The sequence below is a fragment of the Amphiura filiformis genome, unplaced genomic scaffold, assembly GCF_039555335.1.
Source record: "Amphiura filiformis unplaced genomic scaffold, Afil_fr2py scaffold_26, whole genome shotgun sequence".
Lineage (NCBI taxonomy): Eukaryota > Metazoa > Echinodermata > Ophiuroidea > Amphilepidida > Amphiuridae > Amphiura > Amphiura filiformis.
Window position 1 is genome coordinate 606577 of NW_027305490.1, and position 144179 is coordinate 750755.

General features: G+C 36.6%; 4 protein-coding genes across 6 annotated transcripts; 1 reads left to right on the plus strand and 3 right to left on the minus strand.

Moving 5' to 3' along the window:
* Positions 1–6147: 6147 nt before the first annotated feature.
* Positions 6148–30764, minus strand: LOC140143735 (NADPH oxidase 3-like). The gene is made up of 14 exons (XM_072165545.1): positions 30616–30764; positions 22607–22702; positions 21653–21772; positions 20324–20557; positions 18099–18214; positions 17005–17085; positions 15419–15551; positions 14764–14856; positions 13516–13650; positions 12181–12299; positions 11527–11646; positions 10653–10845; positions 10026–10150; positions 6148–9220 (listed from the first exon to the last, which is right to left on the minus strand). Exons 1-14 carry the CDS (start codon positions 30658–30660, stop codon positions 9094–9096), a joined length of 1737 nt encoding a protein of 578 aa, XP_072021646.1. The 5' UTR covers positions 30661–30764; the 3' UTR covers positions 6148–9093.
* A 10397-nt stretch (positions 30765–41161) lies between these two features.
* Positions 41162–53314, minus strand: LOC140143749 (leptin receptor overlapping transcript-like 1). Of its 2 annotated transcripts, none has more exons than XM_072165564.1 (5): positions 53272–53314; positions 49805–49881; positions 48549–48741; positions 47591–47703; positions 41162–43526 (listed from the first exon to the last, which is right to left on the minus strand). In XM_072165564.1, the coding sequence occupies exons 1-5, from the start codon at positions 53287–53289 to the stop codon at positions 43520–43522; spliced, it is 408 nt and encodes a 135-aa protein (XP_072021665.1). In that variant the 5' UTR covers positions 53290–53314; the 3' UTR covers positions 41162–43519. The 2 variants fall into 2 exon arrangements, with proteins under 2 accessions (XP_072021665.1, XP_072021664.1); XM_072165563.1 differs by having other exon boundaries at positions 41162–44113.
* Positions 53315–53936: 622 nt separating this feature from the next.
* LOC140143731 (transitional endoplasmic reticulum ATPase-like) lies at positions 53937–81032 on the plus strand. Its single transcript, XM_072165544.1, has 17 exons — positions 53937–54052; positions 66497–66602; positions 66912–67084; positions 67575–67655; positions 68337–68529; positions 69588–69719; positions 70477–70579; positions 70832–70965; positions 71299–71434; positions 72183–72295; positions 74971–75135; positions 75356–75691; positions 75909–76087; positions 76314–76443; positions 76897–77055; positions 77505–77649; positions 78382–81032. Exons 1-17 carry the CDS (start codon positions 54039–54041, stop codon positions 78510–78512), a joined length of 2430 nt encoding a protein of 809 aa, XP_072021645.1. The 5' UTR covers positions 53937–54038; the 3' UTR covers positions 78513–81032.
* Positions 81033–91764: 10732 nt separating this feature from the next.
* LOC140143742 (ceramide glucosyltransferase-like) lies at positions 91765–122914 on the minus strand. Of its 2 annotated transcripts, XM_072165555.1 has the most exons (10): positions 122563–122914; positions 118868–119009; positions 117762–117864; positions 116819–116839; positions 108771–108872; positions 107077–107189; positions 98987–99165; positions 97643–97729; positions 97009–97198; positions 91765–96044 (listed from the first exon to the last, which is right to left on the minus strand). In XM_072165555.1, the coding sequence occupies exons 1-10, from the start codon at positions 122676–122678 to the stop codon at positions 95880–95882; spliced, it is 1218 nt and encodes a 405-aa protein (XP_072021656.1). In that variant the 5' UTR covers positions 122679–122914; the 3' UTR covers positions 91765–95879. The 2 variants fall into 2 exon arrangements, with proteins under 2 accessions (XP_072021656.1, XP_072021657.1); XM_072165556.1 differs by lacking the exon at positions 116819–116839.
* Positions 122915–144179: the final 21265 nt, after the last annotated feature.

Consider the following 144179-nt stretch of genomic DNA (forward strand, 5'->3'; position numbering starts at 1 on the left):
CCAAAAGACCTAATTTTTTTTTGTGTGTTTTGGGAAAAAATCCATATCTTCAATACGAAAGGTCAAAATTTTCAATTGATCGTCGACTTTTCATCCCACCTACATACACTTTCAGTATAAATCATCAGATTTATAAATTTTACTTCAAGTACTGTTAAATATCAAAATATCAATTTTAATGATTTGCCATAAAATGTGTATTACATTGCGAATTTCAAAAATCAAAATTATTTGATATCAGAATGACATTCTTCGTATTCAGAATGCAATTCGATATGTCTGATATGCTCTAATGTCCCACAATAAATACTGTCCAAACGTTCATACCCCAGCCCTTAATGAGTGCACTAAAGTGGATAAAACTAAATGATAGATGGAATAATCAACTTCTTATTTTAGTTTTTAAGTGTTTAAGAAACCTGGGTCCATCTTATCTATCATCTCAATTTGAATTTGTTCGTGATAGTCATATGCATATTACCAGGAATCATTCATCAAATACTCTTGTTGTACCAACATGTAATTCAAATTCAGGCAAGCGTACATTCCATGCCAGAGCTGTTAATACTTGGAATGAAATTGCACCTCAAATCCGCATAAAGAATTAAATAATATGTCTTTGTATCAATTTAAAGCGAACAAATATTTCTGCTAAATAATTTGGGATTTCTATTCCCTTATAAATTGTACTTTTTATAAGGACATTTTAGCTTTAGCTTGTATTTTGTATAATCTTTGCCATATGAGTTCAATACGGTACTATTTATTATGTTATTGATTTACCATGTGTAAGATGTAAATTTACTGTGTATCAATATGTATTACAGTATTTTATAATTGTATGAGGGCCTGCTTGGAAAGCAGTGCTTGACACTGAAGTGGAATTACCCTCATAAAGAAAGATTATTATATTATGAATGAGGTGAAAGAGGCTCACTATTTTGGAGTAATCCTAGATTCTACAATAGACATTTCTCATATGGATCACCTTTCGTTTTGCTTTCGGTACGTTGACTCAGACTTCAACATCCAAGAGAGATTTGTGCTATTTAAAGACATTAAACAAAGTGATTTGGCATATCTTTTTAAAGTTTTGAAAGAAACACTCAAGGAATTGGGATGGTGAATGGTGAAAAAGGTGGTAAAGCAGAATTGGGATGGTGAAAAAGGTGGTAAAGCAGCAAAAGTACTTTGCTTTAAGTCACAAGTTGAAGAAAATAGTGGAATTGTGAGACTTGTGCAAACAGCAGCCAGCGCATTTGCCCATGGTGGAAGTGCAGCTGCAAGAGTGCATGGCCAGTTCAAGATATCTGTAAAGGACTTGAAGAGTAAGGCCCACATGAAGTGGCAAGACAACATATTGCAACCAAAAGTACCAGGAAAGCTTTTGTTGACTTCAGAAGAAAGTACCCATTGATTAAAATAACCTGCTTCAGCCGTCTCAAGCCCTTTTTTGTAAAAGCGCCAACATGGAGAGATCTGCAACAGTGTTGTTGCAAAAAAATGTTTTTGCGCATTGATGTTATATCGTTCAAAACAGGGCATTGGTCCAATCTTTTCTAGCTTGTACGAAATGGTAAAAGCAACTCTTTGCAATTGCAATAAGGAAACAGATGAGGAGTATCATGATTCCTGTTGCCTTACTAGAACATGTGATAGGTGCGGCGTTTCAAATCTGTTTTTTGATTAAAAGGAAACAGATGAAACATCAACAGAGAAAGTAACTTGGTGGACATTTGAGTATGTAACTACTAATGATGGTAAAAAGAGACTAACATATAACAAAAATACTCTGCCATTTCAATTAGTCAATTGTCTTTAAAAAAGCTCATTGAAGACATAGATCAATTACCCATACTATCTATTCACTTCGAAGTAGCAAAGAAAGCAGTGGCAGTCACTTATCGCTAACCTTCCAGAAAACCATGTTGCTTTGGAATGTGACTTTTCTGAAAATCTGGCATGCACAATTCAAGAAGAGATACAAAGCCTACATTGGGCAACAAAACAAGTAACAATACATTCAAAGGTATTATGGTGCCCAAGCGTACCGATGGACGAGACTTCTGACAGCTATGTTAAGGAGCACTGGATGGTGTTCAGTGATGACTTGAACCATGAATACCATTTTGTTTACAAAATACTTCAGGATATTGTAATTTCTGAGTTAAATAGTATTGGGTGTGACTATACTGTGGTAAACTGTCGCAGTGATGGTTGTACAGCACAGTACAAGTGCTGTAATGTGTTTGGAGATATGTCAAGGGCTGAGGAAGCACTCAGAGTTCCAATAATCTGGAACTATTCGGCAAGAGGGAAGAGCAAAGGGAAGGTCGACTCTGCAGCTGGTGTAATAAAGACTACTTCTAGAAAAACTGCGATTGCTGAGGTTGATAACACTGTTATTCAATCATCTAGTGACCTCCTCAAAACAGGCTGATATTGATCGCAGTACAAGGTGGTACTTATTTATAAAACAAAACCGGGTGTGCGTAAACTCCATTGTGTGTCCTTTTGCAATCAGAATGGATAGCTCAAAATTAGGAACCTCAGCCGTTATTTTGCAGAATGCATGAAGAATAATTCTAAAGACTGCATAAATGTATCACATGTCAGTCCTTTTAGTTCAACCTCATCGTCAGGAATGTTGGACCCATTGTTAATGTGCCTGTTGATAATGAGTTTATTATAGAGCATGATGAAACAGTATCTTTAGCTTCTTTGACTGTTAGAGGCTCTATTGTAATTAGAGAATTGTAATACCTAAAACATACCAAAAAAACCGAAAAATTTTACCATTTTTTCCCTGTTCTGGAAATTGGCCCACCTTATGACATGCGCCCGTAGCTTGTGTCATTATGCAAAATATCAAAATACTGTATTTAAATGTCATTTTTTAATAGGAAGAAGCTATCAATGATCTTACAGTTCACCCATATGAAACCAACAGCTTTTATAATATAGCTCACAGGTTCCCCAGATGCCAAGAGGGTACCCAGTTCCAAGTTTGACATGGGCGAGGTATCAAGACTGAGCAAGACAGGAGCATTACAGGAAAGTGGCATCTTTCTTGATTGGGGGCATGTGCCTTCTTGCATACTCAACCCCCCCACTCCCCCCCCCCACCCCCCACCCCACCCCGCCTCTATGACCCAAGTTGCATCAATTTTCAAACCTGGAAACAGTGGCGTCGTATATGGGTCATCATATTAGGGGGCATCGACCATGATTGTAGGACACAGGTCATTTTTCGGCAATTTTCCTAAATAGGATTTTCTAAATTTCGACATTGATGCCCCCAGCCACTTTCTGGAAATCTGATATTCTGTACGGAAAATCAAATATGAGAAGATCATCCACAACAAACAATAAAATCAGTAAACACTATTGTTGTTAACTTCATAGCACAGCACAGCATAATATAGTGTGTGCTTGTAGTAATCCATAGATCTCTCCTAACATAATTATTTAATTATACACATTGCAATCAAACATGACAAGTTAAAATGTCAGGTTTTATTAATTTATAAATAACAAAGTTCTATAATCCTTGATTTATGTCAACAGCTTCAAGATATAGGTCGATATAATCCTGGAACAGGGTTCATCAGTTACAGGAATGGGGTCCTTTCCGTCTCAACAGGCCATCTGCATTTGAATTGGATTGCAAAACAGTTTTATTAAGTAGACCAGAAGCTATAACAAAGTAATTGAGTGGACTAGTTGGAAAAGACCTTGGCAGTGTAAATAAAAAAAGTGTTATTCTCTGTGTCTTCTATTGGAACAACTATATGTGACTTTTTTTCGCCCTCTTCTTATAGTCAAGGGCTACTGAAGTAGTCCATGCATGGATCAAAAACCGCACATGCTGTTGACGGGGCAACCACTGCCTCTGGTTCAGTTGGCACCCTACAGAACCGCATGAAGAAACTTGGAAGTGAGCCAAATGATTGCTATGAGACTGGGGACATTGATGTGTTTGCGGACAATGTTCAGAAAATAGGAAAAACAACACAGGTGAGGGAGGGGGGACAACACCTATGCATGTACCGCTACCAATGTTGTGTTCATAAAGCCCAGTCCAGAAACATTCTATCAGGGTGACGCAAATCTGAAACCCGGAAACTGGTTTAGCAAAACCCCTCAAGAACAGGTATCATCAAATATCACAGATCTTGAAGAGGACTTGAAATCTTCCATCTTTGGAATAATGCAACAATATCCCCAATAAAAAGAGGGGTTAGTCACCATCAATCATGTTACTGGGCAAATAGCACTCAATACTACAGCTAAAACATGTATTGAAAGAGAGGGACCAAATTGACCTGATCACAAAGACAACTTTCAAAGCATTCTGTGAAACGAGATTGGTAGAAAACTTTACGAGCCACTATAGAGGTTCGTCTCGAGGATAGGACGACCTACGACTTAAGAATGTAAGTTTTCGCCATGCTAGTTATCGGCAGCACAAGCCACTACAGAGGTTTGTCTCAAGGATGGGATGACCTGAGACTTAAGAATGCAAGTTTTCGCCATGCTAGTTATCGACAGCACATGCTGTGGCAACATGGAGGATTAGGTCATGGGTTGTGGTGAGTTATCCCAAGTTGCTGCGTGAGAAAGATTAGAGACACCTACCCCGATGCATTTGGCCAGTATGTGTCGTTTAGGCCCGACAGATTTAAAGAAAGAAATGTATTGAAAAAATACCCAAAAGGCAGAAGAAAGGACATTCATGAACAATGTTGGAAAGAAGATTACTCCCCCAGAAGAGCATGGATGTTTTCCAAGATAAAGACTCAGGAGCCAACAAGGTTAAACAAAATAGGGGACAGCGGAGGCAAACTTCAAGGGAGGAGATATGTTAGGTAGGTGTAAAGGTGTTCACTTGCCGGTTTGCTTTATTTTGTTATTGTTTTCTAATTGTTAAATAAATGATCCACCAAAAACATGTTGGAAATGCAAAAAAAGGGGGGCACGTTCAAAGGTGTGTGAGGTGGCGATCGGTTAAGGCATTTCACTGCCAGCCTGGAGTATGATACGATCTGTGAGAGCTCATGCTTTGGGCTTGTCTTGAGTGAGAATTCCTTCCTCTCCCAAAATGTTCAAGCACTTGTGTTAAGTTATGCGTTGCTGAATATAGTTGTAGAATATTGTTAATTCTCACCCACATACATGAACACCAATTATAGAGCACAGAATAATAACAGGACTCTATATACTACCATGGTAGCAGATGTCAAAAAGGATTGAGGTCCACATGAGGTGGTATTTCTATACTTGGAGAAGGAACATACCTTTAATGCAGAAGATTTCCAGGCCGTCATCAATGCCAAAGGAATTGCTGCACCCATGGAAGTAGGTGTTTTGTAAACAAACAAAGGTTCTATATAACATGCACTGATCCATGGCATTTTTGACACATGATGAGCGTATGTCATGTTTTCTTTCCATGATAAAATGAGTGGAAAAACAACATTTCCAAATTACATTTATCCCCTGGTAAAATGACTCTTTCATGCACATGTTTTTACACCTACTTTACATAGGCTAGGAAACTGGCACGGAAAGACTTCGATATAATAATATTATATCGGAGCCGGGATCCATCGCGCATAAACTGCAGTACCTGGGGGACACCTAGCTGTGCAAAGAATATTCTTGACGGTTTCAGAGAGAAGGAGGAAAGGAATGGTTGAGGAAACTCTTCCAGGGAAGAGATATGTTAGGTAGAAGTAAAGGTGTTCACTTGCCGATTTGCTTTATTTTGTTATTGCTTTCTATTTTGTTAAATAAATGATCCACCAAAGACATGTTTGAAATGCAAAAAAAAAAGGGGGCAAGTTCAAAGGTGTGTGAGGTGGCGATCAGTTAAGGCATTTCACTGCCAGCCTGGAGTATGATACGATCTGTGAAAGCTCATGCTTTGGGCTTGCCTTGAGTGAGAATTCCCTTCCTCTCCCAAAATGTTCAAGCACTTGTGAATATCTTTAATTCTCACCCACATACATGAACACCAATTATGGGGCACAGGATAAGAACTGACATCATTTTAAAGCTAATTTCAAGCAGACCATTTTGGTTGAATATCTCAAAAATGATGATTGGCGACTTCAGGGCTAAGTTGTGCCGAGGGGTCACATATACTGCCATGGTAGCAGATGTCAATAAGGATGGAGGTCCAGATGAGGTGGTATTTTGATACTTGGAGAAGGGTCATACATTTATGTCGGCAGATTCGTTTCATACTCATGTGGAGAAAGGAATGCGGGTCGAGAAGCAAACATTTGATGCAGAAGATTTCCAGGCCATCATCAATGCCAAAGTAATGGCTGCGCCCACGGAAGTAGGTGACTTCGTCATGTATGAAAACGGAGTTAGCAGTGGTAATGTCACCAACAAACCGTTGTTGTGTGCTGTGCAGCAAGTAAAGTTCCTAAAAGGATAGACCTTCATTGGAAGTTTGAAATAGATGACAAAGACAAAAATTATCAGTCTGGAGCTTTCTTGAAAAAGAAGATAGCTGAGAAGATCATGCGAGGGAGCAAAAATGTCCCTTTCCCACATCTTGCCAAACAGTGTGGTGTACCAGAGAGCAAGAAGAATGACATATTAACAAAGCTTTGTCGTTACATGTCTGTCAATCGACATTCATTCTGGGAGCGTCTGGCTACTGACAATGATTCCCGGGATGCGATACGTCAACATGGCAGGCCCAAATAGGGACATATCATCACCTGAGAGCTTGGAGATGTGTGGATGTTCCTGGGATGTACGAAAATGGTGGAAAGACGGACTTTTATACAGATATGTGTTGGAGACTATTTGTATGTACAGTCATCATTAACACTGTATTCAGCAGAGGTCGGCAAATGGCTGGTGTACTGCTAATGGCTAAATACCAACTGGGAATCTTGTTATGTTTATAATAGTCTGCTGCTGCACATGTTTATGTTTGATTTGCGCACAGAATTCATGATACATTATCGCCTGCTCACACGGTGGTGTCTTAATCCAGGGGGTTAAAAGTTTTAAAGCTTTAATGGATAGTATGTGCTTTTAAGATCCTCTATACTTTTAACTTGGACCTTGGACACTGTTCAGCCCAATTGGCAACTCCCAAAAAATGTCAAAATCTTTCTATGTCAAGGATTTACTTGGCAATATTGGAAAAAAAAACCATTCCAACAAAAGCCCAACTACAATGGGAGAAAAAGCATCAATTTTGACCTACCTTAAGTGATTTTTTTATATGAAGTATCAAGAAGAATTTTGACAAGTTGAAGCATCTTTAAAGCAAATCAGTACATAAATAATTACCTGTTCCAATCATCCACATACATATAAAATAGTCATAGTTATGATCAGGATTTTTAAAAAATACAATACAATAATCAAAAGTACATATCATGGAAATTTAGCATAAACTATTAGTATTACTATTACTAGTATTAGGATTGGAGATTTGTTTTTGTATTCCAAACAAAAACATAAGGAAATGCAAAATATACTGCACAAGCTCTTCCATCTTCCTTAACATTAAGGTGCTGAACAAAATTACCATAAAGAATAAGCTCATGCAGTGTTATGTACCCAGTGTTGTTATTTTGATTTAACACTGCTAAAAATACTGATCATTATGCCTGTACCATAATATGCACACAACATGGGAGCATCATTTTCTTTGCAAGGGGGTCCCTAATTTGACCAGGATCAATTTTTATGACCCCTTATCTCAGTTTGAAATAATTTATGACACCTTACTCCCCTTCTGCATATACAACTCAAAACAAATGATAATGTGGAATGTGTAATATATGACCTACCCATAATTTATTGCAAGAAATGTGTGCATAGCGCACAAATATTTTGATTGAAACTGCAACTTTGGACAATTATATCTATGATGATATTGGTTGTATGCCCTTTGATAATTTGATAGCCTCCCCCATATTGTTTGTGGAAAATATAGGAACCCCACTTCCAAAGAAAGTTAATGCCCCCTAAGCACACATGTATGTAAACGAACACACAACTCACACATCTGGAGTTGGGTGGTTTACTAGCTTGGCAAGAACAAACATACATATATCAACACAAACACAGAATGAGACATACATTGACATGCACAAACACCCCTAAATATACATACACAAGCACATTTCTAATTTACATTAATAATTACTGATATATAAACATGTATTATATTGTCAATTGTGGCACATTTGGTGAGGTTTACATATAACATACATATTAAAAATAAATGTATAAAACACACACTATTCACATTATAAAGCCCAAGGTATAAATCTAAATTAGAGAGTACTGTCACTCAGTACTGAGAAAGATTTGGTCAATTTTCTTCTCCTAAAAACAAATTTCACAGTGATAGTGCTTTTTTTTTTCAAATGAAAGGAATATGACACAATGTTATCACATGCTGCAAATGTGTCCATGTATGTTAATGAAGCATCCTTGACCTATCAGTCATGTGAGAAGTAATTTGAAAGCCATTCATATTTTTGTTTTCAATGAACATTATGTAACACATTCCTTTGTTACCGTTGTCATTTTTTTTGATGAACTACAACTTCAGACTTTCATATTGTAGTTCATTTACTGGTAAAACTATTTTGAATTGCAATTTCATATTTATCTTCAAAATTAGCAAATTCATAATTCCATTTTTGAGTTGCTGCATATTTCAGATCAACATTGATAATCTTACTCACTATTCTTGTACCAATTAAATCCACACCACAATCATGCATAATCATGAAAATCTCTAAATCCCTTGTGAATATTTAACTTCATTTTCAAAGTTTTACATTTTGGTGATTAATAGTACTTTATCATTATTCCTGAGTAAATCTTTCATAAAAATCACAGATAGAATATGAAGTTATCATTATCCCTGTTGATTGGCATCAATTTGGTATAAAACTTTGGGTTTAACCCATTCAATATAATGTGAATTCATACTCAAACTACCAAACCTGTGGTTCCAGCAACAAGTAGGCAGTCATACCGATTCCTCCACTGATGACAATGACTTAGTTGATACAACCCCTCATCTCCATTCTTCACAGCACCTCAGAAGTTTTCCTTGTTGTAAAAGAAGATTGTTCCACCTGCTTCTCGGCTAGTGTAATTATTGCAGCATTTGTGAAGGACCTTGGAGAGTGGTTTGGGGCCACAGAAAAACACACCTATATGTTGACTGGGGGAAAACCAACATTAAAGACATTTCAAATGGCAAGTTTGTGATATGAAATTGATGAATATCACATCCTCTATCAAAATCTCTATTTTCTGTGCATGGTTAAGACTGGTTATTGTAATTACAATGAAAGGTAACCCATTTTCTATATGAGGATAAAAGGGCAAACTCTCCCTTCCTTATGGTGTTAAAACATGGTTTACAATTATGAAGAAGTGACTTGAGGTTACTCTCAAAATTGAATTTAGATGACCAAATGAAACATCAACCAGTATGTTAGGCCCAACCAATATGTTAAGCCAACTACAACCATCTTATTGGTCTGCATGATGACACAACCTATTACACAGAGCAACAAAACACAATTGCTTCTTCTTCTTACTAAATCATGCTCTCCTTGTCCTGCGATTTTATAAGTGGGCACAGCGTTCAATTTATCTGGTGTAGTAGAGCAATAAAAGTAAATCAAATCCTAAATGGACATGTGCATAACTGCTAAACAAGATAGGCTACTTAGATGATGTGTACTGTAGATGCCACATCTATAGCCCGTATACCTTCGAGTCGGTTAAGTGAAATCAAATTTTGAGATTTTCTTAGAAAGTGTTCATTTTTGCAGGAATCTACTATGCTAGTTGGATTCCTTGTATCATTTCCATTTTGAAAATGTATAATTTGTATACTTCTCATCATTACATTTAGAGATACAATAAAAAACAATATCTAAATTACTGACTCGAGGAAGGTATAAAAATTCTAGTTACAGTTGTCAACCACAATTCATGTGTATAACTCATTTTCTTACCCTTTATTGTCGTCTGCTATCTGCTTGAAGTTGGAATGCCATATTGGGCGGCCATAGTTAGTTTTCTGTCTCAATCCTGTTACTGCATCTATCTCTTGCTCTTCTGCTAGATAAATATTTTTGGCCTGTATTGAAAAAATGTACCAAACATGGTAGTTGTGAGCAGAAGAATAAAAGGAATCTGAATCACACAAAAAAGGCAGCTGCTCTGCAAGTTGTACAAATATCAAGCAACTCTTAATCAATTATAGTTCCTCCACTATATAATCCCACCTAGGCCACATTCACAATGATTTCCAACAGTTCTAAATCATCTTGTCTGTACAACGGATATTTGTGCTTGACAATTTACTTTGCAATCCATATATTTTCATACACCCATATGTTAGGGTCATAGCAGTGCAACAATTCTTCATTAAGCACAAGCTGTATACATCTTAGCATGAAATTTCCAACTTTTGCTCACACATACATAATTAGCTGCATTGATCAAGTGGTTATGAGTTTGGGCATAATTAATAGCTATGGGGCTATATGGAGTCCCACTTTTCCAAATTTCTTTGTTAGCAGCTGAGTAAAGAAGTGTGATACATATCAAGCCGTTCTATTATTTTAATGTTTACTTACCTGATCCGGATCCCATCCTCGAGACAAATATATATGATATTCAAGAAAATCTGCTTTCCCTATGGCTGTCAGATCATTCTCTACTTGAGCTAACATCTCTTGAAACCATTCAAAGGCACCAAAGTCTGAACAAACCCAGAAGAAGTACACCTTCTGTAGCTTTAAATCTTGGTCTTGTCGCTGTACCTTATACCTGTAAGTAATAGTAATGCAAAATATTTACTGCTCACAAAGATATTAACACATCTTTTTTGAGTTTCCACAGTTAGAGTAGAAATTATTAGAAGTTACAAAATGCAACACATCAATGCTGGCAGTGCAAGCGTGAAGATCTCACCCCACCAAATAAAAACATGGTTGAGTGCTCTTAATATTACCGCCTGTTTCAATTCATGGGGAAAACGTTATACACTTTTAATATTAAAATGAGCAGAAATTTGCACGAGTTTTTGGCTAAAATTTTGATTGGTCATGATTAGTACTGTTCAATCTTGCAAGTCTACCACATATGTGAGAGATCAAGTATTTTTTTTCATGATTTTATGCATTTTTTTCTTCTGCTTTTTTTTCTCAAGAAACTCTAGCATGACTTTGCATGGATAGTATGTAATATCAAGGACACTGAGAGTCAGTCATTAAATATATTGATGGTCAAGTTACTGTGTTTCCTAGTCAAAGAGATCTGGCAAGGGATGACTTCGACCATCATAGCTGTGCCTTAGAAGTCACTCCTGTGACATTGCATTTTTTAAGCCAAATTTAGTACACATCTCTACGGGACAGGCATTTAATATAGTATTGTGAGATCTTAAGGCTGCAACTAACATTTGAATCACAACACCACTATGTTGCATAATATGTCATGACCACTTACCATATTGATTTCAATATTGATGCAAAGGGAGTAACTCCTATTCCAGCACCTATACATACTCCAACTTCATATTTAAATATATCAATACTTGCTGTCCCAAATGGGCCATCCACCGATATTCTGCAATATAATGTGATATAGTAAGAATCTGGTTAACAATCAGCACTGATTTATCAGATTTAGACATGGTTTAGCGATCCACCTTTAATTGACAGTGGTGTCTTATCTTCTTAAACATACACCTGGATTATCTAATAAAAATAGTTTAACTACTAGCTTGCTAACTAACTTGATTAATTTATTGGTTAATTACTGCATATCAGTTGTTTGAAGGGTATTGTGAAAAATCTGAACACTTTGCCTTGATTGAACTGATTGATTGATTGAACTGATTGATTACCTTGGTAGCTTTGCAGGTGGCATAGTTTCATCTTTGTCAGCTCCTACAGCCTTTACTTGATTGTGATCGATGATTGATTGATTGATTGATTGATTGAACTGATTGATTGATTGAACTGATTGATTACCTTGGTAGCTTTGCAGGTGACATAGTTTCATCTTTGTCAGCTCCTACAGCTTTTACTTGATTGTGATCGATGATTGATTGATTGATTGATTGATTGAACTGATTGATTGATTGAACTGATTGATTACCTTGGTAGCTTTGCAGGTGACATAGTTTCATCTTTGTCAGCTCCTACAGCTTTTACTAATGCATTTGTCCAATCCCCAACTGTTCTGATATGTACACTAAAATGATCTTCATCTGGTGCCTGTAAGTGTCAAACGAAATATTTATTATTAGAATGTGCAGTGCTGTACGGTGCAAAAACTGATTGAGGAGCCAATGGCTCCTAACTTTATAAATTGAATGCATGCATGCACATTCAATTACACAAACTATATGACTGGGGCTTCCCTGTCTCAGCCATGTGCGTTGAATGTTCATAGCTGCTGCACTCAATCTACATACATTCCCATTGAATGCTACATACTCCATACACAGCATGTACAGTGTGGGCCTATATGTTTTCTAAGAAGTCCCCATCGAGACATGATAAATGCAAAATCATAGCCATTCATTTGTACTATTGAATGCTATGTTACATACATGTTTTACTTTTGCTGGCGATTAAAAGCTTCAGCAGTTGATCGCCATTGGCTCTAGGGATTGAAGATTTAGTCGCATCAGAAAAAATCTAGTCGCCAATGTTTGCACCGTACAGCACTGAGAATGTGTAAAACATACACAACCCCATGTCCATAGGGAAATAGAAATACACACACCCCCACACACATATAATTGCCACAAAAACGATATAACAGTAAAAATTTCATTTGAATGAACAAATCATGACAAACGAGAACATACACTTCGTGATGCAGAAGTGAATCAGTATTTCGCCCGCTCACATGTTGTCCTTTGAGACACGATCATGTTTTGCTGTGTTGAAAGGAAATTCTTACTGTACAACATTCTTAGGGCTCATATTGAAATACCCTACCACGCTTTCACACAGAAAGAAGGCAGGATTCCCCTCGCTAAGCGAGCGCCTCAGGAAAGCTCGGTCATAAAACGGATGGATTATATGCATCAGTGATACACCCTGCCTTTTGAAGTGGTCTGGTGACAAGGATTATAATAAAAGTTTATCAAAGACTGGGAATTTTATTGATTGTTGAACTAATTGAACTAATCGGCTCGTCGCACAACCCAGGAAAGCTCCTAATTTAAGTGGCTAATTGCAGTGTTATAATCACACAGGATTTTAACAAAAGAAGGCTAGCACAGGAAAGCTGCAGGATGGCGCACACCTTCCTGTGTAAGGGAATTTCAATATGAGCCCTTACTGTACTGCTATACAGTCTTGTGGGTACATACTCCATAAAGTCATATATCATTCAATCTTACTGTGGCATGTCCTTTACCCAAAATAAGGTTATACTCTACATAGCATTTTTAATCTTTTTGTACATATAAATACTTACTGATGTTAGAGTAAATGGATGCCATTCTAATCTTGATATCTTTGGGCATAACAGGAAGACATATTGTCCTGGTTGCATATGGAAACCATCTCGTTTCATCTGTAATTCTACTACATTGGAAGGATGAGATACCACCTACACAGAAAAAGATGACAATTAGTTTACAAGATATTTATTTTTCTCATTATATAATTCCTTGCCTTTCTATGTTTACATGTTCTGCAGTATACAAAACAAGTACATGTAGATCTGTCAATGATTGTCAAATTGGCCATTGTTCTTCTCGAAATTTGACACTGTCCTCCTGTAAATTACTTTGGAATAATTTAACCCTAACCCTACTGAATACTACGAAACATTACAGCCGGAGTTTCCCTCCTTCAGCAGAGCAAGGAACACATAGGCACCACAACCAAATCAAAACCACCCTCATCAGGCTGTTTAAGACAATATTAAAATGATAAGCAATACTAGAAAACATGTGGAGCAACATCTATCAGGAAACATTATTAAATCAACTTGTGCAAATACTGTGAGATGGCTATCACATTATACTACCATACTCCACCTGAATAGCATTCTGGGTGTGTAAGCATGTAGTGCCAAGGAGTGTTTAGTATTTAATGTTTAAAGTTGTAAATTAATCAATTTCAATTACCACCAACAAATTTAGTGATTTATATTATACTTATAAACCCTAGATCTGTGCAGCTAATGGACTAGTCCATTTAATATCCACACACCCCCTATGGAAGACATGACCTTAATCTCCCACATAGGGAGTGTGAATTTCAAATGGGATTACCTGAATAGGCTATTCCATTTAAAATATAAATGGGAGATTAAAGTTGTGTCTTCCATAGGAAGTGTATGGATTTCAACTGGAATAGCCAAATCAAGGAAGTGGTTAGAAACAAATCGGTAATTCTAGATAAAAGAAAGAGGAAGTTTAGAACAAAATACCACTGCCATTGTTAACCCAACTTTATAGCAATACGGCAGTGAAGGAGAGGCTTAAACAAGTGTGTTAGAAAAGTCCACCGCACAGTAGCTACCAATACAGGAGAGGGTGCTGGTTTGGTTGAATACTGAAATCCCTTGAAAATATTCATCTTTTTGTCCAACAATGTGCGTTTCAGGATAAGGCCAAAAAAAATATTGTTGTGTTGCCCTCAAGTGGGAAAATGGGAAATTTGGGTCGGACGGTCGGATTTCTTTTTTTTTGGCCTAATTTAGCAGATCACATACCTTTGTAATGGTAACAGTATGGCTAGTCCTGTAGAATCTGATACATCGTTCTAAGAAGTAGATCACCAAGGGGAAAACGCACCACTTCCAACTCTGAAAAAAAATGTACACCATATTTTATTTTTTTGATGCAAATTGGTTAAGATCACCAATATTTTTCATATGGTAGTGATCTAAACAATCCCCAACCTTGCTTCTTCTCAAAAGTCATACCTGCATTGTGTTTTGTAACCCACCTTATCTCTATTTAGCTTTTTCTCAATCTCACAGTAAGAAATGAAAACATTCTTAGCTTCAGCTAAATATCACTCACATTGATATAAACTAAGACAAAGTAGAGCAACCCACATACAGAAGTATTCTAGTTGCTTTGCAGTAACCAGGATTATATACTTATAAACCATTAACCAAAAAGAAAATGTTGTCAACTGAATCTACATCCTATTTCACTATTATAACTTTATGCTCTGTGTCTTCACTTTGTACATCTCATATATTTAAAGAACATTTAACTTTGAAACTTTTCTTTCTATGTTTTACTTCTCGTTATTTTCTTTCTAATTCTTATTAGCAATAAGTTTTTGTTATTAGTATGCCTTCATAGATCTTGTTAACTTTGTCAAACACAGATATGCTAACAAATTGACACACTTACAGAAGCTTCCCCTGGCCCAAAGAGTGGAAAAGGACAGTCAGAGTCCGTGTTTCCCCAGCTATCCAGGTTTTCTTCTTGCCCACACACATATGGATCATGCTGATCAATGTTGATCTGGTTTCTTACTATGCCCCTACAACAGATACAGTCAAAGCAAATCATGTACATTAGAAATTAGGAAACTGGACATTTATTACTCTCCATTCCAGAAAAATACAAAACTAATTTTTGGGACTAAAAAATATTATCCTGTTTAGCCAAATGAAACATCTATAGCTAAATCCTAATGCTTTAGTTAGTTCTAACTGCCAATAAAAGCCAAATTTTTAAAATGTGGCCAAATTTAGGAAATAAGGGTCAAAAAAGTCAAATTGCATTAAAATGTAGCTATGTTTTATTTGGCACAACAGGATGATAATTTTTAATCCAAAAAAATAAGTTCTGTATTTTTCTGGAATACTGGCAATAAAGACCAAATTTTTAAAATGTGGCCAAATTTTGGAAATAATGGCCAAAAGAGTCAAATTGCATTAAAATGTAGCTATCTTTCATTTGGCAAAACAGGATGATATCAAATGAAGCAAATATCATTTTGGAATATAAATTTTTTTAATAATCTAAGTAAAGTCATATCTTAGAGCCTCATTTTGGGGAATTGACTTTTATCTCAGAAATGCTAAAGAATTCTCAAGCTCTTTTTACGATGTATCATCTTAATAACAAAAAGTTGCATTTCAAGATATTTTAATTTAATTTAATTTAATATTTTGCAATTTAAATTACTATTATTACTTATTTAGGCATGAATCAATCTAATCGGATCCATGTTTCCTGATGTTAGTAGCATACATTATAACATTTCATTAAGTTTACCAAACCCATTGTCTGTTATGTTGGTCAGTGCAGTGACCCAAGACATTAAAATTTACTATTAAGGGCCAACAGCCAGCCATGCACCATGATTAAAAATGTACCAAACCACAAATTTCAGAAAAAATTGCCTCTGGGCATAATAAGTCCATCATACAAATAAATTGACTTTATTACAGCACTGAAGTTAAAACATTATATTACAGGATTACAACACACAATATGCCGTGCAACAGCTGGTGTTTTCATTTCAACAACATTATTTCAATATGAACTTGAGCAATTGTGTACTGGCTTATACCACAGTGTTTGACTTGGTTTGTTATTCATGTGTGAGAATAACTGCATGGTTTTTTTTATGGTATCATGATTTTTAACTACCCATAAAATATGATACAATCAAGAAAATGAGTTGAATGTCAATTCAATTTTGAAGTCACAATGAACTATTATTTAAGACACATTTATAAATGTTTATATCTCAGAAACTTCTGCCTGAGCTCTGATGCATCATGTGTATGTGCTACAATTGAAAAATAACAAGTCTTTTATTCTCACAACCTTGACATTGTTGCATGCATGAAAGCAACTCATAATAAAACCAACTATGTGCAGTGTCAAATATTCAACAAAAGGTAGTATTTAAATGAAAAAATGCAACTTTATAATATTATATGTTATTTTAATACCTGTACCAAAAGTAATAATGAACTTACTGAGTGCCGTGTGCAAGCAGCATGGCAAAATACACAATGAAAAGATGATGGGTCACCCAAAATGTCTCAAAATAGTGGTGTCTGTCAAATAAAAAAAAAGGTGATATGAAAAGAGAAAATGACAAAGATATTTATAGAAATATACATTGTTATTGAGAGTTTTACAGTAGGCAATAAGAAAAAACAATAACACAGACTTGTACAATATTGAGCAAAATTAAGAATACATGTAACTTCTGGTGTTTGTAAAATGAAATGCTCGAAAGGACATGCTTTAGCTCCTACCCTACAAAGTGTAAATGATATCAGTAATTAATAGAGAGGTAAATAACAGAGGTTGAGGTATCAATGAGGCATATTTAATTTAGGATTAACATTTACATTCAAATGCCTTTTGAAAATGCCATGTTTTACAGTATACACAGTTATGGTACTCAAATGTGCACAACACAAACACCACAGCTCAATGGTTCAGCTACAGTTAGGACATTGTGTTGAAATTGCACACTTCAGTGACCACTAGCAACCAAAATTTCAATGCACTTCTAAAAATGATGTATAATCTGAGACTATTATACTAGTATAATAGTCTCAGGTATAATTATTACATGCACATGACCTTTTTCAGTTTTGCATTTTTATGCATACTAGCGGTCACCCGTGCTTCACAGTCACAATCTTTAGCGGTCACAGCATTTCGGCGGTTGGTAAATTGTTGCGTGTGTAAATGTTCTAATGTGATTAGTTTCTTTAGTGAGATTATCATTTAGAAATACAATAGCCAGGTGGTCTGTGAGGTGGATTGTTTGCAAAGTACACATTATGTAGCAGAAAGATGCAATTAAAGTCTTCATAGGTGATTTACATTATTTCTTTATTTGTTCTCATGATGCTGACCAAAGTGATTTTCAGTATCATGGGACTTACAGAATGAATTGATGTTCATATGATTTATGCTATTTATTGAAAAATGTCAATAAATAAGTCTAATCCTTTGAGTAGTGTACTTTGACCTTGGTGAAATAAACTGAAACTGAAACATGTTAATGAACCAAATTCCTCACAGTTCAATGAGTGATTATGGTTATATTTACCTCATAATTTTAGTTGAAGAAGAAAACATAAGTATAAATGCCATAGTGAGAATGACACCAGTCACTCCTGCAGTTGTAGCAAACACTTGTATCACAACACCCAAACCATATGGTGCCTGTAAAGAAATAGAGCAATAGGGTCAGTCCATGTCGAAACAGATTGAGTGTACACCCACCCTCTTGGATTTTGCTCTCCTTTGGCTCAGGGGTACCTTTCATGGATCCCTAGGTGAGGTCACAAGAAAAAATTCAAATTCCATTTAGTTTGCGAATGGCGGGCAATCAAAGTTTGGCGACCTCGACCAAAATTGTGAATTTAAGGGGTCCAAATGACAAAGTGCTCTCTTTGAGGGGCACTTTCTTCTTAATTTAATCAGTTGTGATCCTCTTTTTGAATGTGGACACTCACTGGCTGTGTCTGAAATACCTAATGCCAAAAAAAGATAGATTTGAATTTCGTTGGGATTTCAGAGGGGTCAAAATCAGCACTTTGTACTGTTCAATCAAATTATCTTGATTTTGAAGGACCCATGATAATGTCACAGTGCACTTATAGGTCCTAATTATGTTCAGAATGGATTAACCATATGCCAATGTCTATGAGCAATTCAAAATAAAGAGAAATTCTAGACCCTACAGAATTTTAGGCCACCCCTAAAGTGGTTAAGCCACAAATGGCACTTAAAGTCGGCAAATTTTGACCCCTAATAACTTTAGGTGTACACCAGATATGAATTTCTAGTCTTTTGCATCTGAAAGAATGTAGTTTAATGTTACTAGGAACATAAGATTTGTTTTGTATTTTTGTGTTTTAGTATTAAAAGTTGACGCTTTCCAAAATAGTCATTTTTGCCTAACATACCATGCATACAGGATACGGTACAAAATGCAAATTTTAGTATGATATTTTTTTATATTTTTGATCACTTTATAGCCATTTGTATTATTTATCCTGATATTTCAAGTTGCTCTTGAGTCAAGTAATAAGAAAAAACTACTTTCTAATCCTCTGTATGGATTTTTAACGGGGTCAAAAATGCACTTCCTGGCAACGATGCACATGCAAAGTACAGGTTATGGGGGTCAAATTTTCAGAATGCTCCCAATTATGTCAAGTAATATATCAAATTACTCGTATGGTCATGAGGATTCCAAAATGTATAGTTTGTTATGTGTCAGACCTTTCAGGAGGGCGCTATGATGAAAAATGTTCATAGGTCAACGACCTTTTGAAAGTATCAAAACACAAAAATACAAAACAAATCTTATGTTCCTAGTAACATAAGACTACATTCTTTCAGATGCAAAAGACTAGAAATTCATATCTGGTGTACACCTAAAGTTATTAGGTGTCAAAATTTGCCGATTTTAAGCGCCATTTGTGGCTGAACCACTTTAGGGGGCCTAAAATTCTGTAGGGGGTCTAGAAATTTCTCTTTATTTTGAATTGCTCATAGACATTGGCACATGGTTAATCCATTCTGAACATAATTAGGACCTATAAGTGCACTGTGGCATTATCATGGGTCCTTCAAAATCAAAGATAATTTGATTGAACAGTATGAAGTGCTGATTTTGACCCCCTCTGAAATCCCAACGAAATTCCGAAATCAATCTTTTTTGGCATTAGGCATTTCAGACACAGCCAGTGAGTGACCACATTCAAAAAGAGGGTAACGACTGATTTAATTAAGAAGAAAATGCCTCTCAAAGAGAGCGCTTTGTTATTTGGACACATTAAATTCCCAATTTTGGTCAAGGTCGCAAAACTTAGATGGCCCGCCATTCGGAAACGAAATTGAATTTGAATATTTTTCTTGTGACCTCACCTAGGGGTCCATGAAAGGTACCCCTGAGCCAAAGGAGAGCATAATCCAAGAGGGTGGGTGTACACTCAGTCTGTTTTGACATGGACTGACCCAATACAATGTTAAACTTGTTTGGTACTGTTTTTATGTATCCTTGCACCTTGAAAGGTCTTCAAAATGGAATTGTGCACTCTATAAATGTTATTATTATTATTATATTATCATTATCATTAGAAGTAGTATAGTAGTATATAGAATAGCAGTAAGTGCAGAGCAATTTGAAAAAACATTTCTTGACATAACAAGTTTTAAGAGTTCAGAACATACTATGTGATACAATAATGCATGTCATTGACATAAATTTTGAGATCCGTAAAAATATGGTTATAAGTTCCAGACAACTCTGCAACTACTTACCTCACTAAACTGGTCAACAGGATTAAGCCAGCCATTTTTTGTTCTTTGCAAGTTTGACAGCTTTGAACCCAGTGGATCCTTATCCTTGGAGACTGCTGAGGCAGTGTAAAGATGTTGGAAGTTGAAGCAATGACTGATTATATGTAGAATCATAAAGAGTGCTATGGTGTAGGCCAGTAACTTGTGGAAAGTGATGTTTTTGTCTAGTTGACGCCGTACACTCCGTCTGTAGCACTATAGGGAGAAATATTGAATGGAGAGGATACCATAAAACAATAAAGCTACTTACGAATATTTTGTAAATTTTACATGAACAAGTATTAAGGCCGAATGGGATGGGAATATTCAGTAGAGCAAGCAAATTCTTCATAACTTGTCAGCATTTCATTTCAGAGTGCACATAAAATTCTGCTGCACAGGATTTTTTGGGATGTGTCCCAATTTCTTGAGACCAATTATGATCCCATCATCTGAATTGTGTTACTTCTTTCATGTTATTCCTGGAACTTCTCGGGACTCCAGGTTTGGAGTTTTACGTCCCCTACTCTACACACACACAAACGCACGCATGTATTTGATACAAATCAAGGACGATATACAGGACCATTTACATGCCATCAGTATTAAATTTACATGCCATACCATATTTCCACTACTTTGGGAAGGGGTACTTAAGTTAAAATTGGGTAGCGGTGTGCCCCTGAGAATTTGAAAGTGGACCCATCAATTTTCAAGGAATTTGGACCCATCAATATACCAAAAGTCAAAATTTTCAGCCAAATTTAACACAAATTGTCATGGTTTTTATAAATTTTTCTCCACATTTTAGGGAAATTTCAAAATTTGGCTATAGTGAAGCAAAATTGGGTGGGGTAAAATTGGGTTAAAAGGCCGAAAATGCAACCCATGTTTGCAGCATGTCCCCATATGCTTATTTGCACTGAGTACTGCCCAGTGGCGTAACTACCGGGGGGCAGAGTGCCCCAGGCGCTACCCTTAGAGGGGTGCCAAATTGACCAATTCGGCATCGATTCTGCGCCCCTCCAAGCGATGAAAGTCAAAATTTTCTCGCGCTTTGTGCGCATTTCAACACGAAATCAATTGAAAGAACATTTTAAGACCGATATTCAACTTCTAGTAACCAAAATTAATTAGTGGTAGGCCTTACTTGTCCAAAATTTCGCGCGCTCTGCGCGCAATTGTTTCAAGAATTGCACACGTCTAAGATATTCTCGTGGGGGGGGGGTGTAGGGGCGCAAATTTTGTTTCTTGCCCCGGGCGCTACCAACCCTAGTTACGCCACTGGTACTGCCCCTGGATTTGACTTACCCTGTTAGTTTCACATGATCCTCTAAAGAATGAAATCAGATTCCTACACACAGGAAATACTATCAGCATAGAATTCAGATTAATACAGGCGGCACTTCCTCTGGCAACTGGAAGACCATACTAAAAAAAAATTCAACAATAAGATATAATCACCACTGTATATTTATACAAAAGAAATCTGAAATGATTCTGTACGGTATCAGAAAGGGCCAACAACAATTAAAAGCATTTTTTTATCAATCAAATTAACTTTTGCCGAACTTCATGAAATGCAATAATTTTGTGCCAAGACACACTTGATGGCCTAAAAATTGTTTGTTTGTTTGTTTTTTAAATATTTTGCCATGTATACAATATTAAAAAAACACAAGTTCACCATAAAATACAGTGGTAAACAATTGTTTGCCAGGCTTATTTTTTGAATATCAGAGTTGTGTAGTGAGGATTACAAAGAGGCAAAACATTTTGCAAATTTTATACCAAATGTATGAAAATTCAAATATGGAAAGAAGAAAAATGCGACCCAATTTGTTCAGATTGTTGTGTCCATCGAAAAGGACAATAAAAATTTCTTTTTTAGGCCTAATCATAAGTCTGAAACATCAGGAATTACATAGGATCTACAATGTATGCATTCTACTTTGACATGAAACCAGCAGTTACATTTCCGATATTGGATGTAACCAGGAAGTTAAAAGTACAAGCTGCTGCTAAAAGCATTTATCATGATGCACCCATATGTTGATGGTTTATCTATTTGGTCAGTGAATTCTTGTAAAATATGCTGAGGTTTGTGGGTTTTTGCCTACTACATGTATTATAAATCACTGTATTTTTAATCATTGACTGAAGCAAGGTATTTGATTGATTGATTGATTGATTGATTGATTGATTGATTGATTGATTGATTGATTGATTGATTGACCGATTGATTGATTGCTGGTAAATACTTACTCCCATGAGATATAATGTATAGTTATATTCTTCTTCATTAGCATACTTGAAGTATACAACCAACCATGTGATCAGATTTGCAGCCAACCACCCAACCTGAAAAAGAAAAGAAATGTGACCAGTCAGCGTAGCTCATACATGTAGGCCTTGATACTCTATTTTTCAGTGTACCATACATTGACCTATAAAATCAGGGCTCCAATTTCAGGGAGGCCAGCAAGGCCATTGCCTGCCCTTGTTCAGTTTTGGCCTTGGTACTACGTAGTATATAATTTATATGAACGCCACACCGTTTGAGCTCAGTTGCCTGTTGGGTGTCAACAGCATCAGATGTGCCGTAACATTTCTACTCAACAAGTAAAACACAAGTGATGGTTTGCACCAAAATGACAGCTCGAGTAGAGTAAATCCAGATAACAGGCTTCAAGGCACCCTCACTACATACTCTCCATCCACAGCGAGCAGCAACGGCACCTAATGAGATATAGTACGGTACCCACAGCCCAGTGTTGTCACTGCCTATTCAATGGCGTAACGCGTGATCGTTCCCAAAGTTAAAAATACCCCCCTATTTTGCGCGGTTACTCTTACTAATTACTCTTGGTACCATAACTATTTTAGTCGGATTGCTTCCTAATTAAAAACAAAACTGGGCAACAATGTAGAATGTTATGATAACATTATATTCCATGGATTATCATGGATAGAAGTTTCATGTTGTTGTAATATTTTGTAAAATACTTATAGGAGCATGGCCATTGGCCAAGCATTTTATTTAGAATTACTTTGTTTAAATTTAATTTAATATCACAAAGCATGAAAACAAGCATTTTTGGTAAGATATAATTATACAAAATGTACATCTAGACTTATCCAATTTCACATATTCCTACACCTTAATGGCAGCCATAGCTGGGTCTATCCCCGGGGGTCTATCCCACCTAAAATGTGAAATGACACTAAATATGGTGTAGCACGAGTTACCGAGAGATGCATTTTTTAATATATTTACAAAATGTTGGCAATTTAATTGATGCCACTTATTATTTTCCTTCTACTAGTAGTACCTTGAATAAAAATAAGAAATTGAAATACAAAACACTATCCACCACATAATAATGACCCCTTAAAAACTGTAGCACGAGTTACCAGTAGCACGAGTTACCGATGTACATGTAGCACAAGTTACCATAGCCCACTTCCCCCCTGTACCAGCAAAGGTAATGCAAAATACCACTTGGCAGCAATAGAGGTATCTCCCAACTGCATGAACATGCATTTATGTAACCATGGTAACAACTTTCTAGTAGTAGTGTAGCCAGTGGGGGGGGGGGGAGGTGGGGCAGACTTCCCCCTGGCAAACTAGAATTATGTGGTTCGTAATTAAGGTGGCATTCACTCAAAAGTGTGTAAATAACAATGTTTTGTAAATACAAATGATATGCAATATGCAAATAAGCTCATTAATATTCATAAATATGCAAATAACATGACAAACATCAGGTTACAATATCCAAACACCAAATCAAGTTTGAAGTTGATTGGTTATTAATGCATTTAAGCTGCAGAGTGGATTAACGAAAAATATGCAAATAAGCTCATTAATATTCATAAATATGCAAATAACATAACACAACACTATACAGCACATCAAGCCACCATATCCTATCACCATACCTATCTATCTATCTGGCATAGTATACCAAGTATGTAGTTGATCGATTATTGTGTTGAAGCTGCACAGTGGATTAATCAATTTGCTTCCGCCCGAGCAGCCGAACAAAGAAACAACCAGGCAAACACACATGTGTGGGGCCCAAAATTAAAGATAAAAGTGCCCTTCTGACAGAAAAATAAAAGTAAAAATATGGAAGGCAAAGATAGAGAAAAGGTTCAAGGAGCCAGTTCCACCCTGATCATGCGCCAAAATAGTGTAAATATACCAAATTTTTACCAAAATAAAGTTTTTTTGAAGCTTGAAGACTTAAACTTGTACAGTCTCTCTTTAAAAAAAATAGTATATCCCATTACTAATACCTGGTCAAAATGATGCAACCAAATTTTTAGTTCCCCCCCCCCCAATCTAGCCCAAGAAATATAGATACTGGAAATCCACAGCCACATTTCAAGTTGATACTGAGATTTGTATGATTGATACAAAATGTGTTCATGTTGTTGAGTATGATGGGTCTCATTTTCCAGGTGAAGTGATTGAAATCGTGCAAACTGTATTCAGTAATGCACCAAGCAGGAAATCACAGGAAATGATCTCAACCAAAAGATGACCAAACATACTATACCGGTACCTCAGAAAGCAATTTTTAAATTTAAAGAAACTTACAGAGCCGATCATTGTAAAGAACCACAAACATTACAAGTTTTGTGAACTAATTTAGGGTGAAATAACCTATCAATCTATCAATTGTTGACTCTTCAATTTAACTGTTGAAATTTAAGCCCTACAATGTATGAAATATCCAAACAGGATGGAGCAAGTATATATGTAGGCCTAATGCTGGGATGTAATGTGTATGGTACATTGTATGCTGATACATGATGCACTGTATTGGTGTTATTTGTACATAGCAATACTATGAGGATCTAGCCTTGAATGTTGGGTATTAAAATACAAAAAATACAGATTCCAATCAAATGATTTTAAAAAGCTGGAACACAAAGTATGTAAAAGGACGCCATAAAGTGTAGCACGAGTTACCGTGGAATATGCATTCTGGAAAACATTTTTTTTTACTTGTGAGCAAAATTGATGGGCGCCTAAATTTATAAAGTTAGGCGCCATTGGCTCCTCAATCAGTTTTTGCACCGTACAGCACTGTTGGTCGGTGACTGGTCAATTAGCCTCTCTCACTCCAAACGCATCCAAACCATCATTCTCCGCTCCTGATTCCACTCTGATCTTGGATTAGCCTGGAGCCCCAATAAAGGTGTTGAGCCTAATGTTCACTATCTGTGCGAGTCTAGTATTTTTTTGAAGTGCAATTTTAGCAACCTTTTTGCTGCGATCGCCTGTCGTGATCGGCTGCGTTTACTTCTGAACTTCCATTGCTTTACACGGCGTCATGCTTCAGCGAATCCGATGGTCTGAATGCTATGGTCCCTAGCCTCGAATGTGTGAAGCTATCGGTGAGCAAATTTGTGGCTAGACTTCTCGAGCAATAGCACGTGTAGTCAAGCACTACACGTAAAAAATTCCAAACAGCTCACCAAAATCGCTCCCCCCTCTCGGCCCGCCAAAAATCGCTTTCCCCCCTCCCTCTCGGCCTGCCAAAAATCTTTGAAACCCCTTGCACATGCCCAATTTTTGGAATCCCAATTTGCAAACATTTTAAGGTCTCGAATACATGTTGCGAGTGCAGCAAGCAGTAAAATTTGCATTTAGCCTTTTTAGAGCATTTTATTTTAAAGACACCCCATGAATGTTTGCCAAAATTGCCCCTTCGACTTGCCAAAAATCACCCCCCTTCGGCTCGTCAAAACTTCTCCCCCCATCCAATTTTACCCTCCCACCATGGTTCATAATTATTGGACAGCCGTCAGTAAAAAAAATTTTAAAGGCGACTTTGGAGAACCAAGTCCTATTCTGAGTTAGACTGCGGAACTCAGTCCTCCATGATTGTCGTCATGTCGTAAATTCTGAGAGAAATGCTACATGTACAATGTAGGACCTTTCACAGCTAATTTGAAAAAAAAATTATGCAAACAAATTCCCATTCAAACATTTGGGAAACTGAAAGTGCATAATACCACTCACTCTCAGTAGGCCTACACTTTAAGTTAATGCAGTAATAAAAGGCATGTCAGACCCAAGGCACATACGTCGAATTGTGAATGCTAGAATAGATACGAAGTACAGTCACCGTAACACTAACGTGTACAATTGTACATTTACACCAGACACGAGCTTGATCCCGTCTAAGGGCTGTGCAATAATTATGTGGGGGGTAAAATTTCAAATGGCTTGCCAAAATTGCTTGCCCCCCTCCCTCTCGGCCCGCCAGAAATTGCTTGTCCCCCCTCTTGACCCGCCAAAAATTGTTGTACCCCCCCTTTGCACATGTCAATTTTTTTGGATCCCAGTTTGTGAACCTTAAATGGTCTATATGTTGCGAGCGTAGTGAGCAGGAAAATTTGCATATTTAAAAAAGTATACCGGTAAGCGGGTTTTCTTATTTCTAAAGATTGGTACCGGTACCGTACCGCATTCATGAGAGATGTTAATTTCTAGTGTTATTAAAAATTTCTGTTGTGATGATCACACATTTATTCAATTCTCTCTCACTTCAGTGGACATGGTGAATAGAAATGATGTCCATCGAGGTCGCGTGACTCACTGAAGTCATGAACTAAGTCAGATTCATAACCTCATTAATAAACGCGATGCGTGCGATCCAATCATATTTTATTATTTGCGAAAACGCGAACACAAATCAAGGGCATTAATATCTCACAATTGACCGCAAAATGCGTAATTGTTCCAATGTCGCACACAATTGACTTCTGCGTGCGCGGTATTGTGTGTCCAACAAACTGCGCGCGCGCTGGCTGCCGTATTTGGATTGCGCGCTACCGTATTTGCACAGATTGTGATACGCACTTTTGTTATTGTTCGTTCTGTTTTAGCCTGATCGATTTTTGGCAAGGGAAGATGTAAAAATCATCTATTTTGATAAACTTTTGATCAAAATTTTGTGTTATTTTGTAAGGTGAAGAGATTAAAGTGACGGTTATGAATGAGGTTAATAACTTTGCATCGTTAATATGTCGGGCATTGTGAAAAATCTAAACATTTTGCTTTGGACCTCGGAATATCGCCCCTCGGGATATTCCTCGGTTCCAAAGGCAAAATGTTTAGATTTTTCACAATGCCTCCAAATAACCGATCGCAGTTATTAACCTCTAATTATGTACCCGGGGGGTTCACTCCCATTGCGGCCTGTACATGTACACCATCAGTGATAATAAAAACACGTAAAAAGACAAACCGTTCAAACCCAAGGGAACGTCCATTATATTATTAATCTCTTTATGGGAAGTCACCAGTTGACTTTGATTATTCCGTGGTATCAAAAGCCACAAGTACCTGAGTACCATCATATAAGTAAAAAGACATTTAAAATGAAAACTAAATGAAAATGAATCATGATATTATGATTTCAAAATAAATAAAAATTACAGGAATTTATTTAGTAGGCCTACTAGAGATTTATCATGTAAAATATTAAAGTACCGGTAACAAATAAAGTTGTCATTTAAATAAATGACAAAATTAAAATCATGCTAGCCTACAGTAGGCCTACCTAAATAAATTTATATTAATTCATGAATGATAAATAAATGAAAGTTACCTGAAGAAATTAAAAAAATAATAATAATAATATAAACAAATAATATATAGCTGTACAAATAAACATAAATAAATAATAATAAAAGTCCTATAAAAAGAAAAGGATTTAAAGAAAAAATGTAAAATGAATTCAGTGTAGGCCTACTTTTAATTGTATTTTTACAAATTTAAAAATAAAATAATGATAATAATAATAACAATAAATAATAATAATAATAATAATAGAATAATAATTAATATTAAATAATAATATTTTTAATATTAATAAATAAAAATAATAATAATGGATAATAAAAAAAAATATAGTGACGATAAATACACGATGATAAATAAGAGTTATATTTATTTTTTATATAGTTCTATATTAATCGAGTGACAGCCAATCGATCAAAACCCATCATAAACATCCAGTCATCCATTGCCAAGACGGCTTAATTGGATTAGAGGTACGGTACATATAATAACAAAGAACTAGACAGGACGTTCCCTTGGGTTTGAACGGTTTGTGTAAAAAGGGTAGTTTTTCGTGGGTAGGCACGATACGCGCGTATCGTGTTTAGGGTGTCAAAAACATGAACAATTGGAAAAAAGGGTAGCAAAATTGCAATTGCCATATATGCGGAAATGAAATTTAAGTTAAGAAATTTGATGCAAGGAATAAAATCCCTGTTTAGGGTGTGAAAACAGGCGCGTGTTACCTGTTTAGGGTATCGCTTTAGCCTGGGTTAAATCCTTGTTTAGGGTGCTTTTTAAAAGTTGCAACGCGGATGGTGTACAGGCCACATTGGGAGCCGGGAGTGACCCCCCCTGGATTATGTATTAATTAATTAGAGGTTAATAACTGCGCATCGGTTATTTGGAGGGCGACATATAACCGATGCAAAGTTATTAACCTCATTCATAACCGTCACTTTGATCTTTTAACTTTACAAAATAACACAAAATTTTCCTCAAAAAGTTTGTAAAAATAAACAATTTTTACATCTTCCCTTCCCCAAAATCGATCAGGCTAAAACAAAACGACCAATAACAAAAGTGCGTATCAGAGTCTGTGCAAATATGGTAGCGCGCAATCCAAATACGGCAGCCAGCGCTGCCAAGAGTTCGTTGGACGCTGTCGGCGCACGCAGAAGTCAATTAAAGCGACTTTGGAACAATTACGCATTTTGCGGTCAATTGTGAGTTATTAATAACCTCGATTTGCGTTCGCGTCCCGGGGGGGCCTCTTGGAAAATATTTGTACGGGGGTGCTAAAAGTAGACTTCTGATTGTTGACCATCTCTATACCTGCATAGTGCAAAAAAACACCCGATCACTATACCTCACTTCTATCAGTAAACCAACCCATCTCTATACCATTTTTACTGTAATGGTGACCCATCATTATATCATCAATAGGCCTATAACCAAAAACCTACAACAGCCCATCTCAATACCATCACAGAAATAAGGGGTCATTAATATACCCGAAACAACTTCAAAACCACCCCATTGGTATACCAAAACGATGAAAATGCACCTCAAAACCTTTGAGCATCCCCGTATACCATTTCTTAGGGAGAGGCCTATATCTGGTTCCATACAGCAATACGCAGTATTACTGTCTGGTAAGCTAATACAATTGAGGCGTTGTGAATTGAGGCGTCGGAGCGGTCAAACACAGAGGACTAGCCTACATCCCGTATCCTACTATCACTCAAACAAGCAAATCTCTTCACGAATTCACTCACCTTGCGATCCTACATCATCAGTTGAAACAAACATCTAAGTTTCCAAAACAACTTTGTCATTCCTCAAAACTACAAGTAACTTCATTAATAAAAATTGAAATCATACTATTACCCGTTATTGAAAATTTTGTTCGATTTATGTGAACCAAAAGAACGCATGCGAGTCGAGTTCAGTTTACCAAAATGGTAGCTCCTGCCTCCTGGTCACCTCAGATATGACGTCAGTATCAAGCTGCTTATTAAACGGTGGATCGGATTGGTTGAAATCAACGCCACGTTTTTGACCTTACAGGGGTCAGAGATATGCATATTCATGTATGAAAACAGCGATGCGGATATAGTACCATCACCGAGAACTGAGAATTGCGACATTTTCGATGTTTGTACCGGGGAATTTCAGACACGGAGACTCCGCTGAGATTTCGAAAAATTAGTCAAAGGTAACCAAAGGGTTGGGGATCGCATTTTTAACTACCACTAAAATGTTTCGAATTGAGGTCGGCTAAAAAGTAGACAGTTTCGGGGATGTAGATGTCACATTTTGAACAGTGAGCGATAAGTGACCAATTTCATGCTCAGCACAAGTGACTATCTTTACACAGGGTAGGAGAGGCCCCCCCGGGGTTCGCGTTTTCACAAATAACTAAATGTAATTGGATCGCATGCATCACGTTTATTCATGAGGTTATGAATGTCGTATAAAATTTGTATTGTTCTCAGAAAAAAAAACCCAAATTTTCTACTATGGCGCTCTAGCTGAAATACAGCAAAATAATGTGTGCCTACGATCTGAGGGCTGATGACACACATTCGATGGGTGTATTCATTCACTGACATTGTGCTTCCAAGTTTTCCATCATGAAAAGCTTCTAAGTTTTTTAGACTAGTAAGTTTTAGACTTGAAAATGACTTACCAGCAATGCCCATCGTATGCCTTCATTGATGAATTGGTCACCCATTCTTAAAGTGCGAGGCAATACTTCTATTCACGTCAAATTATTATCTTCTGCGCTAAAATTATACTCTTTTTAAATCCTTCATTTCAGGCACTTCTTCAGCTTTTCGACACACACCTGTTGTAAGTGTTGTTACTTCGTCAAAGGTCATGACCTCGCTAATTGTTTTGGCCTCGCTTGGAAGTTTGGGCACTGTCGAAAGAGGGCGATCGTTTGCTTTCTTTCCTGCAGGCCCTGCTTTCCTGAACACAGCCTGAACACAGGCCCTGCCTGAACAGGAGCTAACCGGGGAGCTAAGGGATGGTGCAATAATTATGTGTACCCCGGGGGGTGAATTATAGGGGGGGCAAAGATTTTTTGGCAGGCCAAAGGGGGGGGCAAGCATTTTTGGCAGGTCAAAAGGGGGGGGCTCAAGTGATTTTTGGCAGGTCGAAAGGGGGGGCAAGCAATTTTGGCACAGATATTTTGGGCACCGTTTCTTATATTACGGAAAACGTTAGGAATACGTTCAAATATGCAAAATTTCCTGCTCGCTGCGCTCTCGCACTATATGATAAGACAATTTAAGGTCAGGGTTCCCCAAAATCTTGCATGTGTAAGGGGGGCAAAGATTTTTGGCACATCAAAAGGGGGGTCAAGTGATTTTGGCAGGTCGAAAGGGGGGCAAGCAATTTTGGCACAGATATTTTGGGCACCGTTTCTAGGCCTATATTACGAAAACGTTAGGAATACGCTCAAATATGCAAAATTTCCTGCTCGCTGCGCCTCGCACTATATGATAAGACAATTTAAGGTCAGGGTTCCCAAAATCTTGCATGTGTAAGGGGGGGCAAAGATTTTTGGCACATCAAAAGGGGGGCAAAGGTTTTTTGGCACGTCGAAAGGGGGGGGCAAAGATTTTTTGGCACGGCCAGAGGGGGGGGGCAAGCGATTTTGGCAGACCATTTTGAGAATTCACCCCGGTACACATAATTATTTCACCACCCTAAAACAGGACCAAGAGGCCTCAACTTCTTTCCGGGGCTCTTTCCCTGTTTGCTTCTTTCTCTGGTATCATTTTGTACTTTCTTTTCTTGCTCCTTTATCCTGTTTTGTTCTTTCATTAATTCTTGCTTTAACTCCTTTTTTTCATTCTTATTTTACAATTTTTCTGTAGGCCTGTTCCTCATCCAGTGCTATCCAGCTTACTTCAACTTATGGGAGTGGTCAAATACTTTGGTGGAGGGGGGGGGGGAACCTCCAACACCCATTGGGTCACTTTCTCACGCCAAGGTAGTATAATCTCACGCCTAGGTACCGGTAGTATAAATCTTACGCCAAAAGATGGAAAATACGGAGTAAAATCTCACGCATCGTCAAAATAAGTTAAAAGGGCCTCGTACTGCTCTTCGTCCATGGGCCCCCAAGGCTTTTGCTACTTTGCTACACCCATGTGTGTTTAACAGGTGTACGCACACACAACATGCACTTCAGAACCTCTTTTTGAGATGACCGTGCAATTGGTCATTAAAGATGTTACCAAAAATAGTTCAGCCATATTCAAGATCAAAGGTCAACACAGAGACCTAAGTCAAAATGTCAAGCATTCAGAAAAGGTATAGTTTGTACCATCCTATATAGCTGTGATATCCCATTGCCATTCTTGAGTTATTGTAAAAAAGGTCAAAGCTGGGAGATGGTCAGTTTTTTAGCCACACAGGGGTCACAAATTAAAAATCAAAAATGCTTCGATTTCAACGCAAATTGTCCCAAATTGCTCATGAAAGAAATTAAATTAGAGGCCATTTTGGTTGAAATTGGAGTGTTTTTAATATTTGCCCCCTGTGTGGCCAAAAAACTGACTACCACCAAGTGAATTTGTTCAATTACCGTACTTCATGTAGTTCAGTTGGAAGAAGGGGCTATGGTGCACAATTGGAAATCAACTTTTAATTGACATCTGTAGATGCATAGAAAATGATAAGCTACGCTTTCCTATAATTATAAGCTACTAGATTTCGCGGTTCTCGGGTTGGGCGGTTCTCGTGATAGGCCTATCTCTAATTACCTAACACCGTTACCCATAATACTTGTCCTGACCTTTCAAACTACTACGATATACGTCTCTCACAACTTAATCAACACTGTTTTGTAGCTGTGGCGCTTTACTTCGGTACCCATAATCTGAAAACACATCGTTCGCCTCTTTCAAGCCCTGTCCTGCTACCACTTGATACTCCGCGATAGCACACGCGAAAGCACGCGATTTCGCACCGCACGTCGCGATAACGCACAGCCTGCTGAACGCGATAGCGCCATGGACAGAGGACGGACACGCCATAATTAGTATTAAGATTATATTCCTTATTTTAGTTTATTTTATGACGAACAATTTGAGACCATTGAAATTGAAATACTTTTAGTTTTTGACCCCTGTGTGGCCAAAAAAACTGACCCCCCCCATTTTGACCTTTCTGCTTATAACTCAAGAACGGCATGTTGCAGATGTCAAACTATCTTTTCTGAATCGTTGAATAGATAGAGACATACTTTGGCATGGTTTTTGACAATTTGTGAGCAATTTTGAAATTTCAACCCTATTGTATGAAAGTTGACCCCTGAGGCCGGGGGGGGGGGGCAAGCAATTTTTAGCAGATCGAGCGGGGGGGGCAAGCAATTTTTGATAAGCTGAGGGGAGGGAAAGCAATTTTAGCACCCCATTTGAAAATTTTACCGCTCCAGGAGCTCATAATTATTCACAGCCCCTCGGCTAAATTTCCTAAAATTATCTTAATTCTTTTAAAACCATTTCAGAGGGTATCTTAGTTATAATTATACCCCATAGCTATAAAATTATTAGTGACCCAATTTTACAGGTCTTTTGGGGTAATTTCAGAGAGGGTCTAGGAATTTCAGAGAGGGTGTAGGAATGTGTCAAGTCGGATTTGTGTATACATTAGCACCGACAGGGTTCAAACCCACAACCTTATGATCAATAAAAGGCTGGAACCATAAAGCCACCATGCAAACTCTTCACCCAATATATTTAAATCGTTTTAAAGCCATAATGTATGATTTCAGTCAAAATTTTGTTATTCTTTTCCAAAATTATTATATAAAATTAGTAACAATGGTCAAGAAGGTATTCTGATCATTTGGAGCCAATGAGGTAAAATGAAAGTAAACCACTTGGCCACTGAACTGCGGAGCTTTATAGGGGAATTGGTGAATAAAACTGGAGAGTATTCTCCCGAGGGGCAGTCAATAAGTTCGTAGAAAGAGGACTAGCTATTTTTTTTCTATCTCACTCTTAAAAATGGTCACTGCAAACCTTCATGCACCCGTCACAATTTTTCTTGAAACCTTCTATGTCAACAAAATTAAAGTCTACTGATTGCTCTATGAGCCACTCTTCAGTGAAGGCTCACCAGCAAACCTGATATTATGAAGGTAGGACTTAAAATTCTAAAATAGGTTTTACTAACTGGAGGTCAAGCCTGGACCACATTATGGTTGATTTAGTTAACTGACCCCTCTGTCGTGATTGGCAGCTTGACAAAATGAGAAAAGGGTACAAGATACAATCCGAGAACAGTCCCATCCCTACCACCAACCTTCTTTACTTGATGGCTTGCATCAATTTTGCTATCAAAATTGTATGATATATGCCTATGATTGTACTTTCATTTGGAAAATGATCGGTCATCAAGACTCTCCATGAATCTCAGAAAACAGCAATGAAGTCCTTCCACTATGGTGATCAAGTAATGATCTTCTTAGGGTGGGAGATCCAGGTGCTTCCACTGAATGGACTCATATTTCCAGTGATTAATGTATGTCATATGACCTTTTGCCAAATATAGGTGAAACTGGTCTTGGGTTTTTTGTTCATAGAAGGTGTGGACCTGATTATGTCAAAACATCAAAATATCATCAAAGTACTGATATGTGGGTTTGCAACAAAAGCAGTTTTTGGCGGGATGCTTGGGTAGTTCGTCTCAGGGTAGGATGAGAATCCCGCTTTTGTTGAAAACCCCCTTATATCAGTGACTTTTTTGATGATATTTTGATGTGTTCTCAAAATTTCTCAAGTGGATGTAAGGGGTTTTGCAAAAAAAGCTCTTCATATATTCAAATATTATACTCTTATGATTGACAGAAATAAAAACACATCTGATGCCCCCTCCCCCATTAAAAAACATAAACAAGACTGCATTTTGACTTTTAACACAAAAGCTATGTGCTAAATAATTTATTGTTCATGAGTCTGATGATAGTTTCACATCACTAAATAACATAACATTCAGCTAGGATGTTTTACATTGCATATTTTATACAGTGTTACTTTAAATGAACAATTCAACCACTATCAAAAATTGCACTTTTGAAATGATTATGTAAAAAACAATAATAGTGGTATGGTACTCAGCTACAAGTACTAACAAAAACAAAAGATAGTTTGCTTGTCCTCCACAACTTTTTTAGAATTGGGTTGGTCGGTCAGGATTTTTTTTAAAATTGTTTTTAAAGGTCATAGCCAAAACATGACTGTATGCCTTTAATTAGCTTAACCCTAACCCTCCTAAAAACTACAAAATACTACTTGATATATGCGCTGTTCGTGCATGCATCCCACATGGTGTGATGACGCAATCGCCCTAAGTGATATAAAGGCACGGATTCGCTGGCCAGCGAAGCCAAGACCCGTGGCAAAGTGTCGCCCGACCGAGTGCTTGGCATGCGAGGGGTCTCGGGTTCAATCCCACCCAGAGCAAACAACTTCTTTCCTTCTTTTCTCTCTTTATTCTTTCCTTCTTTCCCTTCCGTCCCCAAAAAGCCCTTAGGCAGTTAGGGTTAATAAATAGCCCAAATAGTTGTGAATTGGGATCTTTCTCTGCTGCACACCACTTCATTCATGTTTAGAAGTGTGTAGGAACTGTAAAAAAGCTTTTCAGGATGTCAAAAATGTTGAAAGAAAAAAAACTATTTTCTGGAATTTCCAAAATTAGGGTTGGTATTCATTTGTACTTTAAAACAAAAAAAATCCAGATTTTCCAAATTAGGGTCGGTCGGTGGATGACAAGCAAACAATCTTTTTTTTTTTTGGCCTAGCATCATGTGCTTAAAAGATGCTCTTTGTTGTATGTGCTCATAATCACCACTTCTGGGGTTTGTGTGTTTTTAACATCCAATCTGGGATACCTATCCAGGATATCCCTGGCTAGCAGAACTCATGCCAAATTACCCAAAAAGTTGTAACTAGGGACCCTAGTCAGTTCAACTATGCATAACCTTCTTTATAGGGTCTATGACCTAAGCAACCTCATTTGGTCGATAATATTTGTTTCCAAGTTTGCTAAAGATTTTGTGAGACTGACATTTTGTCCCCGCTTGCATGATTAAAAGACACACACATATCCCCGGTTGACACATAATTTGGGTAGGGGGGTGTGTGTGATGTACTGTACTCTGTGTGGTGTAGATGTGTTGAGAGGGCTGTGTCTGTGAGGGTTGTTGGGGTGGGTGTGGTGGGGTGGGGTACAGGTGGTGATGCTGTTTAATTTGATGTTGTTAAAGTTAAAGAATTGATCCAGAGTCTGACTTTTTTAGAAAGCACATTATTTCTTTCTGTAAAAAAATGTGTTCCAACATAATGAAGATTTTAAGATGAACATGATCATTTTGCTACACTCTGTTCTTAACTTAATACTAATTATACAAATACATTGCTTTGTAAATACACAGGGTGGACAATGTACCTATCTTAAACTGTTTGTACATTCTGTACTAGTGTACATAATTGGTTTTATATCTCTCATTAGAAGCAACATTTTTTAAATTTTGGCTAACACTTCTGTGTGTTTTAATGTTAATCACAATATCTTTCTAACTTTAAAATGAATAAGTCACAGTATTTCTTCCTCAATACACTTTCAGTTTATTTGTCCATTGTACCACCCTGAATATGCTGATACAAACATAACGATAAATCACGCATATTACAAAATTATGATACAATACATATATATGCATACATTATGTACAAAAAAGATTATATTTCAAAGATAATTTTATGTACAAAATGACGATAAGAAATGATTACATGTAGTAGCTTGAAGTGGAGCATGCGATCTAGTTTGGACAAAATTCTTCACTTTTTAAGATCAATTCCCTTTTCAACACTGCACATCTTATTTGTGAAAAATCAGTGGGAACATCATCATTAGGCTAATATGAAAGTTGATGTTAAGTTTCCTGTCCCATAATTATATTTGCTGAGTAAGGAAGCAACTCTATTGTGTTTTAATGGCAAGTGAGCTGCTACTTATCATGCTCCAGTCAGAATATCTTTCACAAGAGTTATCGTCTTGGAAATGGGTGTTCCAAAGACATTTCTACAATACAGATACAACAAATTTTGTTATGTTTAAATTTAGCACTCTGGTACAGAGTGTATCAAAACAATTGGTACCCATTAATTGTGATGTTTATTGAAAAGCATGCCTCTACCACACACAACATTGGATACTCCTGAAATGTCCAGAATGTTTAGTTTATTTACAATTAATCTACAAATTATTTGGATCTTATGTTGAATTTTGATGTATCGGGCTCATCCATTATCAATGAAATCTGATGGGTACCAATAATTTTGATACAGCTTGTATAGAAGTCAGCCATTCACTTTGATAAAGATGTCAATTAAACTTCCCACAAAAGGAACTATGTTTAATGATTTATGCAGGACTATAAAACCCAAACCAAATTCACATACCAAACTTGCAGCTCATAACAACACAGGGGTAGCATTAAGTTGGGGGTTGTTTTCCCATGTTTTTCACTCCCGAGCTTGCATAAAATCCAAATACATGGGGTGAAAATTAAATCTCAGGGGTGAAAAATATTTTGCAGTGTAGTCAGGGGTAGGAGTAAGGTCCAAAAGTAGAGGGTCAGAGTTCACCCCCGAGCTTGCGCACATTCCCAATATATGGAGGGTGAAAAATTAATATTTTTTAAATTTAGGGGGTCATTCACCCCCGATCAGGGGTTAACGCTACCCCTGTTAAACAACATACTTTTTACATGTAGGTGGGTGCAGTCTCATAGCGTGATACTATTATACATTTTAATTCCATGAGTTGTTTTATAACTTTATAAACATTTTGTGCCCAGTTTACATTTCAATGTGATATGGGAGAAGTCTAGGGTACAAGCATCTGCATCTATACAGTCTTCTAGACTAATTGTATTTGAACTATTTTAACAGAAAAGTATGAATGACCACCACTGGTCAATTTAAAATGGTGCTGATCTTACACAGGAAGGCAGATTTATGTTATGAATCCCATTTTGCTGGCATAATGAATATTGACTGATTAAAGGAGTATTTTGTGATCCTATTATCCTCCTTTTTATGATATTTGCCAGAAGATATCAATGAAAAAAAGAATAATTGCATTTAGAGTGAAAAAAGCATTGGTATAAATTAAAGTTTGTTCATCTTATATAAGGTGGAAAAATAAGACTCTTAACACTCTGTATTGATAAGAATGGCGCGCAAGAAGTTGGGTGCAGTGCTTACGCTAGTTATGCGTTGGGCAATGTGTGACTGGCGCATGCATATGTGATTTTATGCAAGCGTGAGTTGGGACTTAAAGCTGAATAATTTTCACCTTATATAAGCCGAACAAACTTAAGTAAGCAGTCCTTTCCATCCACATAAGTCATGTTCACATGCAGATTATGATTGCCCACAGGTGTTTTCCTAACAGAACCATACTGGACTGCAGCAGAAGATGATTAATGTACTTACTGAATGACTCTCGTATATCTATTAAATGCTGTCAGTATCTTCTATAATTACATCCATTCAATGATTTCATATCCACATTTACTTCTGCAGCATTAAGATTTACAGGCATTTTAATGTTTCCATCAATCATCATCACTGTATTACTTGGTACTTGGTACTCCGCAGAGTTAAAAAAAAATAGCTTGCATTTTAACTTCTTAAGGTTAAGGTATGAGAATTGAGAAATGCAAGTTTAAGATGTCTACAGTCCGTTGCTATTATATCCCCACTGCTAAGTCATCTTATAATTAAATTATTCCATTTGAAATCCACACACATCCTGTAGAAGATATTTGGAATTCCAAAAGAGTTCATTATTGCCATCCAAAACAGTGGAAATGATGTAAGTTTTAACAAGAAATTAAATACAAATATAATATTTCAAAGGGAGTATGTGAATTTCAAATGGAATACACCACTGTTGCCAGATTCCTTACCAGGTCCAATACCCAAATTGGTGGTTATTAGTTGCAATCTTGTCTGTTATTCATTGCCCAATAAAATTGAGCTGGTTGAAAGTGCTTGATTTTAGGAATAACTGAATAAATTCTTCTTGCCCTCGATCCCAAACCATACACATAAATATTATACAACTTCCCACCACAATGGCTAGATATATGACACAATTACAAACATGCCCTTGAAGATAACATGACAGATATCAGACAATGAATTGTAAATATCATTGATAATTAAGGTAGGTGTGTCTAGTAGAGTGACTGTTTCCTTGCACTGAGACTTTGAATGGTGCTTGCAATATGAAAATGCCTATCTTGGTTCCTTATACTATTTCAGATCCAAAAATATAAACTTGAAATTGAAAGGGAATTTTGCTTTTCTAAATAAAGATACAAAGAAATTTTGGGAAATATTCTTATCTTTATTAAAAATTCTTAAATTTCATTGGAAATAAACATCTTTTCCGGGTCTGCAGGTATATGTCAGTTGCTATGCTTATTAATGGGACTATTATAAAATACAATGAACATTACAAAAATATGTTCAAAGTTGAATGTTCAAAGTTGACAGTAGATTTATGTGGAACTAGAGCTGTGCATTACGCACCCATCTCAAATAAACACACAGCCAAATGTAGCAACATGCATTAGATAGAAAATCAACACAGAAAGAAGATAACACCACCACTTGAAACGTTTCAATATACGAGTTTGAGCGTAAATTTGTCATCAGAGGAAAATGTTCCTCTTCATCTTAGAGAACAAACCAAATGGTAGATAAAGCCCTATCAGGATTACTATTGCAATTTTGTTACATGGCTGACACCCTCCCTCCCAATCTAAAACAAAAATTACATGGTTTTATTAAAGTAACTTAATATTCAACAGCTTCTCCCTAACCAAACTAGTTTCAATCACTGGGCTCCATCAACCTTTTGTTTTGTTCTCTTACAAGTACCCATTTTAAGGTGCATATCAACTTTTTTTTATAACATAACAAAAAACATCCCCACAGTGAAGATAGGTACATGATAATTATCCAAACATTATTTTAAGGGCTGGGGTATGAGCGTTTGGACAGTATTTATTTTGGGACATCAGAGCACATCAGACATATCGAATTGCATTCTGAATACGAAGAATGTCATTCTGATATCAAATAATTTTGATTTTTGAAATTGCAATTTAATATACATTTTATGGCAAATCATTAAAATTGATATTTTTGATATTTAACAGTACTTGAAGTAAACTTTATAAATCTGATGATTTATACTTAAAGTGTATGTAGGTGGGATGAAAAGCCGACGATCAATTGAAAATTTTGACCTTCGTTTTGAAGATATGGATTTTTTTTTCCCAAAACACCAAAAAAAATTAGGTCTTTTTGGGGAAAAAATCCATATGTTCAATATGAAAGGTCAAAATTTTCAATTGACCGTCGGCTTTTCCTCCTGCTACATACACTTTAAGAATATATCATTAGATTTATATAATTTACTTCGAGGACTGTTATATATCAAAATTTGAAAAATATCAATTTTTATAATTTGTCATAAAATTTGTATTATATTGTGATTTTCAAAAATGAAAATTATTTGATATCAGGAAGACATGCTTCGTATTCAGAATGCAATTCGATAGGTCTGAGGTGCTCTCATGTCCCACAAAAAATACTGTCGAAACGCAATAAACGCTCATTTTAGATCCCTTAAGAATAATACAAGACAAGTATAGGTTTGTCTGTAATCCAAATATGAATCAATACATGCAACTCCATACAAAATTAATACAAAACATAATTTGCATTAAAAGAATACAAACACAGGTTTGTGATTTATCGTTTAAAAGTAAATAAAACATCTTTTCAATTAACTCTGAACAGAACCTCACATAATCCAACAAAATCCAAAATAAGGTTGTGTGATATCATTACAGGGTGCACTTAAATAACTTTAATAGAAGAATCACCAGCAATGAGCTATAGATCATCACCAATCAATAGATTTTTTTTTTTGTGACCAAATGTACGAACCAGTTCATTGGTTAAAATGATTGCTCATTACTGGAAATTCTGCCCAAGAAGTACCTGACATGTTCATTTTTTGTCAATATCTCAAGGAATCCAGCATACCAATCAGGCTTTTGATTCATGAGATGAAATACACCAACTCATTTGCTGTTTTAATTCATAGCTTCATGAATTCATCATAGAGTTTTCACTTGCGTTTTGATTAATTTTTTTATGTTGTGTGCACGTAGAAGTGTCACAAAAACATACTAGACACCACTAAATCATGCCACATTTAATTCACTAAATGAACAACACATATGCTTATCCTCAATATCATATTGACATGATTTTTCATTTTTGTAATGTATGTGGGGTCCAAAACATTAAAGCTTTCAATTATGAATTGTTACAAAAACAATACACAAGTTTGCTCTTAATTGTTTGCTCTTAATTGAAGTCCTTGGAACATTTATCATTACATGCATGTTACTTTTCACAAAATGCTGTAAAGTATGAAAACATAAATTGCCAGCGCCCCTTTAACACACGGTACCTTGCAAATGTTACTGATGTATTTTCAAAAGGATTCATAACCTGTAAAACTGTTAAAAGTGAAGAGATAAAAAGAACATTGCTTAAATAACATTGTCTGTACTCCAACATTATCAGTTTACAGATTGTAGCAAATATTAATAAATGGTACTTCCATTTAAAAATGTCCTGACAAAAATAACTGCAATACATATTCCTTACATTGCACAGAATCAACGAGAGGTCTGCTCTTTAAGTACCACACATATTTTCTAAAGTTGTGGTTTTAGATTTTACAATTGACAGAAGTAGGTCTGATATTACTCAAGACAAAGAACATGTCATTCAAGTTTGAAAGTTTAGCATTCTGTTTGAGAAAGAAAAGTAGATTTTCGACAAGAAATTTGATATATTGAATATAGGCCTGGTATTACCTGTTACGTTACGTCAGTGTATACCTGTTGTGTTAATAAGGAAAACAGACAAAATATTGCTAAGGATTAATTTTCAGATTTAAAAATCTAAAATAGGTATGTCCATTGAAGAAACAGCTGAAGTATATGTATAGAAATATTTACATGGCAAGTTGATGAGGCAAATGATCCAGAAATATCTATTGCAATGGCGTACCGACTGAGGGGAGGGAAGCAAGTTCTTCCCTGGCTCAAAATACCGGGACAAAATTGACCAAAATTTGTGATGTGCATCTTTTTTTTGGCCTGGTTTAGAACACAATATCTTCATGTTGGCACATTTTAGCATTAAAATTGCAATCTCAGTCAGGTCATTTTGCTACAGGGTCCATGGGAAGATTTTGCAATTTTGCATCCCTTGGTAATTTTGCCTGGCACGCCACTGATCTACTGTTTGAAAAAGACATTAGATTTATAAAATGGACAAATGGGCAAAAATTGTAATTCAAGGACCTAAATTTAACCTTGAAGAATTCAGTTGTTAGGAGTGTATAATTTAGAGTTACTATAGACTGTATCAAGACATTATTTTGGTCACTTCATGATATATCAACCATGCAAACATTTACTGATATCATTCAACCCAGACAAACCATACACAATTATTTCACCTGTTTTGCCTTAGTAACACAACAGAATATTTTGATCTCTACAAAAAAACAACAACATTTCATTGATCAACAAGTGCATTCTGAGTTATGGCCAGACACAATATATGTTATGGACTTTCAGGCAATTGTGTTCTTCAGTTTTTATCAACATCTTTGGGCCAAACAGGTGATCCACTGATGCTGTAAAGGATTTTCTTGTAACATAAAGAGCCTCTGTTAACTCAAAACTCATTATGCACGGCAAGGAACCTCTAACTTGAATCATTAACACCTACCGTTTCCCTCACATAATAATTATTATATTAATATCTGTACATGCATTTGATGCAAAATCGTTCATAATATTTGGAACATGCAAATTTATAGAACCTCACACAGTGGGTGATAGGTTTAAAAATAATCCCAGGTGGAAACACGTAAGTCTTCAAATGACCATGCTCAAGCTCCTGTAGGCAAATGTTATATAGTTGCACCTGACTTGAACACAAGTTGAGTTGGGCGAGTCCTGCTGAATTTCACATAATGCTAGTAAATTACATCCGAATCACATAGTACAGTTGAACACTTACAGAGTCACATGCAATGACTCAAGAAAGTGGATAAGTTCAGGATGAGTTTCATACCAGGCTTGATAGTGAGTCACATCACAAAGTCAATTTACAATTTACAAAGTGAGTCACAATGGGCCACTCAGGTACAATCTCACATTGAGCGAAAGATAGGTCAGAGATACTATTCACTTAATCCACAGCCACCAAAATAAATGTGAAAATGACAGATGCTTTACAAAAAGTATATAGTTAGCCCATGTAAAATCCAAGTTATTTGCACAAAATGTGTCCTTCATGCTCAACGTGCTGGGTACACTAGCCTAGCGTTGAAGTCTTGGCATGGATAAATACAAGTGTGTATTACACTACTGGATGCTGGAGATGTGGCAGAGACTAGCTCCTACAAATTGGAGATACAAAAGTGTTGTGTAATCAGGTTTAAGTAGTTTGCATAGTGAATGCACAATTGACGACATCCGTCTAATCAAAATAAGCAACTAATGATTGGATGAGTTAGTGCCGCACTGAGTTATTAAGTTGCAGTGGATTTGAGCAGCCATGCTAGTTGGCAAACATGATGATGGTTAGTAGTGAGATGATACAGATGTGAGTTTTACGGAGTTTTCTGTTCATCATTATAGCTATGTTAGCAAACCTATAATGATATTATTTTTATTTACAATGTTGTTGGCAGCAATTAAGTAGTTATAGAAGTTATCAGTTACTGGTGATGAGATGAAAGTGCTGCTGATCGATGAGCTACTTCTGAATCACTCACAGATATACTGTGAAAGCTTCACCTCCAGTCAGTGTTATCGTTTTATTTAATTGCTATACTTTATCCCTTGGTGTATTTTATGATCCATGCTGATATATGTGTGTCCCATTCTGATGATGTGTTATATACACCCATGCTCCAATTAATGTACCATTGGTCCCATTAAAGTTAGTCAGGTTAGAAAGCCAGTTGAACTTTATCATAACTCCCTGTTATAACAAATTGAGATTTGTTTCTTTATTCTTTATTATATCATAAGCAGTAAAGTATTATTGCAACAGGCCATGCATATAATAGTGCACTGCAGTGCAGGCAAAACATGCGCAAAATAGATACACATTCTTGGCAAATCATAATCAAATAAGAAATATGAAAATAAATAAAAACATTCCCAGAATTTGGACAATTTGTATACCGGTACACCAAGAATAGTATGTTAGAATACCAGTTCAACTGTGTACAGTGTACATATCTTTTCAATGTTCTTCAATAGGCAATAAAAAAGGAAACATTGTTCTCATGGCTGTTCTCAAATCACTCAACTCTTTTTAAATTTGTAGCCTGAGCAGTAATACTTGATAAATAAAAATAAGTCAAAAGTCACTTATTGCAATCCAACTTGCAGTTCAATAGCGTAATACAATTGATTTTAATCACCAAATTACATTTCAAGTGTTTTTCTTGAACAGATCACTGCAGATGGTATTAAATCAAACTTATTTTAATTTTTTTATTTTAATTTTATTTTAATTTTAATTATTTTAATGCAGTTGCAACATATTTGTGTATCCCAAACTAATTCCGAGTACAGTTAGATGATGCTATATCATGCAAGAAAAACTAAAAACCAAAACCCAAATGGCAGAGAGATTCAATGTCACGGGAATACTCAAACAGTGGGAGAAATTCAAGAAAACATAAAAGAGGCACCACACTTTAAAATACACATGCATAGTTGCATACATGTATGCAGGCCATGCAGGGAGTTTTAGGGTATATTTAGATCAATAACAGTATAATTTAGGATTTCAATTTGATGCGAATAATAACACAATATACTTTACTATTATAATGTCAGAAAAGTTCAGCCTTAAGGTGGTACTACACCCCCTGATAAATTTTGTGACTAACTTTGCATTTTTCTCAAAAATAACTACACACTGGTAACAAAAGTTATGTATATTATATAGGCAAAGAATCAAATTACTTTGCTGAAATTTCAGCGATTCAAGACAAGTGGTTCATAAATGTTAAGAGATGAGGTACATTCTAGCGGTACCTCTTTTCTTATCATAAATAACGTACCGCTTGTCTTGAGTCACTGAAATTCCAGTGTAGTAACTGGATTCCTTGCCCTTATAATATACATAACTTTTGTTACCAGTGTGTTACTATTTTTTGAGAAATATGCAAAAATAGTCATAAATTTATCAAGGGGTGTAGTATTACCACCTTATTGAAGACTATGTCCAAATTAATAGTGATCAAATTATATGAATGGTAAAACAGCCAATTACGATACAATTCAGAAAAAAAACTATTTGTCGTGTTACAAATGTCTTGTGATATTGATGTGATTTTTGATGTTACAATGTTAGCATTTTCTGTTCCACTCATATACAGTATTGTCAGTTCATCTTCAAAAAGCATAAATGATAAATGTACCACATGTTTATATCCATCTGATTTTCTTTTAACTTCCACAAACTCATAAAAATAAAAAGTAATGTGCATTTTATTAACTAGTACGTGGAGCAAAATAGTAGCTAAAGAATTGACACTCAACAAGTAAAACATCAACATAAAATTATGTGATATACTTTTAAATAAGTAATTATTTGCCAAAATGTTTTTTAATCTTTACTTGAGCACTACATCTTTTATGGGTTTTTTTTCCTGAATTAATGAATATGTGTTTTAAATACATGTATGACAACAAAATAATTATAAAAGGTAAATGCATATATACAAGTTGCCATGAAATAAATATTTTTATATGTAACATGATCTGGTCCTTGGAAGCCAAAGAAGGCATTTTTGAAAATTGAGTTACTATAATTATCACCTTATACAAACATTAGGTTATCATATACTGAAAATACCAAAGGTATAGAGCATACCTAGTTCTAAAGTTAAGAAATTTTGTGATGTCTATTTCTATGTATTTTATTGTTTTTTACTCCTTATTTTTGCCTTTATCTCAATTTCAAATTTGCTGCTTTTGGCCTCCATGGAGATCATGTCAGACATGATTTATGTACACAATATTGTGATATGCAGTATTATTTAGATGATGTATATGTACAGTATATAATACAAAGTTGGAAAATGTCTCTAATCAGGGATGCCAATAAAAAAAATTACAAGGTCAACCAGATTTGCTTTAATGCAGTCAAGTTGAATCCTTGCCTCTTAACTTCAAAGGGACATAGACCCCTTAAACATAAGTCATAATGTCAGAATTATACCCAACTGAAACTAATTTTTGAAATGCCATGTTTTCAAAATTTTGGAAACCGATTGTCACAAATAGATAGCATGAATCAAAATTGATTCATGTAAATGTTATCAGTTGCTAAAGCAGTAAATTTGCAAATATCACATGATTTTCAACAAGTTTATTCAAGCACTCTGTGACAAACTGAGATCATTGTTAAATTCTGGTTCTCTTTTGGGCTGGTGGACAATTTTCTTATTTTAATATCTAAGTGAAGTTTGTAACAATATTAAGTTCTTTAGGTTATTGGTATACTCTCCATTTTATTCTTTCCATCAAGTCGGTCTAGGAAGAAAATCTTTTCATCCAAGCAAAGATGATAATTTTTATTCCTTACCGGACTCAAGGGAAGGAATAAAATAGCTATCACTAGAAACAATATGTGACCATTTCTATATGTTTTTTGTTTTGAAACAAGCTGGCTGATGTTGTAAAGATAAAGACTAGTAATGACATAGTAGTGCCTTTCTCTTTACATTATTATGTTGTAGTTCTTGTTATGTGAACTACACTAAGGCACTGTACAGTACAACTTAGCATATTTGTTGAATATATTAAGAAGAATCCTTTAATATAGTTACATGACTGAATATCGCCATAAAATACATCATGGGCATTTTCCTTGATGCTACAATTTGTTTGACAGCATTAAAATAATTGGCTTTAATGTTAAATTTACTCCAAACTGAATTTGGTGGGGATAAAAATATCATCAACCCAATTTTAAGTAATCATGTTTACGAGTTGGTTTAATCAATATAGGATTTGTGACACTATCATGCACCTATCACATCTTTGGAACACTATGCCCATTAAAATTTTAAAAATCTACATATTGGCCAAATTATTCAATTTATTTTTAAATTTTGGTCCTCTTACTTTCATCCTTCCCCTGCTTGCCAACTACTGGTGCCGATAATGCTATGTGTACAAATGTACTTATTTAGCAACAAATTGAATATTTCTGAGGTTTCAATAATTCAGCTGTTGGGATTCAATGGACGGTAAAAGTGGCATGAATTTAAGATGGCTGTCTAGTAAACAGCCATCATTATATCAGCTGCATACTTCAACAGAATGCCTGATTTTAAGTAATTTTAGTACTGAAACAAATTATAACATAAATTATTTAATAGTTTTATATTCCAACTTAAATCAAACAAGTACATCTTCTTTCTATTTTCCTCACCAGACTTGGAATTCAAAATCATCATTTCTGTTGAAGATCATAAAGAATATCAGGATTGTTATGAAACACCATGTGTTGCCAGCTAAAACTAACACACACGCTCCCCATTGAATCTGAAATGAAGAAAACAAAAGCAATAATTGTAATAAATACAAACACAAAAGTGTAGTACTTGTATTACTAAATCGATCTTATAAGATATATTTAATGTCTCAGAAAAACATCTAGTAAGCCATTATATAAGTAACACTCAGGGCTTCAAGCCACCCTTTGCAAAAAATATAGGAAGAATATAGGAACATTTTGAAAATACAGGACAAATATATAGGACAACGGAAGTCAAATACAGAGGGTTTTAGAGACCAATAAGTATTGTTAAGGGGGGAAAAGTCCAAAAGATACTTAAATTTTTCATGCCGGCACATTCCCTTGCCAGTGGCGTAACTATGGGGGGGAGCAGGAGGGGCAACGTGCCCTGGGCGCCACCCTTTGGGGGCGGCAAATTGACCAATTCAGCATAGATTCTGCGCCCCTACAAGCGATGAAAGTCAAATTTTTCAGCACAAAATCAATTGAAAGAATATTTTAAGACCGATATTCAACATCAAAATTTATTAGTGGTAGGCCTTATTTGTCCACAATTTTGCACGCTCCGACCGCAATTGTTTCAACCATTGGGGGCAGGGCCATTATGTATCCTTAGCACTGGGCGCCACAACCCCTATGCCACTGCCCACGCCTAAGACATTCTCGGGGAGGAGGGAGGGTAGGGCGCCAAGTTTTTGAGATTGCTCATTTTATCACCATTGTCGTTTATCGCAATGGTTTTTGCTGGCAGTAAATATAAATATTTGCAATACACATGCCTGTAAGGAAGACAAGGTGGTGCACAGACCACTTGAGTGTTTTTCAAAAGCTGTCCAAGTCATAACAAAAACTTGATTTAACCAGTACTTACTGTGCCTGTGTGAACAAGAACAAGCGGTAGTCCATACGCCGATGTTACAATACCAGTTGTTATAAATAAGCAGAGTTCTTGTAACGCACTGCTTGCTGCTCCCAGGCTATCTGAACCAGCAATTCTTTGTGCTATCAGCAAGGGGATTGGTGATAAAACATAAAATACTAACACAAATAGCGGCCACCAAATTCTGTATGAAGAAAAATAATTGGAAAAACATTGAAATATTTTGACCTAATAGTCAAAATAAAATAGACGATCAAATGGAGGCAACCAGAGGCCACCTGATTACATACACTGGGAAACTGAATTCAGTGACTATTTCTAACACACACAATATAAAGGGGGGTTATTGCCCCTTACAATGTATATGTATATTGAAATGAAACATGTATTCCCAGTTGGGTCTAATAAAGGGTTTATAATCCAGGTCTGTTGCAAAATTCTATTCTATCATATTTTTTTTTCTTTATTCAGAAAAATTACGTATTTTAGAATGGAGATTCACCCTCTTCTTACTATGGGGATGGTTGTTAGCACCTCTGTGGATTCTGCTGTGCATTCAAAAGTAAAACACTAAAACAAGCAACATTGGAAATAGCTTGTATCGCGTAGCATAATGCTATACAATTTTATCAATTTGCTACACAATTTTGGAGTTGTGTAGCATTTTTATGCCATAGACTTACACACTGAAGTATGTGAATGTACCAAGTGAAAAGTAACGAAAACAAATTTTGCTACGCATAAAAAAATGCTTAATTCCAACACTGAAAACAAGTGACAACAACTACAGTTTTTGTATAGCGCAAACACATAACAGATGATACATCACTGCGCTGCCAAACATAAGCAACTGATCCAAAAAATATGATACATTACAACAAGCTGAAATCATGATAATGAAAAAGCTACATTGAATATTTAGGCAGTTTTGAAGAGAGGGCATTTCAAAGATTTCTTGAAAACAAGTATTAGACATTGGGTATTAAAACAAGTATTAGGTATTGGGTATTAACATTAGTATTACTAGAGAAACTTATTGTAACTTCAGTGAATAGATTCATCAGGTTTGTAAAACATATTAATTTGCCATTTTCGCTTGACAAAACCAGTAAGTTTTTACTTACTCTAATATTTCGTCCTACACGTCGGAGGACTTCATCAAGTGGTTTTGTCAAGCGAAAATTGCTAATTGAAACTTATTGTAGTTTATACTGCATACCAAATGTACATCCAAGCATGGTACTTACTGATGAAATATAGGTAGTGCACAAGCCAATACCACCAGAAGTAACCCTATTGATGCTGAGAATGCTAGACCAACCAAACTGTGAAGCAAAAAAGATCATAGCAAAATACAAATTACATACAATGTGACCAGCTCCAACAAAAGTTGGAGGCAAGAATTCATGGTATTTGACTGTAGGACTAATTGGACTTTCAAATCCTTGGAAGTACTTATTAAAACAAGATTTATTTAAATCTTGTACAAAGCTTTTAGTAACTTATGAATCCTGGCTCCGATTTTCTTTGGCATCATTTCAAAGCTTATTGTCCCATGCTGTCATTTTTATTCAAATCATGAAATGTCAAAAATGCGACTTGTTCCTGGTTTTGTCAGAATGGGTCACATTTATGTGACACAATCTGGTCCTGTCCATGGGGTCTTAAGGCGGGACATTTGAAATTGAAATACAGGCAAAAATTTAAGGCAAAAAAGAAAACAATAAAATATATTTTTTAAGAAGATACACATCACAAAAATTGCAAGTTGCCATGTTTTATCAGTATTTTACTTTTAAATTGCATAAAATATAGTAAAAAGTTCAATATTTTATTTCTAAGCACTTACCCTGTCCAAGGAAAATGGAAGGCATCCATGTGATTGTTGATTTAAAAAAGAAAAGAAAGAAAGAAATGAGAGAAACATAAATTCTGTTTTGGGGGTATAGGAGGGTTAAATGTGATTTTCACTTTGACAAACAAGGGGATTATGTGATTTTATTTCTCCTGGTGGGGGGTGGCAATGTGAAATTTAGAAATTTAATAATTATTCACAAACCAAATATCCTGGCAGGTCTTGTGTATAGACAATAACAATATCAACCATACATGTTGTGATGATAATTTGTACACCATATATGACTTGATACTTGATTTTCTTGAAAATGTATCACAATGAGAATTTAAAATGTCATAAACACACAAACTCGAACTCCGTATTTGACTATGACTAAACTCAAGGCTAGCAAGTTGTACAGTAATATCAGTTCATACATATTCGCTATGTAACAGCGTGCATGATTGGTCGGTGGCCCGGATGTGCGATAGTGTGGTTGAGAAATTGAAGGAAAATCATGTTTTTTACAGTTGCTTCTAATTTGTGTTATTTTGATGAAATAACAATCACAAATGTTCTGGTATGTATGAACGGGGTTCGTTCATAAATTATATTTTCATGACTAAACGATGGCTGTTTAATAAATGGTCATGTCAAAAGTTGGTATGAAAAAAGGTTACATATGCACTTTGCAAGTTGCAAGAAAAGTCGCCAAATCTGATTCAAATGAATACAACTTTTATTCTACACATCCGATTGACATAAAGCAATGAAAATGTACGGTACTGGAATTACATGATTTTTACTCCGAAATCACAGCTTCAAAGAATTTTTTTCCTGTGAAAATGATATAATTTATGATCACATTTTTAACATGTAAGCCTGTGGGGCGGGCTTCATTAAGCTTCTTGTGCACCAAGATCCTGTCTTAACTGTGTAATCCAACAGGAAAATGAAGAAAATTTGGATTTTGACCCTGATCAAAACTCCATTCTAACATGAATTTTAGTAAAACTGCATTTGAATACTACTTTGATACTATCAAGTAGTGAAAGCCACATTTTATGAAACATTATTAGCGCCTTTTTGTAAAATGGCCCTTCATGCTCAAAAATTTAGCCATAAAATACATACACACATGTGAAGGTCATGTAAAGTTGTTTTTTTTTTAACTTTCGTGGTCGTGCCTGTGCGTATCGCATACACGAGAGTAAATGGAAAAGCAATAAACAATCACGCTGATTGGCTGATCAACGCATTTGACAACAAGCCGGCTGACCCATTGGTCTCGGCGGTAGCGTAGTAGGCGACCTTGTCACTTCTACGTGATCGCAATTCACCAGCACGTACCGGACCATGGAAGTTTTAAAAAAAAAACTTTATATGAAGCCATTGATAATGCTGGGACACAAAATTTGGGACATTCAGGCGAGCATACTTTTCCTCATGACATTGCAATTGTAGGCCTACATACATGATTGACCTCTCTTTTTTAAGTTAAATGATTCTCTTTTTAATGAAAGCAATTTTTGATGAATTTAATGAATTTCAAAATTTTATGAGCATGCCTATAAGTATAAATTAAGATAAAAAGTTTATATCCCATTCCACATGTTCTATGGCATGCATATATTAGGTATGCCAGGTGAATTCAAATTTGCCATCAAACTGCATCATTTTATATCAAATTAAAGCCCTTGAGTAAAGAAAGCCAACACTGAAAACCTTTTTGTCATAGCACTTTCCGTAGCAAGTTACATCTTGTCAAAGATTGACTTTCATCAAAAAGATTCTGCTGGCAAAATTCCCCAAAACAGCATTACGGGGGTGTTTCTAGATCTTAGTCTCATGACGATAGCACCTTTTTTTAATGGAACTGCTATCAAAATCTCTCTGAAATTCCATGTGCGAGTCTCTCATCACCAAAAAAATCATATATTTGGGTCAAGTGAAGTATAGACAACATATTTAGGAAGGTTTCCTTCTTAAAAAGCTTCTTTTAAATTTCAATGTAAATTTGTATTGCCGGTTTAGGCCATTTTGACTGACTAGCAAATGTGTTAACTGAGGTTTCCCTGTCATACCTACATATATGTTTATAACAATTTACTTAAAAGGGAAAGGAAGCTCACTAATGCGAATGATTTTGAATTTTTTGGGTCATGTCCTTGCCCGGTGTCCTTGAACTTGTTGGCGTGGAAACGCCCATCTGATTCGAGTTTATAGGCCAGCCGCATTTGTTGGTAGCGGTAGGTACTACACAGTTTACAAATTACATTTAAAATAATAGGGAATTTTTGATTTCCACAACAGATGGTTCTGCGACGGTGAAACACCAAACGTTGTCGTCAATCATGCAGATGAGATTGTCAGACTTCGCATCACGCGTCACTGCGCATCATCATGATCATGTAGATGATGTACTTTTTTAATGTGTAACTTGTGTCTTCATGCCGCCCATGGTTCATGCTTGTTGTAGAATTTGTAAAACGCATTGCAAAGTCGACTACCACATGCTACGGCTACGACAACATTTGGTGTTTAACCGTCGCAGAAATCGAAAACACCCTAAATGTACAATTTGTCACAACAATGTAAAATGCATGATGATGATGAATTCATGGATTGGACATGTTTTAGTGTTTATGTGTTGGATCATGAATGACGTTTGTCAAACACCAAAACTGAATTGAAGTCCCTGACCGACAAAAAATGACCGACGTCGATGTTAACCTTCAAAATAAACTTCAAGTGAGGCATAAGGGAATAAACTGAAGTTAAGTTGACATCGGCCAATTCCCCTTTATTGAAATATTCAACTAAAATCAATTCAGATTTTACCTATTGCATAAAATTCGTTATTTTTAGATATTACTCACTTGTGATTCCGGCCATCTTTTCCAAATTTTTGTCAACATGAAAATCCCGGAAATGAACTTTGACCTATGAATATGTGTTTCCACCAATTTAATCTCATACCCACTCAAAGCTAATTATAGCCGCAATGGAGTTATTAGTGAATCCTCTAATACCATACTGTCTGTCTGTTACCTAATACCCTTTAAAACTTTATATCTGAGTTTAATTAAAAACCAAAGGCCGTGAACTTCGTTTTTGATTATATAGTGGTGCACAAAAGAAAATGTACCATATTTTTATTCATATTACGGTTAAACGAGGAAAAAGCTTTGTGATGTGCGTCAGTTTCATCGTATTACAGATCCAACAGACATACGTAATCATGAATATTCTAGAAAAATATCGTCTGCAAATTCCCCTCTTTCTCATGAGTCATACATGTCTTCATTTATTTTAGTTGCTGAAACATTTAGAAAAAAACAACCTTTAAATGTTTTTTAAAATTAAATTTGTATTATTTATAGCATAAAAAATTGTTTTTATTTGAGTATTTAAAGATAAATACGTGTTTTTAATTTGTTTTAGTGACTTATTTCATAAAAAACGTAATTAAATTTATGAATGTTTTTATGTAAACAAAATTATTACTATTTTCGCCTACTACGTCACACGTGTACCAATCAGCGATCGGCGACGGCCATTATTCAACACAAAACAGCTGAGTGGAGTGGACGTGATATTTTGTTCTCTCCGAAAATTACTAAATTACAAGAAGATTTATCACAATGGCAGATAAAGAGTAAGGAAGTATACTTGCACATATAAAAAATGGTTGTAGCTAGATTACATTTACGTATTTTGCTTGTCTTAAATCGCTTATTTATTTATCGGGTATCGTACATTTTTTTCTTCAATTTTACAAAGTCATTGTTCGTCATTGCATCAACGTCAACAATAAAACATGGAAAATGAAGTTGAGACTGAAATCCTGGCTAAAAATGTTGATGAAACCAGTTGGTTTGTCGCCAGTTTTCAAAGGTTAATCTTAAGATTAATTATCATTTATATTTTTATGTTCATTTGTTTATAGCATGATGAATTGGGAATATAGTGAAAACGATTCATTTTTGAATTTTGTAAACAAATTGTTTTTGTTTCAACATGAACACAAGATGATCATCATGATCATGGATCCATGATCAATTCATGAATTGAGGATGTAAAATTGTAACTCATGCTAGACTCGCTCGCCAGTCCTACTATACGCCGTACATAGCCGATTTCGCCAAAGGTTTGACAAACATTAAAGCGATCACAAACGTTTGCTTTAACTTAGGGGGTACTACACCCCTGCCCAATTTTGTGCCTATTTTTGCATTTTTCTCAAAAATTATATAGCATTGGTGACAAGTAAGATATGTATATTATAGGGCAAGGACTACAACTACTGCACTGGAAATTTTATTTCAGCACAGACAACAGTTGTGGAGTTACAGTCAAAATGAGGGAAAACCAATATTTGATCAATAAATCAATAACTACTTGCCTTGAGTTGCTGAATTTTCAGTGCAGTAGTTGTAGTCCTTGCCCGTATAATATACATATCTTACTTGTCACCAAATCGTTATAATTTTTGAGAAAATGCAAAAAATAGGCACAAAATTGGCCAGGGGTGTAATACCCCCTTAAACGTTTACGAAAATGTTTAACAAACGTTTGGCTTCTAAATCCGTTTATAAACAGTTTGTTGACTATATAAGGCCGTGTGTCTTAAGTTGGGAACCTTTTGCGTGACACAGACAAAATTCAAGAAATTTACGCCTTTTTTGATTCAAACGTTTGCTTCGCAAGAACTAAACATCTCACCCTAATAAAAGTATACATATTTTTGAAGCTGTTACTCCAAGGAATTCAAAAATGACATTATTTTCTTGATAGGGGTAAGGGTTAAGAAGTTACAAGTACAAATATCGGTGATTTTTCCATAAAAAAGTGTATGACTCAAAAAATTTGGTCCACTGATGAGATACATCCTAGAGTAAAATCTATGCCAGAATTGGATTATTCAAGGTAAGAGCATTCTAAATATGTATAGTTTTACAGGTATCCCTATAAAGGTAATCGTGATACATGAGGATGAAAATTACCTTCATAAAATTTGCTGTAAAAATCGTCACATTGTTATTTCAGCATAACTTGTCTAGGAAAATCATGTCCAGAGTGCTTTCTGGTTATACACACATGCTCTCTAAACATCAAAAATACAAGGCATAACTATGAGCCTGTCTAACATGCTTTAATCTTCAGTTTTTACCCATCTTGTTTATCCTAGCTGAATCAAAGCGCAGTCGCGATAATGAACACAAAATGTCTTCATGGTCTGCATTTTGAAGGACACAATAAATTGCTTTTTTCTTGCTCTGTGAAAGGTCAATGTACCAACATAATATTGTACAATATTTTGCTTTGGTACAATGGCTGGTCTTTCATCTACTTTCAAACACCCTTCTCTTAATTGTAGTCACTTGATAATTGGGTTACTCCATATGAAATCAAGGAGGCGCCCCACCTGACCCCCTCAGATTTGCTTTATATTTTAGTCATATGTTGTACCTGTAAAAATATTAAAAACCTGCAAATTTGAGGTCTGTAGCTCTTATGGATTTTCTGTGGCAGCCATTTAAAGTTGGAGTAGGGGGTCTAAATTTGGACCCAAAAGTTGCCCTTTAAATAAATTTCATCTTTGGGAGTCTGTGCCTTCATTATAAAAAGAGAGAGAGGTCTGAGACTTTGTATACACACTAACTGCATGCCCAATTTGTCAAAAAATATAAAATAAAAAAATTCTGTAATTGCGCGTTGTGTCACGGGGTCATTAAATATGCAAGAAAAAATGCAAGGTTTTGTAAACTGGCAAGTTTAACCCCCTTAAATTCACATTTTTTGTCACATTAATTATTTTTTGTTATCACTGATGCTATATATAGGATAAATACAATGCATATCCAAAAATTTAAGGTCACAACTCATTTACATTTCAACAGCGCCCTCCACGAAGATGACATTTATTGTAAATTCAACATTTTCAGGGGTTTGCCAAAAGTCGATGTGGTCCACTTTCAAAATTTATAAAACATCACTTTTATATAACTACTAGTCTTAAATTCCAACTTTGCTCAGTCCCAGTAATTGTATAGGTTGACTTCATATAAAACAACAAGCCCAAAGTTGATCATTTTCTTATGATTGCATGTAGTGCAAATGTGCCGAATTCGGAAGGCTTGAAAGTCAAATTGGCCCCAATATTGAAAATGAAATGAAATAAAAGTAAATAGGGCCAATAACTACGCATCTAGTCATTTATTTTCAATATTGTGGCCATTTTGACTTTTAAACCTTCCGACTTCGCACATTTGCAGTACATGCAATCATAAGAAAATGGTCAACTTTGGGCTTGTCGCTTTATATGAAGTCAACCTATAAAATTACTGGGATTGAGCAAAGTTGTAATTTAAGACTAGTAGTCATATAAAAGTGATGTTTTATAAATTTTGTAGGTTGACCACATCGACCTTGGGCCCGCTGAAAATGGTGAATTTGCATTAATTTTCATCTACACCAACTTTAAATGGCTACCATAGAAAATCTGTATATATTGAAAATGAAATGGAAATAAAAGTAAATAGGACCAATAACTACTCATCTAATCATTTATTTTTAATATTGTGGCCAATCTGACTTTCAAGCCTTCCGAATTCTGCACATTTGCACTACATGCAATCATTAGAAAATGGTCAACTTTGGGCTTGTTATTTTATATGAAGTCAACCTATACAATTACTGGGACTTACCAAAGTTGTAATTCAAGACTAGTAGTTATATAAAAGTGATGTTTTATAAATTTTGAAGGTGGACCACATCGACTTTGGGCCCCTGAAAATGTTGAATTTGCAATAAATTTCATCTTCGTGAGGGCGCTGTTCAAATGTAAATGAGTTGTGACCTCAATTTTTGGATATGCATTGTATTTATCCTATACATAGCATCAGTGATAACAAAAATAATTAATCTGACAAAAATGTGAATTTAGGGGCTAAACTTGCCAGTTTACAAAACATTACATTTTTTCTTGCATATTTAATGACCCCGTGACACTACGCGCAATTACACATTTTTTTATTTTTTATTTTTTGACAAATTGGGCATGCAATTAGTGTGTATACAAAGTTTCAGACCTCTCTTTCTTTTTATAAAGAAGGCACAGACTCCCAAAGATGAAATTTATTTAAAGGGCAACTTTTTGGTCCAAATTTAGACCCACCTACTCCAACTTTAAATGGCTGCCACAGAAAATCCGTAAAGAGCTACAGACCTCAAATTTGCAGGTTTTTAATATTTTTACAGGTACAACATATGACTACAATATAAAGCAAATCTGAAGGGGTCAGGTGGGACGCCTCCTTGATTTCATATGGAGTGACCCAATTATGAGTGAAATTCCATAGCCGTGGAGTTGCTGCTTCCTGGCTTGATCTGCAATCGACATTTTTAATGTATGATTATAGTCGGAATGAACAAAAGCTACTTCATTGACTGTAATAATGCCTTCTGATGCAACTTTTAAACAAGTGGTAATCATATGAATCACTTGATGATTCAATGGCAATTACTGATCCTTGGCAATAATGTTTCCCATTTCTTCAATTTCAATGACACTTTTTTGTTGGTGCTTTAGATATGTAGAAGACTTTTGATCTTTGCTGGTGTCTGATTCTGTGAATCTTACAAGCATGAAAATCAGTTTATAAACATGCCATATACAATAACATGACAGCTCTCTGACATTCAGTTATCCATCACAGTTAACAAATGCTACAGAGCGGAGCTTTCGAGTGTTTGGAACTGTTATGGGCCAATACTTTTAGTTCTTGACACTGTGTCAACTCTGTTCCTGGACTTAGATTATGATAATTAAATTATCAGTTACATTAAACAATGTTGCATTAAATATTATTAATTGCTTAACAATAACTGCATAAAAGAGAGGGAGTATAATGTTTGACCTGTAGGACAATGTAGTTTTTCAAAGTAGTTCATACAATTTCTAATGATCAGACTCGTTTTTGATGGCAAAATTATTTAAACCTTTGCTAATTAACAACTCGTTAAGTGTCATTAATCTAATAATTTAGAACATTACATGCCAACAATTTGTTTAATTCTTTATTAATTACTTGCTTCTAAAATACAGCATTAATGAGGGGTGGATATTTGACTTCTATCACAGTGGTTCAAACTCCCAACACAATTTCTGAATGTCAGAGCTTTTGTCGCATCATCGTTTTACTCTTAATTAGCAGCTCGTTAAGTGTCATTAATCTGTATAATTAAAGTAAAATTCATAAAATATTACAGCCGCACTATTAATAAGTCCATTCAAATACATCTATTAACCACACAATATTAAATTACTAAAAATTTCAAGTGGATCATAGTTGGTACCTCTTAAAATTCATTTTTCCCATAGAGATTACATTGTACCGTGTCCGAAGATCCGTGTCCGTGATCCTCCCACTTTGCACTTCGTTAACTTATTGGTCCGTAAAATTAATTAGCAATGTCGTATTACTTATCTTTTGGTATCATGTTCAAGCAGAATAAATAAGCTTTCAAATAAATGAATGTAAACTTGAAGGATTATGATGCTGTCTTCATAGTTTAATTAAAGAGAAAAGTTGACATTTTCAGTCAAAGTGTCACACCTCCCACTTTTCCAGGGTCCCAAGTCAAGACACACGGCCATAAATTGAAATGTTCAGTGTGTTTGACAAACATTGTGATCGGCAATTGTTTGACAAACATATTTTATTAGCATTGAATGTGTATTAAATAAATGTTTGGCAAACAATTAATAAATACGTTTTGTTAATAATAATTTGTAGAAATTGTTTGATAGTATAACTTTTTTAAACATTTATCTGACGTTTTGTCAAGAAAATCATTTAATAAATTGATATAATCATGATAATGATGTATATTCTTAATACATAGCGGTAAACGTAAATATTTTTGACTATAAACGTTTGGCAAAAACAGCTGTGTCACACTAGGCAGTCCACGCTTTATAATGCGTGCCGGTTCGAAATTCTGAAAATTGGTGAAAGCGTGGGGTTTAAACTTTTTGGGTAAAAAGCGTGGACTGATATAAAGCGTGGGATTAAAATAAAAAGCGTGGGGCTTCTTCCAACTTACAGTATATTTTTATTGAATGATAAAATAATCATAGTTCCAAGAAAAATCACCAAAACTTGCACACTATGTCGCAAGATAAAATTCCATTTGATGCAGGCTCGCGCTTGTTTACGTGAATCCAGTGCAATGTACACAATATCCTCCCCCCGGAAGCGCTGCCAAAACACCTACGTCATATGCAAATGTCCGATTTTCCATGACGTGTTATTTTTCTTTACATTGATCGTATATGAGTGACGTCATTAACATGCATAATTGATTGAGCGAAGCAGCACGGAAGAAGTAGGATATAGTCGCTGAACACAGCGTCGTCAAGTTTCATGACAAGAACAACATTTGAACACCATAAAAGTACAGTTATTCATTAAAATGCTTATTTTACAGTGCAGTAGTAGTTTTTCACATATAATTTGCATTGTTCACGTAATGTATCAATTAACTTATTGGAGAGAAAACATCGGACTCGCATACATGTGAAATAGGTGCAGAATTCGGCGTACTTGATACTTCGAACCAAATTGCGTGCGACTTTGTCAGTTTACAAATACGGTAGCGGAAAAAGCAAAAAGCGGTGGGGGGTCAAGAATTTTCAGTATAAAGGGTGCCTCAGTAAAAAGCGTGGGGGTCAGAAATTTTCAGTATAAAGGGTGCCTCAATAAAAAGGGTGGGGGTAAAATAAAAAGGGTGGGAGTCAAACCCCACTGCCGAGTATGTGTGTACCTATGGACTGGCTCACACCATTTTGTCTGTCTATGGGAAATATATAAATTTAACGGTTTGCGCAGGTCAGATATTCGGAAAAAAATGTCAAAATTTAATCAACGGTGTATAAAACTGGTACCCACCTTATTGTACACATTGCTAATTTAAGACTCGGTTGAAACAAAAATAAGGGTCAAATGCATTTTAGTGTCCAAAAAGGCAAAATTATCGTCAAAGATCTTCCGAATTCTGCACCCTTGCGAAAAAATTTGGTAAAAAACACCTCGTGCATAATGCATACATACTGCATATTGTTCGTCTCCGTTGAAAAATTGGATCCTCCGAAGTAAAATCCATCATGACCACTTGAAATAAGCTCCCAACTAAGCATGCAAGTCAGAAAAAATAGACCATGTCCAACAAAAAATTATAACCAAAATTACAGAAGAAATTTGAGTATCTTCAGTCATCAAAATTTTTGTTTGTTTGATGCCAGAAAGAAGTACATAAATTCGCTAAATGCGCTACGCTTAAACGGGAATAAAATATTTTCATACGCACTGCCGCTGTTTCCCTAAAATATATTAAGTACATTATACAAAAACAACATTCATATGGGGTAATGCCTTGCCGCAGCAGCTCCTCCGTGGATAGAGTGTTGTGCTGATTACACTTACAGGATAAGGCCGTATAAAATTAATGTTTTGTTTCTCGTTCCCTCCCTCCTCAATTTCTGGGATTTGTCAGATTTTTTTGTGTATATGAATAAGTTTATTAGAGAACAAGGACCACTTCCAAGTCTTTTTGTGGTACTCTAGGGGGTTTATACCTCAATCTCACATTTGAAAACTGTTGGGAAAGACCGAAAACTACAGACAATGCTGATTTTACACTGAAAAAACCCAAAAAAAACACCTCCCTCCCTCATCAATTCATGAAAATCCTCTGGACGAGAACCAAAATATTAATTTTATACGGCCTAAAGGCCTAATAGGCCTACTTTAATACCAGACCAAGACCCGACCAAGAGAGAGGTTTGGTTAACTTACCCACATTCTTAAAAAACAAAACCTATGAACCTCTTTCTGTTGAGATCTTGAAAATTTACAGGACCATCCTAGCGGCCCTAGTAGACTATGAGTCATCTATAGGCAAGCCTGGAAACAAGCAGGCGCCGAGCGATTTTTACCCTACGGTTACCGAGTTTTGACGCCTGGATCCAACCAGAATTACACGCCCAGGCGCCAGAGAAAATCTGAATTTTGCGCCCGGTATATATGTGACGTGTCATGTCAAAAGGAGACACTTTTGGGCAGGATCGTAAATGGAGAAATAGCCAAAAATCTGCCCGAGGGTGATTTTTTCACAATTTGAGTTTGTTGCGAATTTGTAATGTTATTAATGTTTAAAATATTGTCTGCCAATATCTCAATTTCCAATTTTGTACTACATAAATTACGAACTCAATATCTTCGCTTAGGAATGTCCAATTTCTTTGGGGAAAACGGCGTTGTGGAGCAAAATATCTTTATATTTAAGAAATGTAAAAACCTCAAAATTGATAACCTGCCCAAAAGTGTCTCCTTTTGACATGACACGTCACATATGACCATTATTGCTCCATTTTGACAAGTTCAGTGCTCAGGAAATGACCCAGTAAAACTTCGTCAGGCAAGCTCATTTCCACTCAAAATATTGGCCATTTCCAATGTATTTTCAACAAAATGCAGTGCCAAAATCTTATCTTTTACCTAATATTTTGCCAATTTTCCTTGATATTTGCCTTCAGGGCTCATAATTTTGGCAGTATTTTGCCTTGTTTTCTGGTTAGGTGATCACGATGATCGCGATCATGAAGGCGGCCATCTTGAATTTTACTGATGTGTTTCTAGATATTGTTTTTCCTAAAAAAAAAAAAAAAAGACAAAATAAAATAAATTAAATTAAAATAAATTAAATTAAATTAAATTAAATTAAATTAAATTAAATTAAATTAAATTAAATTAAATTAAAATATATTTAAAAAAAGATTAAAAAAATAAAATAAATTAAAAGTCTGTTCAGATAACATCTCAGGTGAGCATCGAAAGCTGTAGAAATAACAAAAATAAGCATTTTGATACTTTCAGCAAAACGACTCCTGGCTCTTTAAAAATGGCTCCTGGTTCGCTAGAAAATTACAGGACCAGGAGCCGCTTTTCCAAATGTTTGGCTCCTGGTTCAGACCGACTTATTTCCAGGCCTGTCTATAGGCATTTATCTTTCACTTCTGTAGTCCACACTTGGGCAGAACATGAAAACATAACAAATCAAGAGTAAATATATGTCAGAATTAATATCCAAAAAGTTCCCATGTTTTACTCGACTCATTTTAAAGGGGGGTAACCCTATCGGTTTAGGATATGGATTCTCTTCAAACTTACATACAATGTCAAATATTGTCCCCTTTATCAATGTATGTGAGAAAACGGGAACAATTTCAGCATAAATGTGAATAATTAGCATATTAGCAAGCCAATACACTGGTACGCGTGAATTGCATTCTGGTCAGGCATCCCCAAACAACGGCCGAGCGCATGTCCCGGTGGAAACGGGAAGTGTTCGCTTTGGCACTGAAAACCGGCTCGCCCTGTACACTTTTATACCCTCTATTCATACTGATTAATCTTAAAAAACATTACATATCACTGCGCTCATTATCATTCTTGACAAGATAGCCCATGCTGTATTTACTTCGCTTAATTATTTCTTTATTTTTAGCTATATGATGCACATTTTTCACATTTATGATTTTTCTGTTTTATTTTTTAACCAATTTTTTAATGGGGGGTGCTCTCATAATTTTTTTTCATATTCCTCGTATCATGCTTGACAATATAGGTCATGTTTCCTTATTTAATTCGCCTCTTATGTATTTTTTTGTTTTTTGTTTTATATCATTATAGCGCCATCTATAGTTTGACATTAGGGGCCTATTTAATGTATTTTTATGGGACTAATTGGTACTGGGGTAAAGTCTTCCGAATCTATTCCGATTCCATTCTATGACTACCCAAAACTCCCGTGTTGTGTAAAATGCGAACAACTGGTAGCCTGTAAAAACCGCTGTGTTTCATGATTTCTCCGGAAATACATCGACTTGGACCATCAAATTTCATGATAGTAATGAGAAAAATAGTATCTATTATGTGATACCAAAACCTCATCAACAATGAAAAAAATCGACTTAAATTGAATAAAAATTAAATTAACTTTTTTTTAAAATATTTTTTTCACTTTTTTGGTATTTGGGTCATTATTGTATTCTGGGGTCCAATGGTGTCCGGTTATGACCGACACATAATTTTCCCTGAATTTTGAAAACTGTAACAGGTATTTGACCTATTTGTAATTTTTTATACAAAACAAGTGGGTTATTACTAAAAACTTTCAAAAAAGAAATTGTTAACAGCTATTTTTAATTTTTATTACATGTAAGGCCTCGAAAATAATGGACACCACTTGTGACAAAAAAGATCATCTACATCTGGTTGCCTGTTAGGTTCATTTATATGTGACCATTGCTTATTTTTTTTGGTCTTATTGAGTGAATAGGATGTATACTAAAATTGTATTATGAAAGAAATGTTAGAGACAAAACATCTGTTAACAAAGACAGCGCTTAAGCAAAGTACATATTTTGGTGTCCGCGTTATGCGCGACGTTATGACCGACATGTAAAAATGCAAAATGTGCTATATTTTTTGAAAATGGGGTAATTTGTAAACAACAAATACTTCAAATGATATATTATGACATGTTTAAATATATGACTGACAAAATAAGTTGAATTAAAGTTAAAGCTGGATATTGTACGACAAACTGGACACCGAGTTATGACCGACACATGAAAATGAATAATATGTCATAATTTTTAAAAATTGGGTATCTGATAAACAATGAATACTTAAAACAACAGTGTGATATGTTTAGATAAATTTGCAGGTCAAATACACTTTTCAAAGTATGACATAATTACAGATAGCTTGTTATTGTCAGTCATAACTGGACACCAAATGATTTGGTGTCCAGTTATGCTGCGACACCACTGGGCACCTTAAATTCTCTCATGTGCACAAAATTGATGTTATAGAAAGTCATCCACTTATCTATTATGCCACATTTGTGCTGGCCCCACATAAAAATGGCAACTTTTAATCTAAACTGACAGAAATTGTACAAAACAGGCCCAATAATTAACTTTTGGGTCAATTTTTGACCATGTATTTTGACCAAAATGCAAATATGCTGTTTTGAAGGTTACAGCAACTTCTTATAATGTTATTTTATTTTTACATTATAAAAGCTCCTAAACCACATTTAACTTGCAACTTTTTAGCCATTTTGGCATTTATATTTTTTGTTTAGCAGGGGTTAAAACATGTTTGGTGTCCGGTTATGCGCGACATTTTAGAGTGATTTCTCCACAGTTATGTGCTTCAGTACAGATTTCTGGGCAATCATCGCTGAAAATATTTTGCAGATTTTGAAAGAGTATATAATTCCACTCAATTTAAGCTAACTTTTGACATTAATATTCAATTTTGAAATTTTGACTGTATGTTACACTATTGGACCCCAGAATACAATAATGACCCATTTTTCAATTTTTTAAAAAGATTTTGGAGTTTTGTACCCTTTGTTTTTAGGTTTGAACCCCCTGTTTTCAGACTAAAGGTGGGGTTAAGAGTCCAAATAGCTTTCACTGGACCCCCTGCTTTAACCAGGTACTGCTAACCCTAATAATGCATGTCAATGATGCCATTTTACCAATTCAGTATTAGGCCTAACATCATTGAATATTTAAAATGATGTGTGTGTCACATATCAAAAATTCATCAAGAATTGTGAATTTGTGTGCTGAAAGCAAGGGCTTATGCAGCCAGCCGTGTAGGGAGTGTTTTACACACAGGAAATTTGTAAATACACACCCGTTTTTGGCTGTATTGGCCATAGCCGGTATCACAGAGCATAATGTTACTAAATTTTGATCACTTTGCTATACAATTTTGAAATGTGTAGCAATTTTATGCCATAGACTTATACAGTGTTCTGTGTGCAAATGTAACAAAAATCAAGTAAGTGCAAGCTGATAATCTTAAATTTAAACACCCAGGTTTTTGAATTTACACACCCAAACGTTCAAATCCTACCTAAGACCTTGGCTGAATGTTTGGCATCAGTATACATGCTAAATTCAAGAACTGGATGTTGAACCACAAGGCTCTTTTTTGTTTTAAATGTAGAGCCTGGTTCACAGGATTTTGGTGTGAACCCAGAGCCAAAATGTTAAGACCATTGGGTAAATGGCTCCTGGGTGCCTTTGATTTGTTTTCATGGCCTTTTCAAAATCACAAGTCCTGACATATAGATGACATGCAGAGGCTTTATAATTCAACCCATACAATATTGACATGATGCAAGAGTATAGAATTTGGTACTTACTGACGTTAAGCCTATGGTTTTCATCATCACTATTATCCATACCAGATGTGCATGTATTGAAGAGTTCTTGAAAATTGCCAAATTTTTTTTATAGCTTTTTGAGAGAAATTCTGTAGATAGATTGTCAGTTGTTTAGAATAAAAGATTGCATTTACAATATGCCATCCAGTGCACCATGTACATGTTCATCCTACTAGCAGTATCAATCAGCATATATGATACATACATTTCAAAATATGCAAATTTAATGGTAATTGTTAACATCTGCAGGTTGAACTGTGGTTTATTGAGAATTTTATAGTTTGCATAAATATTGGCAATATGGTTTTGTTGTCAGTCAGTTCAATCATGCTGCTTGTAAATTTGTGATTTTATAAACCAGATGACCTAAAATCATTTTTGGAAAGTAAATGGTAATGTGGTATAGATGGCAAATGTTAAGAAATCTAATCAAGATTTAATCGGATATTTAGTAAGAAGAGGGGTTATGTTTTTTCCTTTACATTGTAAATGAATGTAGAATTCGGAAACCATTGTTAGACAAACGCGAGCATGTGATTCTGGGAATAGCCATTGACACGTACAAAACATACTATTTACAATATTTTGTGAAGTAGACATAAAAAAAAGTATCAAAGTAGAGCTGTCAAATTGTGTGGCTACCATGGAATTCACATGAGCAAAGTTCTAACTACTGTTGCTGCATTTAATTCTCAGTACATGTTCATTTGAAAGCAATGTATAATTATTCCACATATTGTTCTTTGATTGCTTACGATGTGTAGTGAATGTTTTATCTTTGCAGAAATGACGATTTGGGAACAGCGATATTGCGAGAAAAGGCCAAGCCTAACAGGCTTATCACAGAGGAAGCCATCAATGAAGATAACTCTGTGGTATCCCTCTCACAGGTAAAACTTAATAAATATTTGTATTATGTAAAAGCATTGTTAAAACAAATCAACAGTGCAATATGGTTATGCTATTGCTACATTAGGAAAGTAATTTTGTGGACCAATGAAGAAATTCAATAGAAAAAAAAAAATCTCTCAAATGGTTTAATTAATCCTTGTTCTAACCCAGTCAAAATCTTGGATTAGGACTGCTGTTTCGTTCTAGTCTTGCATCACATGGAATACTGATATATATTATAACCAAATGTAAACCTGATTTGTTATTCAACAGTTTCATGGCTTAATGATACCTTTTTCCTCCTCCAGGCTAAAATGGATGAGCTTCAGCTTTTCAGAGGTGACACAGTATTACTGAAGGGTAAGAAAAGGAAGGACACAGTGTGCATAGTTCTAGCGGATGATACGGTATCAGATGATAAGATTCGCATCAATCGCGTCGTCAGGAACAATCTTCGTGTTCGTCTTGGAGACATTGTCAGGTGAGCAACTAAGTTGAATCCACCTAGCTCAACATTAATGAATCGATGATATGTGGCAAATATACCTGTATGGTTTGAAGTATGTAACTTGAAGGAAAACCAGCAGATCACCAGCAGCTGTAAATAGCTAGCTGTCAATGGAAGCATGCAAGTACAAACCAATTAATTATGATCATATGTATGGATAATAGGATTCAATGTGTTGATACAAGTGTTTTGAGAAGCACCATTTCACCACATACTTCTTACTGAACATTTCCTCCTAGTTTACCACCTGAGATTGGTATCTTAGTCTTTCTTGGGTTAAAACCTAGGAGGTATAGTATCTTGTTTCATTCATACCTCAGTGGATCCCATACACTTGTAAACTGGTCCTCTGGTTTAAAGATGAAATACAGGAATTTAGCAAATTGTGTTTTAAGACATGTGCTATTATGCAGGATGGAAATATTGGACATGTTGTAAGTAACCCATTCATTTATAATTTCAGTGTACAAGCCTGCCCAGATGTCAAGTATGGTAAACGTATCCATGTCCTGCCTATTGATGACACAGTTGAAGGAATCACAGGGTAAGTACATCGTATGTAGGGTTGGGATTTTCGGGTAATTTTGTGCCCGGGTACTCGTTTATTTTTCGGGCGGGTACCGAAATATTTTTTTTTTTTGAAGTTTTTTTTTTTGAAGTTTTGTAGTGTCCCTGGACCTAGACCTAAATGCTAGGCTTTTTCATGGTTGACCTAAAAAAAAATAAAAAAAATTCAAGATGTGTTGGGGGTGTATTAAACAGTTGGTAATTCATTAGCAACCAAACATTACTCATCTTAGTTGTAGTAATGTGCATTTTCAATGAAATTGAAAAATAGAAGCTGTTGAAATGCATATTTTGGAAGGTAGTATTAATGAACACTGATAATTTGCAGTTGACGTTGATGTTTTCTATCCACATTGGCAACTTTTATTAAATTCTTAATGATACTACAGGTAAACTAAGTATTTCTTGGCCAAACTGGAACATGCGTATTACGTCCATGTAGCGTACTAAGGGTGTACACAATGTAAGGCGAGTGTATGCTTGCTTCTGTACCTCACTATCTGTGCATGTGTTTATTGCAGTGCCACTAGCGTTCATAACATTTTTGAGTTAGGCCAACAATTAATTTACCTGTAGTCTGTTGCAATCATTGACAAGGCATAGCTGCACACTTGAACTTACCTTGAAAAATCTGACTTAATTTATTTGACATTTTCAGGAATTTGTTTGAAGTCTACTTGAAGCCCTATTTCCAGGAAGCATACAGACCTGTTCGCAAAGGGGACATTTTCCTGATACGTGGTGGTATGAGAGCCGTAGAATTCAAAGTAGTGGAAACAGAACCAGGACCATACTGCATAGTTGCACCAGATACTATGATACATTGTGAGGGAGAACCAATTAAGAGAGAGGTAAGTGTGAACTGCATAGTTGGTGCATTTTTTTCTGAAATCACCTGCTTCGTTTGACGGTGGTGACCTCAAGTTGTTGCGGTTGAAGCTTTGTGTGCATAACCATGCACCAGAGTGTTGTCTAAACATACAGGAATTAACAAAAAAGTGTCTTTAGGAAAAGAGAAGCTATACATGCTCAGTTTTCAAAAATTCCACATGTGGGGACTGACTTGGCAGTGTTAGATTTTGTTTTCACTATTGGCTTTAGAGCTTCAGACAATGTTTTAAAAACATTTTTGCTTGTTTATGTATTAAGTGGAAGGGGTGCTAGTTAATATACAAGGAGATTGATAACATCTTGATGACAGTTATGTGATAGGACTGACAATTTGTCTATATTGACCTTAAATATGTCCATCAATGTCTGTTTAGTACTGCAGAGATGCCAACCCTCCCTATTTTAGAGCGAGACTCCCTGTTTTTGTAAACATTTTTGTCCATTTTAACACCCCCAATTTGACCACTTCCCTATTTCTGGCAAGTTTTGTGCCATAAAAGTCCTCCCCATTCTTACCCCAGTGAATGTTTCATAACTCTACATTCATTGGCATGATTTTGGGGAATAGTAAACCATCCCTGACACAACTGGTTTCTTTGTTGAATCGTTTCAATCATGACAGTTTGGAAGGGTATAAAACAGTGTAACTTTGGCAAGGACAGCATCTCATCATGATGCAGCGATCAGTGGGGGAAGTAAACATATGTGACCGTCTCCCACAAAATGAGCAAAAAGTTACCAGGCACTTTAGATGCAGTTCATTTTAAACAATGGCAAAATATAATAAAAAACACAGAAATTCAAGGTTTGGTGTGCTTAAAACTAGAATAATGAATTCAAATCTGGATATCTTGTTATGCTGTAAACTCTGTGCTCATTTTGTCAGAGCAGGTCACATATGGTATTGATGAAAAACCAGAAAATCTGTCGGTGCTAAGTTGAAATTCCTGCAGCCAAAAATTTTGATGAGACCAAACCTGTTTATAACATTTGATCATTTTGTGTGTACTTCTTACAGGAAGAAGAGGAATCTTTGAATGAGATTGGTTATGATGATATTGGCGGTTGCCGTAAACAGTTAGCACAGATCAAGGAAATGGTGGAACTCCCATTACGCCACCCACAACTATTCAAAGCAATTGGTGTGAAGGTGAGTTTGAATTCAAAGAGTAACCCAAATTAATTGGACTCGGAGTGTGTATGACCACCATTTTCTCTATCCTTGGACCAGACTCTATCTTGCACACATCCTTCTTAATGTTCATCAGTTGCTTAGCAAAGCCCATATTCTGTTTTTTTAAATGTATGTGCTCTCCTACTGCACCACATTCTCGTGAGCCCAAGGTGCACATGTAGCATTGTGTTTTGACTAAGATAGCAGTCACGTATGAAATACGAAAGTGAATGAATTTGGTTTTGATGAATCAAGAAAGTACTATACTGGTAGTAATTGGCATTAAAAACATTTGTGATAACATCTTTTTATGATGTGATAAGACTGTTGATTTGTTTTATATTGACCCTGAATATGTGCATTAATATGCATTTGTATTGTCTCTCCTCTCCCCCATTCTTACCCCAATGAATGTTTCATAACTCTACATTCATTGGCATGATTTTGGGGAATAATATATCATCCCTGCCACAACTGGTATCTTTGTTGGATCATTTCAATCATGACAGTTTGGAAGGGTATAAAACAGTGTAACTTTGACAAGGACAGCATCTCAAAATTGTGCAGCCAGCACTGGGGGAAATACACAGATGACCGCCCCCCATTTTTCTAACAAATTTGTAACATTTGAATTGCTAGAAATTAGCTGTCAAAATCTGGCTCCATAAAATCTGTTATATCTATAATGAACTTTTAACTTATCATGACTGTTTCCCCTTCTTCACTCCGCTAGCCACCCCGAGGTATCTTGCTGTATGGACCACCTGGTGTTGGTAAAACATTAATTGCAAGAGCAGTGGCCAATGAGACAGGAGCTTTCTTCTTCCTTATCAATGGTAAGACTATGAGGCTAATTAATGTGATCTCTGATCTGTTTTTGTTGTTTATATATTAAGTATGAACCACTTCATGGGGATACATGCTATATTACATAATAATTTTAATATTTCTCTGAAATTACTCTGTACATAGTATTTATAAACATGAAAAGTACCCATTGATGTAGTAACCTGTAGCATGGAGGTGTTATGCAATGTTTGGCATACATGTACTACAGATTAACTATTTTCTATTTTACTGTTTTCCAGGTCCTGAGATCATGAGCAAACTTGCCGGTGATTCTGAGTCAAATCTGCGTAAAGCTTTTGAAGAAGCTGAAAAGAATGCTCCCGCTATCATCTTCATTGATGAACTCGACTCAATAGCTCCAAAGAGGGAAAAGGTATGTAAGACTTTATATAATAGAAAAATAAAAGACAGTTATTGGACAGGATGAATGCAACCAAATTAAATTGGAAGGATATGATATATATTGTGTGTGAAATTACTTAAAACTGTGCAGCAGCAGGTGCTTTGTGATTCTTTACTCACTACATTTTCTCAAAAACCATTTGGTATCGTCCCAGAAAAAGAATATATTAACATGGTATTTGAAGCAGGGAGTTTTCCATGATATTACATAATACAAAAAAAGACCATCAAGTATGCAATAAACAGAAGGTTAAATCCATTGAGCACATAAGATGACAGTTATGCATTTTATCTGTTTGTTTAGACTCATGGTGAAGTGGAGCGTCGTATTGTGTCACAATTACTTACCCTTATGGATGGGTTGAAACAGAGAGCTCATGTCATTGTAATGGCAGCTACCAACAGACCAAACAGCATCGATTCAGCACTGCGTCGATTCGGTAAGTTGTCACATGTGGTTGTGTGTAAACATGAAAGGATGTCTGATGAGATTTCAAAAGTCTTCCTTCAAAATTCAATGAATTTGGTATAAATGCATCCATTCAATTCAATTGAAAGTGTTTAAGAACTTATCCATTTTATGCAGTAGCTCACCTTCAATATCATTTGTGATCCTTCCCTTCATGATTTCTTGTCTCTTTGCCTCTTTGAATTGTCTTTGCACAAAAAGATCCTCCATTTCATACCCCGATAGAGTTTATATTCCCTCTATTGGAATTTAGTTGGAGGTACAGTAATGTCCTTTCACCAGACTCTAGTCGGGCTTACAATAAGATAACGGCTTGTTTGGTATCACTTGAAAGGAGACAAGACTGTGCAAACAAACTGCAATAAATTGTTTCTCAGTTAAGTGGGTTTCCTTCTAAAACTAAGTAACATATACAATGTCAAGTTTGTCTTGATTAACCATGTACATGGGGTTGACGCAGAATATCTATGAGTATGACTGCATTTTAACATCAATATCGCAAACGGCAAATTTAATTAGAGCAGATGTTCAGAGATATTTATTATTTTCCACATAGAATTCAGTATACAACATTCATTTTTGTTTAAACTTTGAACATTAAAACTGATTATGTAAGAGTATGACCTCAGTTTGTATGTGCACAGATAATGTGATGGGTTAAACATTTAATATTGCTAATCTTACAATATTATGATTTTTGGAATTTCCCTTATACATAGGTCGTTTTGATCGTGAAATAGACATAGGCATTCCAGATGCTACTGGACGTCTTGAGATCTTAAGAATTCACACCAAGAACATGAAGCTGGGAGATGATGTAGATTTAGAACAGGTAAGTGAATACTTAGCTCTCCCTGTCTGTCTAATAATACACTACTATCAGATGCATACAGCCATCCTGTGAGGGTAAAGATGAGCTAGTCAAAGGTTCTTTATTTTTGAATGGTCTTTGTGCAATAAAGATCCTCCATTTCATACCCCGATAGAGTGTATATGCCCTCTATTGGAATTTAGTTGGAGGTACAGTAATGTCCTTTCACCAGACTCTAGTCGGGCTTACAATAAGATAACGGCTTGTTTGGTATCACTTGAAAGGAGACAAGACTGTGCAAACAAACTGCAATAAATTGTTTCTCAGTTGAGTGGGTTTCTTTCTAAAACTAAGTAACATATGGTCATTTTCACGGTAAAGGGTGTAACTTTTGATTTTTAGGGTCAAAATTTCAAACCACTTAAATATGTTTCTGTTTACTGAAATCATGCATAGAAGCAACTTAAATTCAAGTAAAATAATGTTTCAAGGCTTAAACCTTTTGATTTCTAATAAAAAAATTGACATTTGCATAACATTTTGGTTAAAATCTAAGAAAAAATGTATTTTACATAACCTCAGAAAATTTTGACATGAAAGCTGGAATACATGTGAAATTCCATTCCAAAGTAAGTCAACAGATATAAGTTAAATTTTATACCATGTTTTGCTATGTTTGTAATTGCAGTTTTGAAAATTTTAACATCAAGTGTCATTTACAATGGAAATTTCCAAACCTTAAACATATTTTTAAGTTTTAATTGGGTTCCTAAAATAATTTGAATGTCTAACTTCATGTACAAATACTACTTGATGAAAGGAACCTCCCATCCAAGTTTCACAGAAATTGGAGTTATTTTTAGAATTGGCAATTCAAGCGATTTGTGTTTCGGAGGCTTCAGTTAACAACACAGGTGATCATAAAAGTAAAATATTTAGCTAAGTACTACAAGTTGACATAAAAAAATAGGTAAAAAATATCACAATTACCAATTTTCATGCTTTGCTTCTAAGTATTGAATTTCAGTTGTGACAAAAATTAAATTATCACAGCAAGTCATTTTTTTGTTTCGTAGGCTTCATGTTAACAATTGTTAAACATTGCAGAAGTAGTTTTTTGAAAACAACAGTGTTGGGATCATCTAAGCTGTTATTTTCTTGTGTGTATTGAATCAATGATTCTATGCGGCAGATATTGTAGATTTATCACACATTAATTTTTTCACCCATTTGTTAAGTATGGTGTTTTTTGCATGTGAAGCCTCCGAAACAGGCTTTTTAAGGTATCAGTATATTTTTCAAACATTAACCATAATGTCAATTTTTTTTTTTTTTTTATGACATTCTGCACATATCAAGTAATAATTACAATGCAGATATCAGTATGAAACACACCAATTTAGATATGCATAGATGATAATTAAGTTTACTGTTGTTTCGGAGGCTTCATTTGTTTCGGAGGCTTCAATTGTTAACGGAAAGTTTGTATTGGGTCCCATTTTCAAACGGTGATATATATCTCCACGATTTAAAAACATGTGACTTGAGGATCTACTTTGCTACATTTTGATAAATAGATTGGATGAGCTCTTTTATTTATATTTGCACAAGCTTGCTGAACAGTTTGTTTCGGAGGCTTCAAAAAGTTAACGGAAAAACGGCTATTTGAAGTCAAGATTTTATAAAAATTTTAAAAGCTTGCAAATCGGCTAATTTTTGTTACCCATTTCAAGTTAAGATAACAACTGTTATAAATCAAGAAGAAGTGAAGAAATAACCAAGAATTATGAACCAAAGCTACACCCACAAAGTTTGTTAACAATTGTTAACGGAAAATGAAGCCTCGAAACGACAAATATCAAGTCCGGTTCTCAAAAATACAGGGCCGTTCACAATTAAATCTAATGTGGCAGTGTTTACTGAACATATGACTGTACTTTCAGGATAAGAAAAATTATCCATGAACTAACTGAAGAAAACACAGGGTTTTACAAAAATGTTACTGTTTTTATAGTTTTTCAAAATGGCAATATTAAGTACATTTAAGCCTGCTAAAACTGAACGCAGTAACTCCCAAAGCTGATTATGCTACCCAAGGTAGCTGCTAACTAGATGACTTATGTGGCCAAAAATTATGGAATTCTGTGGCTTTATTAGAACACTACGGATTAAAATGTTAAAAATCCAAAGTTACACCCTTTACCGTGAAAATGACCATATACAAGGTCAAGTTTGTCTGGATCAACCATGTACACAGGTATGAAATGTTGACGCAGAACATCTATGAGTACAGCCTTACAGTAGCAATCATGCAATGTGCGATATTCACAGATTGGTCAGACAAGATGTCACTTGTCAGGTTCTTGTTCTATTTCACTTTAGTTCATTTTCCCATTTTCAACCTTGTTTCTTCTATTTAACTTTTTCTCTATTATGAGGACCCTATTTCAAACTTGTTGATGTAATGTAATGATGTTGACACTTTTCAAGTCAACCACTTTGCATTAGAAGTGTACTTTACTAAGTGACATGGTTCCCGACAATTGAAACTTAAAACTTCCAGTCTTCCACATATTTTTTGTGATATCCTTTACCGACTATAGTTTTATTCTGATCGTTCAATAGCCATCAGCATATTAAATGAAGACAGTGTAGTTAGCTTATTTTGTAATTTTCGTCATTTCTATCATTTGCAGATTGCCAATGAAACCCATGGTCATGTAGGCTCTGACTTGGCTGCCCTTTGTTCAGAGGCTGCTTTGCAACAGATCCGTAAGAAGATGGATTTAATAGACCTTGATGAAGATACCATTGATGCTGAGGTTATGGACTCACTTGCTGTCAGCATGGATGACTTCAGGGTAAATCAATCAATACATAACTCTTTATCATGTTACTTGCATATTTAACTTTGGTGTGTGTGATGCAATCGATATGTCCAAATAAGAATGATTAAAATGTGGAAGATATAAGCAATGTTTCCATATGTACCTAGCTTAAATATTGATATGCATGCATGCATGTTAGCTTCCTAAACTAAAGTCTAATCAGTGCATTTATTTCATCCCGTTTGTTTTTCAGTTTGCATTAGGTAAGAGCAGTCCCAGCGCCCTTCGTGAAACTGTTGTTGAGGTACCCACAGTCACCTGGGAAGACATCGGAGGTCTGGAAAGTGTCAAGCGCGAGTTACAAGAATTGGTACAGTACCCTGTGGAACATCCCGACAAATTCCTCAAATTTGGCATGACGCCGAGTCGTGGTGTGCTTTTCTATGGACCACCAGGTTGCGGTAAGACGCTGCTGGCCAAAGCCATCGCCAATGAATGCCAGGCTAACTTCATCTCCATCAAAGGACCTGAGCTGCTGACTATGTGGTTTGGTGAATCAGAGGCTAATGTCAGAGATGTGTTTGATAAGGTAGGGTTATCTCAGATATTAGTATTCAGACAGTTGTGAATTACCAATAATAGTGGATAACAAAATGCTGTTTAATTGAATAATAAAATTATGAAAAACAAAATATTCGGCAAAATATTTTCTGAATGTTAAGCAGCATATGTATTGACAACTTGAATACTTAACCATGGTATCGGCAGCTTTAACAGCACATCACAATTTGTATTCCTGCCTGTAGGCCAGACAAGCTGCCCCATGCGTGTTGTTCTTTGATGAATTGGATTCTATAGCCAAGTCTCGAGGTGGCAACATCGGTGATGCTGGTGGTGCATCAGACAGAGTCATTAACCAAGTCCTCACAGAAATGGATGGTATGAGCTCCAAGAAGAACGTTTTCATCATTGGTGCAACAAATAGGTAAGTAGATAAACAGACCTAAACATGTATCAATTTGGGGAAAGGTATCGGCCCATATGGTCCGTAGAGAAAGCCAGTGAAGGTAATTGTAGCATCAATATTGGAAAATAAAAGGTCAAAGCAGAACTTGAAGCAACAAATGTTATTATTGTTTATGTATCAGTTGTGTGATCGTCAAACCCCAATCCTGATAATCTGAAATTTTATCTTGTATTGTACCTTACAGGCCAGATATTGTAGACCCTGCCATCCTTCGTCCAGGTCGTCTAGATCAGCTCATCTACATTCCACTACCAGATGAACTCTCCCGTATCTCAATCTTAAAGGCTAACCTCAGAAAATCACCTATATCAAAGGTAATATATGAATGAGTTAATTAACTGTAATTTTAGAAATTAAAACATGTACCTTGCACAACAGATCTTCATTTTGGCCGGAATCGCACACAAAAGAATTGGACTGCATATTTGGTAATTGTGGTTTACTTCCGGGGATATCTGTGATTTGCTAAATCAGACCTCAATTCCTAAACTTCTTACCAAGTGCAATTTAATAGCACACCTGACAGCCCGCCGTAACATTTCCAGAAATGTGATTTGTAGCACATCTGTTATTTTCAAAACTCAACCCCTGCTGAAGGACCTTGCCGAATACTAAAACAAAACCGAAATGCAGATTCTACACATTAAAAAAGCAGCCCAATTATGTGGGAGAGCCAATGTTCTACCCATTGCTGGTGGTTTTGGCTAGCAAAAACAAACTGTTAAGCTGTATAGCGATATCCATCATTTAATGCTTTATGTTTGCAGGATATTGATTTACTCTACTTGGCCAAGGTGACACATGGTTTCAGCGGTGCTGACCTGACAGAAATCTGCCAACGAGCCTGTAAGCTTGCCATCAGGGAAAGCATTGAGACAGATATCCGCAAAACAAGGGAACGACAAGCCAATCCAGACCTTGATATGGTAAGTAGTACATTCAATGTAATATTAACTTGGTGTCCCAACCATCTCAAATGACACGTTAACTAATTGTAAATACTTGACCATCCAGGATTTTAACTTTTTTTAATTACCAATTAGGTCGAGATCTTCCCAGGGCCAGCGATTATTTTGGTAGAAGAAAATTCGGGAATTGCATTCTTTGTCAGTGAAAACCTATATAAACAAGTTCAAAACTTGATCAGTTTGAAGGTCTTGTTTTCTCTTATTTAGGCGATATTCTTATAATATTAGCATATGTTTACATTGTATAAAATGCTATACAAGCTGAAATTTGTGTAGCAGGTTGTCGCATTTTGCTCCACGACACAAGTTACTTACCCTGCGTGTATTCCTGTGACTCCATTTGCAGCTATTTATATCACCTTTTGTGAAAATTAATGCTGAGTTCCATATTTCTATTCTGTATTTAGGAAACGGATGAAGACGACCCAGTACCAGAGATCTCAAGGAATCACTTTGAGGAGGCCATGAAGTTTGCTCGCCGTTCAGTCAGTGACAATGACATCAGGAAGTATGAGATGTTTGCACAAACTCTACAGCAAAGCCGTGGCTTCGTGGCAATTTCAGGTAAGCTTTTTTGTTTTTTTTGTGTTTGTGCTTTCAGTAGAGGTGAAGAAAAATCAACATACGATACCCTACAATAAAATTGGAATTTTTGCTGAAAGTGACAAGTGCTTATTTTTTTTGTTTTTTGGATTCATCATTGGTATAATCGACTTATGATGACCCACAATTAACTTTAAAAGGAATGCTTTACACAGTTAGGTTTATTTGTTTTGTGTGTATTGTATACCTTGACTGCTTACATTGGACCCAGTTTTAACCACCGTTCCTCATATTCAGAATGCAATTTGATATGTCTGATGTGCTCTCATTTGAAATGCACCGGTATCTGTCTAAAAGAAGACTTTTGTAAATACATCTACAATGTATGAATACACAGTTAAACGCAAATTAAAAGCAACAGTTTTGAAGCAACCGTATAAGTTTGCTTTTGGAAACAACTATAATCTATTCCAGCTCCAGTGACACCTCATTAATTTCACTGGACCTTTGGATGCATTGTAATATGTATTAGCATTTTACTTTGTAAATCAATATAAACGGGTTGTAATGCTAGTTTCCATGCCCCTCCAGTGAACATTATAGGACTAATCATACCCAGGCAAATATGCATGAGGTGTCACTGGATTTGGAACGGATAATAATAATGGCAATTACACTATATTGATCCTATCACCATACAATCAATTGTCACAGAACAGGCTGAATATTGTATATTCTCTTGTGTCCATAACAGATTCCCAGATCAGGGTGGTACAGGTGGTGGTACAGGCGCACCTGGAAGAGGCGGCTCTAACGAAGACTCCGATCTCTACGGTGATGGCGACGCTGGTGATGAGAATCTGTACGATTAAATTGAAAAAGAAACCTGTTATGGGTCAAGACTTAGATGCCTAACAAAGACATCATGGATGACTGATGGGTATTTAGTCGGACTACATTACAATTTATTAGCAATGTGTATGTTGATACAAAAATCTTGTTCATGTCAATTTCCAGACTACATCCAGCATAAATTATGAAGAGCTCTACATTGACACTGCTGTTTTGATGACAGTTTCAGAATGTTTTGGGGTATTCATATTTTAGATTGGGTGGAGTGTAATAAACATGGTGCAATGAGCGAGTTATTGTTTCAGTTAACAAGATTTTTGTATTTCGTTTAAATGTTATAATTGTATGAAGAACATGTCAATGAAAGGTCAAGAGGTAACATGAAAGTGTATGTGTATATGAAACATTTTAAACCAAATTGACAACTTATTTAAAAAATGATAAAAACAAAAGATGCCTGTTTGTTGAAAAAAAATTGAAACCTAGAACCGGATATCCAGGTTTAAAAAATTTATTTATGAAGTTTGTTTAGAATATGTATTTATATAGTAAGGGGTAAAACATAGGTAGCTATGGTCTTTATGTTAGAATTTTATAAGTTTCATGAAAAGAAATTACAACGCTTCTTGTCTCCATTTATGTATGTTCTTCGTTCAGCTGGGGTTGATAAACTCTGTTGGGAGAAAATTAAGAAATATAATATTTTCTATAGTTCAACTTTACTTTTGAACATACATCAGTTATTTCTGAATAAGCTATCTATAACATTAGTGTATTTGTAAATAAGGTTGAATTTCATGTCATGATCATCATTGTCCAAGACATTTTAAATGTCACCCCAGACTGAGGTAGAACTGACATTTGAGTTTAATGGCCCATGAAGATTATACAAAGTTAACTTTGTGAGTATTGGGAGCATATATTATATAATTTTAAAGTGTATCCCTTATTGACTTTATGTACAGTCATGTCAAAAGGAGGTTCCACCCCAAAGTGTGTGTTGAATATGCGGAGGTTGCGTACATGCTTCCATACACATGCTTTAATAACCATGTGCGCCATGCAATGTTTCTGGCATGTTGCTACGAAAGCGTGGAAAAGTAAAAATGCGCTCTTTGTATGTGGGGAGAACCTTGTTTTGATAGCAAGATGGAGGATCTGTGCAAAGTGTGAATTTGGCAGTTAATATGAAGCTGATTAATATGCATCATGTTGAGGGAAGGGTTTACAAGGTACTGCCATCAAAATGTAGTTGTACCTCGGATATGTTAGTTTTCAGAGAAATTTAAAATCGGTTTTCACTGTACTAAAAATGGATTGAAAATATGCAGATGAGTTTCTTAACATTTGTAAATGACAAACAATTATGAAATTGTGAAGTGTAATTAAAAATGTTATTGCAAAAATGTTATAGACATTGTTGTTGCAAAATTAAAATATCTGTTAAGAATCTCATTTATGTATTAAGATGCATGTGACAGGGTCCCGATCATATTGTATTTTATATTACACAGTTATATTATGCAATAACTGCATTTACTGTACTGCTAGCTGATGTTCATTCATGATGCTCTTCTGTGAGCAGTATATTCAAAGTGTCAGATTACCGCTCGATAACTTACCACATCCTGTAAACCTGCAAACCATAATAGTTGCATTTTGCTTGAAATCATCCTTTTGAAGATACAGCCTTTTTTGCATAAACTGTGTTGAAAATTTCATACTCAAATAATCTTTGAATACACTTGTTCATACTATAATATTCTACAGAGATTTTTTTGTTTTTGACTTTATGCCTCGTATATTTGTAATACTCATTAAAACATAGCCAAGTCTGTGAAAAGGGGTGCTTTACTCACTGCACTCAGTGTATTGAAAGTCTGAATGAGTTCTCACATGATTCTCACAAAATGAGTGGAAAATCGCCAGGAAAAATAAGAGATGTGGATCATGAAACATGCCAGAAAACAATTCTTCTTTGAAATATTGCCTTTTGAATACCAAAATATGAGAGCAATCTTGGAAAGTATTTTTAAAGCTTGCCAGAAATAACTCAAAAATGAAGATATGCATTTTTCCTCTTATTTTGTGGGCATGGGTCTCATGTTTTTAAAGGGTTATAGGCAAAGTACTATAAATTAAAGTAAAGGTTACGGAATTAAGTTTTTCTATGTATTTTGCTATCTTTTGTTCATAACAGGACCGATTGTTACCCAGCTTATGCATGCTAGATCTAATGTAGTGTAAAAGGAAAGAGGATACCTGAACTATGTGATGTCCTCAGTTTTAATGAACTGAAAAGACAAAGACAATCGTCGATTAAAGAAAATCAAGGTTTTACCATCTGTTACGCCAAAGCACATGATAATATGTATACTAGAAATATGGAGCTGAGCTCACAGGAATTTCCATCTCATTTTAAATACAGCTTATATTTGTAATCAGTTAGATATGATGGTACATGTACATATATGTGGCACAATGTCAAATGATAAGTGATGAATAAATACAACTACATCATAAAGTTGATGTGAATAGCATTTGTCTGGTTTACTTCTAAACTGAAATTGTGCGAGGATTATTATAGCAATTCATGAAAAGAAGTGCCATGTGAGTTGATATACAAAGAAAATGTTGGATTAGAAAAAAATAGGTACACAATTTATTGTACTTGCTCATGCCAAACCACAATGGGTCTTTTCAAGTTTCCAGTTTACTTTCATTAAATCCTTTGTCCTGATTGAAGGAATTTTGATTTGAACTGAATTTTGGTAAAGAAACCACATTCAGATTTCATTTGGGAACAACCCAAAACAAAAGCCCTCTCCCCTCTAACGTAAGTGTCAAATATCGAAATTTCCAACCCGTTTTCATAGGATACACGGCCATCGCTATGGTGGATGAGGTTGTGGAGAGGGCGTGATGATGCTAGGATATTGATCACGTTCATGGAAGAAACATTTTATTTTAAAATATTTTTCATACTTTTTGGATTTTCAAATAAACAAGAATCAAAGTGCGGTACAGCTGCTTTAAAAATGAACTTGAGCCTACATGTTTGCATATAGTGAGAGACTCAAGAAATGCCAACATAAATCATCAAAGAACGTTATATTAAGAATTATTTCAGTATCGCAATCGGTAGGAACAGAAAGTGTACGGTGAACACATTCCAGAAAAAGTTCAATTTGTTTCTTTCAGCATTCTGTATCTCCACAAAATTATCACATTTTGTCTCCAAAATCCTATGTTAATGATTCTCCATACTACACAGAAATTATGTTCGAGAGATGATGGACATTTTACATCTTTTACTTAGTATTTTGTAGGGCAACATGAGTAAATAATAAGATGTCAAACATTGCGCCCTCTGGGAAGATTGTAAAAGGTAATCTTATAACAATAGTTCTCAATAATCCATTTCCAGTCACTTCATACTTCATACAGTCCCTGGTGAAATGGACCCCAGAATAAATTAAGGGGGTACTACACCCATTGCATTTTTTTTGCATTTTGTGAAGAAATGAAAAAAAGAAATTGGACAAAGTGGTATGCAAAATGAAGGGCAAATCTTCTCGCTCAATTGGTGGCATCAGTATCAATGACGCATACATACTTCTAATGGTATAAGCCAAAAATGACGCGTACATACTTCTAATGGTATAAGCCAAAAAGTGGTACATCACTGATGTTTTAAATTCACTTCATTTTGGAAAGCTTACTATCAACGGATTTCGTTAAAATTTTGGATATGTGTTGCTAACACATTAGGGAAATAATGTTGATATGTAAAATGGGAATAAGTGGTCCCTGATTTCTTTTATGACTTCATGAACTTGGTGCTCCACAACTATCAAAAAACGAACCGGTTAAAATGCTTCTATTTTCAATGTTGAGCTATATTTTGTATTTTGAACTTGCGACACTATTTCACTGAAACTTAATTAAGCCATAGGTAACAGGTTACCACAACCACACAACAGCAATGTTGAAAAAGATTGTATTTTTCTGCCTCCGCCAGGAGGTAGTATGATTTGAAATTTACACCTAAAATGCAGCACATTGCGCGCATATAGGCCGATTGTACAAATTTATATTCTGACAAGTACTCTAATTTCCGCCCAATATCGAGAGCCCAATATATATCCCCCACCACTTTGCGCCATACATAAAGTCGCCTATCGCCATTTCCGAATGTTCAAAAAGGTAATCACGCTTCCTCAGCATGTGCAATAAATTAGCATTAAAATTAATCTTATTCTATAGGGATTCTAGAAACACCTAGCACGTGGCGCCAATGGTGCGAGTCTATCAAGCTCATGAATTATGCATTAGAATTTTTTCAAACTCATATGTTGTATAATTGAAGACCGAATTAAAAAGACTAGCTTGCGTATGCCGTCCTGTCAACCAGACCAAAATGCCATACTGCGCAGGTCAGCAACCAATCACGGCGCGCCATTGTCATGACGTCAGACGCAAACTAGTATTTTTTAATTCGGTATTTAATTATGGGTTGTAGCCTCATCATGGAATAAAGATAGAGCACATCAGCAATATCGTAGAAATAAAGTCGGACAACCGTTATGCTGTGTGTGGCAATGGGAAAACACATTAAACAAGGTTTAATTTCATGATTACATGAAACCTGATTATCAATGCAAAAACTTTGGCTGGAGAAGTTGAAGCTGACGTTCATGGCGACACTTTGGATGTGATAATTTGACATCATGGATTGTTTTGTGCAAAATTTGAGGTATTTTTGTGTCATTTAATACGCGGAGAGTCAGCAGGCCGACTGGCATGCATGCTAGGCTCGACTAGGCCGCAATCATCGTGCATGCGTGTTCACATCATAATAATAGGTTGAAATGATGGGATTGAAAAGACCGCTAGCTATTTGATTTCTCTGCATACGAGATGTATGTGCTGTGCCGTGTTCAACTATGATGCGCCTAGCCGCGCCTATGGCGGCTTCATTGCTGTTCAAATCATGTACTAAAGTATTGCAATTTTATTGCGTTGATATAATTCGAATAATTAGCTTTTAAAGTATTTGCTTCCCATGCGTGGTTGGTCATGTTGGTGGTATGTATGTCAGTTTTTACATTCTACTGAGTACTGTTGCAATATTTTTGTATGCATACCCATGACCGTTTCAAGACTATGACTGAGAAATTTGCTTTTTGTTTGTTAAGATAAAAATAAAAATAAAATGCAAGAATCATCTTTTCCCACACAATACTTCTTACAAACAAGGTGTTGATATTGGCCCTTTCGATGCAAAACAAAGCACAAATGAAGGAAAGAAAACAAAACAATAATGTTTTTGATTTTTTATTCAATTACACATACAAAAAAGTAATGGCCTATGAAAAGACCCCTAAATATAATAATATTAATATTATTTTAGTCCTGAATACAAAATGTAATAAACAAGCATAAAAGAATCTGATACTGAAAATCTGTTACTCTGAAACGCGTTACAATTGTAATTTTCAGTCAAAAATCCACAAGAAATGACTCTTGATACAACTTAGGCCTATATTTTAAAAAACAGAAACGGCTGCCTGCATCTGGAACTCTTCATATCTGAAAGTTTGAAGGTCTTATTTCATACATCAGAATTATCTGCAAGATGGCTTTAGGTGACCGTGGCCCTATTGGCTAATGCACAAATTTAGATTTTCTTTCTATTTAAATAATACTATAGTATGTTAAAGCTTATGCCCTGTAGATTACATTCGGTTCTTGAGATATGGCCTGTCAAAATGGCGCGTGAAACCAAAACAAAAAATTGGCAACAACTTTCTTTTTATTTTCTATATTTTTGTAGTTTCCAGTTGCCAGATGATTTTCTAATTACATGCATGAATTATGCAAAGTAAAGATTTCAGATAATCAGATACAATTAAAAGAGCTATGGCACTGAGGCATGGTAGGCCTACATGGGTAGAACACACACTATAGGCCTACTACAAAATTACGGATTAGCGTTTTGGCAAATTTCAATTTGCATAATTAATCAGGGCCACTTATTAGAAAAGTTGATTAGGGCCCAAATTAATTATGCAAATGGAAATTTGCCAAAGGCATCCATGGGTTTTATATCTTATTTTGTAGCCGATCTGAACATTTTACTTTGTATAACTCTTGCATATATAATTAGAAAATAAGGCCTACCTGACAACATTGCATAACAAAAATAAAGCCATTTTGACAGGCCATATTTTGGTAACCGAATATCCGATTAAAATAAAATTTTCAGTCTTGTAATCAGGAGAGAATGGGCTCACATATTTCAATCAGACAAAAATCTATATCCAATAGCGTTACCTTAAAGCTAGCATTATAAGTGTCTCCTTAACTAATAACAAAAGGTGCCCATTTGTATCTTGGAGGCATTGTCTTTTTTAAAGACATTTCTTGTTTGTCACCTAAACCACCATATTAGGTAGTTTTCCGTAAGCTTCATTTTTGTGATTTTGGTAACTATTTTATATTTATTTGCCCAATCCATCTCAACTAGGCAATCTAAATTGTACTCGCCATTTACATCCCGAGGTATTTTAGTATATCCACCTCACACATTTCCATTATATATCCAGTAACAGACAAAATATCAAAATTGATGCCTCATTATGATATCACAGACTATCACATGTATTCAAAATTGATGCCTGAATTTGACCTGAACCAATTGACCTATAACCTGACCTTTGATGACCTTATAGCCTTTTTAAATCTCTTTTCCTAACAACACATTATAGAAGATTCATACATGGTGTATTAAATTGTCTATGTGGAAGAGATTAGGCGTATTTAATTTATTCAGTGTTATAATCAGTGAGTACATTTCTATAGATAGTATAACAAAGGATTTAATGTATTCTATTCATGTATTCTACTTGGACATGTTCAATAGAATAAATTATGGATTGTTATGAAACACACATCTCAGTTTCTAGGATACAGTAAACAAAAAATATATAGGGCTAAAATGACTTACTAAAATGGTTTAAAAACACTTTGTATGTAGGTATATTTTATAAGTTCATGACATGAGGGGATGAACATATAAATGTACTTTATAAATTTGCAAGAAGAAAAAGAAGAGGGGTACTGATGAAAATCAGGGTATTATTCCCCCTTAAATTATCCTATGGGCCATTGTTATACCACAGGCCTTTAGCTTATGTCAAAATGCAACTCAAAAGTTGGAGAATTTAATCTGGGATTTCATGCATCAGAGGCAAGTACACTGAACATTAAGCCCCACTCTCCCATTTGTAATATACTTTATTCATGCAATGGGTATTTTTCATGATTCAATGCACAGTATTTTCTGGATTGCTTGTTTTTAAGGTATTGTGTCTAGAACTCTTGGCTGTTCAGATATGTTGTTGCTGATGTACAGTGGATAATGTGCTGCAAATTATACAGCAAAAAGGGGGGGGGGGATCAGCAAATACAAATTTGCAGTAGGGCCGAAAATATTTTGTTTGCAAGAGCATTACTTGTACTCCCCATTTTCCACCCCCTATTCAGAAAAATCAAAAAGATTTTCAATGTTGTCACTTGAGGGAATCAACACGGATACCTGTACAGTATATACAATTACAGGCCTCGACTCATTCACTGGGTGGAATTAATGCTGGCAAAATACTATTTGCTCTGTTATTCATGTATGTTGCAGCAGCAGAACCTAAATTTTGGGAGTTTTTGCACCTGTTGCCGAACCTATTTTGGAGTTGCCTCCAATCTCAGAAGTTCAGATTTTGAGGTTCTGCAGCGGGCAGACTTGCAAATCGGGAGATTGTGTGACAGGGGTGCAGAAACTCAAAAATCGAGGTTCTATGGCTGCTACGTACATAACTTGGCACACATGCTTGCTAAAAATCTTAGGTTTCATGGTGTTGTGAGGGAAATCACTGAATGGCTCTCTGAGTAAGTGTAACCCTGTTACAAAACATTAGCCTTTTAGAGGTATGGCAGACACAATAGGATGGCACTGCACAAAATGGGTCAAGGCTTTTGAATTTGGTTGATTTTACCCATATTGAATACTGCCCTCCTACGCCATGCTTCGAAAAGGCTAATGTTTATGATTTTTATTTTAACAGAAGTCTAGTCATTCATATCCAAATACATAATGATAAACACAAGACAAAAGAATAGTGCATTTCTTCCAACATTTATTTCATATTTCTTTGGTATAATATAGAAAATTCCCACACCAAAATTGTTGAGTCAAATGACAAAATTTGCCAATTGTACATCATTGATGTATGAAAAATACAAGTAAAACCGGTTTTCACTTCCAAAAACGCATATATGGCGAGACATTTGAGTTTTTAAACTCAAATGTCTTATCATACTGTACTTAAAAAATCTTCAAACTCTTATTTCCCTTTATTTCACAAAATATTACATGAGGAGATGAATATCATTTATTTGAGTTGGATATGTACATGCATACTACTTGTGGACTATAGTACCAAATATGCAGCAAGTTATACGACTCTTCGTTTGAAGTAGACCCACTTTTTGTGCATATCTGCTCATTTTTGTTCAAAAGAAAGAATGAATATGAATTTATTTGGTAGTAATCAAAGTATGACATCAAATGGGACTTCTTGCTTGACACTCACACAAAACTTTGTCAAAGGAGAAAGAAATTCAACAAAACCTCAGATAGCAAGTAAAATTACTTGTATATGTATCATTGAAAATTCCAATTTTCTTTCTACAAATTCTGTGATATGGTGTTTTTTTATGAATCAATGTTTTGGTCATTAATTATGAGTTAGGCAGTGAACAGGATAAACTTATAAACAGGTCCTGTAAAACTAGAAAGGGGCCAATTAGTAGTGGGCGGCAACATCCCAAGGGCAGCATGTACATTTTAAACCAATATAACAAGAACCCCTGGCATGAAATATACAATTATTATAACAAATTGATCAATATAAACATGATAAAATACAAGCCATGTGCATTCAATGTATTAAATACTTATGTATCTGCAAGACCAAGGCATTTCAACATTCTATTTTACACAAATTAAACTTCTTATTGAAGTTAATAGTACATAATAGTCATACATTCATAATAAAAATGCTGGTCAATTATAACCAGCAACTTAAAGAGGACCTGATTTCACAAAGACTGCATCCCAAGTGCCCCAAATCAATCTTGAAGACGACTAGGATGAAAATTCACCCCAATCACCACAGAACGCTAATGAACCCAAGACACTTCAAACAAATGTTTTTTGTGACTGCCATTTGTGTACATTTTGCACATTTAATCATGCTCATTTGCCTGTCCAAATTGGCAAGTGTCCTGGAATATCAGAAATATTGAGTAGGCTAATTGCCTGTACAAAATGCTACACGTGTGGTGGTCTGGGGCACTCAATATGTGGTTGCAAGTCCCAGTCAAATCAAAGCCTAAAATATCCTCATCTACAAAGTTATTATTACTAACTCTATTGTATGTAATTATATTTCAACTCTGAATACACCTGTAATTCAGTGTTTCATTCATAATTTATTCCAATCAAACGCACACAAAAAAAATGATGGTACATAAGTGCATTGCTAAGTACCGTTAAACAGGTTGCAATGGACTGTAATACGGACGTACCGCTTTGGCAAGCTTTTGTCTCCCAAACCTTGACAAGGCGCTTTCAACCTTGCTCCAAGTCACCTTGATATGTATACCATGAAAAGTGGTTTAAACAAATTCAGATTAAGCAACTATGACATTTCAGCAGGGCAGCTGGAGTTATTTGGATGCCAGAAGATGTACAATACTGGCTCATTTCCCCAGGCCTTGGGACAATTTTTACCAGCCTTTTTTATAAGTTCCGTAAGTTGCTTACCCCTTTCAAATGGATTGTGATATACAACTTTATCAACTTGTCTTAAAGCTGAGCACTCGCAATCGGTGCTAAATTGAATGCCCTCTAGTATGCAGTCAATTACTTTTCATGTTTGGCAAAACAAACGCAACAACACTTCCATTACATCAAAAGAAAGACAGTCATATGCCCTAACTTGGCATCATGTCCTTCCATATACATAGCAAATCAAATATGAAGGATTTGATTTTTGTTGTGTACCTGCCAGTTGTATGGATGATAACAACTTGTCATTAGTCATATGGGTAATTAACATCATACTACTGTCACATACAAAACCTTATCCTTTATTTTCACTTAAAACCCACTACACCGTATGTCCACATTAAACATACGCTCCTTACCGATTTTGGCATTTGCAACAAGAATTACCAATCAAAATGCTGCTTTGACAAGTCTAATGATGAACATATAATCATGGGGAATTTACACTATGTCTTATTCTTACTCTTTCCCTGCAATTCATAATTATGGTAATCAAAATATACAAAGGAGCATAAAGAAAAAATGCAAACAAATCTGTGAGTTTTCTCTTGCAAGAAGTATATCAACAACTCTGTGTTTCAGAAAATGAATATCAAGTTTAAAACCTGAAAAAGAATGCAAAACCCAAGTGTGAGGAACATTATACAAAAGAGTGTATCTTATTAACATGATGTATGCGACCCATCACATCAAAACACAGCAGTTGTCTTTGAAAAAATGAATTGAAATTACTTGCCCAAGTTGAAGAACTGTTTTTTTATCTATAAATTGACATCTCACACATTGTCAGATACAAATATTGATTTAATGTGACAAATATAGTGCAAATTCATTATTTTTCTTTCTTTTTTCATACAAAAATGTTCTTAATTATCTTTAAAATTAGGTTTCTGACACAACTACTGTGTTTCAATGTGATGGGTCACATATGCATTATTCGATCTTTGAAATCAAGAGCGTATTCAGCAAAACATAAAGACATATTATAATTATGTTAACGGGACTGGTTGTGATTGTTTTATACAAACTGATAACAACAGCATTATATACACAAAAATTAAAATAATTGGTAGGTTAAATAAATTGCATAGTAAATATTGCTTGAAGTTTTCAAATAAATGGTGCCTATAATGGCGAGAGCTGAGAGCATAAAAGCACTACCTGCAGAGTCCAACATAATTTTGTCCAGATATTTTTTGGGGAAAAACTTAATTATGTTATTAATTAATTATGTGACCTAGCACACATAAATGAGGCACTTTGAGGGAAATATCAAAATTTGCATTGATTTGACATTTTGATACCAGAATTGTTGTGTTCTTCCAAAAAATGAATGATTGAAGGTCATACTTCCTGCCAATTTCAAATACAATTTTTTGGCTTTCAAAATTCTGAATTAGCAAAATAAATAAAAATTGATTTACTTCAAAATTTCATGCAAGTGAGTCTTAGGATGAGACAAAAAGAAGGTGTCTTAGACATGCCAGTATATGTAACAAAAATTAAGTGCATTCTTGAATATTTGGCCTATTTTGAAATTTTTCCACATAGTGTATTAAAATGTTTTCTCACTGTAAAGTGCCTTATTTGGTGATGCTGGGCCACATGTAACATGTATGTGATAATTTGCATGACTATACAGAACAAATATACAGCTCCTTCATACAAACTCCATTATAATATAGCTAGCAATTTCAAAAATAAAAGAAAATAACAATTAGGCCCCATATTATAATAACAAATATATTTTGCCAAGATATATCAAAACAATAGAGTTGTTATGTTCCTTGAACAGTTTCTCAGACACAACTTATGCTTGAAGCTTTGATACGATGAAATACAAAAACACAAACCTAAGATGCGAAATCAATGTACATTGCTGCATAAGACAACCATATTCCAAATTAGATAACTTTTTCCATTCAATACACTGCGAGTTGCAGCAAAAGCAAACTTATTCTAGTCAAAAAGCAAACTTATTAAAGCAAAATAAAGTCAACTTAAAGCAAACTTATCTTAGATTTGTCACAAATCTAAGAGACTTATTTTGTGTCCTTTTTCCGACTAAAACATCTCTCCAAAATGGTCATTTTATAGCCCATATAGAAATACTATACTGATAATTGCCACTAGCAAGGTGGGTCTTAAGGAATGTTTACGGGTTATTAAATAACATGATACAGGACTTGCTATATATCATATACTAAATACCAACAATTAAGAACAGTCTTACTTAAAATTAAAAAACATAATGAAGACATAAAAAAGTTATGTACAGCTTATGATGAAAGTATTACAAAGCCTCAGTTATGGCCACGCGTTTTGAACTCGCCACCCAAAAATGGTGGTGGTGTTACATATTTTCAAATTATGATCTGTTCAATTCATCATACCTCGGCTAAACAAAAAGATTATGTCATGGTTTTGGTCTCATTTGAAAGCTAAATAATACCACTAAATAACCTGTAAATATGAAGGATATAGCTTCTCAACTAACGAAGCTGTGGTTGATTGAATTGCGAGCAGTCAGGGTGGTGGAGGAGGGGGAAGCGGAGGAGGGGGAAGCGATACACACAAACTCTATGGGAACGTGACGTTTCACGTGTATAACTTGAATAAATTCACTGCTACAGGGGCTATAAACTTGGTTTTGGTCTTAATTTGCAGCTAAACAATTCTGCTAATTGTTTTTAATCATTTTAAACTCTTTATGATTGGTTTAGTCTATAAAATTCAAACTTTTACGTACAAAACCACCCGTTTTCATATTAAACACTGTAGTAAGTAATGCGGATGTCTTCAAAATCTAAAAGTTGCTGTAAAATTTTTATTACTTATCCTATCATAGTCAAAGTATACATTTTCTGATAGGAAATTTGATGAGGAATCTAAATATGGACTTACTTTTTCTGTATGGGTTAGGGGTAAAATGTTGCAGTTCAAAATATGATAAATTGTAAAATTCTAACATACTTTTGGACACCCTGTATTCCAAGATTACCAAACAGCTGTGATTTTTTTTTCTTCCAAAGTCTGTAGGCTCCCCTATCCTCTAACTAAATAGATGTTGTTTTCTTTCAGTTTATTACTGCAAGTTAGTAATAAGCAATGCGTTAAGTAACCCTTTTTGTATCCGGAATTTTTTTATTCCACCCTGTATAATTTCAAGGTCACCCTGTATAATGAGTTGAAATATGTATTGTTACATTCCTTATGCCTTCAGCTTTCCAAAAATGTATACTTTTGCTAGTTTAGGGTTGATAATTGTGGAGATATTTTAATTAGAAACTCGATTGGTGAAAAAATTCATATATTTGTGATGTAACGCTACGGGTGGCGAGTTCAAAACACATGGCCTTATCAAGTATACTTAAGGCACAACATTACTTTTCAAGTAAGATTTGGCATATAGTATTAATCCTGTTTGTCATAATCATTTCAAAGACTAATTCATTTAGTTTAGAGACTAGGTATCAAATGGTAAAATCAATTATATAATTAATATAATGCCTCTATCCCAGCCTTCACTACTAATTAACCTATTACATCACCCTTGTTAAGGGATCATTAAATTGATAAGAACAGGGAAGTATTAATTGACCATATGCCAAATCCATGGTATTTGATATATATATAAATTATATACATTAAAATATGTTTGTTTTGTTCTGGTTTGGTTTTATACAATACCCATTGTCTTTACAAGGTTCTGGTAGGAATAGGTGACAAGCACGGTCACAAAATGGAACCATTACATCAGAATACTTAATGAAAGATACATTTTTTTATACAAAAACACTGTCAATATACATAATAGAAACACAACTACAACCATATACTACAACCATGTTCAAATTTCAGAATAGCAATGCTCTCACTAATATCTGTACAAATTGGTGATACATTTCTCTCTGAAAGATAATTGTTTCATTTAGAAATGTATGGTACATCTATATGAGGGTACCTACAATCTTAGAAAAAATATATCTGAACACTTACTCTAATTCCCATAGTACGCATAACATACGAGTCACTGGAAACTAAGAATTATAGAAGTGTTGCCCCAATGTTCATCTTCCACATAGCCTTCGCTTTCCCCACCAATCAATGTTGGGAGAAGATGAGCATAATGTCCATAACAACATTGTACAGGGGTAGAAGGGAGTCCATTTGCAATTTCACCATTAAAACTGTTCGAACATTTTTTTCTAATATTGTAGATTCCTTAAGTATTGGTGAAATGTCCAATGAAGTTGAGGGCTCTTTATAATATGCTAATACACAGGAGAGTACATGGACTACCTGCTCCATCCTGGGGTGAGAGCTCTTCACTCATGGCATGGACAAATCCAGCATGAGTATAAGACTCCATCCAATGCTTACACAAAGACAGGTGCAAGGAATCCCCATGCTATCTTCTAAAAGATGGTATGTGGGATGATTCCTTGCTCTATTCTGTCTCTGCTGTGATTCAGCAATTTCAGAAAGAACTATTGATTTAGTATATTAACTTCCAAATGAAATCATTATTCGATTCATGTTAAAGAAAAGGCACAGTGTGAGACATAAAACATGTATGTTAAAGCCATGTCACATGTCTCCATTCTAACCAAACCAGTTATAAGGTACAAGCATGCTATAGGGCTCACATACGCTATCAGCTATCAAGAGTGATAAATTCTATAGCTTTTCAGCTCTTTCGTTCACCTTTGCCTATCGATCGCTATCAGCAAAATACCTTATGTAGATACAATCTATTAAACCATAACCAAAATGCCAGGTTCTGCTTAGCAAGTCATAAGTGTAAGCTTGCTTGGATGCCAATCAAGTAATGACTCATGAAATTAGATGCACGCAAAACACTAGTAACAAGTATAAGCAGGTGCACTGAAATGATTGTGTCAATTACACCAGGACCTACCAGCCAATATTCATGTAGATATCTGCCATTTTAGTTTCTATACTCTGATCAGCTCTTAATAGGCAGGGACTCATAATATCGTGGATTGATATAGAACGGCGTACACACAGCTGGGCGCAGCAGTTACGCGAACTGCGCTTTGCGTTTTGCGTGAAGACGCGTGCTTTTGTGAATTTATGTATGCGTAAGTTGGAACTTTATTGACTCGCGCAGTAACATAAACCGAATAATTCCCACCTATTAAGAGCTGATCATAGTATATATCCTTTATCAGCTCAGCTGTCCATGTGTCTGTCAGTGTGGCAAGCAAATACTTCATTTATATTTGTGATAAAAACCATACTATTCTGACATCCCTGATCTTTGATCAGAGATCATTCTAAATCATGACAAATATTTTACAGAAATGCTTCTTGAATTACTGTATTTGATCCAATTAGCGCCCACCATAATAAGCACCCCTTTTTTTGAGTGACAATTGTCTAAGCCCCCTTTTTACAATACACCTGTATAACTAAATTCCATCAAATATCTGAATAAAATTACTTTCTAAAACATTCAGTGTAGGATTATGATGAATTTGACCTCAGATACATGTGAGTATTTATGCACATAAATTCCCCTTTGTTCCTTTCATTTTATAATTTGAATAAGCGCACCCTAAAAATGACTTGACTTGAGCAACTGGGTGCTAATTAGATCAAATACAATAAAACTTCACAATGTAAGCAATTTAGAGATGACAAATTTTATTCATCTCATATTCTCATTAATAACTTAAATAATCTGGCAGGATGTGAAGGATGTGATTTCATTTACTCATTTTAACTTCCCTGATCATGAAGCAAAGATACACTGAACTCAACTACTAATGGTAGTAAATTCTAGTCCATGATACTTCTTTACCAGTTCCACCACTTTGTACTGTAAGTTTTTAAATAAAACATCAAATGAGTTCCACCTTGGAAGGGTCAATTAGTGTTCCTGAAGCATAAATCAAAATGAGTTCTTAAATCCTGTATCCCAGCAACATTTGTCTTACCAGACACAATTATATACACAATGGGCTAATCTGTTTGATATCCACACCCCCTGTGTAAGATTACACTGCAATCTTAATTCCACTTGCACCAAATATTAAAGCCATATTGTAACATTTGCTGAGGAGGACGCCCTCAATATTTTTCAAAATTCTGGGGTTTTTTTTTACAATTATACTGTATGTTATTTAAAAACTAACATACCCAGCAAAAACCAAGATTCTAGATGCTGTGGTTTAGTCAAAATCTGAGATTTTGAATAAAACGCAGTAATCATCATTTAAATATTACAATGGAAATATTAGTCAAACAAATACTCGATGTTCATAGCTCAGTACGTACATGGCGCGCGGCACACTCAACACACATCAAAGGATCGTGCCGCAACACAACCCATGGAGTGACACACATTGGCGACATCCGCGCTGGTAGTAAATTCCAATTTTCTTTGCTTTACCTCAGTTGTTCAGCTCAAAATGAAAAGTGGATAAATCTGACAGTAAAAGCTAACATTTTATGGAAAAGAAATACTAATCTATTTTTATGGAAATGTTACAACATGGCTTAAAATCCAGCTGGGAATTATACCTATAGTTTTAAAATTCCAAATCTGGTTGTATTTTTCCAAAATCCCTCCCCATATGAAAAGTTTTGTTTAGAATTCAAATTATCCCCTGTTTTTACAATGTATATTTTCTATGGACAATGAGTAATTTATTAAAACTGCTCACTTTGATTGGAATTCTAACGTTTTGTGGATGTGTGGATTTCATGGAATTGTCCAATTCATAATCAAAGATTTGGCAACATCTTCAAATAGGAAACAAAATAGCTACTAATTATTAAAGTTTCAAACGTGTATGGCTCCTTAATTTAGCTTCACAGTATTTGTATAGTAATGTGAAATAACGTCCTATTACTAGATTTACATGTTATCAGAGAAGTTCAGCATTTTTAATACTTTAGCATATGCACAGTGTAAACAAGGAAGTGTGTTCTGATTGGCTAATTGACTCACATCATGAATAGCTACAAAACATCAACACCTCACTCGCTGACCAAGCTACGTAGCATTGTATCCCGGCACGGACCTGTTCTTTTTACGCGATAAACAGGGTTTGCGCATCAGTGCCTAACTTTCCTCTTAGCAATTGTTATTTCACAATCTTTATGTGGTTCAGTTCACAGAATTAAATTCTATAAATATGTTCTTATAACTACATGTAGACTCTATGGCATAAAGATTATATTTGTGAAATAAATCCTGATATCTGAATTTCAGCCCTTTGTCATCTTTGTGGTGCAATGTCAGCCAAATGACTATCATACGTCTAGCAATGTCAGCCCAGTAACAAACCTATTTGAAGATATTGCCAAATTGAATAAATATCTACTTCAATACCCCATAAAAAATACATGTTATGTAAATTAAAGCTATCATAAAATACATCTTATACACTGTACAATACTGTAATTTGTATATTTTTAAAAAAGGAGAAGAAAAGGAAATTGCCTGCTACCGAATTTCTTCTAAATAACCACCGTAGCGGACTCTGTAAGAACCAGTTCTCCACGCAACAGATCTTGAGAACATGCCCTCAAGGAAGTAAAACATAAACATTATCTCACGGAATGCCCACGCTACTGCATAGTCAAACTTGGAGAAGTTGACAGGTTCTCGCTGTGAAGAAAATGAGAAAAGAATTGACACATATTGAGTATATTTTAATTACAGCATGATGGCAACACAGGGAAGCGAGTGGGGGAAACCAAAAACGAAGATCAAACACGATCGTATGGAGCCTATTGACAGAAGCATCATATGTCTTGGCCCCTGGTGTGGTCCACTGGGTCCTAACAGTCTTTTAGCAGTTTTAAGGCCCTTAGGAACTCCATCTGAAACACCAATTTGTTAATTTGACTAACAGATCTTTCCGATCTTCTTCAAGGATTCTGAATCCATCTTTCTCCCCCGTAAATTGGCAGTCCATAGCTGCCATATACCTTCCTTTTTCACATAAGCTATGTTCAGTACAAAAATATTCCACAGAGATTCTACGCAGAGGGGCGTACAATGTATTACCTTCATTACACGGCAGAAACACAGATGTAAGATCGTTGTGCTTTACAGAAATTTGCTGACCACTGTGTCCCAAGCACACCTTATAAACCATTTTAGCATCATTTGGTGATGCAGCTCTACAGCTTAATGAATGCAGAATAAGCATCACAGCCTGAATCATCTCCTCAAGTTTCGTACCAGTAGATCATTACAATTATCAGCAAGTTCCCTGTCTAAATCAATTTTTTTTAATATATAAAATGCTAGAGTGAACAATAACCCATGAGGAGTGACACAAGTCAAGAACTTATATAGGCACCTAGGCACTATAAAAGACAACCACGTGGGCCAATCTGTGGTTCACAGCAGCTTAGATTCACAGCAATTTCAAGCTACCTCAATGTTCTGTGAGAACAGAAACACGACAAAGTGTGGAATCAAATTCATACCGTCACACACCAGAATCTAGCGCTTTACCGACTGAGTTAACTGGACAATAGATGTGCAACATCTAAGTAGGTAATGAAAGAGGAACCCGCCCTACACGCCTGCAACCAATTAACATGCATGCGCAAACACTCACCTGTAACGCCATGAGTTGAAGATAGTCTAGAAGAAACCATTGTAATATATGACACATGAAGAATAATACTGGGTCTAAGTTGAACACATACCATCCTGCCCACGACACAAAGAAACCAAGAGGAATACATTCTGATAATGGTTCCAGAACTAAAGTGGTTGGGATGGTTGCCAGACGTACAATGGTCCACCTAGAATCAAAGAGAATAACACAATAACATATTATATTGGGTCATTTAATATGCACTTCACAACACCACACTAGCAGACTACAGCTGTGACTTCAATTTGTATAAAGAAATACATTTTTTAAGTGCAGAAATGGCTCAGAGTTTAAAATTTGTTAAATTTTAAAATTTCAACCAAAATTTTTTAAATTTCAACCAAAATTTTTAAAATTTCATCCAAAATTGTAACCAAAAATTTGTTACATATATGTATTTCTAACAATGATCAATATCTACATCTGATCATAGTGTTACCATTTTGTAAGTCACAATCAACAAGAAAAAAATACCTGCACAATGTAACAGGCCAGTTTTGCTCCCAATTGCTAATAGTATTTTGGGTCCAAAATGGATGCAAAGTATTACAATTCCATCTTCCTGTATTCATAGCTGTATAACATGACTTACCTAACCATTCGTTTTCTGAAAGACTTTAATGATGGATTGCCAGCGTTCTGCATAGCTGGAAAGTAACTCAGCCTCTGAACATAGCCACTATGGAAGGACAAAATGAAAGCAATCATAAAATTAGCATCAAGTTATTCAAACCCATGTGCAGGCTTTGTCATAGTAAAGTATTCTCCATTATAATTCAGAAAGACAGCACAGCCCCATTTTATATCCAATGTGGAATCAATTTTTATCGTAAGCACAGGTAGGTGGGAAAACAAACATAAACAGTCTGTCATTTTTTTTTTTTTTTATGTCAAGCATATCTAGGCATTATAAACAGCTGACAAAACTTCGGCTGGGTACAAATGACCTGGTGAAGTGGGTCTCTTCAGATAGCCGGTCAGGGCATTTGTAGCCAACAATCAGGCTTATTACCCTTGTCGGAACCAACTGTAGCAAAGTCTTTTACTATAGGTCATTTGCCCCGCCTTTACCAGACGAGCCATGGCAGAGAGCGGATTAGATTGTTTTGTCCTGCAAAGAATTGAACCTAGGACCTCTCACAGCAAAGGCAAAGACCTTAACCTAGGCACCGGAGTTTCGCGTGATCACGATTTTGGGGGTCCATCGTGATTTTGGTGGTCCATCGTGAATTTTGAGAATTTTGCCAAACACACTACTTTTCAATGTAAATTCACCAATATTTACTGTTTACGTGAGTCCAGACCAGCACAATATCCTCCCCGGAAGCCCTTCTGTGATATGCAAATGTTTGATTTTTTCCATGACGTGTTACCATGTGTGGTAGTTAATTCTTTACATCGATCGTATGTATGAGTGACGTCATTAATCATATGCATAATTGATTGAGCGAAGAAGGGTAGGATATAAGTCACAGAACGCACGCGAGATACGAATCAGTTCGTGACAAAAACAACATTTGGACGCCAAAAAAGTACAGTTATGCATTAAAATGTTTATTGTACAGTACAGTAGTAGCTTTTCACATAAAATTTGCATTGTTCACATAATGTATCAACTTTATGGAGAGAAAAACATCGGACTAGCGTGTGAAATAGGTGCAGAATTCGCATACTTGATTTACTTGAATTATGTGACTTCATCAATGGATACAAAAGTGGTGGAAACCGCATTTTCGCGCTTTTTGACTTGAATTTTCGCGCATTTTCGCGCTTTATAAAAAACCGGCCGCGCATTTTGCCGTTTTAAATCGCGCGAAACTCCGGTGCCTACCTTAACCAGTGTGCCACGCTGCTCCCTGTTTTACTGATTTCTTCTAACATTCAATAGGTTTAAATTTTTTCCTACAGCAAATCTGTTATTATCTATAGATCTTACCTTCTAAAGCAAGCTATGCCCATATAATAATCTTCAGATATGTATTTTCCAAACTCTGCAAGACCTCCAGCCTCCTCTAAGATGCACTTACGGATCATGTTTGACATGCCGGACACACAGTTGACACCAAGTACACACAGGGTGAGATACATACGGGCGTGAGCACCACCAAAATATACCTGTTGTTGGAGCAAAAGGAGGATTTTCTTGGGTTAGATACGCTACTGATAGTGAGAATGAATAGTGACAGATAAAAACCAGATTAAAGTCTTCCTAGACACAAAGCAACCACACATCTGTAAATCAGAAACAAAGTAATGACAGGTTCAAACTATACCACTTTTCATCCTGATGTGGCAATGAATTCAATGCATTGAGGTGACTAGTTTGTGCAAATCTATGCGGTCTTTAAGCGCAAGCGTGTGTACGCCAGCATCTTGAGCAAACACAAGCGATTTGTAGCTGCACCCAATGAAATGGGCACTGACATCACTGCCACATCAAGATTGAAAATGGTATCTATAGCTGTACATTATTCATACAGAAGATTAGTCCCAAACAGAAATGTTTGGTAGACTCATAACCGGTGCGGATTCGTACCTTTCCGAGGTTGATTAAGATACTTCTTGCATCGATCCCGAGATGCGGAAAAACCAATAGTCATTTTGTCCCACATAAATGAATAAATAACAAAAACCCCGATCCCCGGTGGACTCACCCAAAAGGTGACGTCACACCATATGATAAATCGCCCCTTATCCGACTTGGGATCCCCTACTCGGACCAAACTTGTAGGGGGTGGCGGGGTCGGGATAATCAACATCGGAAAGGTAAGATCGCACGGTTATGAGTCTACCAAACATTTCTGTTTGGGACTAGACTCAGTACACCGGTCGATCTTACCGTTTCGATGTTGATTAAGATACTTCTTGCATCAACATCTGAAAGATCGATCTAGCAAGTAACCGACGGATGGAGGTACAAGATTGGTCAGCATCTGATCAGGGATCGGGAGCGGTAACGATGGTTTTCGCGAGGTCAGAAAATATTTTCCCCCAACGGTCGGAAACAAAAAGACCACGCGATCACAGACATAAACCTCCTTACTTAATAAGTTTGGTGGTTAAGAATAGCGACACTGGTTCTTACCATGCTGAGTATTCTGTATAGTCTGAAAACCTGGTACCCGTACACCACCGTATTATGATCGCCCGAACAATGTCCCGGTAAACCTCCCGCCCCGTCTCTGATTACTAACCTAAACGGAAGTATCGTAGAGAAGGGCGAAGGTGGCTTCCGGGACACCGCCTGCTAGATCTCCTCAAGGGACAACCGAACGGTATACCCAAGATGATGAGATAGCTCGTGTCGAGTGGGTCGTGGGACACGAAACCTTCGCGATCCCCCCGACCCCACCAACACCTGGACCAGCCATTGCGACAGCGGCTGGACCGAAAGGCTCTGTAAGGGTGATGAATGCGGTCGTGAGTCCCTCGCAAGGCTTGTGTTCAGAAGAAATAGTGCTGCAGCGCCTTATCGGACACCCCAGCCTATCTTTGGCTTCAGCCGAACCTTGCCCAACCCTGGGGATTGGAGAGGGACGAATGTCGGTATGCACCGCGCCCGTTCGTAGTCACGAGAACAGAGCGCCGAAACAGTGTCGCTCCAGTGTTTGTGAACACGGAAGCTAACCTCGAGACTGTGTGCAACTCAGCACCGCCGTCCCGAAGCCAACGCCAAACCGAAAGCCATCTTGAGAGTTACGTATTTAAGCGTCGCTTTTGGCGGAAGGTCAAAAGGGTGACCCTTAAAGTAATCTAAGACTGTGTTGGGATCCCTTAGGAGGATCACTTTCCTTTTGGTAGACACTTTCGTTGAACATACCGTCGGGCGTGAGACTAATAAGGTAACCATCGGCTATGATAGTCGACCCGTCCCGAAACCTCGGTGAATGGAGAGGACAGCTGACTTATAGCTGGCCCCAGTGGCCCGCTGAAGTCTTGCTTGGAACTTTTCTGTCAGAAACTCCGGAACTAGCAGCACAGAGGCTCTAGCGGGAGAGCTATTTGTCTCATTGCACCAAGCGTAGTATGGAGCCAGACTCTGGCTATACGTGACGGAGGGTAGACTTCCGTCTAGCCCCGGCTATGAGAAAAACAGCTTCTGATGAAAAGTATCCCTCCGCTGCGTGTTCCCTGGTAAGGGCCATGCAGCTAACTGCAGGTGATCTAGTGATAGACTGGGTACCCCCGCTCCGGGCATCCGGAGTAGATCTGGTACCTGGGAGTGCCAGCGGCCTTGCCGCTAGCAGAATGACAATGCAGTCTTCCCACCCGATCTTGGCCACCACCCTCATGAGTAGTGAGATCGGAGGGACTGCATAAGCTGTCATCCCTCCCCAGTCTATGGACAGAGCGTCCACGGTGAATGCTTGGGGGCCGTGACCCTTGAGCAGTACACCGGCAGTGGATGATTGCGATGAGATGCGAACAGATCTTTCGAGGGTGGTACATCCCCTTGAAGATCGTCTGGGCGCCCGGCGGGGCAAGGGACCATTCTGCTGGTCCCGACACCCTTCCTCGTGACAGATTGTGCGCGAGGATGCTGGTGACGCCCGCGATGTGTATCGCTCTCATCGTAATCTGCCTGAACTTGCACCACCCTATCAGGTGTCGTGCATGCAGGCTCAATCGTGGTGGCACGGAGTCCCCTTGTCTGTTGGGGTAGGCTACCACGGTTGTGTTATCCGTCAGGACAACGGTATGTGATTCCACGATCACCTCCTCGTGGCGAGGGAGGTTGATGTGAAACTCTGTCTCTATGGCCCCATAGGCCCGGACGGAGTCTCCGTGGATGTGGACCCCCCAGCCCCGTTTTGACGCTATGGTCGTCACTACGTGACATACCGGGGGTGCAGGAAACCTGACACCCTGGGTCAAATTGGGCTGATGGGTCCGCCACCAGAGTTCCTCTCGCGCGATCTCCGACAACGGAACCGCGAGGGATATTGGTGACGACTGGGCCTGCAAGCAGGCTAGAAGGTGTAGTTGGGTAAGCCCTAACGTAGAAACGGCAGTACAGTACGAGGTCTACCATACTGGCCATTAGGCCTACCACCTTCATCCATGCCACATCTGGTTTTGCCCGCGACTCGGCCAAGAGTCAGGCACACCGCACCATGTTCGTCACCCGCTCGGGTGAGAGCACCGCGAACCCCTCCGTGAGGGTGATCTGGGCCCCTACAAATAGTGGTGTCTGCGTCGGGACCACGCTGGACTTTTTTGAGCTGATCCAAAAATCCAGGGTCCGCACCCTCACGGACTATCAACCCCATGAGACCCGTAGTCTTCAGTGGAGTGCGTCCGTATATGAGCCAAACGTCCAGGTAGCAACTGATGTTGACACCCCTGTGCTTCAGGTACGCTGCCACCGCTCTGACCAAGAGTGTTAAACACCCTGGGAGAGATGGACAGGATGGCGGTATCAAAACTGGTAATTTTGATCCTGTACCTAGAAGCGCAGATGCCTCCGATCTTGAGAGGCGATTGGCATATGCAGATAGGCGTCCGAGAGATCTAGCGATGCTGTTCCCATGCCCCTGATGGGGCAGGCTAGCACCGAGGCGAGAGTCCCCATTCTGAACCTCTTGGGCCTGAAGAACGTGTTCAACAGCCTGCGGTTCCGGATGGGGCTCCCGTCGTCGGTCTTCCTTGGAGCCAATGGCTCCAAGATCACCCGTAGAACGGGGGGTAGACCGGGACAATCGCCCGCCGTGAGAAGCTGTGTGATCCCTGTCAGTAGTGCCCGACGCTGGGGCCGTCTGACGGCACTACTGTGGACCTCTGAAATGTGCAGGCGACGATGTGGGAGACTGGGTTGCCAGTCTGTAACCCCCACTCACCACTGACCATACCCAGGCGCTCAAAGAGATGGTTTCCCACCTCTGGGTGAAAGCCATAAGCGGTCGTCCACTGGGAGATCCCCTGTGGAAAAACCGCTGAGCCCCCAGGAATGCTCTGCCTAGCTTCCCTTGGAAGAGCGCTTGCTCTTCTTCGGGCTTGCCAGCTGTTCCTGTGCTACCCTTGCGCCTCCCAGAAATGGGTGCTGCAGAGGTAGTGGGCTCGGGTACTGTTGGTGGTGCACGGCCTGCTGAAGTCGGAGCTCCTACCCATGGTAAGGGCAGTTTCCGACCTCTTCAGAGTGCTCCCGTTGGTAGCTTCTTTGCACGGTCCTACACCATAGAGAAGAAAAATAAAAAGAGAAAAAGGACCCTGCCTTTCCATCGCGTTGAGCGATTGGAGTGGCAGGCCCCTCCCCGGCGCTGAGTGGACACCCTATGGGCTAGGCCCATGGAGCTCTCGTTGAGGCTAGCTGTTAGCACCGCTAATAGGCTCACCTCGAAGAAGAGCTCAGATGTTGTCTGGCGTGATACGCTTGACGACATCTGGGTCCCTCTCGGATCCCCTCAGGTAGGTCCCGTGGTCCTCCCGCGTTACATCGCAGAGGAAGCGTGCAAGCAGCGGCGTCATAGCTCTACTGAGCTCGACAGCCCCACGATATCTACCCGTGAGGTTTGCCGGGAATGAGAGTGCAGGCGTCCCCTGTGAGGAAGCAGCAGCTGAGCATCCTACTGAAAGGATCCCTGGTCCTCCTCCATGGACTCCCCCTTAGGGGTGTCCGGAGGAAGATCAGTGCTGTTGCTCCCCTCGGCAGCAGCGGGGAAGGAGATTGTAGTGATGTCACTACGGACTCAGCTTCCGACTCCTTTCCTCGCCCACAGTATCCGTATCATGCTCCGATGATGACGGTAACTGAGGACGGGCATCTGAAAACGGGTAAGAAGGCATAACCACTGTGTGGCTCGCCGACTACCTGCCCGCAGAAGAGGGAGTACTCCCGCAAGACCCTGAGGTATCCGCCATGGCACCACTGGGTCCGCATGCTCTCGCAGCCGTCGTCCTAGCGCTAGCAGCACGGGGCCTACCCTGATCAAGATCTGGGTTAGCCCCATGCCGGCTGGCCTGGTCAACAGCTGATGTTGGTACTGCGTGGCCATCGCTGGCGACACTTGCCACGGTGCTAGGCGTGGAAGAAACACCCTGCGGCGGGTACCACGGGCATACCCAGCCGGCAGCTGACCCTGAAAGGATCCGCCACCAGGGTAACCCCATGGTACTGCAGTACCAGCACCGCCTCCCCTTGTTGCCATAGAGACTGTGGCGACTAAGGCGGTGTGCTGCGGTACCGGTCGCGGTATCAGCGTGGGTACCGTGAGGGTTCCCAACTGTGGACCGCTGTACCCTCGCCACACTGCGTTCCCTGTTTGGGGATCAAGCTGTGTGCTGGCGTGGTACCGGCGCGGTACTAGCATGGGTACCCGGGAGGGTTCCCGGCTGGGTCCCGCTGTATGCGTGGTTCCAGCGTAGGTGCCCGTGAGGGCTCCGGCTGTGTACCACTGTACCCATGCCTCACTGCGTTCCCCGCAAGGATCAAGCCGTGTGTATGGGTACCCGCTATACCGGCTGTCCCTTGGCTAGAGGGAGCTTGCCTAGTACCACGGGTAGCTGAGCGTGCATACCCCGATCAATCACCTCGCCACCTGAATAGGCAGCGTCAATCAATGGAGCTATGCCCTGTTGATTTGACAGTGATCGATCAAGAGAGGGTAATTGACCCATTGACGGTAATGGATCACCCACGCCCGCTGGCTCTCGAGGACATAAGTGGGTTGTTGATCAGCTAGGCTGTTCAAGCTACTTACTGTACCCTCTAGAGCTTAGCCCAAAGGTCGCTGTGTGTGGCGGACCACTCACGGCAGCTATGGGCGGGTGCATAGCGGCTACCACTGAAGTCAAGCCGTAGCTCGTCTTTGTAGCTGCCACGAATGCACCTGGGTCGCTGTCCCGTGAGAGACTGCGAGCCCAACCCCTGAATAATCGCCAGCCAGTCCCTGTGGACAGCCAGCAGCTATTCTAGGGCCCAGGGTATCACTCGGCGGTCCCGCCATGGAACGCTGCCGTGTGACAACCCCAGTTGGTTCTGCTAAGACTACACCCACAGCGTTAGCAGCGGTATCGTCTCTGCTGAACCCATGCATGCTAGGGTTCAACCCAGGCAAGCCCGGGTACCCTTGCATGCTGCCCGTCGCTGGCTACTACTGTGGCTGTTTGAGCCCGTAGATATGCCTGCAACAGACGGGTGTCCTCCTGCTAAAACCCGTGAGGATTTTCGCTGAGGACTGGTATCCTCCTGCTACAAAACCCGCTAGGGTTTTCGCTGGTGGTTACCGCTCTGCTGCCTGCTACTTTGCTCCGACGTATAGTCAGTGCTTTCGCTGGCTGCTGAGCCTTTGGACGCGCTTAGCAGTCCCGAAGGAACCGCCTGCTTGTCCGGGGACCGGAGCCCCTTAAGCAGACCTGCCATGACCCATAGGGGCTGTCACAGCAGAATCTACCGTGTCGACTGGTATCCTCCTGCTGCAAAACCCGCTAGGGTTTTCGCTGGTGGTTACCGCTCTGCTGCCTGCTACTTTGCTCCGACGTATAGTCAGTGCTTTCGCTGGCTGCTGAGCCTTTGGACGCCGCTTAGCAGTCCCGAAGGAACCGCCTGCTTGTCCGGGGACCGAGCCCCTTAAGCAGACCTGCCATGACCCATAGGGGCTGTCACAGCAGAATCCACCGTGACGACCTTACCAGTGCCCTTGGTAGATTTCTTCTTCGTCTTATGGCGATGACGGAGCCTATCCCAATCGTCAAGCTGGAACTCGGAGAGTCCTAAGCAAAAGAAAGACATCTAGAAGATCGTGAGCACTCCTGTGGGTGAAACAGAGCGGGTGTGGGTCCCGCTCCGTCACCAGGGAAGGGCAAGCCCGACAGAGCCGAGGCGAAGCGAGGAGAAAAGGGAGGGGGCACTACCCCCCCCAACACGCGACTCAAGCCCAGTAAGCAAACCTGAGCACGGAGGCTGGTCGCTAACGTTAGTGGTAAAGTAAGGACTGGCTAACTTTATTACTAAAATGTCAGACGGTCCCTACCAATCCCCACCGTATGAATATCTGATTAACTCGTCTTTATTGGACGGTAATGAAGACATAACGATAGAGTAATCACCCTAACATAGCAACAATAACCTACCGTACATGAAATACAATGTGTATGTACAAACATCTATTGTAACTTACAGGCTGCAATGGTTGTTTTACGTGGGAAACAAAATGAATGGCGTCAACGAGCGGCCATTTTGAATTGCTCGTGTGTCCCGTATACAAACGGAGGCACGATATGTAGCTAAGTTTTGGATCGTTTTTGTCACTTTTTCGCCAGAAAATGCCGTCAAAACTTCCTCAGCCGAACAATACCGGTTTGGTTTTACCTAAGGTGTGAAACTACAACCAGATATCTCGCCTTTGGTCGAGAAATTGATACACAGTGCTATGAACAATCGATAGGCACGTCTGTGTCAGTCGGAGACCAAGGAGGATAAGGGGCGATCATATGGTGTGACGTCATCTTTTGGGTGAGTCCACCGGGGGATCGGGGGGTTTTTGTTATTTATTCATTTATGTGGGACAAAATGACTATTGGTTTTTCCGCATCTCGGGATCGATGCAAGAAGTATCTTAATCAACATCGAAGCGGTAAGATCGACCGGTGTACTGAGTCAATAGCATATTTGACATGGTACATTTTGTGTGTGGATTTGATAAGGTTCATGTAAAACTTCCAAATTTCATTAACATTTTTTGATCATTATGAAATATTACACTTTATCATGGCTACTAGTTCATAGACTGATGTGGTGGTAAGCATTTTGTGGATACAATGCTTAGCTGAGGCCTGGAATAGGGCAAATTCAGTCAAGTTGAAATATGTTGGATGGATGGTGCTTCATTTTTGTAAGTTGCACTGATTCTTGAACAGCTAAGATAATATGATTCATCTTTTGTTTTGGGCCTTGGCCATTGACAGGCTGAAGCCCAAACAATAATTCATAAAAACTAAGTAAATCTTGGAAACTGTCCAATGCTACATGTAAGTACATGATTTCTGTCCTCAAAATGAGGGCATCAAGGCTCAAAATTTTAAAGTTACCTTATCTAAAACAGCTGGGAATCCTTTCCTGTCTGTACAAAATGGAAGACCTTGGACCAAGCCAACCTTTGGCCCCATACGTGCCACCATGTCCATCAGTATATCTGGATAAGCTGTAAGAGATTACAAAATATTGATTGTGTTACATTCATTCTAGTCACATACTTCATATTTTTTAATAAAATATAATCTTAGCCCCAACATTGTTCCATTCCATAAAAATGATTCATTTAAAATTTCATTGGAAATCATTTGCAAATAGACAAATTAAGGATATTGATATTCAATAGCAGTGTCCTTAAATTGTCCTTTTGAATATATACCAATATATTCAATGGCTGCATTAATTGTATTCCAAAAATAACGGCCATCTAACAGCTAATGTAAAGCAAACATTTCTCAGAAAAACAATCTCTCCTGATAATTGAGAAGTATATCCATGTAACAATTGTCATATACATGTACTTGCACATCTTCAGTTCTCTCCCCTAATTAGAAATCTAATAATAGCTGCCTTTTATTACTCTAATAATGTATGGCAGCTATGATGTCAATACATTGTATCAAGCAATTTCAAATTCAACATGTGGCAGCCATTGTATAAACTACTTGGCCAAAAATTTCAAACATGTTCATTCACTATTATTTCACTCATTTCACCCTATTTCTACATTTGTTTTATATACAAATGTAGTCCCTCCACAACAGTTATTGAAAGGGCAATATTTCTACTTTTGATGGTACCGGGCTATAAAAAATATCCCAGATAAGCAGTCTACATTATATGGAAATAGATATTTGTCATATGCATATCAGTATCAGCAATACAGATGCTTAACAGATTACACAATGATCATGTACTCCAACCACTCAGCTTTGTTCAATGTACATATTGAATGATATCAAAGACTATATATTCAGGTACATGTATGCAGTAACACAGGAAAGCATCCAATTATTAATCTTTAAATTGTATACATGTCTAATTATGTCAGGATTCAAAATACTTTTTGATTACAAGGACTATTTTTAACAGATCCTACTAAAAATGGCAATCTTGTGTGTACCATTGACAAATATTTGTTACAGGGCTATATTGTGAAATGTGGGGGTGAATTGCCCTTTTTTAGACCTGCATATTTTCAGCTCTGAATTATGTTATGTAAATATTGTTAATGTTTCTTTTCAATAAACTCAATGTAAAATTCGCACTTTGAACTTTATAAAGGCAACCAAATTTCCCAAACCGGACTTTACAGAGTAACAGAGATTACATGAATTAGACCAACATTGACGTCAATTAACCTACTTACATTGAACATGGCAAGATAAGTTTTAACCAAATATGCAAGCCTTGAAATAAGCAGACTGGAACCAGGAGCAATTTGTTTTGAACATTGCTCCTGGTTCACTGGGATTTTACAAGAACCAGGAGCAATTTCTGAAGAAATCGGAGCAATTTTCAATATTAAATCCTTTTCTGCATATATACAATACAGCATACCAGCACGACTGCATCAAGTGCAAAACTGTAACCAGGAGCAATTTATTTTAGAAAATTGCTCCTGGTTCATGTGAATTTTACAAGGACCGGGAGCAATTGGTGGCTTTACGAGGGTAATTTTGCTCCCCGCGCCCGCTTATTTCAAGGCTTGCAAATATGCTGTCAACATGAGCTAGCTTGCAAGTCTTACCTTGTATACCACTATCACTGATCATGACAATATCATATTTAGATGCTTTATAACCAGGCATTACATTGTTCATTTTGGGGTTCTCTCCTATCTTACATCCACCTGTTAAAAAAGACACAAAAGTAAAGCAATTTAGTATGTGATTATATGTGCCTTTTTTCCAGTTAGAATGTTGAAATACTGATCACCAAACCAACCAATCACTAAATTGCTAGAATCAGAAAGAAAATATCATCAAGCCCCATAATTAGAATAAAGGTTGCATGCTGCGCTTTTTACTCCATTGTGTTGTTTAATTTCCCTTGAACAGTCACTGATATATTGTAAAATTAAATGATTGTGAAGCGCCATGCACTGCATAATTAACCTACAGCTATGGAAGTACAGATGCCCTGATGAACCGTCAGTTTTTGCACTTGTTCATATACACCAGGCACAAAAAGAAACTTGTCAGTTATATTCATCCTTGCTGTTCAATAACTTGATAATTTTGGATTATTCTGAAATATACATTTTGTTAATTGGACATTTCTTTCTCATTTGACACCCTGTTCGTGAACATTGAGCAAGTATTGACCAAGATATGCGCCTCAAACTCTCAAACCCCAAAATGAAAAGTTGCAATTTTAACGATTCAATTCTGCCTGTTACACTGTGTGCTTTATTGATTGGCCCGTGGTGCTTGTGTGCAATACAACGATGCGTTCCCATTGAAAATCGTTGAAAATGCAACTTTTGATTTTGGGGTTTGAGGCTTTGGAGGCGCATATCTTGGTCAAATCTTGTTCGTTTTTCACAAACAGGGTGTCAAATGAGACAGCAAAGTCCAATTAACAAAATGTATATTTCAGAATAATCCAAAATTATCAAGTTATTGAACAGCAAGGATGAATATAACTGACGAGTTTCTTTTTGTGCCTGGTGTAGTCTATAAACAGGTGCACTATATGCATATATTGCAGCATAGGTATCTATAATGTATTCCAAGGGTTTAAAATAATAACGAAGCCTCCAGGCCTAGTGGGACATGGCCATTGGTAAGAGGGTATCTTCTGCATCCTTGCAGCCCCTTGTAAGCCTAAAAATAAGTACATGTATAATGTACCTTTATGTGCATATTCATTTTAAATCAGATGCATTTATGAAGTTCTTAAAAATACATGCCAAATATATCTCTGATGTGCTCTAAAATGCAATATTTGCAATGACTTTGTTACCCTGTTCTTGTATTATCTCAAATCCTGTCATCCCTTTGATGTGAATCTTTAGCTGAAGATGATACCCACTCATCAATGACCAATACCCTCAGATATTCAGTATGTATAAATAAGCACAACTTAAATGAGGTTTATTGAATAGTATAGTATAATTATGCATGGGTCCCATTTTTCTCCAGGATAAAATATGCAGGTATTATAAACATAATTTCGCAGATAAAGCTGTATTCATACCCAGAATCCCTTAAAACTACACATATTTGCATTTATTACCAAGCCTAGGATTGAAGTCATGGAAGAAAAGGAAACACAAACATTAAGCTGAAAACACTACAATACACAAACACAAAACTGTTTGTAAAGTAGTCATCAATGGTAATTTTTTTCCATGCTTCAATTGCTGTATAATTTTTGTTGGTAATTTGTTTTTCCATACAGATAATTTAACATATTAATTGAGCTCCCAAACACAATTGAAGCCTGTTTTTAAGGTCAATTTTTTGATATTTATTATTTAAATGACAAAAGCTAAATTTCTACAAGATGCTACTTGGTATCCTGGATTTCTGTGTGTTTTTAAGTCACAGATTATGCCTTTAAGTGTCCAAGGTTGCAAAATTAACTTTTGATTGGATATTCATTCATTCAAATTCAAGAGAACACAGGTTGGTTGGGTTTTTCAACCATGACATATATATGGTATTTAAATGCACTGCTTTTATTGTTTAAATTGAATGGATAATCCCAGTTCAAGATTAATTGAGAGAAATACACTTGACGTCAAGGCTAGCCTAAATTGAAGACAAAAACTGCCCTTTTCAGAAGTCACAAAGTAGTTGATTCATGTCTTGTTACTAATGGAAAAACCCATGTGGTTGAGTGCAGTTTAAAATCCTCACCAAGTGTACATTTACTCTAATGTGTATCGATTCTTGATCATTCATCCATGCAAATCCCCTTCTTGGTGCAGAGCTCAGCACAGTGAGTTGTAAGATGGCCAGTCCCATTCCTTGTCCCAATACACCTTGCAGTTAACAAGCATAGGCCTACTTTGTGACTTTTGGAAAGGGCATTTTGTCTTTAATTTGGACTCATTCAGCCATGAAGTCATGGACATCTTTCATTTTCACACAACACTTAGTAAACAGTCATATAATTGTCTCGAGACATCAGGAAAACACAACACCAAAGCAATGATTAGACTCCGCATTGCCCTCCCGATCATGAGGACCATTTATTAAGCTATTTATGACCATTCAACAATTTTATATTCATATACATAAATATAATTGAGATAAATAATGATAAATAATGATATATTTCATAATATAATAATAATATAATAATCATAGCACTTTCATAGCAGTTAAGACATAATATAAATAGTTATTTATCTTCCAATAAATATTATTAATAACACAATACAAGAATTATTGGAAAATGTGTACAACAAGCCAACCACATAGGCTGGACATGCAAGAATTGACTTCTGTATCACATTTAACCAAATTTCATCTTAAGCAAATACAGATACCTCTTTGGATCAAACAGAGGATTGAATTGGAAAACAATATTTATAACATAATTATTAAATAAACAGAAATCTCCAAAAGAAGAAACAATGCCAACTCTATCAATGAATTATATCTTTAAATCCCTATATAAGCTGGTAATTATTGAAAAGTGAGCCAAAATTTACTATAAAATAATATTAATAAATGAAATAATCCACTGACAAAAACAATCAAGCCAAAAAAATACTTCAAATAAGCATAAATTACTCTTACATAAAGCGTAGTAGAAAGTGGAGACAATCTACTGATGAGATTCTTCAGGATTTGAAGAAACTCCAGACAAAGCAGCATAGTAGAAAGTGGAGACAATCTACTGACGAGATTCCTCAGGATTTGAAGAAACTCCAGACAACGCAGCGTAGTAGAAAGTGGAGACAATCTACTGACGAGATTCCTCAGGATTTGAAGAAACTCCAGACAAAGCAGCATAGTAGAAAGTGGAGACAATCTACTGACGAGATTCTTCAGGATTTGAAGAAACTCCATACAAAGCATTTATTAAGCCAGCACAAAGCGTAGTAGAAAGTGGAAACAATCTACAGGCGAGATTCTTCAGGATTTGAAGAACTCCATACAAAGCATTCATTAAGCCAGCACAAAGCGTAGTAGAAAGTGGAGACAATCTACAGGCGAGATTCTTCAGGATTTGAAGAACTCCATACAAAGCATTCATTAAGCCAGCACAAAGCGTAGTAGAAAGTGGAGACAATCTACAGACGAGATTCTTCAGGATTTGAAGAACTCCATACAAAGCATTCATTAAGCCAGCACAAAGCGTAGTAGAAAGTGGAGACAATCTACAGGCGAGATTCTTCAGGATTTGAAGAACTCCATACAAAGCATTCATTAAGCCAGCACAAAGCGTAGTAGAAAGTGGAGACAATCTACAGGCGAGATTCTTCAGGATTTGAAGAACTCCATACAAAGCATTCATTAAGCCAGCACAAAGCGTAGTAGAAAGTGGAGACAATCTACAGGCGAGATTCTTCAGGATTTGAAGAACTCCATACAAAGCATTCATTAAGCCAGCACAAAGCGTAGTAGAAAGTGGAGACAATCTACAGACGAGATTCCTCAGGATTTGAAGAAACTCCAGACAAAGCATTCATTAAGCCAGCACAAAGCGTAGTAGAAAGTGGAGACAATCTACTGACGAGATTCCTCAGGATTTGAAGAAACTCCAGACAAAGCAGCATAGTAGAAAGTGGAGACAATCTACTGACGAGATTCCTCAGGATTTGAAGAAACTCCCAACAACGCATGCGTAGTAGAAAGTGGAGACAATCTACTGACGAGATTCCTCAGGATTTGAAGAAACTCCAGACAAAGCAGCATAGTAGAAAGTGGAGACAATCTACTGACGAGATTCCTCAGGATTTGAAGAAACTCCAGACAACGCAGCGTAGTAGAAAGTGGAGACAATCTACTGACGAGATTCTTCAGGATTTGAAGAAACTCCAGACAAAGCGGAGAGTAGCATAATTTGACATACTTTTATTGAAGCATCTTTGACAAATGAGATAACTGATTTACCCTTCCAGCTACTGGGAGGGTGGGTGGGATTTTTTGGTCCAGCATGATCGGAGGAGCAAATGCAAGTGACTTACTAAGAAAGGTGTGAACACAACAAAAGAAATGGAATTAAAGCAGAGACCTGATTGGCTGCACCCCACTAAAGTGCCATCTGAATGGCCAAGAATCTGGGATTGTTGCTATAACAACACAACAACCTACATCATTCCAATACCATGACCCAAATCAATAGCATAAACTTTCAAGAGGACTTGATATGGCTCAAGTGGAACTGATAGGATAATTGTCCAGACTTGGCTGCACATGAATGCCCAAGTTTCCCTGATGCTGAGACAATCTGGTTTTTAAAAGATTTTCAACTTTGAAAACGTCATTATTTCAAAGTAGTTTTATTGGTTCAAAGTTTTATTTTACGATGTTATGACAAAATTTTGAGAGGGGACTTATTTCTTGTGATGTGTTTATTATAATATTATAACTTGTTTTAAAATATTCTAAGCTGAAAATGAAAAGGCACTTCTTATCTTGTCCTCCAAATTTGCATAAACATGGAAATTACATCTCATCTAACTGTACAAATGAACATAATATTGTCACTTACAATTAGCCCAACCTTCAAAGGTGGTCATGTTTTCTGAGGTCATTGTGTTGATCAATTCATGATTTAATAAAATGCTTTTCAATTCAATTTCAACCTGGAATTTGATTGAAATGATTACCATAATTAATTAATTGCTTTTGTATGTGGATGTACATTACTACTGAATGTTCCCCAGGATGTTCATACTAGAAGTAGATTGGCACCAGTTGTGTTGTCTGCAGAGAAATCTGAATTGAACTACTTGGACCATGTTTATACAGTGAAATATACAAATCACAAATTCAATTGGATCGACTGTTTATTAGCAAGACGCAATTCAATAGCAACTAAGTCAAATTGAAGTACCTACTACTTGGTGCTTCTAAGGAACATTTTATGTTGGACCTTATGATTTAATACAGCAACTGTGCCTGATTACACTTTGGTAAGTAAGTCAAAACCTATTAAACTATTGACAACTCTTTATTCTACAAATGTATGAAAATGAAATGATGTGAAATTGAATTGCAACTTTTCCAAGTGTTAACAGAGTTGTACATAATAAGCACATAGTTGATGAGATGGTGGTGAGGTGGTGATGTCAACATAACACTGCAAATCAAACATGACCCAGCTGGGTGTTTAGTCAGTTACATAAAGTTGAAAAAGAAGATGAAAATAGTACATTGTAGGATTGTAGAACTGTGTGGCATTGTTGACAAAGTAAATAATAAAACAAGGATGAGTCAAAATACAGACAAATAGAAGCATTTTTCAGATGTTAAGTGATATACTCCAGCACAAACCTATAATAAGCAACAATATCTCCCCAAAACACAAATTAAAACACACATAAAGGAAAAGCTCAGGATATTGAAGCACAATTTGCTGAGGGAACAAGCCACCAGCCAAAGTTGTGCACCATATGAAGTCAGATGATGACAAGATATATACTGGTTTAAAAGCTAACCATACGCTACAAGTTGAATAAAGCTTTCAGATGAATCTATGGAGAGTGGCCACGCGTTTTGAACTCGCCACCCAAAAATGGTGGTGTTGTTACGCTTTTCCAAATCGAGACTCGTTCAAATTGTTATATCTCTGCTTAAAAAAAGGTATTGAAGTGTGTTTGGTGTCATTTTGTAGCTATATAAGTGCCCTAACAGACCTCCAAAGGAGAATTGTTTATCAGCTAAGATAGTGGAGTTAGAGTTGTTTGAGTTCAGAATGACCGAGGTGGTGGATGAGGCGGTGGCGGATGAGGCGGTGGCGGTATGTGCAAAGTCTATGGGAAATAAAGATTTTGTGTGTGTGCGTTGAATCAACTGATCATATCTTTGCATCCATATGGGCTACAGACATGGTTAAGTGCTCTTTTGAAAGATTATTAATTCTACTAATTGTTTTTAATCATTTTTAACTCTTTATGATTGGTTTAGTCTATAAAATGCAAACTTTTATGTACAAAACTACCCGTTTTCATATTAAACACTGTAGTAAGCAATGCGGATGTCTTCAAAATCTAAAAGTTGCTGTAAATTTTAATTACTTATCCTATCATAGTCAAAGTTTACATTTTCTGAGAGGAAATTTGATGAGGAATCTAAATATGGACTTACTTTGTTTGTATGGGTTAGGGGTAAAATGTTTCAGTTCAAAATATGTTGAATTGTAAAAAATTTGAACATATTTTGGGACACCCTGTATTCGAGATTACCAAACAGCTGTGATTTTTTTTTCTTCCAGAGTCAGTAGGCTCCCCTAACCTCTAACCAAATCAATGTTGTTTACTTTCAGTTTATAACTGCAAGTTAGTAATAAGCAATGCATTAAATGACCCATTTTTTATTTGGATTTTTTTATTCCACCCTGTATAACTTCAAGGTCACCCTGTACAGTGAGTTGAAATGTGTATATTTAAATTGCTTTTGCCTTCAGCTTTCCAAAAATGTATACTTTTGCTAGTTTAGGGTTGATAGTTGTGGAGATATTCTAATTTGAAACTTGATTGGTGTAAAAATTCATAATATTTGTGATGTAACGCTAAGGGTGGCGAGTTCAAAACACGTGGCCGGGTGTAGAAGTGTTAAAAGAAAATGATAAACATGTGCATCAAATTCTCAAACAGGGTGCATTGAGATAAAACACCTCTGTTGCTATAAGTCTCGGACACCGGTGTACATGACTGGCATCATGTTGGTGTGTGAGCGTACCTTACAGAAGCTCATACCTTAGCAACCGGCTGTTTAGTAACAACATTGTGTAGCGTTGTTGTCTCAATACATAAATTTCACAATCCCGTAAATTGGGGAATTAATTTTTCCAAATACTTTCATGTAAGTGCAGAGATGCCCACTTGTAAATAAATTCTGAAACGCCAGAAAAAATTCCTGAAAATGTACTTTTCCTTAAATTTTCACACAAAATAATCACAGTAAGAGTGAACAATCACATTAATTTGGAGCAGACTTAAACTGTATTTTATGAAAATCTAAATAAGAGATTGAGATTAACATGATTATGCATCTCACCAAATTTGCTAACATGTAACATTTTCGAATTCGGAAAAATTAATCCCATACATTTCTGGAACTGGAAATAGCACATATTAATTTCAAAGTAAAAGATCTTGGGCTGTTTAAGATGATTTGTTGAAACACATGTTGTACTGCACGTTAGAAATCAAGTGCTGACAAGAAACTTTTCACTGTGATGCATATTCATCACAAAGAGGTAAGACTACACAGTCTGGACTCCAAATATCCCCATACGAGACTCTCTGGCATTAGCAAAGGCCCAAAATAGAATGATAATTGATGTCTTTAAGCTTGAAAATTACAAAGATGTACAGTATGTACATCGTCTATGTACATGTAGCACTTAGTGCGCACATGATCACTATGACACATCGGGTGAAGAACATGCACTTTAAATTGGGAGTTCACTGGCATGGTGAAACTATTTTGCCTTCTATGAGCCACACACAAACAGGGTGGAGTTGGGACTCTCTGGTCTAACCTCTTTGCATTGTGAATACACCTCTTTGTTTTTGTGAAGTTTGTACTGATGAAATGTGCCAAACTGCCAAGGTCTTAAACTCTGACATTACAATCTTATCCAGTGACTGATATGACAAAAGCTTACCTTCATGCATGCATTTTTCACCTGTGAGATGTTTATAATGTGTTAGAAAAGATTATCATAAATTGAGCTGAGTATATCTCACAATGAACATGAAATGTGCCATGGTTATTGGTTAGAGTTCGAGGTCCATTTCACTAAACTTTACAAAGCTTTGAAAGTCTCCAAATCCAATGTACAAGTAACTTTACAACACATCGTAAAATCCATTTCACCAAAATGATTTACTATCGTAAGTAATTTAGGGAATTACTACAGGGACCCTTCGTAAAGTTGCAACTACTAGTAAAACTGGGTATTCGTAAGAGTTACTTGAGTTAATGAAGGATTAAAAGTTTAGTGAAATACACACAGGGACTCACAATCGAAATAAGACTTTCTTTCTTTGCTTTCAGTTTCAATGGTTTTCCCCAGTCTCAAAATCCAACGAAACTTTACACGCATTGTAAAATCCATTTCACTCAATAATTTACGTTCAGTAACCTTTTGTAACTTATAGGGATTTACTGCAGGGACCCTTCATAAACAACTACTAAAATTGGGTAAAAATATCCGAACTTATCAATTTATTATAATATCCACACCATTTACAACGTAATTTTTATCTTCACACCAATTAAAAAAATGTATCTTAAAAAAAGGATCAGGTACAATTTAGGCAGCATACAGCCAGATCAACAACAAAAAGTTGATAGAACAAACAATATTTTGAAGGCGTTTTTTAACTTAATGAAGACAAATCTAGTCTGATGACATTGAATACCGGTACTGTATGTTGATAAATAACCCCGGGTAAATAACTCATTCATGAGCATGTTAATTGATCTGGTATAAATACAGTCACATGATTTTAGTTATAAATGCCCAAGAAGTTAGCTTTGATTAGGATTGATAGATGACTTGCAAGTGTCATAATCATAATTTGTTATCCTGTAGGAAAACTTACCTATAAATAAATGTGCATCTACTTGTGGATAACTCTCCATAAGAGGTTTGACTATTTGTAAACATGGGTCTCCTTCTTCTTGCACACATAGTAGCAACTCATACTGCAAAATAGGTCAAATGGTGGTGGACTGATTAGGCACATGATGGGACTACTATTCAATGTCAAAACAAAACCTAAAAATACTGATTCAAAAATTTGAGCATAATGTGTCGTCATGTTGGGCATTGTATTGAGAAGCCAAGAAAAGTCCTACATTGTATAATGTAACTTTTAAACACCAAAGCCACAAAATGGATTGTCAAGTACATGGCAGTTTCCCACATGATTACTTTACTAAAATAGTAAAAATACTGTAAGAAGTTGATACAATCATTCTCAAGTTTTGATATTTATTATTGAAGATACTGTCAGATTTGGTCAACATTGTGATTTGCATGAGAAGAAATATTGTAGATCCCTATTTAGAAGGGAGTAATGATCACTCTCCAGCTCTCTACCATGCATATCTGGTACATGATAGCCAGCGTTCGAAATTTTGGTTGTCCGGTTGCCCGGGACAACTAAAAAAGTCGCTGGACAACCAAAAATACTGATTCGGTTGTCTGCGGACAACCATAAATCTAGCCAAAAGTCACATTTGTAGGCCTACACATGTACAGACAACCAAAAACTTAGACGGACAACCAGAAATTGTAATCTGGTTGTCCGTGGGACAACCATTTATTTTTCCTAAATTCGAACACTGATGATAGCTCTGATGGGCATGGCAGAGATGGGTACATGAACCTTAAGAGTTCTGATGATCAGAAGCATCCAGAGGTGGTGCTACAATGGATGACAGAGGAATCATTACCCCTCTGTACAATTTTGACAAGAAAAATGTTGGTACATGTATATCTATTTTTGCAGACAAAACCTGACATGAAACAGGCATAAATTTTGTAAACTTATTTGTTTTTTGTTTACTGATGAATGTTTAAAGCTTGTCCCTTGTGGTTCATCTTCTGACCACAATCATGCAAGGATTCCACTACCACCAAATTCATTTTGGACACTCTATGAGTTGTAAATTACTTTACAGGACAAGTCAGAAATGTACTTACTTTGGGATAATCAATCTTGAAGTAACTTTCTAAGTTTTCCTGTAGATGTGGATCAACTCCAACCATGGGTTTTAGAATAGAAACACCAGGTAGTTCTTCTCTTGCTATATTGACACTTGGTTTTCGGTACATCACACATTTTCTATAGTCAGAATACAAATCAAATTAAAAAGTTCAATTAGCATTTCCAGTAAAATTTATATTCAGTAAAATGTTCAACAGGCATGTAAAGATAACGATACCCATTTAAAACAAAGAGAGAAGTCAAATTCAAATTGAGACTAATGAATTTATAGCATATTTTGTCCGCTTGTTTTTAAACTAAGGCCATTTTAATTAAATCCTGTGTCTCAAAGCTGCTGCGCGCATTAGTAAAATCGTGCGCGTAGTCCTCCTTGAAAATCAAGAAATTAATTTTTTCATGTCTTTTTATTTTTTTTTAACAAAAAGGCGAAAATAAAATTCATATTCGATCATAAGTTTCAGATATTTTTGCAATTTTTTACACGAAAACAATAAAAGAGAAGAATAATAGTTTGTAGCAGTAACTTTATTTGTCTACTATTCCAACATTTGCAACACTGGATAATTTTTGCACAAAATTTGTGTTCGAAATCCTGTACTGACACATAAAAAAATAAACATAAAAAAATACAATAAAAAAAAAACCCGCATTCCGTATTAGGTTTTCAATTTCTCACAAGCTTTGAGACACAGGATTTAATTAAGATGGCCTAAGCAGAGAACAGTAGTCGCTGCTCTAAGTAAAAGTCATTAATTTTTTCAACAAAATGTGTACAAACTTGATCAACCAATCACAGACATTCTTAGTTAGCAGGCTAGGCCTGAGCCCACCAGGCACATTGAGAATTTCAATTGATTGAACAGTGTGCCATTTTTAGACCCACACACAACTATGTGTGCAACTGTATGTCCAGTACTGAGTAGCCTCCTGTGATCATGTTGTCATGGTTGAGTGGCTTGAAAGTGTTCATTCATTGTGGTATGTTCATTCATAAATTTGATATTCTTCTCACCTGTCCTGGCTTACTCATTTGACCTTGACATAATACCCTCATAATTCACAGGCCTTTCTATTTGTGATATGACCTATGTTTGTGTACTCAAAAAGACTCAAAAGATAACCTCTGGCTGCCCTTGAAACTGCTACACAGTCATTTTATTCAAACTCAAATGAACCTTCTGACAATTAAGGTATTTGGTATTGGTACCATTCATAGTAATCCTGACTGTCTTAGACCAACCATTTAATGTTTGCTTGTTTTGATGTAATTTTAGCTAGCATAGCTTTGCATTTCTTAAACGTGTTTACTGCATGATGCAATTCTGATGTATTCAATACATGGTGAATTTCACTAATAATGTGAATATGTGATATATTTTTTCAGAGAAAATTTTCCCACCTTCCGCTCATTTGATATCTTAACATGTGAAGGAAGTGATGCTGATTTTATGAATAGTATGTTTCTTGCGGTTCCGATTATTTTAATTTGCTTTTCGACAATAAAAGCTCCTAGAAATATAGACATTTTCACTTTCAAAAAATTGTTTTGACCATGTTTACACCAGTTTTCATCATTTTCGAAGCCCTGCACTCGCCTTAATTCATAACTCTATTTAAAGTGTTTGGCAATGGTTTATAGTACATGTATACCGGTACTTGATGCAAAACTTAACATTGATCGGAAAGTAATAATTTAGTCCTTTATTTTACTATAACAGTGAATTTGCTCTCGATGGCTTCACATTCAACTTTTCGAGTTTCAGTATCCTTTGCTATCAAAATCTAGCATGTCTGGTAGTACATAATAGTAGTATTGATAAAGGCTTAAAGCACGACATCACTGTCTGAAAAGCTAAAAAGCAATGAAAAGAAGTTCAGAAGTAAACACAACCGATCACAACAACTGCAAAGGTGATCACATCTAAAATAAATAAAATGTTAGGCTGTTTACTGTTCAAAATAGGCAACCGGAAATTAACCATTTTTGCCGTCTTCAAGACGCACTATATCATGGCAGAGAAATTTGAATTGAAGAATCTTGACTCTAGCAACCAGTGGAATGGTGGTGGTCGGTCATTTTGCTTTTATAATTGGAATACTTCAAAATGTGTATAATTTGCTGAGCACAGCTGCGACCTGACCTAAAGCCACCCTGGTTGCTTCAGACTAAAGGATCAATGTGAGGTCGGATCCTGTTCAGAAGGATCTTGTTCAGAGAGGCATGAAGGGTGCTCTAAAATTAGACAGGACCGCCTCATTCAATTCATGAGACATGACAATGCATTGATCATGTTGATATGACATAGTTGTATGACATTTGAAATTGAAGCAAACAGTCATTGACAGTTCTGCAGCTACTGAGCTAGCTCTAGCTTTAGCCCGAAATAGCTGTCTAGCTTTAGCCCGAAATAGCTGTCTAGCTTTTAGCCCAAAATTGTGTGATTATAGTATACTCTAGCTCGAGATACTCTATCTAAAATACAGGTTTACATTTACTATCTTACATTATCTTGCTGTATTTCAGCTATACTTTGATCAGCTTGTAATCGGCAGCCCTTATATAATATCGCGGATTAATATCAAAATATTTTATTTTGAAAATTGCCTTGTGACATTTTGCCAGAAGCATCACAAATTATTAATCCAAGTCTTATACTTATAATACTTTGCCTACATGTACTTTAACACACAAGATATAGACCAGAGAGGGCAACTAATAGCACTCTTAACATGGGTCTACTTAACGGCATAGTAATGGGAAAAGCCTAACATTTCCTGCCTATTACAAGCTGATCAAAGTATAGAGCACCATAGCCTAGGCAGAACACTTGGGTTTTTTCTGAGAACAATTGATACAAACACATAATCTTTTCATGACTTCTTCAGTAACGCGACCACAATGACTACATGTATCATTTCTATACACCATGTCCAGTTAAGTGAGAGAGAATTGAATAGATGCATGTTTGTCACAACAGATATTAACGCAATAGAATTAGAAATTTATCTCATGAATGCGCAATCAATCTTTAGAAGAAAACCCACTTTTAGACAGGATTGGCTTGTGTCTGGTACTCAGCAGCATTCAATTCACCTGGTGTAGCAGAGTAAAATGCTCTCCATTTTGGACAACTTGCTACATAAATTAAAGCTTAAAGTATAGCTATTTTTATTTTTACAATCACTGTAAAAGTTGTAAACATGCTATTAAAGGAGTATTTCGTGATCCTAGCATCCTCTATTTATGTCATTTTTCATTAGATATCCACGAAAAAAACCTATTCCCAAAATTTCAGTTGATTCCGATTTTGCGTTCATGAAGTTATGCATGATTATGTGTATTACACTGCTCCATAGACAATGCGTTGTAATTTCGTTCTGGTGCACCAGAACGAAATTCAAATTCACGATAACTTTGCTAAACGAATTAATCTGCAAGAAATATTTTGTACATAAACATTATGTAGCCAGAGGTTTCAGTGATATAAAAATCTCAACTTTTTTTTTGAGAAAAGTGGGGGATGAGGCTGTGGATCACGAAACGCCCCTTTAATTAATTAATAAGAACATTGTCATTATTGTCATTGATTTTGATTTTCCTAAAAATTGCTATGCAAATATTTCAAAGTAAATCGAACCCTGAGTATACTAGCTTATGTTATATACTTACGCATAAAGTATACCAATGAAATGAAATAAAACTAAAGCCGCTTCTAGACCAAAGGCAAAAAGGGAGAGTCCCAAGAAAACCTGTGCTGTTAAACCCAGTTCCCAGATAGCAAGCATTCTGCACTGTTGATGTACACAGAATGTTGGCTGGATGGGCGTTGCCAAGCTCACGATGATCTTACTCAATGCCGATCACTTCCACCGTTTTCGCTTCCTACATCAACTCATAAAGTAACATTATACTATAAAAAATCATTTTAATAATTGCTCATGTCCATCAGTGCACAAAAAAACGTGAAACAAACTCGCACAAATTACTCCATTCGTCGTTTTTCAGTAGCTCTTGCCAAATAGCAGATGAGGTCAAAGGTTACAACGGGAATTTGTCATAGCGCCCTCAATATTTCCCAAAGTGTGACAGGTATCTGACAATGCAATAATGGTTTCGTCATCAAATAATTGGAATTCCATGAAGTCACGTCCTTTGTGTGTTGGTATTGTTGGCATGAATCATTCTGATCTGATGAATTTGCTGTGGCAACGAACTTTGTTGCTAAGTAGCTCTTGCCAGATTACCGTATATGTTTTTAATATGCGATGTTAAAGTCATGTACGATCTTATAATATGAATTTGGTAGGGTAGGACTACCAATTATCGGACACTTAAGCAATTTGCTCAATATTTAAAAAACTGAAGAATATTTTCCCAACTATAGAACATCCACGTAATGACCAAAGACAGCCCTAAATGTAACATAAAATTTGAATTGATGAGACAAGCCATTATAGATATATGGATTGAAAACCACATTGACGCATCTTGCCAGTTATCGGACACCTATGCCAGTTATCGGACACTGCGCAGCCAGTTACCGGACACCCGCAAAAATAACGGCACACATCTATTTTTTCAACTCAACCAAATGCAGTTAAGTTTGTGTCTATTCCTTCATGATTTTGGGTTATATTTGGACATTGTCTGATACTTCACGGTAGCATTTTCCCCACCGCAAACCACATTAAGGTACAATGTAGGCCTATACATTGTAGGCGCATCAACTATTTTAATCATAACATTATAATATAACTTAAACTTAACATCAAACCCTATTTGCGTTCTCAACTTCGCTCAAATACACCTAACATAGTGCAACATGTTAATTGACATACAGCGCCGGCTGGCTGGCAACTGTTTATATGAAGGCCAGAGGGTGTCCGGTAATTGGGCATGCACAGATTTTACAAGCCAATTATCGGACACTTCATTCAGCCGGAAGCGTTGTTAGCAACCGGTCATGTCAGATGTTGCTGCAGAAACTACACAGTTTTACAAACATAATAATAAAAATATATCAGTTTTAGTAAATTATGAAAAGCTCAAGACCCACACAAATTGGTCATGCCAAATTATGCTACCTCATAAGTAACATGTTTTTAATAATAAAGAGGCATACTCAGTCCATTCACGCTCATATTTGTGAAATAATAATAAACGGAACCAGCTGCAAGGCAGCCATTTAAATGCAGTAAGTATCCGTTCTTTCATTTGATGCGATATAAATTCACGTTGACTTGAAGAAACAACTCCACATGGTCCCGGGGGTGCCACTCATATACCATTGCATGTTGTCATCACTGACCAGACACTTTTATTTTTCACCCAAAACACTGACATGCCCAAGGGCTGAAAGGTAACCCTTACCACTGACCTGCTATGAAAAAAGGATACCCAAATCACTGACCACGGGCACAGCCATGGTGCAAACAAAGGTACCCATATGATCACTGACCTTACATGTCCCAATGACCCTTTTCACTGACGAAGGTAGAAAGCAATATTTACCTAGTGTATTTCCAATCCCTTTACATACAATTTCTGTTATACTATGTCACCAACTTTAAGCTTATCAATTGGTCATGTGTGTGCCGAATTTTGCACCCTCTGGACTGGTGTGTTTTTGAATGGTACACAACCCGCGGCACACAATCGGAAGTAGAAACCCGGGAGTAGAAAGCAAGAAACATCAGCAAAAGCGATGAAAAACGTGATTGCATTTTCTTAATAAGCGTAGCTATTTACCTTTGATTTCAGTGCTGAATCCCGGGCCGAATCCATGATCCGCGCTAAGCTCTGAAATCTGAAATATAAAGCACTTTTTTTCCCCGTTTAACTTCGGTTTTGCGCGGGTGACAAACAGCGATGGCAAATGTCACTTCACGATTTCCAAAAGGCATGGTTCTTGTCATATCTGGTTCAGCAGTCAAACGTATGTCGTAATCCATTCCGATTACACAGTATCTGTACCTTGTACAAAATTCGTAGTCTCTACGCCCGTCTCTACGCAGCCCGCTCGGCAGCATGCACAAACATCACCGAGTTTTAATCATGGTACAAGACCGGGCACAAGACTAATATATTACACTTACAGACCCGGAAGTAAGAAGTTGTTTACAATCAGGAACGAAAACAGCGGCTGACGTCAAATGCTGGACTTTGATTTTTCATGAACCCAAAACGCCGACATATCCGTTGTAAAAAGGTACCCTTTTTCCAGAAAACACCAAAATTGAGACCCTTTTCGCGTCCCGCGCGGGACGTGGCCTATGCTTAAAAAGATACCCTTTTACCGCGAAATTTTGGTCGGTGATGACTTCATTGACGGTTCAACTGGCACCCCCGGGCACATGGTCCAAACCATGTAATCGTCCGATAACTGGCATTGTCCGATAATTGGTAGTCCTACCCTACTGACGTTTTCAAACCTGATTTTTTGGCATTTGTAATGTTTACACCTGTCACAACTTGCACCTAAATGGAATCAGCCAAATTTGTTGTGTTTGTAAATTGTAGGTAAACAGAGCAAAGTTCGACATAAAGTCATAATTCAAGCAATTATGACTTTATGTCCGCCCATAGAACTGCGTGTTAAACGACCAAAATAACAAGCAGTGTTTCTTTCACGTTACCTCGTTATTTCAGCTCAAAATGGACAGAAACCATTCCCGATCATTATTACTATAGGCCTAGTATTATTTCAGCATTTTGAGTATATAATGACAAATTTAAAATTTGAAGGAAATCGTACATTAAGCCTTTAAGTAGGGGGGTGATCTCTGAACCACTTTGTGAGGTATTTTTTCAAAACTTGTGGAAATAGTTGTAGTGGCATTGTGTTAGTGGGAAAATGCCTTTTGTTTCATCCGATTCGGTTATTTTACCCCCTGGACATGGGGTCTGAAGATATCGAACTTTTTTGCATGTTTTAGCACAGGCCATATAAGGCCAATACAATAATTATTTCCATGTTATTTTTGTAACATCACTTGTTATTAAATCTTTTACAAAATGGTATCAATGTATATCGGAAAGTATTTTCATTCTTTTGATATCAAAAACGGAAAGATCCAACACCCCACTTGACATCACAATGACGTCATAATATAAAATTTAGATGTCACATTTGTGGGTTGCACCAATTAAACGCATGGAAGGTGGTACGCGATGCTTTTTTTCCACCACACGGAATAAAGGGTGATGCAATATTTATGTGTACCCCAGGGTCAATTGTGTGTGTGTGGGGGGGGGTTGTGGCAATGATTTTTGGCATGCCAAAAAAAAGCATTTTGTGGCAGATTGAATGGGGGACAAGCGATTTTTGGCAGGTCGAAGAAAGAAGGGGAGGGGCAAGCGATTTTGGCACAGATCTTTTGGGCACCGTTTCTATATTATGCTCTAAAAGGTGTAGGAAAATTTTCAAATATGCAAAATCACTGTTCTGGCATTATATGATAAGACAATCTAAGGTTTTAAACTTGGGTTCCCCAAAATCATGTATGTGTAAGGGGGGGGGGGGCAAAGAATCTTTTGTTTTGGGCATGTCAAAGGGTGGTTGGGCAAAGATTTTTGGCACTGTCGAAAGGGGGGTAAAGTTTTTTTGGCACAGCCAAAGGAGGTGGTGTGGGCAAACGATTTCTGGCAGACCATTTTGGGGATTGACCACCCCGGGGTACACATGATTATTACACCACCCCTTATAAGAAATATGCTCTTAATTTCGGCGTCGTGGATCAAGTTTCTACCATAAACAATATATATAGATTAGAATTGGGTATTTTATGTTCCATATTTGAAACAAACAATCTTAATTGCAATATTTCGTGCCCAAGAACCAAAAACTGGGTGCTATACTCTAAAAACATTGGGGTACAAATATACATGTTCCAAAGTTGGCAATAGGGGTCTGCTTTAATTGCATATTCATGACTTTCTTGTGATGGCCTTCAAGAGATGTGGCTATTTTCAGAAAAAGAGATGGGTTTTTTTACTATGCTTGAAGAATTTAGGCAAATATGAATAAGTGGCGGATGTATGATTTGTTTATGGATGACATTTTGCTGTAATCAAGGAAATTATCCAAATGACTCCATTTCAGTCTAGATTGACACCTGGCAAAATCAAATTCACTACATTTTAACGAAAATATGAAAAAATTTAGACTTCACACGTGTGGCCAAAATTTCTTCCAATCAACAAAATAGAAATGAAATTACCCCAAGAGGTCAAAGTTCCATTGATTTTAGTAGTCAGTATAGTATTATATTATGGGTGATAATTGGTTGCGAGCACATTTATATGGGATCCAATGCTGAAGGTCGGTAGAACCTTCATATGGAACATGGGGAAAGTAAGAGATAATATTCAATAAAATGGCTGAAAATAACTCTACAATTTCCATGTAAATCTTCAAGGTAAAATTACCCGACCCAGGTCACTGTTCAACAATTTGACAGATTTTCATGGCCTCTTGTCATGGATATTTCATTGGTTTTCGACCTCATATAGGGCCACCTCTCGACCGGAGTAGAGTGGGTGGTTACCCAACTGATGTACAAGTTGCATCCACCCCCCGGTTGGACATTTTTGTTTACATTTTTTTAATCATGACATATTTCGCCACTACCAATGATTACCTACACTGATTTAGTTCAATTAGCAAATGTTTAATAATACTCTTGTGGAAGGGGTTGGATTAGGGAGTCAAAATGTTTTCCCGTCGCATTTCAACTAATCTTTATAATTAAGAGATTAAAATTCAGAATCCAACCAACCCCTACCATGAACATATTTCTGAATATTCCATCAGAAACATCAATGATTTTTATTATTCATTAGTCTGATAGCACTGAAAACAATTATCATAAGTTAAATCACATACTTTACAGGGAGAGCTTCAAAACACATCTGCCGGTTGCTCGCCAGTTCCGCCCGGTTCTACCTGGTTAGATCCGGTTTGCATTGTTCTAAACAATATGGAATGCGGTTCAACCGCCACTATACTGCCAGTCAACCAGTGGCTGAGTTTTGAAGCCACCAATAAACTTTAATTAGCTAACATGCAACCTATATACTGTACATTACAATGCACTAAAATGGTCAAAAACGGGAAAACTTCAGAAGCCATGTCCAGGGGGTAAAATGTCCGAAATGAATGAAATAAAGGCCATTTCCCCACTCACACTAAGTCACTACAATGATTTTCACAAGTATTTTAAAACTTTGGTTCGAGATCACCCCCCTACTTTAAGTTAGATCAAGTAAAATCTTTTTTTTTTTAGATTTAAAAACAGGGAAAATCTGTTCCAACTGACCAACAGGGAACCAAAGGATGGATCCAAAAGGATACAACAGTGTCATACTAGCAATGGATAAAATTAAAAACAGGGAAAATACGACACAACATCCAATGGGGGAGTAACACAAAATATATAAACAGAGTTAATAACCCGACGTTTCGAAAAGACAAAACTTTTCTTTTTCAAGGAATAAAATAGGAAAGCTGCTCTGAGTGCTCTCAGTGGAGACCAGCTCAGATTCGATTTCCAGATTAGATTTTCAGATTAGATTTTCAATTATTTTTATTATTTGCTCCCGGGACTTTGAAAAGACGCTTTCTTCAAGTTCAAAGTTCAAACTAGCAGGCGGCGGTGGAAGCGATATCACCAATTTTGAGGTCGCCATTGGATTAACATCATGAAATCTTCATAAACAATTCTAAATTTGTTATGTGGTGTCAAAGCAAAATTATCTTACTCTAAAACCGTCGGGGTACGACCGTGTACCACACTGCAAGTATGTTAATTTTCGATTTGTTGCTAACCGTGTATTTTGAATGGGGCTGTCAGCCCTGAATCTTCGCCAGCCTCGTACGTCACTTGTTGCGCTTCCTATGCCGCCTGCAAACTAGTAGACTATATTAAGCCATGCGTCTCTAAGCTTCTTCTCTACGGCCCTTGGTTTTCCACTTTCGTTGTCCACTCTTGGGCAGAACATGAAAACACAACAAATCAAGAGTTAAGATATGTCTGAATTGATATCCAAAAAGTTCCCACGTTTTACTTTACTCATTTAGGAGTTATTTGGGGTTAAAGAGTTTTTTCAATTTTTGCCCAAAAATGTCAAATATTAAAATAGCTGTAACTTTCAAAATAAATTGAGTAGAAATTTCATTTTTATTGTAGATGTTACATATCACATGGATATCTAACACTGGTGAATAAAAATGTCACAGCAAAACTCTAAAATATAAAATAATATCAAAAACCATATTTTTGTGCTATTTTGGGCATTTTTGACCTAAAAATGTAATTTTTGCATGGGGAAAAAAATAAATATATATTTTCTTGATTTAAAAAATATGTCATTATATCAACCTAGTTATTCTGAACAAAAAAGTTAACGATGGTGAATGTCTGTGACCTATAGTTATTGATCTATGGCCCTTTCAAATTCACATATGGACTAAAATAGCATGTTTTTGTCAATTTTTCCAATATTAGGCTGAAAATGGTACTTTTTGTAATTTTAACAAAATTGTCAGTGTTTGGAAATGATTTCTATCTTCGGTAGACAGTCATATCATTAAAAAAAATCATTAAACATAAAGAAAAAAATTAGAGGTATGAATCAAGGCCCTAAATGCTATCTACAGAATATAACAAGGAAAACAAAAAACATTCAAAATAATAATGTTCCAAAGTAACATTGCCTAACACACGTTCTAGATGATGATGATTCAGAAGGCAAAATGTGAGGATTCAGTGCGCAAAATCCCGGGGCCCGGTAAAACGGCATTAATTTACCGCGCGCCTAGAAAAAAAATCGGCATTAGGCTGAATGCAAAGCTATAAAGAAATGTTAAAATGAAGAAGTTGACCAAAATTTAAAACTGCACTTATATGGCAGAGATTATTGGGAACATGAAGGAAAGAAAATAATAAACAAAACAAAAAAAGCAAAACAAAAACAAAAACAAAACAAAAGAAAACAAAAAACAATGATGATTCATTCAGTACGCAAAAAAAAATCACTTTTTGTCTCATATAAACCCGGCATGATTGCTATCTTCGGTAGACAGTCATATCATTAAAAAAATCATTAAACATAAAAAAAAAATTAGAGGTATGAATCAAGGCCCTAAATGCTATCTACAGAAGATACCAAGGAAAGCAAAAAACATTCAAAATAATAATGTTCCAAAATAATGTTCTAGATGATGATGATTCAGAAGGCAAAATGGGAGGATTCAGTGCGCAAAATCCCGGGGCCGCCGGTAAAACGGCATTAATTTGCCTCGCGCCTAGAAAAAAAATCGGCATTAGGCCGAATGCAAAGCTATAAAGAAATGTTAAAATGAAGAAGTTGACCAAAATTTAAAACGGCACTTATATAGCAGAGATTATTGGGAACATGAAGGAAAGAAAATAATAAACAAAACAAAAAGCAAAACAAAAACAAACAAAAACAAAAAACAATGATGATTCATTCAGTACGCAAAAAATTACTTTTTGTCTCATATAAACCCGGCATGATTGCTATCTTCGGTAGACAGTCATATCATTAAAAAATTCATTAAACATAAAGAAAAAAAAATTAGAGGTATGAATCAAGGCCCTAAATGCTATCTACAGAAGATAACAAGGAAAGCAAAAAACATTCAAAATAATAATGTTCCAAAATTACATTGCCTAACACGCGTTCTAGATTATGATGATTCAGAAGGCAAAATGGGAGGATTCAGTGCGCAAAATCCCGGGGCCGGTAAAACGGCATTAATTTACCGCGCGCCTAGAAAAAAAATTCGGCATTAGGCCGAATGCAAAGCAAAGCTATAAAGAAATTTTAAAATGAAGAAGTTGACCAAAATTGAAAACGGCACTTATATAGCAGAGATTATTGGGAACATGAAGGAAAGAAAATAAAAAAAAAAAAAAAAAAGCAAAACAAAAACAAAACAAAACAAAAAACAATGATGATTCATTCAGTACGCAAAAAAATCACTTTTTGTCTCATATAAACCCGGCATGATTGCTATCTTCGGTAGACAGTCATAGGCCTATCATTAAAAAAAATCATTAAACATAAAGAAAAAAGTAGAGGTATGAATCAAGGCCCTAAATGCTATCTACAGAATATAACAAGGAAAACAAAAAACATTCAAAATAATAATGTTCCAAAATAACATTGCCTAACACACGTTCTAGATGATGATGATTCATAAGGCAAAATGTGAGGATTCAGTGCGCAAAATCCCGGGTCCGGTAAAACGGCATTAATTTACCGCGCGCCTAGAAAAAAATTCGGCATTAGGCCGAATGCAAAGTTATAAAGAAATGTTAAAATGAAGAAGTTGACCAAAATTTAAAACGGCACTTATATGGCAGAGATTATTGGGAACATGAAGGAAAGAAAATAATAAACAAAACAAAAAAAGCAAAACAAAAACAAAAACAAAACAAAACAAAAAACAATGATGATTCATTCAGTACGCAAAAAAATCACTTTTTGTCTCATATAAACCCGGCATGATTGCTATCTTCGGTAGACAGTCATATCATTAAAAAAATCATTAAACATAAAGAAAAAAATTAGAGGTATGAATCAAGGCCCTAAATGCTATCTACAGAAGATACCAAGGAAAGCAAAAAACATTCAAAATAATGTAACGAGGTGGCTATTTATCTTTTATTAATCTGTGTCTTTACCTATCTGGGAGTGAGAGGAGCTAGAGTAGGCCCTCTATTGATGCAATTCAGCAAGGATAATCAGAGGTCGGGAGGCGTGGTTTATTATTATATCTTTGACCCCGATTGGTCACGGTCAAGGTCACATGTAACTTCTGACCAATCAGGGCTTTATGCAAATGGTCCAAAAACTGGACGCTTTCTGGACGCTTTCTGGACGCATTCTGGACACTCGTCCTGAAGACTTGATCGAGACCAGTTGTGTTTCTCACTTGCGGCGAGTTTAGTGTTTTTTGGTATTTATAAAAAGGACAGGTCTGATTTTCAGGGGTTAGTAAACAATTGCAGGTATGTGATTAATTCGGGTGGCCGAATGGGTCGGCCCAAAAGACCCGACGGGAGGGAGGGTAATTTCTTTTTGCTATTTTACTAATTTCTTTGCTGAATTGCATTGGGAGTGCGCACGAGAACAGACTGCTAGCACCAGGCAGATGGGGAAAGGTGGAGTCGGGAACATGTCTACATCCAAAATTACATCTCTAATTTAGGCCTTGTTAAAACTGTTTAGTGATACTTTTCTTAGGATTCTTTTATTAAACACCTTTGGGCGTTTATTGCACGGAAATGCTAGTCGGCATAGAAGTGACAATATAGCGCTACTTGGAAAAGGTTTGGGCTAAAGACGCTACTGCATGGCGTAAGGTCCTTCAAATTCTCAAGCGATTAGACATGTCAACCCACGCACCTTCCCTCTATATTGTCAGTTGTCACTCCCCCATGAGTATTAACATTGTTTTGATATACATGATAGGAATTTCACTTAGTCCTGAACCTCAGTAATTAAGGTGTTATTAAACTTAGACAAGACGAAGACTAGGTAAGCTTAAGCTAGCCTAGGTAATGCTAGGCTTTTAAAAGCATAATTGCTGACATGGTCCCTAAAAGTCTGTAGGTGTACGGCACAGTACACGCTACCTAATCCTAATTGTGTGTTTGGACATTTGTGCATAGACTGTTACAGTCTATGATTTGTCATATTCAGGTCCCTTTATTTTATTAATCAGTGTTTGGCGTTGGCCGAGGTATAAAAAGCCTATTGAATATTTTGGATACCCTTTTATATGTGTACTGCTTCGTCTGGTCTTTGTAACTAAATTTCAAGATGATCTTCAAATATTGATAGGAAATATCAAAGTGGTTCCATAACTAGAGAACCTTTTCAAATTACATGTATATTCTCTGGTAGTAAATTGTATGAAGAACGTGAGAAAAGAACCGCATAGTCATGGTAAATGTAAAGACACAAAATCATGTCTCTCTTGTCATATTTCTTTATTAATAAACACAGATTTTCTTACAATCAATTACAGAAAGCTTAACATTACATTCAATAAGCTTAAAATCATAAGCTAGTGTTAAGGAAGGAAATTTCTTGGATTACAGGCCTATTGGTATTAGTTATTCATGCTCGGTGGATCACGACTACATTATAAATAATGAGCATGTTAATTTCAAGTCATATTTGCTGTCCAAATAATTGCTCGTGCACGTAATGTCTGTAGTAGAGATTTCTTATCCTTTTCATTGATATTAAGGTTATACTCCAAACTTGGTATCTGGTCATTTAGGCTTCCCCTCGTGTCGTTTTGTATCTTTCAGTAACCCCAGCCCTTCGCTCCGTCACAATGGCGTAGTCCGGGCAGGATCTGTTTTCTTTTCTGTAGGAAAACTGACCTCATAAACTTTGTAATTTTAAATCTTAGTAGCTTAGGGCATGGAGAGAGCTTTAGAACTCAACGACCGAGGGCAGCGACTGTTCAATCTGGAAAAGAGGGTCCTAAATATGGCTTTAAGAGTTTGGTCTAATAATAATAGTGCTCGACCAAAGTGCATGAAGTTTAGAAAGTGTCTCAAAAAAAAAAAAAAAAAAAAAATGTCATGTGTTTTAACAAATTGAAATAAGCATCCTGCTGTGGAGCCAGCTAAAAAAAGTTTTGGTCCAAGCAAATGGACATGTGGATAATCAAGAATTTTGGTTGGTTTTAAAATTTGGTGTGAAACTTAAAAGTAAAATAAAATTTGAGCATTTAATAAAATAAATAAATTTGAGTACCCCTGGTTCAAATGAAAATGACTAAACGCATGTAGTGAGAGTATCAAAGTTGTGCTATAAGGAAGTTGAATTGGAAGATCTGGAAAAACAGGATCCTCAGACTAGCAAGTGGTGGGTGTCGTACAGTCAGCTAGTGGGCGTAAGGGCACCGGTTCGCACATTCCTTACCGGTATGGGGAATGTTCTCAAGTCTGGTAATAATAAGCAGTGGGAATTATTACTGGAGGTATACGGATCCGTGGGGAGATTTTGCTCGTGATAGTATTACCGAACAATTTGTGTAAAAATGCGCATGTTACATAATACCACGCAAAGAGCACTAGTCATTCGGGGCAAAGAAAGACATTTGCTGGTGTTTGTTAATTCTATTTCTGAGTTGGGTACTGTAGGGATAGAGAGTGGATTGGATACAGAGATGCCCTAAATGCATTCAAAAGTAAAATAAGCAATCTGTAATGCTAGGTCTACCATGAAACTCTCCTTCTAGTATCAGAATGGAACGTTGAGGATAGATATATTGGACCCACTTCCCAAGTCTATTGCTTGTAAATCGTTATGTGTTGTGTGTTGGGGACTATTTTTCAAAAGGGATCGATAAATTCTAAATCCAAATCAAGAGGCTAAATTGGTGGCAAATGGATTAATTACCCGGTAATTTTAAAACATGTGTTCAGTGTTTTCGAGGTTCCGAAATAAATAAAGTCATTAGGACCAGGGCCAAAAATTTTTGAGTCTAGATATCTTAAAACAGTATAGGATATTCCTGTGTGAACTAACACTGGGTTGCAATATTAAGGTATCATCTTAGGGCCGGACAAGCGTGAAAAGGAGTAGGAAGTAGGGCTACATGAGGTTATGCACAAATCACAGGACCAAATGCACCTACACAGTGAATTTGAAAAGCAAGCAAAACAAGCTTTGTGTGGGTAATAGTGCATGGTACTACATGTTGTACAAACCTACTAGATCAAAAGGCATGTGCCTGAAACTCCAGACTTTCTACATGTAGGATGGCCCGAATGATGTGCTGTATAAATTCAGATTAGCCCCAGTTCAAAAGCTTTAATAGTAATCCAATTTAGTAAAAAATGGACAAGTGACATAGTTGGTAAATTAAGTGAATAGGATGCACAAATGGACTTTACTGGGCGAGTAAAATTCTGCATACATGTAGAAATAACCGGTGAGATATGCACCTGAATAATATAGAGCTATCTATAGTAAAAATAAGAATTGGAATTAAATTTGGAGGATTTTGATATTGTTGAAGTAGTCGCGCAACATGCGTCTGTGTGACTGTGTCTGTGTCTGGTGCAACCTGGCTGGCTAAATAGCAGGTGCACAGTTGTCCCACACTCTAACCGGCAATAATAGAGTGTTTTGGGATGGTCCGGTATAAACAGTGGGGTGTTATATCTGGATGGGGAAAAGCCCGGGAATGAGGGATCCCTGGTCTGTTGTGTCTGGAACCCAATGGTACTTCCCAAGAAATTGTGTAAGTTTGCAAGTTACAAAATTCCATGTTGCAAAATCTCCTAGGGTAGGAAGTTGATTTTTGCACATGCTCAGGAACGCTATTGGGGTGGGTTACTAGCGGGAGATACATGTACATGTACTGCAGTGGAAGAAAAATGAAAAGGTCATTTTATAAATAATGCAGTGTTTAGCCTGCCGATTATCTGTCTCCCAATGGTGCTCAGAAATGAAATGCTGTGGTAAATTGGTAGATATGGTCCCACTACCTGTATCTGACCGTGGCTATGTGAGCCTGTGTTATACACTTTTATGTGGTGTGGTGTGGTGGACAGTGTTTCATATTTTTGTGTCTGAGAGCGTGTTATGTGTATAAGAGCGCTCTAGTTATTGTGTTGGTGAATACTTCTCAATTTTAATGAGATAAAATCTATTCCAATCCCAAATCAGGAGATCAGTACAATTTTGCTAGTGCTCTGATAAAACTGTGTTACTCACCGATTTGTAAGCTTAACACTATACAGGCTGAGTCAAAAAGAAGTAAACTCATGTTTAAGGGGCTGTAACTCGAGATCTGCAAGGAATCTGCTAAAAATAAAAATACCACTGGAAAGAGCAAATTCTACACGTCTAAATTAAAAAAAGAATGGTTGCAATTGCTTTGAGCAACTTAAAGTTATACTCATTTGAATACAACCCCCCATTTTTGTAGCTGCACACGGCTGATTGATTTCCATCCATTTCAATTGCGACGAATCAGCAAAGTGCTAACAGGATTTATTGTTGAAAAGACAACTTTTGCTTTTAATTAATATTCAACAAAGTCCATGACGGTACTATAGTTTGTAGGGATACCAATTCAAGTCTTTACAAACGATCTGGCAAAAGATTGATTGGGGAATGTTGGGTACAGGATTGAGCTGATCTTTGGTCTTGCTGTAACGCATGTCTAACTCTAGCAATGTTCACTTGTGATCTAGCAGTTCGTGGTCTGCCTGAAGCTTCCGGCTGTCTGTTCCTTAGTGCCCCATGCACGTTGAGCTTGTTTACATTCTTATACTGCTCCCTTACATGAAACCCGGTTAGCTGTAGGAAATTGGAGACGAAAATGACGCTGAACTTCAGTGGGACTCTTAGTTTCATGATACTTCTTCGACACTCGACAGAAACGTGCGCTCCCGTGCGATAAATTGTGGTGCCATGTTGTTGTTTGGCCCGTTTTATTATAATGTAGTGCAATGAGGTAAAATTCATATTGAAAAGAGCCCTTTAAGATGCAGGAACTATTGATCGAAACAACACCTGCCACAAAACTTTATTTGCATTTGAATATCGCGCCTTACCAATCAATATAATAGGTAGGCTCCTACTTGGGAAGTGAAACCGTGTGCAGCTACAAAAATGGGTGGTTGTATTCAAATGAGTATAACTTGAGTTTGCTGTGAGCAATTGCAACAATTCTTTTTTTAGTTTAGACGTGTAGAATTTGCTCTTTGCAGTGGTATTTTTATTTTTAGCAGATTCCTTGCAGATCTCGAGTTACAGCCCCTCAAACATGAGTTTACTTCTTTTTGACTCAGCCTGTAGAGTGGTATTTGATGGTCTAGTGCAGTAGTAGGCAGCAAAGTGGATATTATTCACTTTGTTTTTAGGAATATTATTGTAAGTTGAATGGGGAAGAGATAATTTCAAAATTCAAAGTCTTAACACAGACTATTATACATGTGGGCTAGTTGGCCTACAACTTACATGTACAGTTCATTACAAAATAGGAGTCTACTTGGCACCCAAATAGAGTGCTACTTTTGACTTCAGGTCCGGTACCGAAATTACGCTCTGGATACGGATAAATTCATAGAGTGACACTGGAAATCGCAAAGAACTTTCTCGTGGTGAATTTTAAGTCGACTACTGATCAACAACCAGAACTTTCTCAAATGTTGCTGGCAGAGTCAAGATGCTGTAAACAGTGAAGATAACTTTTAGCAGTTAACAACTGTTCGGCTACATTGTGTGACATTAAATCTCGCATATCTAAATTGTTCCAGATTTATCTTTGGAAATTTTAGTCGGATATTCACTTGAACAGTAAATCCGCAATAAAAAGCCACAGTTATGATCCGTATCAGACAAGGCGACTAGACAAGTCAGTCTTTCAAGTCTGATCAAAATTATGAGCGTTGGTGATTGGTGAACATCTTGATGGAGTTGAAGCAGAAATTGCAGTGTACAACCTGAAGACGGAAAAATCGCGAGACTTCAGAGCAACGAGGTAAATCAACGCATCGTGGTTGGCCGCTGGACATCATTTTCTGGAAGACAGAAAAGGAGGAAAACCATTTTAATATAGGAGCTAGTTGGCTTCTTGTAAATGTTATTTATAGGAGCTAGTTGGCTTCTTGTACAATGTAAATTTCACTGTGAAACTCATTTCAAAATGTTAAATGGTACTGGTAAAAATTAATCGTGTGATAATTTGCAAACCTTAATTACCAAAAATCAAGTTTCAAACCATTTATTTGAATAAATTTTACTCTCACTGAGTGATGGCATGCTCAAAATCAAATTAATTATTTCAATTTTGCGAAAATTTGACATGTTTGCAAATTCAAGTTCATGATGTCAACTTACCAGTGTTTACATTTGTCGAGGCGATCCCTGCGATGTTCATGTTCTGTACAAATGATTGACAGTTAAAGTTTTAGCAGCGTTGATGTACATGTGCACGTGTACACAGTACATGAGTGCAGAGAGGAAAGTTATCTGCACCGTTTTTTGTCGAGTAAAAATGCCAGTTTCACTGACAGAATCAAAGTTTCTGGGATCGTTTCCAGGTCATTCAGTGTCTGAAGTTTAGACGCATGCCAGTTTCGAGTCATTTTAATCAATCTTTCCAGCTAAATTAGAGGTTAGAAGACGGCTTTCTCAACACTCACCCTTCGAAAGTTTACCATGTTTACATTTTATAGAATTTTATCAATTTTGTTCAGGAGTGTTTCTAGGTTGTATTTTGGCTCGTTTTTATAGATTTACTGAAAGTTTTAAAGTTTACATTTTTTTCCAATTAATAGATGATTGTTTTTAATAACTCAAACAAGTTCATCTTTGCTATGTGTTTATGATGGCTAGGAAAGGTCGTCTGTTTGCAATAGATGCAGTTTGGTAAATTTTTTTATGAAAATTTTGCGTAAAACAAAATTTGGGGGATTCCCCTGTGACCTTCGAACTTTTCGGATGTAAACAAAAAGTTTTTTCGGCATGTCAAAACAACAAAACATGTTCGTGGAAATTTGTCAATTTTGCGAATCAAATTTAAGGTAACAGGTGTTGAAATACAATTTTATGTGTAGTTAAGATGAATAGGTAGCATGTATTGTTCTGAATGGAAGTCTGAGGCGATGGGCCAGTGGTAATTTTGGGTGGTTAGAGCAAGGTTGTGAGCTGACCAAATTGGGTTTGTTTAGTAAGCTTAAAATTGGGAGTTTATGGCAGGGGTATGGCAATGCAAGGTTTCCTTTAGTGACAATACATGCTATCATTCAATTTATGTACAGAGTATCCGCATAAAAAGGGATTTTTCTTTTATAGATCCTAAGTGTGGAGAATGTTTATAGTGTTTTACAGTCCCAGTTTACAGTACCCCAGTAGTTCCCATTTCGGGGACGAAATGTTTTTGTTCGTTGGGGGTAGTGTAACGAGGTGGCTATTTATCTTTTATTAATCTGTGTCTTTACCTATCTGGGAGTGAGAGGAGCTAGAGTAGGCCCTCTATTGATGCAATTCAGCAAGGATAATCAGAGGTCGGGAGGCGTGGTTTATTATTATATTATTGACCCAGATTGGTCACGGTCACGGTCACATGTAACTTCTGACCAATCAGGGCTTTATGCAAATGGTCCAAAAACTGGACGCTTTCTGGACGCTTTCTGGGCGCATTCTGGACACTCGTCCTGAAGACTTGATCGAGACCAGTTGTGTTTCTCACTTGCGGCGAGTTTAGTGTTTTTGGTATTTATAAAAGGACAGGTCTGATTTTCAGGGGTTAGTAAACAATTGCAGGTATGTGATTAATTCGGTGGCGAATGGGTCGGCCCAAAAGACCCGACGGGAGGGAGGGTAATTTCTTTTGCTATTTTACTAATTTCTTTGCTGAATTGCATTGGGAGTGCGACGAGAACAGACTGCTAGCACCAGGCAGATGGGGAAAGGTGGAGTCGGGAACATGTCTACATCCAAAATTACATCTCTAATTTAGGCCTTGTTAAAACTGTTTAGTGATACTTTTCTTAGGATTCTTTTATTAAACACCTTTGGGCGTTTATTGCACGGAAATGCTAGTCGGCATAGAAGTGACAATATAGCGCTACTTGGAAAAGGTTTGGGCTAAAGACGCTACTGCATGGCGTAAGGTCCTTCAAATTCTCAAGCGATTAGACATGTCAACCCACGCACCTTCCCTCTATATTGTCAGTTGTCACTCCCCCATGAGTATTAACATTGTTTTGATATACATGATAGGAATTTCACTTAGTCCTGAACCTCAGTAATTAAGGTGTTATTAAACTTAGACAAGACGAAGACTAGGTAAGCTTAAGCTAGCCTAGGTAATGCTATAGGCTTTTAAAAGCATAATTGCTGACATGGTCCCTAAAAGTCTGTAGGTGTACGGCACAGTACACGCTACCTAATCCTAATTGTGTGTTTGGACATTTGTGCATAGACTGTTACAGTCTATGATTTGTCATATTCAGGTCCCTTTATTTTATTAATCAGTGTTTGGCGTTGGCCGAGGTATAAAAAGCCTATTGAATATTTTGGATACCCTTTTATATGTGTACTGCTTCGTCTGGTCTTTGTAACTAAATTTCAAGATGATCTTCAAATATTGATAGGAAATATCAAAGTGGTTCCATAACTAGAGAACCTTTTCAAATTACATGTATATTCTCTGGTAGTAAATTGTATGAAGAACGTGAGAAAAGAACCGCATACTCATGGTAAATGTAAAGACACAAAATCATGTCTCTCTTGTCATATTTCTTTATTAATAAACACAGATTTTCTTACAATCAATTACAGAAAGCTTAACATTACATTCAATAAGCTTAAAATCATAAGCTAGTGTTAAGGAAGGAAATTTCTTGGATTACAGGCCTATTGGTATTAGTTATTCATGCTCGGTGGATCACGACTACATTATAAATAATGAGCATGTTAATTTCAAGTCATATTTGCTGTCCAAATAATTGCTCGTGCACGTAATGTCTGTAGTAGAGATTTCTTATCCTTTTCATTGATATTAAGGTTATACTCCAAACTTGGTATCTGGTCATTTAGGCTTCCCCTCGTGTCGTTTTGTATCTTTCAGTAACCCCAGCCCTTCGCTCCGTCACAATAATAATGCTCCAAAATAATGTTCTAGATGATGATGATTCAGAAGGCAAAATGGGAAGATTCAGTGCGCAAAATCCCGGGGCCGGTAAAACGGCATTAATTTGCCGCGCGCTTAGAAAAAAGATCGGCATTAGGCCGAATGCAAAGCTATATAAAGAAATGTTAAAATGAAGAAGTTGACCTATATAGCAATGATTATTGGAAACATGAAGGAAAGAAAATAACAAACAAAACAAAAAAGCAAAACAAAAAGAAAACAAAACAAAAAACAATGATGATTCATTCAGTACGCAAAAAATTACTTTTTGTCTCATATAAAACCGGCATGATTGCTATCTTCGGTAGACAGTCATATCATTTAGAAAAATCATTAAACATAAAGAAACAATTCGAGGTATGAATCAAGGCGCTAAATGCTATCTACAGAAGATAGCAAGGAAAGCAAAAAACATTCAAAATAATAATGTTCCAAAATAACATTGCCTGACACGCGTTCTAGATGATGATGATTCAGAAGGCAAAATGGAAGGATTCAGTGCGTAAAATCTCGGGGCCGGTAAAACAGCATTAATTTTGCGCGCGCCTACAAAAAAAATCAGCATTAGGCCGAATGCAAAGCTATAAAAACATGTTAAAATGAAGAAGTTGACCAAAATTTAAAGCAACACTTACATAGCAGAGATTATTGGGAACATGAAGGAAAGAAAATAATAAACAAAACAATAAAGCAAAACAAAAACAAAACAAAAACAAAACAAAACAAAAACACAAAACAATGACTTTTTTGTCTCATATAAACCCGGCATGATTGCTATCTTCGGTAGTCATATCATTAAAAAAATCATTAAACATAAAGAAAAAAAAATTAGAGGTATGAATCAAGGCCCTAAATGCTATCTACAGAAGATAGCAAGGAAAGCAAAAAACATTCAAAATAATAATGTTCCAAAATAACATTGCCTAACACACGTTCTAGATGATGATGATTCAGAAGGCAAAATGGGAGGATTCAGTGCGTAAAATCCCGGGGCCGGTAAAACAGCATTAATTTTGCGCGCGCCTAGAAAAAAATCGGCATTAGGCCGAATGCAAAGCTATAAAGAAATGTTAAATTGAAGAAGTTTACCAAAATTTAAAACGACACTTAGCAGAGATTATTGGAAATATGAAGGAAAGAAAATAATAAACAAAACAATAAAGCAATACAAAAAGAAAACAAAAAGAAAACAAAACAAAAAAACAAAACAATAAAAGTTTTTGTCTCATATAAACCCGGCATGATTGCTATCTTCGGTAGACAGTCATATCATTAAACAAATCATTAAACATAAAGAAAAAAAATTAGAGGTATGAATCAAGGCCCTAAATGCTATCTACAGAAGATAACAAGGAAAGCAAAAAACATTCAAAATAATAATGTTCCAAAATAACATTGCCAAACACGCGTTCTAGATGATGATGACTCCGAAGGCAAAATGGGAGGATTCAGTGCACAAAATCCCGGGGCCGGTAAAACGGCATTAATTTGCCGCGCGCTTAGAAAAAAGATCGGCATTAGGCCGAATGCAAAGCTATATAAAGAAATGTTAAAATGAAGAAGTTGACCAAAATTTAAAACGGCACTTATATAGCAGAGATTATTGGAAACATGAAGGAAAGAAAATAATAAACAAAACAAAAAAGCAAAACAAAAAGAAAACAAAACAAAAAACAATGATGATTCATTCAGTACGCAAAAAATTACTTTTTGTCTCATATAAAACCGGCATGATTGCTATCTTCGGTAGACAGTCATATCATTAAAAAAATCATTAAACATAAAGAAAAAAAATTAGAGGTATGAATCAAGGCCCTAAATGCTATCTACAGAAGATAGCAAGGAAAGCAAAAAACATTCAAAATAATAATGTTACAAAATAACATTGCCTAACACACGTTCTAGATGATGATGATTCAGAAGGCAAAATGGGAGGATTCGGTGCGTAAAATCCCGGGGCCGGTAAAACAGCATTAATTTTGCGCGCGCCTAGAAAAAAATCGGCATTAGGCCGAATGCAAAGCTATAAAGAAATGTTAAAATGAAGAAGTTGACCAAAATTTAAAACGACACTTACATAGCAGAGATTATTGGGAACATGAAGGAAAGAAAATAATAAACAAAACAAAAAAAGCAAAACAAAACAAAAAACAATGATGATTCATTCAGTACACAAAAAAATCACTTTTTGTCTCATATAAACCCGGCATGATTGCTATCTTCGGTAGACAGTCATAGGCCTATCATTAAAAAAAATCATTAAACATAAAGAAAAAAGTAGAGGTATGAATCAAGGCCCTAAATGCTATCTACAGAAGATAACAAGGAAAACAAAAAACATTCAAAATAATAATGTTCCAAAATAACATTGCCTAACACACGTTCTAGATGATGATGATTCATAAGGCAAAATGTGAGGATTCAGTGCGCAAAATCCCGGGTCCGGTAAAACGGCATTAATTTACCGCGCGCCTAGAAAAAAATTCGGCATTAGGCCGAATGCAAAGTTATAAAGAAATGTTAAAATGAAGGAAGAAGTTGACCAAAATTTAAAACGGCACTTATATGGCAGAGATTATTGGGAACATGAAGGAAAGAAAATAATAAACAAAACAAAAAAAGCAAAACAAAAACAAAAACAAAACAAAACAAAAAACAATGATGATTCATTCAGTACGCAAAAAAAAAAATCACTTTTTGTCTCATATAAACCCGGCATGATTGCTATCTTCGGTAGACAGTCATATCATTAAAAAAAATCATTAAACATAAAGAAAAAATTAGAGGTATGAATCAAGGCCCTAAATGCTATCTACAGAAGATACCAAGGAAAGCAAAAAACATTCAAAATAATAATGTTCCAAAATAACATTGCCTGACACGCGTTCTAGATGATGATGATTCAGAAGGCAAAATGGAAGGATTCAGTGCGTAAAATCTCGGGGCCGGTAAAACAGCATTAATTTTGCGCGCGCCTAGAAAAAAAATCAGCATTAGGCCGAATGCAAAGCTATAAAAACATGTTAAAATGAAGAAGTTGACCAAAATTTAAAGCAACACTTACATAGCAGAGATTATTGGGAACATGAAGGAAAGAAAATAATAAACAAAACAATAAAGCAAAACAAAACAAAAACAAAACAAAACAAAAACACAAAACAATGACTTTTTTGTCTCATATAAACCCGGCATGATTGCTATCTTCGATAGTCATATCATTAAAAAATCATTAAACATAAAGAAAAAAAAAATTAGAGGTATGAATCAAGGCCTAAATGCTATCTACAGAAGATAGCAAGGAAAGCAAAAAACATTCAAAATAATAATGTTCCAAAATAACATTGCCTAACACACGTTCTAGATGATGATGATTCAGAAGGCAAAATGGGAGGATTCAGTGCGTAAAATACCGGGGCCGGTAAAACAGCATTAATTTTGCGCGAGCCTAGAAAAAAAAATCGGCATTAGGCCGAATGCAAAGCTATAAAGAAATGTTAAATTGAAGAAGTTTACCAAAATTTAAAACGACACTTAGCAGAGATTATTGGGAATATGAAGGAAAGAAAATAATAAACAAAAC

Bases quoted from the DNA above. Each gene is read 5' to 3' on its own strand.
- LOC140143731 (XM_072165544.1), top strand. The intron at 75,136-75,355 runs GTAAATCAATCA...TTTGTTTTTCAG, and splicing joins TCAGCATGGATGACTTCAGG to TTTGCATTAGGTAAGAGCAG. The intron at 76,444-76,896 runs GTAATATATGAA...TTATGTTTGCAG, and splicing joins GAAAATCACCTATATCAAAG to GATATTGATTTACTCTACTT.
- LOC140143749 (XM_072165563.1), bottom strand. The intron at 48,742-49,804 runs GTAAGTACCATG...TTCTTCATACAG, and splicing joins GCACTACCTATATTTCATCA to AATTTGGTGGCCGCTATTTG. The intron at 47,704-48,548 runs GTAAGTACTGGT...TCTTCATTTCAG, and splicing joins TTCTTGTTCACACAGGCACA to ATTCAATGGGGAGCGTGTGT.
- LOC140143742 (XM_072165555.1), bottom strand. From the start codon at position 122,678: ATGCTTGCTATCTGGGAACTGGGTTTAACAGCACAGGTTTTCTTGGGA. The intron at 116,840-117,761 runs GTAAGTTTTCCT...AACATCTCACAG, and splicing joins AGATGCACATTTATTTATAG to GTGAAAAATGCATGCATGAA. The intron at 97,730-98,986 runs GTAAGATCTATA...GTCCTTCCATAG, and splicing joins GGCATAGCTTGCTTTAGAAG to TGGCTATGTTCAGAGGCTGA.
- LOC140143735 (XM_072165545.1), bottom strand. From the start codon at position 30,660: ATGGGTGACCAATTCATCAATGAAGGCATACGATGGGCATTGCTG. The intron at 14,857-15,418 runs GTAAGTGTGTCA...ATTTTTTTTCAG, and splicing joins TTGGGCCAGGGGAAGCTTCT to AGTTGGAAGTGGTGCGTTTT. The intron at 10,151-10,652 runs GTAAGTAAACAT...TTTTCAATACAG, and splicing joins GAGGATGGGATCCGGATCAG to GCCAAAAATATTTATCTAGC.